Here is a 144,179-nt window from a genome sequence, read left to right as displayed (position 1 = left end):
GATATAATTTTTTTTTCAAGTACTGTTTTGGCTATAACCCATAAAATAAAATGTTGTCTCATTATTATCATTCTTTTTTGATTAAACCATTGATTATTTCTATGATTTATTGTTTGACCCACTCATTTAGATTAGATTATTTAATTACCAATTAAAAATTTTTTTTTCTGAGACAATTGGGGTTAAGGTCACATAGCTAAGAAGTGTTAAATGTGGGATTCAGATTTGAACTCAGGTCCGCCTGATTTCAGGGCTGGTGCTCTATCACTGTGCCACCTAGCTGTCCCTTGGTCTATCTTTCCACAGATCTTTATTACATGTAATTTTTTTTTCATCATACTCTGAAAAGGATGCATTTAACATTTCTGCCTTTCTGCATTTGATTTTGAGGCTTTTATGCTCTAACACAGGATTAATTTTTGTGTAGGTGCCATATAATACTAAGAAAAAAACATATTCCTTTCTATCCCCATTCAGTTGTCTGCAGAGGTCCAATTCTATTCACCTATTTAATTTCCTTGTTCATTTTGTAGTTAGATTTATACAGTTCTGAGAGAGAGAGGTTGAGATCTCCCTCCAGTTTAGTTTTGCTGTCTACTTTTTCCTATGACTCACTTAATTTCTCCTCTAAGAAGTTGGATACTTTACCACTTAGTGCATATATATTTGTCATTGATATTCATTTTCTATGCTAAGTTTTTAGCAAGATGTAGTTTTCTTCTCTACCTTTTTAAGTAGATCTATTTTTGTCTTTACTTTGTCTGAGATCAGTATTGCCACCCCAGCTTTTTTTCAGTTCAGCTGGAATGTAATATATTTTGCTCCAGTCTCTTACCTTTACTCTGTGTATATCTATCTTTTACAAAGGTGTTTCTTATAAACAACATAATGTAGGATTATGATTTTTTATCCATTCTGCTATCCTATTTCATTTTATTGTAAAAATTCCAATTTACTTTCATGCTTTCTCATGTGATTTATTTTACCTTATTATAATTGCTTCTTTCCTCATCTCCCAGTACAATTCTTTTTTCATTCCTTAACTAATTTTTTTTCATCACATCCAAGTCAATGTTACTCATACCATCTATCTAAGTATACTACTAACTATCCTCATAAAGATATAGCTCTTAAGAATTAAAACTATCTTTCCATGGAGGGATGTAAACAGTTTAACCTTATTGAATGTCATTCCCCTCTCTCCCTCTTTTCTATTTATGTTTCTATATTTTTTTTGATTCTTGTATTTAAAGATCAAAAATTCTGTTTGGCTAAACTCTTTTTGTCAGAAAAGCTTGAAAGTCCCCTATTTCATTGAATGTATTTTGTTCCCCAGAAAGATTACGATCAATATTTCTGGGTAATTGATTCTTGGTTGTATATCACTCTGGTCTTTTCTCCATTTTTTCTTCTACCTTTCTAACTTAATTTTAAAAATTCTTTTTTTTTTTTGAGCTCTTTCAAGAGGATTTTTGGCTTTGAGAACAATTCTTATTCCCCTTTAAGGCTTTGCAGGTAGACAATTTGACATAATTGTCCTGTTCTGAGTTTGTGTTTTGATCTTCTCTGTTACCATAGTAGCTTTTTATTATCAGGGTGCTTTCTCTCTCTCTCTCTCAAAGATGAGCTCTGATCCTGGGGTATAGGAGCACTATCTTAAGCTTCTTACACTTAGAGTCAGGTCATTGGCTTTCTGTGCCAGAACCTTGGGACTGGCAGCTTGCCCACTGCATTAGAGAGTGACCAAATCACTCATACTTGTTGTGCCCTGGATTCCAGGGCTGACAGTTTACTTCTAGTGCTGGGGCTGGAGGCCTCACACCTGGCCTGCTTATCCAGGATGTCAGGATCTCAGTTGCTGATCTGTGCTGGGACCAAAATCAAATCTCCATAAAAGTGAACTGGTATATAGTACATCTATAGGCTTGATTCAAAGATTATTTCTCTCTAGAGGAAAAACAAGGTAAAATTTAAAAAGTTAAAAAGTAATGTCTACTTCTGATGAAGATAATTCCCAGATTCCAAAAAGTACTTCAAAGACCTTTATTTTCAGGCTTTATAGTCAAACAATGAAATCTTTCATTATATGCCTTATTTGATATAACTTCTTTCTTCTCTTCAATTAGATCTTTTTTTTTTAATGATATGAGTAAAACATACTTGAACAGTTTGAACTGTATTCATGTTATATGGAATCTTTTTGTTCTCAATGTGTTTCATAGTGTTCCCCAAATATAAATCTAACTATAAATCTTTATCCTTTAAAAATAAAACGTAAAAAAAATTCTATTTTTATAATTCTTCTTATCCTTTTTCTTATCACATTCAATTTTCTAGTTACTTTAAGGGTATTAATATCTAATCCATCTAGTATTTTTTGATTTGATTAGATTTTTTAAAGGTAAAATGTGTAAATAAGTATATAGGCATTTTTAAAAAGTTGACTGTAAGAAAAAAGTTGACATAAAAATATGGCTAAATATACTCATATGTGTTCACCCTATCTTCTGAATTCATAGATCTTTATGTACACATAAGACTTCTCATACATTTGTCATATTTGTTTATCATTGTTCAATCATGTCTCTTTGTGATCCCATTTTTTCTGGGGGGCATTGTCTCGGGAAAGATACAGGAATGATTTGCCATTTCTTTTTTCACATCATTTTGTAGATTAGCAACTGAGATAAATAGGATTAAGTGACTTGCCCAGGGACATAAGCTAGTAAATGTCTGAGGCTGCATTTGAATTCATAAAGATGAGTCTTCCTGGTGCTAAACCCTGTACTCTATCCACTGTGTCATCTAGTTGCCCTTGCATATATTTTCCCTTATATTTATTTACATGTATCTTATCCCCCTGCTTTATTATAAACACCTTCAGAGAAGTAACTATTTTGTTTCATCTTTATATGTACCAATGCCTAAACATATGATAGGTGTTTATTTTTTCTTGAGTGAATGAAGTTAATAAGTTGTCACTTTGTTTAATATTACATAATTTATTCTTAATTCCGTATCTTACAATCAACATATCTGCTCTGAATTAACAAAGTTAATGATTCCCCTTTTGTAATGTTTAATTTAGACAGATAAACTCCTAAATGTTTTGAGTACTCACAAAGTTTTGGGGGGCAGTTTTGGCTTTTCTTTTCTGCTGCAAGATAAAATGTTGTTTTGTTCTTAGCTGAAAGGCAAAATTTGTGTTCAATCTTTAATGACTACTTTTCTTGATGGTTTCAAGGCTTTTGCCTTAAATATGTCATCCAAGAAACTGTATTGAAGTAAAATCGTTCAAATGGAAACATTTTATAGACTTCATTGCCACAGATCCTGGCTTCCTAGTAAGATTTCAAAGACAGTCTATTTATGATTGAAATTGGAGGGATAGCAACAGAAAACTTATAGTTTATCAGATGACTGAAAAATATTCTTTATTTAGTCAATTGTAGACAACTTGAGTATACTAAGGAAGTAATTTTTTGAACTAGAAAGTGAAAGATGTGATATTTAGCCAATTTTCTGATTTTTCATGAGAACTTTTGCCAGGAAACATATAAAGGTAGGAATAACTTTTTGTTTGTTTCTTTTTGTCTTACTTTGAGACTGGTTTTACATGAAATGGACCTAGCAAATACAATTTTCCTATTCTTCCTGAATTTTAATATTTTTGTTTCTTGTGCCATGTCTAATAACATCCAATTATGTTGGTACAGATCATCCCATATAAGCAATCTAGGGCATTTGTTAATAAGATGAATAATTCTGATGTATTTACTACCATCTTATTTTTTCCCTTCTTTGAAGATCAAAAGCCTCTAATTTTACTTTTACTCTCCTCTCCCTTTGTCTTTTCACGGCTCCATCTCATACTCCTCCTCCTCCTTTTTTCTTATAGGAGATTAATAGTTAATTCTTTGTCTGAGGTGAAGGATGGCCAATAGTCTGTAAGTATTTCTTTCCTCCAGCAATCTGATGCTAAGTGGAGAAGTGCAGCGTCTGAATTCACCATTTGGAAATCAGCCTGTCTGTAAAAAGTTCCAGGGAAAAAATAAAATAGAAGATCCCAGGGCTTTTTAGGCTCTAGTCCTATTTCTTTTTCTTAATAGGCTTCGCCTGCCAGCCCCATCCCTGGGTGTGCTCATTTTCTTGGCCACATCCCCAGGGAGAACCTTTACAATTTATTTCTCAGGAGACCATCAGCACTTCCTTTTACCACAGTTTGGGCTTTAGCCTTTGGGATTGAGGGAAACATCCAAATCAGGTACTTGTAAACCACATCCTTCTCATAGAGAGTGAACAAACCTGCTGCTGCCTTCCTTAAACAGGGATGCAAAGGCTGGGTGGGGTGCTATTTTTTCCTTCAAAATTACTTCTGGAAAAAAAAAACTCTTTCTTTGACCAACTCTTCAACCTTTCCAATGTGGCCACTTGAGTGAGGCAGAATTTCTCTTTTAAATTAGTTTTCATCTGAAAAAGAAAGCAATGATCTTTCTAGCTAATTAGATTTAGAGTGGGATGATGTATGCAATGAAACAGGTTTCTATTGATGGCAACACCTTGTGAGAAAAGGTTTAACAATCACATGCTGCATAAACCTTCCACAAAAGAGAGCTAGACCTAAAATGAAGAGGACTGAATTCTAAATCAGTCAACTCTGGGATTTTCAAGGATAATTTTGAATATACCTACCTTCTACCCATATTAGCTGTCTTTAATCTCCAGCACCCCCAAGCCTCATAAACTAGATAGAATTTCTCATCTCCTCATCTATGAAAATGTGGATATTATCCACAGTGCACCCTTATCAGACTTCTGAAAACCTGTTGTTTTGAAATATGTAATGGAGAAAAGTTCATTTTTTTTCACTGTTCCAGGGTTTATGGAGAGTAAGACTGTGGTTTTCTGGCTCATAGTCCCCTGTGTAGTTAGCCAGAAATCTCAGAATCTTTAAAAATATTCATTTCATTCATTTCACTACACAATATTTTTTAGCTATCAGTAAAGGGTCTTTTAGCAGAGTATTTCACAATACTGGTGATGAAATGTTGGTAAAGTGAGGAAGTTTTGTTTTAGGCAGATGCTGTGGGGGTGAATACTTTGGTAGGGTCATCACAGTGCAATCTTTATTAGCTTTGATCAGATTTTTGAGTTTTTTCAATTTATTCAAAGATGATCAGGTCTTCAGAAAACTGACTCCCATGAACCAAACTTATAACAGACTGATTCATGACTTAGAAAACCAGGTTAAGAATTTACACTGAGAATATTACTTCCAATAAACTGGTAGACCCTTGTCAGCACATTCTAATTAAGGTCAGAAGGTTACTTAAGAGTATTATAGTTAGAGTAAAGGGAGTCATATAATTTTAATGGGCAATTATAGCCTGATGATCCTACTTCTTACTGAAGGGATATAACTGCCAAATAGACCAAAATGTTCATATTTGCTGATCAAAAGATGCTAGAGATTGCTAAATTTGTATACAACTTTTTTTTCTATATCCCTTTGAATCTTCAAACACCTTTCACGATATAATTAATCCTGGAAAAAATGCTGCAATTTCTAAGATTAAAGATTATCTAGTATTAATTGCATTTTAAACTAAGAATGCTTTTGTGTGGATTTAAATTTTTTTCTGAGATTTTAGAAGCACCTAATTCCTATAGAAACATTTTATATATATATATATATATATATATATATATATATATATATATATTATATATATATATATATATATACACACACACACACACACACACACACACACACACACACACTCAAACTATATCTTGGATGATTGTTTACTAGGAAGATTTGGCCATATTAACTATTTTTTAATAGCCCCAAGTGACATTTCTTGAATATATCTTCCAATTCTGAGTGTCTGCCCTATTTTGTTTTGACATTAAAACTTCCCAGACTCTAACAACAAAGGTTAAATTAACAAAATTCCATTCAACAAGCATATACATGACCTACTTTTTCTTCTTTCTCTGTTGCCGTATCATTTTTCTCTTATGTATAAGATAGTTTTACAGTACATACATATATTTGTGTAAGTATATACAATATGCACACATACACATGCACATACTACATATTAGATTTGTTTCCAATTTCTTTAGCATTTTTGCAAAAAGAACCAGAGGGAAAATAGAATGCATACCTAAGTGCCAACTTCCTTGAAAAGAATTATATATAATCTTGTAACTTTATTTTCATGTTTGTCTTGTTTTACTTTTATAACAAGGAAAGGGTATCTTGTCTTTGAGTAACATTTTCCCCTTATTATCCATACTGAAGTAGGCTAAAAAAACAGAATAATTGAAAATAAAGTAAATTATTTTCTCACTATTATTTATTTTTTAAATAATAGCTTTTTATTTTCAAAATATATGCAAAGGTAAGTTTTCAACATTCACTTTTACAAACCCTTGTTTTCCAAAATTTTTCTCTTCCTCTCTCCACTCTCTCCCCCCAGATAGCAAGGAATCCGATATATGTTAAACATATACAATTCTTCTATACATATTTCCACATTTATCATGCTACACAAGAAAAATCAGAGCAAAAAGGAAAACAAAACATGTTTTCTCATTATTTTAATGAAATTGTTTATAAATATTTTAGAAACATTCTTTGTTTACTTGACACATCTTAGTAGTGTCTTGACATTTTTACTGTAACATCCTGGAAAACGATCGGTATGGGTAAAATTTATTTATTTTCCTCTCTCTACTATGGAATTCTATTCTTCCTGCTCAATTGGAGAGGTAGTGCTTACGTAAAAGCTTGTGAAACAAGGGACTGCAGAACATGAAATGACGATTTGATTTCCAAACAGAAAGACCCAATATACACAGTGACTTGGTAAAAGTGCCATCTATTTATGTCCTTTGTAGGAGAAGATTATGAAAGAAGAAGTGGGAGAAGAGAAAAAAAAAAAGGGCAAGGGAATTTTGTAGATACTATGGTGAGGTTTGGACTAGTGAAGCTGAACAGAGATTGAATTAGGAAGGAAAATCAGATAAAATTGGAAGGAGAACAATTTTGAAGACCACTTTGAAGTTGGAAGGGGAGCAGAAGCAATGTGATTAAAGAATTAAAAAGATAAAAAATAATATTGGGAAACAGAATCTGAAAAAGGGAAGACCCAAAAAAGAAAAGGAAAAGTTAATAGGTAAACCAAGTCAAATAAGAAAAAAATAAGTAGAACAATTAGAAATAAAGCAAATTAATAATATGGATTTATGAGTTGTTGAACAGGCCTAAAGTATCTAGTGTAAATGTGGAGTTAATGAGAATCCAGAAAGAAAATTTATGTGATTAGTAAGTTATGGAGAGGATATTATTGACTATAAAGGATTTAGGACTTAGCATACTTAGGGAAAGATGTAACCAACTAAAAGTGTTCTTTAAAAAAAAGGTAGGCATTTTTAATTAGTTCTGGAAAGCAGTGAAAATTGTGTAGTGACTTGTATCAATTACATGATGCTTATATTTTTGTCATAACAAGGTGACTGCTGTGTTCCAAATATTGGCTTATCTTTATCCTTAGAGGAAAAAGTGAAAGTAAAATTATTTTAGAGATTGTATGCTTATACATGTATAACATATATTGAATTGCTTGCATTCTCAATGAGAGAGAATGAGGATGGAGTAAAGGAGAGAATTTGGAACTCATAGCTTTAAAAACAAATGTTAAAAATTATTTTTGTCTATTACTGGAGAAAATAAAATACTAAATAATTTTTTTCTTAAATCCTCAAAAAGAAATAAACATTAAATTAAAAAATAGCTGAAAAGATTTGAAGTTTTCTCCATACTTCATGTTATTAGGGGCAATGAAACATTCTTAAAGGAAACAAAATCAATGGGGAAAGGGAATTTTAGGGTGGACAAGGGGAAACTTCGTGCTTGTCAAGATGAAATAATATACTTGAGTATTATAACTGGAAAGAAAGCAGAGGAAAAGGACAAACATGTACTTAGTATTCAAAAACTCATTTGGAGATCTTCCTATACAATGTTGGAGAATTGTACCAATTTTCACAAAGAGAAAAGCTTTGAAAACTACAGTTCAGTTAACTTGACTTCAGTTCTTAAAAAACATAAAAATAAATTATTCTATGGATAGTTGGTAAACATCCAAAAAAGGAAGAAGTGATAACGTCTAACAAAAAGGCAGTATGGCTTAATCAAGAAAAGGTCATGTCATACTAATCCCGTTTCCCATTTTAAGGATAATTAAACTAATATATAAGGGGAATATTGCAGACATAGTTAATTTAAATTTTAACAATGTTTTGTGTCTAAAACTGTTCTAGTAGAGAAGATGAATACATGAGGGTTAGTTGATATTATAACTTAGTGGGCTTAGTGGTTTAGCCTTAGGCAGATATCAAGAGTAGTGGTTAATGGTTAAATGTCAACATGGCAGGAGGGATCTGGAGCATCACACAGATTTTTGTCAATGTCTTGATAAAGGCATAGATGGTGTTTTTGATAGATGACACAAAGTTGGGATGGAGTGTCAACAAATTACATGACAGAATTAGCATACAGAAAAGTTTGATAGTCTATAGCAGTAGACTGAATATAATGAGATGAAATGGAATAAGATAAACAAAGTATTATACTTGGATTTAAAAAAATCAACTTAATAAATATAAGACATGAGAGGTATGTACATTTGTCATTAGAAATATTTGAGAATTTTAATAGATTGCAATATCAATATGAGATAGCAGTGTGAAGTGACAACCAAAAAACTTAATGTAATTTTGGGCTGCATTAAGAGAACTTCCAGTAATCAGAAATCCCCCTGTATCCTGCTCTTGTCATATCTCATTTGGAGTATGGCATTCAGTTCTGTCTATAACGGTTTAAGGACATGCTAAGCATGAGTGTTTAAAGAATGGCAACCAAGCTGTTATGATCAGTCATTTATTAAATACTTACTGTATGCCCAGCATTGTGCTAAGTTCTGGACATCCAAAGAAAAACAGAATCCTTGCCCCCAATGGAGTCATGGTCTCATGGAGGCAACAGTATGCAAACTATGTACAAACCAGATATGTACAATATAAACAAGAGGCAATCTTAAGGAAAGCACTAGCAATCAGAGGATGGAGACCTCTTTATAGAAGGTAGAAAATGAATCTTGAAGGGAATCAGGGAAACCAGAAGGTAAAAATTCAGAAGAAAGAACATTCCAGACTGTAATGGGCTGAGGCTCGAGCTGATGCACTGAGGTCCCAAGCACATGAAGCTAAATAGTAATTGGACCATACTCTATTAATATATAAGCTTGGAGAAAGAATGGCCCCTGCCCACCCTTTGTGCAAGTCCTGATGTGTTGTATAGGAAATGACGATTTTGGTGGGTGGAGGCAGGGGAGTGGAAAAGGAAGGCGAAGGAGAGACTGCTCTCATTGCCATTGCCGCGGCCTTTCAGCTCAGGTCTCTCTCTGCTAGCTGGCTTCCTGTCACAGCTGCCCATATTGCTATCGCAATCCTTCTTGCCCAATTTGCTATTGCAATCTTTTTTCACCTCTTCATTTCAATAAAGATTGAAGATTTTTTCCTTAACCTGAATTCCTGACTCCGGTTGATTTTAAATACATGGTCATTACACCAGACATGGGAGACAGCCATTGAAAAGATATGGATTCAGGAAATGGAAAGTTGTATATGAGGAAGAGCAACAAGGGTGGTATTTGAAGAGAAGTAAAAAGTAAGAAAACTGGAAAGGCAGGAAGGGGTAAGGGAGTAAAGGCATTTAAAAACTAGATAGGCTTTCAGATTTGATCCTAGAGACAATAGTGATCTCCTGGAGACTTGAGTCCTTATCCTATGAAAATTGCATTAAAGAACTGGGGATATTTGTCTTGGAGAAGACAAATCTTCTTCAAGTTTTTGAAAGATTGTTATGTAATTAAAGGATAATTATGAGATTTAGAAAGTTTAAATAACTTGCCTAATGCCACACTTCTAATAAAAGGCAAACAGAAGTTACACTCTTATGACTTCAAGTCCAGTCATGGTTCCACTCTGTTGTAGATATTCATGAGTCCTAGAGCAGGGATATGCTTCATACATACTAAGATTCTTAAAGAATCAGCAGCCTGAGGTCCTTTCAATGATGCTGACTTGTGGAAAGGGGTGGAGTTCCCTTAGACCAGATGACAATCAATAAGAGAATGGGTCTGAGTCTTGGTCCAGTTGGACAGAAGATATCTTTGAGAACAGTTCAAAACTGAGAAAAAATATAAAATTCTTGCCTAGGATGCCTGCAAAATGTTTAATGAGAATTAAGTATCAATCTTCCAAGAGATTATAACAGAAGATATTACTACAGCTTGTAAAAATACTCTTCTGCTAAAATTGGTTAGCATTTGTTTTGTGTATATAGGATACTTATCTCATACCTGATTTATATTGTATATTGAGTTCCTTTCTGTTCTTCTCTAGACATGAGCCAAAGCCTTAGCTTTAAGTAAATAAATCATCATGCGAACAAAGCCAAAGAGTGTTAGAAAAATGAGCCTAAACTATTTGTTAGTGGCTAATTTTAAGACTGGGACAGCTTGATGGCTCAGTACATAGAGATCTGCACCTAGTCTTGAAAAGACCTGAATTCAAATCTTGCTTCAGAAATTTACTAGCTGTGTGAAGTCACTTAACCTCTACTTGCTTTGATCCATGGGAGAAGCAAATGGCAAAGCAATCCAGCATCCTTGTCCCCCATGGCAAAGATGCCTCCCCTCCCCCAGCCATGGATAGTATAGTCCACAAGATTACAAAAAGTTGGATACAACTAAACAACAAACCAATTTAAGATTGAACTATTCAATTCAATAGAAAGCAATGATCCAAGGAAATGGGTCACTGAATTGAGTAGGGAGAGGGACACATGATTATTTATTGCTATGATAGAATTTTCAAAGTTGTGACTCTTCTCACTCTTTTAAAGAGATTTTTTTTAATTTTTGTTTAATAATTACTTTATATTGACAGAATCCATGCCAGGGTAATTTTTTTTTTTTACAACATTATCCTTTGCACTTGTTTCTGTTCCAATTTTTTCCCCTCCCTCCCTCCACCCCCTCCCCTAGATGGCAAGCAGTCCTTTATATGTTGGATATGTTGCAGTATATCCTAGATACAATATATGTTTGCAGAACCGAAGAGTTCTCTTGTTGCATAGGGAGAATTGGATTCCGAAGGTATAAATAACCCAGGAAGAAAAACAAAAATGCAGATAGTTTACATTCGTTTCCCAGTATTCTTTCTTTGGGTGTAGCTGCTTTTGTCTGTCATTTATCAATTGAAACTCAGTTAGGTCTCTTTGTCAAAGAAATCCACTTCCATCAAAATATGTCCTCATACAATATCGTTGTCGAAGTGTATAATGATCTCCTGGTTCTGCTCATTTCACTTAGCATCAGTTCATGTAAGTCTCGCCAGTCCTCTCTGTATTCATCCTGCTGGTCATTTCTTACAGAACAATAATATTCCATAACATTCATATACCACAATTTACCCAGCCATTCTCCAATTGATGGGCATCCATTCATTTTCCAGTTTCTAGCCACTACAAACAGGGCTGCTACAAACATTTTGGCACATACAGGTCCCTTTCCCTTCTTTAGTATCTCTTTGGGATATAAGCCCAATAGAAACACTGCTGGATCAAAGTGTATGCACAATTTGATAATTTTTTGGGCATAATTCCAGATTGCTCTCCAGAATGGTTGGATTCGTTCACAACTCCACCAACAATGCATTAGTGTCCCAGTTTTCCCGCATCCCCTCCAACATTCATCATTATTTCCCCTTATTACCGCTTTGGCTGCATCCCATACATTTTGGTATGATGTCTCATTATTATCGTTTTCTTGGGTGAAGTTATTAATTATGTCTATGATTTGCTGTTTCACCCAATCATTCTTTAGTATGAGATTATTTAGTTTCCAATTATTTTTTGGTCTACTTCCCCCTGGTTTTTTGTTGAATGTAATTTTCATTGCATTGTGGTCTGAAAAGGATGCATTTACTATTTCTGCCTTACTGCATTTGAGTTTGAGGTTTTTATGTCCTAATATATGGTCAATTTTTGTATAGGTTCCATGAACTGCTGAAAAGAAAGTGTATTCCTTTCTGTCTCCATTACATTTTCTCCAGAGATCTATCATATCTAACTTTTCTAGTATTCTATTTACCTCTTTGACTTATTTCTTATTTATTTTGTGGTTTGATTTTTCTAATTCTGAGAGTGCAAGGTTAAGATCTCCCACTATTATAGTTTTATTGTCTATTTCTTCTTGCAGCTCTCTTAATTTCTCTTTTAAGAATTTAGATGCTACACCACTTGGTGCATATATGTTTAATATAGATAGTGCTTCATTATCCATGCTACCCTTTAGCAAGATATAGTGCCCTTCCTTATCTCTTTTAATTAGATCAATTTTTGCTTTAGCTTGATCTGAGATCAGGATGGCTACCCCTGCTTTTTTGACTTCACCTGAAGCATAGTAGATTTTGCTCCAACCTTTTACCTTTAACCTGCATGTATCTCCCCGCTTCAGGTGTGTTTCCTGTAAACAACATATTGTAGGATTCTGGCTTTTAATCCATTCTGCTAACCGCTTCCTCTTTATGGGGGAGTTTACCCCATTCACATTTATGATTAGAATGACCAATTCTGTATTACTTGCCATCTTGTTAACCCCGGTTTATGCTTTTCTCCCTTCTTTCCCCTTTCCCCCCTTCCCAGTATTAAGCTTGTGAGCACCACTTGCTTCTCACAGCTCTCCCTTTTTAGTATCCCTCCCTCCCCGCCTTAGAGTTCCTCCCCCTATCTTACCCCTTTCCCTCCTAGTTTCCGTATTCCCTTCCACTTAGCTTATTCCTTCCCTTTTCACTTTTCCCTTATCACTTTTCAATGAGGTGGGATAAGTTTCACCATAGATTGAATATGTCTTAAGATTTTTCACTTAAAGCCAATTCTGAAGGCAGTAAGATACCCACTATATTCATCCCCCTCCATTCTTTCTCTCAGATATAATAGGTTTCCTATGCCTCTTCATGAGATGTACTACCCCCACTTTACCCTTTTTCTGGTACAATGTCCTTTCCACATCAATTTCTAGAACAAGGTATACATGTATTCTTTATACATCTATATGGTCGAAATATAGTTCCCAAGATTAATCTTTACCTTTTTAGATTTCTCTTGAGTTCTATATTTGTAGATCAAACTTTTTGTTAAGTTCTGGCTTTTTCATCAGAAATCGATGAAATTCGCTTACTTCAATGAATGTCCATCTTCTTCCCTGGAAAAAGATGCTCATTCTCGCTGGGTAAGTTATTTTTGGTTGCATACCAAGTTCCTTAGCCTTTCGGAATATCATATTCCAGGCCCTTCGATCTTTTAATGTGGATGCTGCCAGATCCTGCGTGATCCTTATTGTGGCTCCTTGATACTTGAATTGGGTTTTTCTAGCCGCTTGCAATATTTTTTCCTTCGTCTGAGGGTTCTGGCATTTGGCCACTATATTCCTTGGTGTTTTGATTTTAGGATCCCTTTCAGTGGGTGATCGATGAATCCTTTCAAGGTTTATTTTTTTCTCTGTTCCTATGACTTCTGGGCAGTTCTCTTTGATAATTTCCTGGAAAATAGTATCCAGGCTCTTTTTTTCATCATGTTTTTCTGGAAATCCAACGATTCTCAGATTGTCTCTCCTGGATCTGTTTTCCAGGTCTGTTGTCTTCCCCAGAAGGTATTTCACATTCTTTTCCATTGTTTGATTTTTTTGGATTTGCTTGACTGATTCTTCTTGTCTCCTCGAGTCATTCAATTCCAATTGTTCAATTCTGATTTTCAGTGAAGTATTTTCTTCACTCACTTTTTTAAAATCTTTTTCTAATTGTCCCAATGAATTCTTTTGTTCTGTGGAATTTTTTTCCATTTCGCCAATTTTGTTTTCCAGTTCACCAATCCTATTTTTCAAGGATTTTACTTCTTTATCCACTCTCTCTTTAACTGACTTCTCCAGGCTCTTTTGCCAAGCCTCCCTCTCCTTTTCCCAAGCTTCCCTCTCCTTTTGCCAAGCCTCACTCTGCTTTTCCCATTTTTCTTCTAGCTCCCTTGTGAGAGCCTTTTTAATTACTTCTATGAGGTTCGTCTGTGCTGAGGAACAGATGATCTCCTCCTTTGGGGATTCACCTAGGGACTGTCTGTTTTTAGTCTCCTCAGGATTTAGAGTCTGCTCTCTATCTGTATAGAAGCTGTCAAGGGTTAAAGTCCTCTTCAGTTTCTTGCTCATTCTGTCTAATAATCAAAGACAAACTAGCAAAGAAAAACAGAAAAAACTGGAGTCTTTCTTTGGGGGAGGGGCTGGGTGTGTTACCGAGCTTCCTCTCCAGACTGCGGGGGGCAACAGTGAGGCACTAGCCCTACTGTGCTGCGCCTGCGCTCTGAGATCCCAGAGTGTGCTGAGTCACTGTGGGGGGGGGGGGAGGGGAGCGGCCAGGTCCCAAGAGACTCCAGCTGTTTGGGGTTGTATTCTTCACCCCCGGTGTTTTTAGCTTCTCTGCTGGGCTGCTGACTTGCTGCCGGAGCAAAGTATCTAATCCTGTAGCGAAGCTCTCCCCGCAGAGATGGCTGCGATCACAGCCCAACCCCTCTCCAGTCTGCTCCCGTGCTCTCACTGCCACTGCCCGCCACCTGCGCACGATCTAAAACCGTCCCAGCCCTCCAGTAAAGACAGACCTTTCTTGGCGAATCTCAAGGATGGCTTCTCTTTGTAACTATTTGTGGGTTTTTTTTCAGTCAAGCATTAATTCAGAGGCTTGTAATGAAATGGATAGTGAGAGAAAGCGCGGAGCTTACACAGTTGTGTGCCTCCTCTCCGCCATCTTAACTGGAAGACAAGAGATTTTTATAATGGAATAAAAGAAACTCTTTCTGGTATTTCAATCAATCATAGCCATAGGGGAAGATTTTAAGTGTGTTTGTAAATTGAGGGAAAGAACCATTACAAAAGAAAAGACTGAATATAAAAGAGGAAGGTTAATTAATGAAGCAGATTTCCGGAGGACACCAGGAACTGTGGAATCAAGAACAGGCTGAAAGATGAATTTAATCCTTTGAGAATGTGAGGAAGGAAGAAAATGTAGAAGGAAGCATAGAAACTTTTTAGAGTGTTGTGTTGAAGGGACTAATTCTTCTCAGTAAAACACAGAATTTCCATTCTCAGTATACATCACTATATCTAGTTCTAAACCAAATTTGTGAAATAAATTGGTTCATCTCTTGGTTCTCAGCATTATTTTATACATACTTTAAATTTACTTGTCCATTTATTCCTTATCATCCCCACTTTTTTCAACAGAATGTAGAAATTAATTTAATGATATAGTAGAGGACTACTGATGTAATGGGAATATTTCCTTGAAATTCAACTTCACTTTTTAATTTAGATTATTGATTGCCATTTCTTTAGTGAGACATAATGTCAACTTTCTATTTTGTGGGTATTAACTTTTACTCAGTAGTACCAGTCAATAACTAATGGGCCTGAGGCAGTTAGATGGCACAATAGATAGAGCACCAGTCCTGAAGTCAGGAGGACCTGAGTTCAAATATGTCTCAGACACTTAGCACTTCCTAGCTGTGTGACCCTGGGCAAGTCACTTAACCCCAATTGCTTCAGCAAAAAACACCCCAAAAACAAACAAAAAAAACTAATGGGCCTCTACTGTATCAGAAAACTTCAAGACATTCTCTAACGTTATTTAAATAGATGACAACTGGAGTAAATACCTTTTTGCCTCAATTGCACTGTTTCTTATAGAAAATTAATGAGTGGGGGGGGGGAAGGAGAGAGATTTGTTCAGCTCTTGGTAGTTGGTGCCTGGAAAATTAAACCATCATTATACAAACAAAAAAGGAAAATATTAAAATAAAAATGGCTCTTATCCCATTTAACTAAAAGGCTTTCTTGTATTGTTTAAAATTTGGAAAGTAAAGAGAAAAGAACACCTTTGTCTTAAAAAAAAAACAAAAAAAAAATATTGCTTTTATTTCTCCAAATATAAGTGAACAAAAAATAAAATCCTTTGGATTCCCTAGTACAAATTTTGGTATCTGGTACACTCTCTTGAATTTTCCTTTTCAATCTCAAAGCAGGAAAATTGTGACCATTTTAAAAAAAATAACAGAACCATTCTAAGATCTTTTTGACAGTGTCTTTTCCTGTAAATGTTCTGTGAGCATTCTTGGGATACAGAGAAAAGACCTAGTGAATAGTAAGGTGATTTTTTTTTTTGAGAGATGACTTCTAATGCAATCAACTGAATTTTTTTCCTTTAGGAAATACTTTGTTTTCTAGTCTACAATAAAGAGAATTTTCCCTTTGAAGCTTTTGGATTGGCAAGGTTAGGAATCCCAAATAATACGGAGTACTGGAGACCATTTTACCTCTTTGAAGTGCATTTGCTCTGTTTTATCTTTACTTAGCTTATATTTCAAGGGACTTCCATGAAAAAGTACTCATTTGAAGCCGTGTCTGTTTCTCCTTCCTTGCTCTCACTATCCTTCCTGGCCTTATTGTTTGATTTGTAATCAATTTTAAAGGGATGCAGAAACTTCACAAGGTTCATTTGATCATCCATTATCTCCCATCCCTTTTCTTTTTATTTTGACTAATAGATTCCTTCCTCCATTTTTATTATCAAACCTTCATGTCAATAAAAGCTTTGACCTTATTTCCTTTTTCTCTTTTTGTAATCTTTCTGAAGTTTCCATTCCCTTCTTGCATGAAACTCTATTATAATTCTATTCTTTAAAAAATTTTAATTGATTTCTTTTTAATTTTATCACATTCATTCTCCAATATATTATTGCCTCCCTACTTCCCACTCTTATTCAACAAGTGATTCCTACTTTTTTTTTAAAGTATAGCATATCTAAAATTTCCAAGTCCATCCAATGCTTTCTCTTCATTTTGCAAAGAAAGAAGAGGTCTGAGGCTCAAAGAAGTAAATAAAGGAAAGTAACTTAGCAAAAACACATCAGTATACGTATTAACATGTATCTAATAGGATATATAGTATTTCACACCCATTGGTCCCCACTTCTTCAAGAATAGGAGAAATAAACATTTCTTTGGGGACCCAAGCTTGGCCATTAGAATGACACAGTATCATGACTTTTTTATTATAAGCATACAATTTTTTTTTACAAGGCAAACTCCATCAACATTAATCATCTTTTTCCTGGGTTCTGGATTACAAATATCAGAATGTGGTATGGTTCTAGAGGCATACCCTTCTTCTGAATTATGGGAAGAAGGAACTCCCCATGAATTTCATTTAATTTGAAAGAAAAGTACTGATTCTCTTTTTAAAAAGTCATGAAAAGGTGGCAATTTATGTTATTTTTTTTACCTGGAACATTCTCCTCATCCCCCTTTTACCTTTTCAATATCACCCATTCTTATGTTTAATCTGGAGTCCAACTTTCTTCCTGAAGCCTTCTTTCCCTGCTTCATCAAGCTTCTGGTCTCCCATTGTGTTTTTAGTCAGCATAACTCAATTTTGTACTGTACTATATTCTGTATTCTCTTGCTCCTTCACTCTTCCATATGTGCCTATCTTTTCTCTTTAATTAGATTTTAAACTATTTTGTGATAAAGACCATATCTGTTACTTCTGTTTCACTCATGGTACCTAACATTGTTCAAAGAAATTTTACTCTTGTTTGAATGATTGATTGTATAGTCACAGAGAAGGGATAAGTTCTAATATCACAGTTGCAACACCTTTCCAGATGAATACTTCCATTTTCTACCCTTCTCTCTTCTTTTTCTCCAGCTAGAGTTAAATAACTGGGAATTTTTACTTGGGAAAAATTCAGTTGAGGTGGGAAGGAAATGCAAAGACTAGTGTGATCGGCTTCGTTAAAGTCATATCCAAAGGAGAAAAAAGCCTATCTCACAGAGTCCAGGTCATGTTCCTCAAGATTGATGACTCCAAATTGCTGGGAGTGGTGGAGAAGGGGAGTCAATAGAAATCAACAAGGGTAGTGATGGTAGATGTGAAGGACACTCAGGGTGATGTTATAAGCTGTTCATTTGGAGGAGGACCCTAAATTTTAGGGAATCCAGTTTTATGAAGAAAATAAATATTTTTCCAGCATTTTAGGCCCTAAGATATTAGCTTTAATTGGAGTGGGAAAAGGCTCTGTCTTGGTTGATTTCAATCACACTAGGAGAGAGGGTTTATCAAAGGATATGACTCAGCCTTTTGGTATGACTGATGACTTCTAGCACTAAAAGGGGAAGATGGCATGAGATGTAGAGATGTTATGAGATGGAAGCAAGGTGAATATATCCCTGGCAGAGGCACAAAACTTCCAGAGGAACAATACATAGTACTTAGTAAGACTATGAAGCACAGGGTTGGTAGATCTGTTGTAAAAGTGAACTCTCTATATTTCAGTGCCCTGGGGAAAGTGCCAATTTCCCTATCCTAGTAAATAACAGCATTGCCTTTATCACAGACTTTTCTTCTAGATGCATTTGCATGTAATTTGAACATAAATCTGTTGTTTATTAGATTATGTAAAAGAAGTATAAACAAGCTTGTTAGTGTGACTCTATTTTACATATATTTAACTCTCCCCCCCCCACAATCTATCTGGAGTGATCATAGCTTCTTTGTGATGATCCCTTCTTATGATCCTTTCCAAATTCCCTCTGGTTCTATATACAGATAACTACAAGATTCACATATTCCGTGCTTATTTCTCTCCTGAGCATCTGTCCTTGATTGCCAATTAGCAATTGGACATCTACTTTTGGCTGTTACATGATTATCTCACACTTAATGTATCTAAAATGTAATATATATTCTTTTCAAACTAATACTTCTTCCTAAATTTGGTTCACATATACCTAACATTATGCATATAATGCCTTTAAAATGCCTTTTAAAAATGTAGTTTCCCTATTGGATTATGTTGATTGTATCAATTTTATTCTTATTTTAGATTATAATTAAAACTACTACACTTTAAGAGTCTCTTAAAGCACAATATATTTTGTTTTGCATTTTCATATGTAGTAAATTAATTTCTTTTGCTTTCCTATCATTTATTCTAATTCACTTGATTTTTAAATGTACAAAATTTAAATCATTTGCATTTAGGGATTTATTTGTTAAGTGTATTGTCCTCCAATAATTATATTTCCTTCTTTTATGTCAAAATTTTGTAGCTTGCTTGGCTTATAGTAATTTAAATCCAATCTCCTTTTTCCTCAGGTCGTCTCTGCCATTACTCAATACAATTTCAACCTTCCTGAGTTTACTTTTATTACACTTCATTTGTTCATTTGTGTATCTCCATCTCTCTTTGTCTTTGTCTCTCTGCTCTTTTTTTCCTTTTCCCAGCCGAGATAAGAGCAAGTTTTTAATTCTTTCTGTCCACTACACACCTCATCAATTCTTTGATTTCATAGACATTATTAACATACAATCCCACTTTCTAAAAAAGTGTTGCTTTCATTTCAACCATTTCTTATTTTTTTCCCCTTCTAGGATTCCTTGTATCTATTCCCAAGGTTGTCAATACTTCATAGTGGCACTGGAATGCCTTTCTCTTTTTCTTTCCTTTTCTTTCTTCCTTTCCTTCCTTCCTTTCCTTTCTTGTCTTCCTTCCTTCCTTCCTTCCTTCCTTCCTTCCTTCCTTCCTTCCTTCCTTCCTTCCTTCCTTCCTTTCTTCCTTCTTTCCTTCTTCCCTCCCTCCCTTTCTTTCTTTCTTTCTTTCTTTCTTTCTTTCTTTCTTTCTTTCTTTCTTTCTCTTTTCTTCTTCTTTTAAGAACTGGAGGGGACACCTTGGAGTGCTTCTAGTTGAGGACCAGGAAGCTACTTACTAGGAATTGCCTGTTTGGGACAATATTACCTCCTATTTCACTGGGTTGTTATGAAGCAAATCATGAGATCAAAAGAAATAATATATGTAAAGTGCTTTATAAGCTTTAAAGTACTACATAAATGCTACCTATTAACATTATTATTATGGCAGGCACTGTAAATTTTCCTAAGAAGTAAATGGTTCTAGGACTAAAAGGAATTTTTTCCCTACAGAATTGCAATTACATAGCTAAAAGAGCATGTGTCATATATAAAGATTTTGTTTTTAGTGTACCAATATACAATTTCTCTGAGAATATTTCAAAATATAAAATTTTGGAGAAGTTATCATTCTTACTCTTATTTAAAAAGATTTGAAATTCTTATTTTCCCCATTTTTCATGGCTGTAAACTGTAATGAAATTATTAAGCAGGCTTGAATTCTCAAATCTCTGCTTTTCATTGACATATTTGCATTAAATTTTTGAGAAGCAGTAAAATGCTCTGTTATCTCTCTTCTCACCAACTTTCTTATAATAACAAAGCTTGAATATACAGTTTGCTGTACTTTATGGTCTTCCTCCAGGTATAGCTGTACTATATACATTCTCAGAATTGAAACTCTATCATGCCAATGTCAGTGACATTTGATATTGCCAATCCAGTAATGTATCATAATTCTTCACAGCTTGGGTTCCTTAATACAGCAACATCAATATGAATTGTTATAGTAGTTATCTGGTAAATTCCATCACTGTTGATAGTCTGGACAACATAACATTAAAATGTTTTCATTCACCAGGGCTTACAGGCCAGTTTTCCCCCCTCACTCCACCCCAGAAGATTTGTGAAATAAATGTGCATTGAGAAGTAATCTGGACAGCTCAGATACCAAAGTAGATTCTTGATCTTTAATTTAGTTTGGCTGCCTATGTAACCCATGTTTAAAGGCCCTAATACAAAAGAAGAATCTGATAAGTATTTGTTGGATAAAAGAGGAATGGATGAATGCTGTTGGACCATTTTTAATGTCACTTTTTTGATTTACTGCTCAAACCTCAATATTCCAAGAGGGACTGAAAGCTGAAAGAGGCAGCATTTAGTCAGAAAGAACATAAATTCTTAACTTAAAAAATAAAAAACCACTAAATTTTTCTAATATAAAACAGTCATTTTACTAAGGAAATTTTAGTATTAAATCTGGGTTTAGTCTTGCTTTAGATTCCTGCTTCATTATTAGCCCCCTACATATAGACCATTCCATAATGTGGTCTTTGTCTATCTTTATAGATACTCTGTGTGTGTGTGTGTGTGTGTTATTTCACCTCACAAGAATATTTTTGGTTATTCCTCAAGAATCTTATAATTATGTATATTATTATATATGCTCAAAAACTGACTTAAAACTTTTTAGGCTCTTAAGATTAAAATCATTTAAGCAGGATGAATACAGAGAGGCTTGGAGAGACTTATATGAACTGATGCTAAGTGAAATGAGCAGAACCAGGAGATCATTATACACTTCAACAACAATGCTATATGAGGATCAATTCTGATGGAAGTGGATATCTTTGGCAATGAGAAGATCCAATTCAGTTCTAATTGATCACTGAAGAACAGAACCAGCTACAGCCAGAGAAAGAACACTGGGAAATGAATGTGGACTACTTGCATTTTTGTTTTTCTTCCCAGATTATTTTTACCTTTCTAAATCCGATTTTTCTTGTGCAACAAGAGAACTGAATAAATATGTACACATATATTGTATTTAAGATATACTTTAACATGTTTAAACATGTATGAGACTGCCTGCTACCTAGGTGGAGGGAATTACAGCAAAAGTTAGAACAGAAGTGATTGCAAGGGACAATGTTGAAAAATTATCCATGCATATATTCTATCAATAAAAAAGCTATTTAAAAAAGGATTAAGGTCATTTACTTAAATCTTTTTAATTTATACTTAAGAAAATCAGAATTCTTTCTCCTTGCCCAAAGTCACATAATCCTGAGGCAGTTGAGCACTGAATTCAGGTTAGCTCACCCTAACTCTGCCATTCTTTCTATGGTACCATGACTATATTTCTCCTTATCAGTAAATCATGTCTACAAATAGTGGTGTTTTACGATTCTTTCTTTTCAGACCCTGGTTTGTGAGAGAAGTTAAAAAGAATTTGTGCAGATTCAGAATACAGCAACTTCTGTCAGTGAGATGCATAAAAACTTCTAGAGAATGACATTTAAAACACAAATTGTGGGCAGGAATCTACATTGCACATAAGACTCAAACCTTAGTCTTTTGTCTTGGCATGTCAAAAGAGTTAGGTAGAGTTAGGAAAAGAAGTTTTCCTTTTCAGCCACAAACTGCTTTTAAAAGATTCTGCAAAATAATATGAAAAATGGAGCTGGAAGCCAGCCAAACATTTTGCTGGTTTTGCTTTGGGTGTGAAAATGTTCCAATAGCTCTAAATACGGAACATAATGTTATGTTCTGGGAATGCCATGTTGTATTGTTATAGGATGTAATGTCACACTTAGGAACATTTGTTTCATGAAAAAGAATTTCAGTTGTGAGAATAATATCAAAAAGAGTCTCTTGGAACATCCTGAAAACCTTGGCTGTATCTAAGGAGGAAAATAAAACCTAGAATGAGAAAAAATGCTGCATATTAGATCAGTCGAAGAATCAATCATTTTTTATTTAGGGGTAACGTTTTTTCTTATATCTTACTATGATGTGATAATTTGTATAGCATGGCTTTTTCAAAGACTTCTTAGTATCACTAGCAGGATCATTCCCTAAGATTTGCAGCAAGTTACTATTTAACTGATGAATTCACCATAGGATGAATTTCATGTTTTTCTCAAAGAAAACTGAAACATATAGAAATTCTGTCTTTTTTTTCCTTTGGTATATGCTCATGTTTTATTAATCTCAGATAGGTTTTGAGACAATGAGTTTTCAGTGATTCCAAACTTCATGAAGTTATGCTTCATCTTTAAAAACATCAAACCAAATTATATCCTTCCTCTCTGAATTTTTCATAAATAACTTCTTATTAATTTTATTATTAAAAGAATATTATATATTATTTAAATATGGAAAAAAGGAGGAAGAAAATAAACATTTATTAAATGTCTATTATGTGCCAGGCACTGAACTAAGTGCTTTTACAATTATTACCTTATTTGATGTTCATAACAAGACTGGGGAAGCATAGATTCTGTTATTGTTCCAATTTTTTAGTTGAGGAAAATGAGGCATCTAGAACTTAAATGTCTTAGGAAAGGTCACATAGCTAGTAAGTATCTGAGACTGGTTTTGAACTTTAGTCTTCCTGATTCCAGATCTAGGACTTTATCCACCATGTCAATAATTGATAATATTAATAATAATAAAATTACAAGAAATTTTATGACAACATGAAAACAAATGTTAAACATACAATAAATATAATTTATGCAAACACAAATTTGCTATTATTCATGGTAAAATTTTAAGACAATAAGATTAAAAGCATAATATTTCATATGTTACATTTTCCGTATAAAACATTTCAAACATTTATCTATGATCATTCCTATCAGCTGTTCTGCTTGTTTAGATTTTACTATGATCATGTCCCTCTCCCCTTGCCCTTACTTCAAGATAAGCTCATCATCATGAAATTCATTATCATGGAAATTGTTTCAGCTTTGGTACTCATACCTCATCAGTGCCCTCAGTTGCATCTATCCCTTTGATTGAAAGGCTGGCAAGTAGAACAAAAAATTCCTCCCCCAAACTTCACTTTATAAAGGGCTCATAATTTTCATAATTTATTTCCTATAAGCAATTCTGCTTGTTTTTGACTCTGCCATCATTATTTCCTGGCTCTAGGTACTCTCTGGAACCTTTCCTTCTGGGAAAGGCATCTGCAAGGAGGAAAAAGGATGCTCCTTGAAGTAAAGGTGAGAGTTGAGAGAGAAGCAGGGAGTGGAGTAAACATGACCTGAGTGGGTGTGAAGAAATAGTGGTTTGGGATAGAGACAGAAGATCCCAAAAGGCCAGAAGTTGACAAAAAGTTAACTGAGGGGACAAATAAATGATGCTATCACTGATGGAGGAAGTGACTATGCAAAATTTGTGGTGTCATACTGAAACACCAAATATTTTCAAGATCTAGTCAAATATTTTCCTGGAAATTGCCAGGATTCATGCTCAGTTCTCCATGGAATAGTGGTATGTACTCTCCATTCTACTGTGCTCCAGTTAAGTATTTGCCATCCTCAACAAATCAACTAGGATGCATTTGGCACATTTTTCTATATCTACTACTCAATAAAGTTCTGTGAGGTCCTAGAGTTGCTTAAGCATTTTTTTTCTTTTCAAGAAGCTCTCCCATGCTTTATGCTAAAAAAAAATCTTAAACAACCTTACTTGAAATAGTACAAATAGTACAAAATATTTTCCTAAATGTCTTACAAAATGTTTCAATAGTCCATTCAGCACAGTTCTTATAAAGTTCTCTAAAATCACAGTATTTTTGAGCCTATTGATGATATGCTAGATTATAAGCAACCCCCAATGTAAAGTTTTTCAAATCCAACAAAGAAATAATATTTCACAAATTTTGTCATATATTATCACTTGCCTGATTCTTATTCAAGTTTGTCATAGCCTAATTAACTAGAAAAATAATTGAAAACTGAAAAAAAAGATAACTAAAAAATAGAAAAAAGGAAAAGAAAAAATGAACCAGGCCCTTCTTCTAAGAGCAAATATTAGACTCAAAGGATAACCAAGAACTTGTATAGCTTTCCAAAATGGGATTAGGAACTTGGAATCCATTGGAAGTCATTTCCTCATCCTCAAGTTAGAAATCAAATACTCCTGGGTGAAAAGTTTGCTGGATTCTTTGAATATATGGATTATCTGAACTTTCTCTAGGAATTTTTGTAACATACATAGTAATCTAACTGAAATTCTGAACAAATTTTTTTTCTCTGCATATTGAAACACACAGGCTAACCAAAATCTGCCCTTCCCCCAAGGACCTAACATCTTATTGGGCAATACAAATGGAATTCCAAACAAACCAATAGTAGGACAACTAGGCAAACTCAGGGGATCCTTGAACAAATTGGGAATTCCTTAAAAGGGACTAATGTCATAGTGTTAATTCAGATTCCCAGATATAATACATTAAAATTACTGTTGGAGCTGGGATACTATGCCTTTTCTCCACCAAAAGGTCTTTCTCAGCTTTTGGATGAGCTCCCCCTAGGGCAAACCCTGGATCATATATTAAAAAGAAACTATACACATGAGTATATTCCATCTCGTTGTTGTATATTTTACTTAGATTCTGGAGAAAGATTGAGAAAGGGAATAGGAATAGTGGATGGACAGTAATGGATTAGTTAATAAAAATTATTAAATGGTTACTATTATATGCCAGATGCTGTGTTAAATTGGTAATATTAAGGAAGATAAAAACAATCCCTCCCTTCAAGGAGCTCACATTGGAATGAGGGAGAAAATATGTAAATAACTAAATTTAAGAACTATAAAGACTAAAAGGAAGGTATTCTTAGAATAAGATAGTAGCAACTAGGAAGACCTGAAAAGTCTTCTGATGAAGGTAGCATTTAAACTGAGTTTTGAAAGAAGCTAGAAAAGACATGTCAAAAGTACTGAATAATGAGATAGAGTCTCACCTGAGAAATGACAACTAGGTCAGTTTAGCCAATGATAATTATCAGTGATACACTTTTTTGAAAGAGGATCCTTGATCAGTCTATGTGGTTAAATATTGTAAGTAGAATAAGATGACATTCATCAGTTTACTTTAGATACTACTTGGTATATTTATCCAGAGACAAATGAGAAAGTTCATCAATCAAACACTGAGATTAAATCCCATAATGTATATGATCATATTTTATAGACATTCTGTTTCCTCAGACAAAATCCAAATCCCAACATTGGCAATGCAGCTATGGTTTCTATCTTAGGAAGTGGGGTCTTCAAAACCAATTTATTGAACCATTTGTTCTTATACACCAATAATGTCTCCCTCCTCTATGAGCCTGATGCAATTCTGGAGTCTGTTTTCTGGCACACAGCTGTTGGTATTGTCCTAGAAGTCTTTTTAAATCTATTTTCTTAAACCTTGGGAAGAGGGGGTAGGAATTAAAGGAGTACCTTCCTTAGAGCGTTATGTTAAGACCTTATATGCTGATCTCATCTGGGACAAATATTTAATGCAGATTAAATCTTCAGTCAGATATTCAAGAAACTTCCACAATATTTATTTGGTTTGGCTATGATGCCTTTGGTGACTTTTTTATGATATTACCTTAGGCACATTGATTACCAAGACATTCCTTTTAGCTATAATAACCCATAGATTAAGAGGTACCCTGTGCCTCCCATTCTATTTGAAAAATGGGGTTTTCTGAGTGTAATTGAGGTTTCAGGGAGATCAGGGTGTCAAACAGAGATGAGTTGTGAGGTCCATGTGAAAACTGACTTTGAAGCTTAGGAGATAAACTACCAACACTGGAGCTCTTCCAGTCATTTGGCAAGCTAGGAATAGTAAATGTTTCTCCAGTGAAGGAAAGGGAACAGTTGTTCCAAGTTGATCTGCCAGGCCTCACACAGAAATATAGGAAACCCTACAGAATCTAGGGCCTTTTTTGCTACTGGGCATTTTCTCTGTTTAGCTCAATAAATGAGAGTCAAATTGACGTTTATGTGACTTCAAACACTAAGGCTTATGTTGCCAACACAGACTGTTATGATATCCTGCTGTTATTTTAAAGTGTTTTAGAGAAGTTAAATACAACTGGGAGTTAAATACAAAGAAATAGACTCATTCCAAACAATAAAGATTTCACCAGTTGATTCCATGCAAGGAAAGAAGAGGGAGGTCAGAAGATAAAAGTTTTAATAAATCCTGTCCATTTTAGCCAGAATATAGTTGTATGAGGGGGCCTTTATATAATTATTTGTAAATCTGAAATATTCACAAAATACTTATTCCTTTTTACTAATGCAGACAAAATGCACTTTAATCCTATTTTAGATTTTCTTTATTCAGAATAGTCAAGAAACACCCAGGAAAATCTGTACTCTTTATAAAGCCTCCTAAATTCACATGGTAGGAAAAAATAATAATCCCTGGAAACAAGTGCACTGTTACTTTTATTATTTTATTTCAATTCAATTTAATTTGAATCAATTGAATTATATGGGAATTTTTGTTCATGTGACAAACAAAATGAACAACTGGACATTTCCCCCCAGTACTCACAACTTTTCACAGATCTCCAAAATTAGAATTATGTACAATATAGATAACATGATTTTAGTTCTCTTCATTGTCTAATACATAAAGAATGCAAATGAGGAAATTATTCAATGGGCTAACAGTGGAGTGAGCCACTTTCTAGCCTTCAACATGTCCATTTAGTAACCTATCCTATACATCCTGCAGAGGGCAAACTAATTGAGTGTTTATAGCAGAACCCAACTCTATACCACCCACCTTCTCCTAGTGTCATTCAAATTCAATCTCAGGCTTGAACAGCAATACACATAGTGCTCTGTCCTACACGAAAGATTAACTAGAGAACTGAGGGACCTAGAAAACTGGGGCAGGATGTCTGGGTGGTAGACACTACCGGACAGGGAAAGAGCCCCAAATCTGACTGGGACTATTTCTGTTCCTCTCCCCCTCCTTCCCACCCTGATCCCTGCAGAAATCAGTTGGGGCAAAGTCTAAGGCTGGATAGCTGAACATTGCTTGCAGTGAAAAAGCCTTCAATAACCTTGAGTTGCAGATGCAAGGAAAATCACACTCAAAGAGGAAGAAATCAAAGTGAGTGATAGGAAACTATAAGAAAAAAAACTGAAATTATAAAAGATTTAAGGAGGAAAAAAATTAAAGACCTTAAACATAAAAATGGGACCTCCAAATTACATTAAAACATCTCTATATACATATATATGTATATATATGTAAATATTGCAAATATTGCAAGACAAAGGAAAATGCATATACAACTGATGAGGAAAAGGACTTTGTAGATTCCTAGTGGAGCATGGAACCATGGCAGGATGTTCCTGAATTATTTATATAACAGTTTTCCTTTAAAAATCTCATAATTTGTTATTCCCAAATAAAATAAAATAATTCACCATTCAGAAGTAGTCACCAACAGGTTCCTGAATAATTTAAAAGAGAAATAAGGGTTATGAAAATGGAAGTTATGGACTGAACAAGAGAAATAATTGGCAGAACAGAAAAAGTTGAATTTATTGTAGCAAATCCCACCATATAAAAAAGAAAATAACTGATTGGGAATACAATTATGTAAATGTGAAGTAAAACAGAAGCTCTTCTGGAAGAAGAGAACAAAAAATTAATAAATTAAAGGAAAACAATCTCCATATTAACAAACATATTGACCTTGAAAACAGGTGATGTAAAAACAATTTAGGGATTATAAGTCAGAAGAACATGACAAGTAAAAAAAAACAACAAAACAAAGCATGTACTATAATGTAGTGAATAATATAAGAAAATTTCCCAGAATCTTTGACATGAAAAATAAAGTACCAATGGAAGGAATTAACAGAATACCTTAAGCAAAACAAAATAAAACAAAAATCCATGCTATAAATTTCAAGATACATTAACAATTTCATTGGTAGCGCAGCTAGGTGATGCAATGAAGAGAAGCAACAGCCCTGAAATCAGGAGGACCTGAATTCAAATCCTGCCTCAAACACTTAACACTAGCTGTGTGACCCTGAGTAAGTTACTTAACCCCAGTTGCCTCAGGAAAAAAAAAAAATTCATTGGAAAACAACAAATTCTGCAAGCAACCAAGAAAGCAGCATTCACATAAAAAGGAAAAGAAAAAAAATATTTTGGTGAGACGGTTGGGGTTAAGTGACTTTTTTAGGGTCACACAGCTAGTATTAAGTGTCAGAGGTCAGATTTGAATTCAGGTCCTCTTGACTTCAGGCCAATACTCTATTCACTACACCATCTAGCTGCCTCAAAAAGTAAAAATTTAATAACACAAGACTATTCTACATCTACTAGAAACTACAGAAGAGAATGGAATAACATGTTTTGAAAAGCAAAAGAGCTTAAGATGCAACTTAAAGTGACCTATACCCCAAATCTGGGTACAATCCTTTTGAAAAGAAATGTATCTTCAATAAAAAGGGAAGCTAAAAACATCCATATAAAGAAAACCAGAATTAATGAAATCATTTGCTTATCAAACCCCTCAGAACAACAGAAATATAAAGCAGATAAAAAAATGACTGAAAAAAAAAGAACAAGAAAGTTAAAACATTTCTTTCTAAATACAAACAGAGAGGTAAGGGGAACATGAAAAATCAGATGGAAGTGATGATAAGGAAATAGTCCTGAAACTTTACCACAGTTTGCCTACAGGGGAATAATTTTTTTTTTCCTTTTACAAGTCAAATTACAGCAGGAAAGATGAGAAAGGTAGAAAGAATATGGAGGGGAATAGGTAATATATCCAAGTCAAGTCAAAGGCTTAAAGGGAAAATAATACCTGTAATCTCTGAAGAAGAAGAGATCCTAAAGGACAATGGGTGAGGAGGCAAAAAAAAAAAAGATTATTAATAGGAGAAACATAAGGGGAGAGCTTTTTTTTTTTAAATGATGGGAGAAGGTAATACCAATGAATGCTCCAATAAAAGAAGAGAGCTATTATATAAAGGGAGAAGGGGAGTTTACAATGGATATAATCTGTAGAGATTTGGTACTTAGAAAGATCATTCAGGGTTCCCTAAGAAAAAGGAAATGAGAGCTCTTGGAGGCACTCTACATCCAGAATATTGGGGAGGTATAGACCCAGAGAGGAAATTTAGATTTAAATAGGAAAAATGACTATTGGAAGGCAAAAGTCAATAATAAACTGCCTGATCCTAAACAAAAGTAAGTTCCTACCAGGGAGCAATAACTGCCTTCCCTCTTACCTGCAAAAATAGATTTTTTTAAGCATGAGGAACAACAGAGATAGAAGCCATATTTCAAGAGAATAAGAAACTGTTTAGATGAAGGAGCCCAAAAGAGGTGTTTTATAAGTTTTAATTCCACCAAAAAAATACAGAGAATAAAATCAAATAAGTATAGAAGTCATGAATTAAAGAAGAAAAGTTTAGAATAGACTGGAAAAGAAGAGAATTAAGGAAATAATTTTTTTAGAAAACAAAAACACCATAAAATGAAATAAAAAAGCAATTAATAAAATAAGTTAAATAGTTAGAGAAAAAGGGATTTTACTTTTTTACTTATGCAAAAGGAAAATAGAGGAAGAGAATTAAATTGTTAGTTAAAATCAAGAAAGAAAAAAAAAACAACTAATAAGTTGACAGAACTTAAAAACAAATTAAAGGAGTAATATATTAAAGGGGAGGACTCAAGATAGTTGGGAGAACAGGATTATATTAAAATTAATTAAGGTAAAATAACTGAATAAACATGTTAGTGTGTTTAGAGAACAACAGAAAAATAGTAATTTAGGGAGAATTATCAGAGAAATCGATAAGCATATTTTATTCCTTAACTCATGATTTTCTTTTTTAAATGTATTGTTTTAAGGATAATTTATATTACACACACACACACACTCACACACACACACATATACATACACACACATCTATCTATATCTATATATTTAAAGAATTACACATTTTAGAAGCATCTAGTTAGTGCAGTGAACAGAGCACCAGCCACTAAGTCAGGAGGACCTGAGCTCAAATCTGGACTCAGACATCCAACACCTCCTGGATGTGTGACCCTGGGCAAGCTATCCAACCCCAATTGCTTCAGCAAAGACAACAACAACAACAGCAGCAGCAAACAAACAAAAAGAATTACACATAATTAATCTACACTAGAACACCTGCTTCCTGGGCTGGAGGAGGGGAGATGGAAAGAGAGGGAGGGAGTGCAATTTGGAACACAAGGTTCTACAGGAGCAAATGCCAAAAACTATCTTTGAAGTATTTTGAAAAATAAAAAGCTATTACTATAAAAAATAAAGTTAATTTGTATAACACAGCAAAATTTATAAAGATCTCCTACCTTTGGCAAATTCAGTGCCTGGCCTATTCTGCCTTCCAAGAATTATCTGGCCTCAAACAAACACACTGTGAACCTCCAGATCTCATAAGATATATTTAATGGCAGACTTTGGGCATTAATGATCTATTGGGGGAAGTTTAAATTATTTTTAAAATTAAAGCTTTTTATTTTCAAAACACATGTATGGATAATTTTTCAACATTAACCCCTGCAAAACCCCATGCTCCAATTTCTTTCCCTTCCTCCCTCTTCCCTAGATAGCAAGCAATCCAATATATGCCAAACATGGTAGAAATATATGTTAAATCCAATATATGCATACATATTTGTACAATTATATTGCTGTACAAGAAAAATCAAATCAAACAGGAAAAAATGAGGAAAAAATAAAATACAAGCAAACAACAATAAAAAGAGTGAAAATGCTATGTTGTGAATTGTACTCATTCCCCACAGTCCTCTCTCTGGGTGTAGATAGCTCTCTTCATCACAAGATTATTGGAACTGGTCTGAATCATCTCATTGTTGAAAAGAACCATGTCCATCAGAATTGATCATTGTATAATCTTGTTCTTGACATGTACAATGATCTCCTGGTCCTGCTCATTTCACTCAGCATCAGTTCATGTAAATCTCTCCAGGCCTTTCTGAAATCATCCTGCTGGTCATTTCTTATAGAACAATAATATTCCATAATATTCATAAATCACAATTTATTCAGCCATTCTCCAATTGATGGGCATCCACTCAGTTTCCAGTTTCTGGCCACTACAAAGAGGGCTGCCACAAACATTCTTGCACATACAGGTCCCTTTCCCTTCATTTAAGAAGTTTTAAACCTATGAGGAACACAAAATTAAGCATAAAAAAATCAGGATACCAAATGATGAATATAATAAAGCAAAGGGAAATTTGTTAGAAAAAGCAATAGTGAAAGAAATTTAATAAAAATAAGTTGCATGAGTAGAGATAAAATTTTAAACTAACCATTTTACTAACTGAGAAAGAAAAGAAGAAAAATAGGATGAGAAATACATAACTAAAAATAAAATGCTTGAAAGAAAAACAAGGGTAAGAGTGGAATTGATTGAATAAATCAATCAAGTTACTCTATATAGCATAAAATAGGTGATAAAATACCCTGCTACCTTAACCAGGTAAAAACAGTCTCAGTAAAACAATTGAACACTTAAAATTAATTGTGAAATACCCTTTGGTGAACTGCAGTTCTAATGTTTGGGAAAATGTTTGGATTGGCTGATGAAGCATATGGATTATAATATATAAGAAGAGTGCAGAAGCTGTTTATCCAACCAAACAGGAAACAGAAATCAGAAAAAATCACACAGATTAAAATATGTTTTAAACAATTAGACAAGAATGAATGAATTTTTAAGCTGAGAGTGAGATAAAATGATTCAAACCAATTTCACCCAAGGGAAGTTCTATTTGAAGCCTATAATGAAACAGACTAGAATGCAGAATCTTATTGAAGAAATAGCTTTCACTACATGTAAAGATCATCTTTATATATTTTCCTCTCTCTGTGGTACCAATTCTGTACATGTTTAAATAAGCTATGCATTATGATACTTAATATTCTCTTCCCAATTTGAAATCACAACTCTTTTCATAAATAGCACATTAGTACAGAACTGCTGCTCCAAGCCATGCTTGGATGATAGCTAAATTGCAAAGAAATTCATAATATTAGCAAAATTAAAAAAAAAAACTAGATGAAATAGGAATGGAAAAAAGGAGAGAATTTGTAGTAATATGTTTCCAACAATGTTATTTAAGAAAATTTAATAACAGGAGGAAAGTACTGATTTCATAAAGCAAGAGAATTTAAACAATTACTATGGTGATATATGGACATAAACACATACCTTAGAATCATGTCTTTAAATGTGAATGGATTAAATAATATAAAAAAAGAAGTAACAAAATAATCTGATGTTATCAAAGAAAATGATCTTGAAAAGGATCTTAAAAAGACAGATTGAAAAATGAGTCACTAGAATTATATTTACTGCATGTGGAGTGAATTTGAAAAACACAATTATAATTACGCTTTTAGACAAAACTACAACTAAAAATTCATAATATCAATAGAGATAGAAGGAAATTGCATTATTTTTAACAAAATAATCTAATGAACAAAGTCGATACATAAGCATCAAATCCAATTATATTTAAATTCATAAAGGAATACTGGTATTCCATTATCTCTTTTTCTTTGAAATACTGAGGAATTGATTACATATAAAACATATTATATGTATTTAAAATAATTTATATATGTCAAAAATATCTTTGGTTATAGAATGGGCAGGGTCTGGCAAGACTACAAAAGTCTGCCTTTTATAGTAGAGCATATATTTGTCTTCATATAATTGACAGAAAATATGCAAGTTCCCATTGACCTTACTATTTAATTGACATATTAAACCTTTTGATTCAGTAGAGAAAACTATTGCTGTAAAGACAATCTTTCAACAAAAATCTCATGCATATATCAAAATTATTCATTATTTTTTGAATGATAAAATAATTTTTATAACCTACTGATCGTTAAAATTAGATGAAACATAAGACAATGAGATAAATTTTATTTAAAAGTGTTTATGTGGTATTATGATAGAGGAAATTTAGCATATTGCACAAAGTAGTATTCCTCTTAAATGGTGAGGTCCTCAAATGCTTTTATTTGTTGATGACATTTTACTGGTTGCATCACATGCCAGACTATTGTATTCTTGAATATTATCTGTAACCACTCAATAGAATTCGTCCTTATTACCCACACCTAAACAAAAACAATTAAATGAAGAATGCTTATTGTCTAGCTTATGGTATGAAATTAGAATTCATCTAGCAGTAGTATTCCTTTTGTAAAGGAATACTGCTATTCTATTTTCTTTATTTCCTTTGAAATACTGAGGAATATATTTTATATTTTGTTAAATAATAATCTACAAATGTACCAAGAGCACCCTTGATTATAGAATGGGCAGGGTCTGGCAAGTAGTATTCCATAGTAGAGCACATCCCTGTCTTTACCCAATTGACTAAAAGTATACAAGAAGCTGTTTATCCAACAAAACAGGAAACAGAAATAAGAAAAGAAGATATGAGTTCAAATTTTGCCTCTGATTCTTTACTTCCTCTATAATTTTGGCACAGTGAATAGAGGCCCTGGACCTGAAGACAGATGATCTTGAGTTCAAATATAGCCTCAAGCAACTTACTATGTGCTCTTGGATAGTCACATAAACTCTGTTAGCCTCAGTTAGAGAATCTAATGGGATAGAAATATCCCACATGAACCAGTCAGTAATATCTTACACTTCATGAAAAAAGTCTTTGCAAGCCATTAGAGAAAAGGAATGCCAACCCCTGTTCTAATTGGCTGAGCTTTCTTATGTAAAAGCACAGGTTATCTGGAATTAGAAAGTTTTTGACAAATGGTGAATCATTTGAGAGATTGGAGCAAGTATGACTTCACTCTAAAACTTCTGAGGATGTTACCAAAAAAACCTAGTAAAGAAACTATACTCTACATAATGGCAACTTTTTGAACATCCCATGAATGGGAGAAAAAGGACTTTCAGAATTATGAGTTACCCTTTCCCAAATTAAACCTAATTTACCTTGAACTTTGTATGTAGTCAAAAGAGAGTATGTCACTGACCTTCAGGATCTATGACTGTATATAAGAACATATAGTTCTTAGTGAAAAATTTTGTGAAATATCTCTTTCCAAAAGCAGCTTAAAGTTGTCTGATTTAATTGATTTTTAATTGTTAATCTTGAAGAGAAGCAAACAGTTGGGGCTCTAACCAATTACATCAGGCAATTATCTCTGACTTCTCTAGAGTCCCCAGAACTCTTGTAATGCAGCCTTGTTGGGGGCCTAAGAGTAGTCTGTGAGAGTGGAGAGTGGAATAAGAATCCCCAGAACATTTATGGACTTCCCCATGTATGAACAAGCAGCCAATTTTAGCTAGAAAATAGTAAGCAAGCAAAATGGAGCCAGATTATGATTGTCCAAGGTACAGAGTTCATGTGAATATTAAAGTCTCCTGCTCCTGGTAAAACAAGTCCAAAAGAAAGACTCTGACTTGCAGTCAACAATTTCAACAAATGACCCTTGGTGGGAAGGGTCTGCTTTTTCAGCTGGTGCTAAGGTTGAACTTCAGAGAAATAGCTCATCTGTCTCTCTTTCAGACATCTGGCAAATGGATAACTGTTTCAGCATTCTCAACTCCACTAAATACTTACAAATGACTTCCATATTCTGAGGCATCTGCTGGTTATCTAATTTTGGGTTATTTGCCCATTGTGTTTTGAAAAGAATCCTTTATTTTATGGGCATGTTGCTGTTATTGTGGTTTCAGAAGTCAACAGATGGATCCTGCCTCACCCCATGAGCTGGGCCAGATGTGTGAATATCAGAAAACAGAAATGGTGAGAAGTATTATGTGGATTAAAAAAAAGTTAGATAAATCACCACTATAAAATGTGTACAGAAGATGAATGATGAGCAAATGGTAAAGACTACTAAGTATTTTCAGTATCATTACTTTAAAATTTCTTACATACATCATAGTGCTAGGAAATATATCTATATACATAAATGTTTGTAGGATCTAAATGTTTTAGTTTCCCAGCTTCTAGTTCTCATCATATCTAGTGTCTATTAACTGAACACATACCCTGCATTGTACTGCACTGTACTGTACTGGAAAGTATTCAAAATAAACAATCCCATTTTAAGAATCCATTAAGTAACCACTATCTGCCAGGCATTGTTCTAAGTGTATAAAGACAAAAACAACACACTCATATAAATGTTCAAGTAAGTACACATATAATACACATATAATAATTTGGGAAAAGAAGAAAATTAAGAACTTGAGAAATCAGGAAAAAGTTTTATGTTGGAAATAGTATTTGATCTTAGTTTTCAAGAGAGCTAATGATGTCAAGAAGGAGAGAAAAAAAGTTAGAGAAATATTGTGTATGGGAACGACCATAAACAGGCAGACCAGTTTGACTAGAAAGTAGAGTATGTAAAGAATTGTAATAAGAAATCAGCTTGGATAAATAGGTTGGCGTCAGATTTTGAAAGATTTTAAATGACAGCAGAATTTGTATTTGCAATAAGGAGAAGTTAATTTTTGACCAGAGGAGGAGCATGGTCAGACTAATTGGGTAGTTGTGTGGAGGATGAATGGGAGAAGGACAGTGGAAGAAGAGAGATCAATTAGGAAGCTATCACATAATGCATATGAGAGAGAAAAGAATAACTGTAAAAATATTATTCTAGCAAAACCATTATTGATGAAGCTATGATGGAGTCTAGTTATTACTATTTCCCTTTTCAAGTAGTCACAAACCATCCTTTTAATTATGTTATATATTATTTGTAGCCATCGAACCATATCTAATGTTTGTAACCACCATTGTGATATTCTGTAAAAATGAATTATTAACCTAATAGAGTGTTTCTGTAAAAAAAGAATGTTATAGAATGTTGCCAGGAATTTGAGTCAAGCTCATTGGTATGTGATGTTTCTGAAATGAATAATCTTTTCTGTTTTGAAAACAGAGATAGCATTTGCCTTCTCCAGCTCTGCACACACCCTTTCATTCTCTAAGATCTTGCAGTTTTCCAATAGCAGTTAATTAGTTCTCTCAAGACTCTAATGATGCAGGTTTTCTGGATCTGCTGAAACAAACTTATTGAAGGTAAACAGACATTGATTATTTCCTAAACAGATTTGTATTTTATGTTAATAATTTATGTTCTATTCTTCCATGTCCAATGATATTCTCTTGGAAAGAAAATAGAGACAAAACAAGACCTGATTATTTCAGTCTTTTATGTTGAGGTCTAGCTTTGGGGTACCTAAATGAAATTAGGGTTAAGGTCTAGTGGCAGGTTTGGGGTACAGATTCGGCGCAAGGGGGTCTAGTAGCGGCGTGAGTTCCCAATAAAAGCATTTATTGGCCCGAAGAGCTAGATTGATAAAAGAAGTTTATTATTAGATAAGCAAAGTTAAAGTATAGGCGAAGGTAGAGATAAGGAGGGCACTGGACAGAGGGTCCAGTGGACAGAGGGTTCTCACATGGTAGCCATGTTTGGAATCTCTGCAAAGAGGGGTTCCCAGCGTGGCCTTTTTATAACAGGAGACTTAGCTCGAGGAGCTTTCGGGTGTAGCCCCAAAGTTGGCTCATATCCGGGTGGGGCTGGGAACAGGTCAGATCTTCTATTGGAATTCAAAGGGACCAGGATTTGTGAGTTAAAGGGCAATTTACATTATTAACTAGGAGAGGGTGGGAATCTAGAAAGGAATCTTTCCCGCATCATTTTACTCATCAGAATCATCCCAATTCACACAAACAATACTTCTTACTTTCCTTTGATCTGTCTTTGATCCCAACATAACTAAAAGAAATAGTCATTCTTGATATCCTTAGTAATTAGTCTTCTTCAGGTATGATTCTCAAAAGATTTTGTTATTTTATTGTACTCATCTCCAGATTTTGAACTTACTTTTATTTTCTAGATGTCTTTTAAAATCTAATTTGATCAATGAGTTCTCTAGGAAACCACCCTGGTCTTTTTAGACAGCTCATCCTTTTCTTTTCTTTTCTTCTTCTTCTTCTTCTTCTTCTTCTTTTTTTTTTTTTTTTTTTTTTTTACAATGGAATCATTCTGGTTATTTCTTCAGAATTTAATTCTAGGAACTTAGCCCCATAATACCATTGGTTCTGTCTATCCTGTCTCAGAGTTCTTTGGAATCATTTTTTTTCCTGAATTTCAGACATGTCAGACAATTTTTTCTCCCTCTACTTTTGTAGTATAAACTGTATGATCCTAAATCATCTCCAAAGTTCCTCCTGTTTTCTATTTTTACAAATAATTTCACTTTTGGTGACTTAACCCAAAGTATATAATTAGATATTAGAAAGAATCAGATTTCAGCTCAATATAAAGACAACTTTTTAAAAAATGAAAACTCCAAAAAAAGTGGGGGAAGGTCCTCAAAAAGTAGCAAATATCCTATCAATGCAGGTTTTCAAAAGGAAACTGGATGATTTACTGCAGAGAAGATTATTAAAAGGATTCTTGATTCAGGTAGATGCTAAACTAGAGAATCAAGGAGTATCGTAAAAGGAAGGGAATTAAATCATACTTGAATGACTCATTCAATAAGCTTGTCTCCTTATAGTCACACTACTTGTAAATAGTTATTTGCATTTGATGCCTTCATTAGAAAGTAAACTCCCTGAGAACAACTGCCTCTCTCCCCTCCCCCCCCAAAAAAACTTAGAACAATGGAAGATACTTAGTTATAATTTATTGTTTATTTATTGACCAGTGTATTCAATCCAGACACTTACCTTTCCATCAATTTCTTTATTTGCTTTCTGGAGCATATGAGTAATTTTCCTGGATACCTTAAGGCAATTCTCATTTCCATTTAAAGAATGCTAGATATATAATGATCATTTACATGTGTTTATATTTATCTACATATTGGATTATTTAATCCTCACAGTAACCCTTAAAGATGTTTGGTATTGTAATATTCATTTCATAGACAATGAAATTGAGACTTAGAGATGTGAAGTGACTTATTTCCAAGGACATAACTAGTGAAAACTATAACTAGCAAGAACTAAAGATGGAATTTGGAAGTAGGCTTTCTTTTTTCAATTTTTGTCCTTTTTTCTATTATATATCATTCTTATTAGGACCCTCACATATGTATTTGAATATTCATGATTTTATTTAAAAGCTGAGTTACTTAGTCATTGAAATTCTGTTCTTGAATTGATAAGCAATGTCTACTGAAAGTACAATCTGAAAGGACCTAATTCCACAATACAGACAAGCAGCTAATTTTAATCATGTTTTTCACACATACAAATAAATTCAGAGCATGTAATTAGCTGATTGTTTTTATAAGTTTTAAAAAATGGATTTGCAAAGCTAAAACAAAATTTTGTTCTATAGGTCAGGTATAGGGTATACCTAATAAAGGTAAGAGGGAGGAAATAATCTTGTTCTTTGGACTTAGTTTTGCTTTTTGTGCCTTTTTGTCTGTACTTTTATTTAGAGGGAGAACAAAACCATCGAAGAACCTCTAAATATTGCAAAAAAAAAATGGAGCTACACAGCTTTGTGTGGAACTTGTAGAAGAGATTCTAACATAAGCTTGCCATCAAGAAATCTTCATAGAAAAAAATAAACAAGGAGTTAAAGCTAAATCATAGTATTTTCTGATAGTGCCCTTGCTTCAAGAGCAGAAAATAAGCAAATCTTTTGTGAAGACTCTACTTAGCCATATTGGAACTATGTTCCAAAGAACTTGGATCCTAGGAAGAAAAAAAATTTTCAGGATAATATCCATTCCATTTAAGACTTGGAAAAAGAAAGATGGGAGAAAGCCATTAAGGAGTTTTGTTTCTCCCAACTCCATTATGGTGCATGTAAAATAAATCTTTAAAATAAAGAAAGAATGAAAGGAAAATTTTAAAAAATGAAAAGAAAAAGAGCTGTAGGAAAAATACTCTGGCATTTTAATTACAAGATCATTGCCAGAGTTCATTCCTTCCCTGATGAAGAAGAGGTAGTATCCTAGTTAAAGAACTCAGTTGAATTAAAAAACAAACAAACTAGATGCTCTTTAAAATTGTGTTCAATGTTAACTGTCCTATAATACCACATAATAGCACATAATACCAGCAAGAAGAAATGGTCCAAAGAAGGACATTACATGCATATAGGAAAAGATTATGTACTATATATATGTATCCAGCAAACAGAATCTGCTTGTAACATGAAACCAAATAGTGATGACATCACTGGAAGATTTTATTGATTGTAGCAATGGAGACAAGTTTCACCTTTAACACATGTACCTCCAACACACATATATATGCTGTGTATATCATTCCCTCCCTCCCTCTCTCTCTCTTTCTCTCTCCCTTCAGATATATAAAGTGAGAGATTATTCCTCAGTTTTATGTTTATGATAGTAATATTTTATTGATATTTTTCTTACTATGCAATTCCATTAAATATCTGTTTTGAACTAGTTGCATCTGCTGCTGGTTTAACAATGTAAACTTGTCTATGTGGGCTCATGAGCTATGAGAACACAATAGAGTTCCTTGAATCAATAGTCTTGTGTTGGGTCATAATATGAGAATTGTGTCCTTGTACACTAATTCTATACTCTATTTCTTCAATTTGCAAGGAAGCAAAAGTATGTTTTTAAATGAAATAACTAATATTGTAGGTCATTATTGGTAACTAAGGAAACTTACTAAAATATACTGTGCTGTTTACCTTCTTTTAGTGGATTGGCTTGATCTCATGCAAGTCAAAAGTATTCCTTAAGGTTTTTGGTGAACTGGATTATCCTTTACATAATGGTCAGTATGAAAATATTAGAAGAAGATGAACTCAAACATAAGCTAATGAGACATTATCAACACCAAAAAAAAAAAAACCCAGCGTGAAATCTGTGCTTTTTAGGAATTGCTTCTTCTTAAAGTATATTATATGAAATATGACATAATGATAGTCACACTACCATCTCTCTAAATTTCCCTCAGTAGTTATACAAAATCTTAGTTTTTGTTTTGTTTTTGAGGCAATTGGGGTAAAGTAATTTGCCCAAGATCACACAACTAGGAAGCCTTAAGTATCTAAGGCCAAATTTAAACTCAGGTCTTTCTGATTTCAGGTGCTTCAGATAGTACTCTATCCACTGTGCCACCTAGTTGCCCCATTGTATAGAATCTTTTGAGGCATTTGTCTATTAGACATAGAAAAGATATTTTTTATGATTCCTTGTCTTCGTGCTCTTCTCTCTGTCAGAAATATATTTTTATGCTTGTTTGTTTAATTCCTATCTGTTTAATAATAATTTCTGTTTAAATGCCAACTTAAATATTACTATTTCATAAGAATCTCTCAAAATCTTCTCCCCTAGACACACCCTCCACTCCCTTTTCCTTTTAGATGTCACCTAGAACTTTGTTTTTCAATTATATTATTCTGGCATCATTCAAAATTTTGCATATTTATTTTAATATATACATGTTACATAGTGTATATAAGCTTCACTGAGGGATGTTTTTTAATATAAATTTTATTTATAGTGCTGAGCATAAAGAACTCTAAACATAGAGTTCTGCATGTAGAGGCATAGCTTTTATGTAAATGTTGGGTGAATCAGGTGGGTGCATGAATGAATGAATGATCAGACCTTTCCATAAAATCACATACTTTCTAAAGTTGAATGGACCTCATTGTCTATTGAAGCCATACCATATATGAAAAAGAGTCACCATTTGGCCAGTATGAGATTTTTAATTGAGGTTCATTTTATTTATTTGAAGGAATTTATTGAATGCAGGAAAGATTTATTTTACATTCTTGCAAGAATGAGTGCCTAGGTTAGTAGACACACACGTAAAACTCCAAAGCCAACATTTTATTTCCTGACACACAAATATCTCCCTTGATTCCTCATTAATTGGATGTTACAGAAGTTATATGACATATATCTCTACCCCTTATTACATAGCCAGTTCCTGTCCCAAAGGAGCTTACATTCTTTTGGAGGAAAATAATTAACCTCCACCCTTGATAATTCTTTGATATCCTTGTAAGTTTCAATTTTCTAACTTAAGTTTCATTTCTCCAATTTATTAATTGAGATTCTTTATTCTGGTTGTTAGCTTAGGGCATCTTCTAACTCATCAATGTTGTCCCTAAACAGTAGCCCCTCAGAACAGAAAATAATACTCCAGATAATCTGTTCTAACCAACCCTGAGGATAGTAGTTCTATCACCTCCTTATTCATAGAAGTTGTGTATTTCCAAAATTGGTCTAAGATTTTATTTTTAGCTACTATAACATACTCTTTTACTCATGTTGGTCTTTTTGAGAAAATTATCTATAAAACCATGATTCCCCCAACTTATTATTGTGAAACTAATTATTTTAATATAAGTATATGACTTCATAATTATTCCTATTAAATTGTAGGTTATTAGATTCAGCTCAATACTGAAAGCTAGCAAAACAATTATTTTAACACTAACTCTATTTTCTAGGGTGGGATTTTTTGATCATCTATAGATTATCCAAGCATATCAGCCATGCCTTTTTCCAAGTCACTGATAAAAATGTTAAATATCAATAGGACCAAGTACAAATTCATGGAACATTACACTGAAGACTTTAGTGATCTTCTCTCCAGATTTTCCCACCTTCAGTCTATCAGCCTTTTTACTCTGAAGATGAGCAGCCCTATGGCCTCTCCTCAAATTAAAGAGAAAGTGTCCATACCATCAATGTTCACTTTTCTAACTCTCTGGATTTCTCCATCCTGCATTATACTTCCCTGAAGTTCCTCTTCAAATTTGTAGGTTCTCTTTTTGTGGTGTTTTCTTACATGGAGAACAGCAGTTGAGATTCCTAGAAATTTACAAGAGACAAATTTCAAGAAAGGAACCAGCAATTAAACCAGAGCCATAGAATGAAAGGAATATAATGTATCAATGTCTGTGTAAAAATGTACAAAATATGACTATCAGAAATAGACACTATAGATCTTAACAAAAAAGAAGCATTTGACTTCTTAGATGTCACTGAGATTTGGTGGGATGATATCTATGACTGGAACATCACTTTGAAATGGTATACATATATACATACATATATATGTATATATGTATATATATACATACACATGTGGATGTATGTATACATACATATTAAAATGAAAAGGAATGAGTAAAAGCATATGATATATATTTGTATATTGTGTAAGAAAATCCAGGGCCATTAGAAATGATCCAGAAGAACAATTAGACCAAGACCAGTGGAGCCAGAAATAGAAACAATATTGTCATTGTAATATAATGTGGACAACTTGAACAGAAAGAAGAAACTGTAGTTTAGGAGTTCTATTATAAGCCTCTCTGTTTCTCTCTCTGTGTGTCTCTGTCTCTCTGTTTCTGTCTTTCTCTGTCTCTCTCTCCCCTTTTTTCCTTTCTCTCTCTACTCTCTCTCTTGTCTTCTCTCCCTTTTTAGTGCTCTCAGCATTGTGACAGCCTTGCCAGATTTTCTTTCCTTCTTTCACTTCCTTCCATTCCTTACCAATTTGTTTTATCTATCTTTTCATATTTAGCTTGTCTTAAATGCTCTTCCTGTAACTTACATCCTTCTCTTTCAACATGTTAAAATACAGCTTCTTAAATTCAATCTCTGCCCTTTCTTGATATGCTGAAACCCTTTGAATCACATTAACAATTCCTTCTCTTTTTTTTTTTAATTGCTTCTTCTTTTTGCCTTTCTTCCCAGTTTTCTCTTTTGGTAGGCAAAGTAGAATGATTTATTTTTTGAATGAAAAAGCTGTATTTAATATTGTTAGGAAAACGAAGCCAGTCACTCAGTAAGAGAGCAAGCATCTTGTGTTATTTGTGTCATCATTCTTTATCTAGAAATATTAGACATAATGGGTATTCAGGGACAGCTTGAGGAAAATTGTACTTTTGCTTTCATGATTACAAAGTTAATTAATTTGATGTTAGAAATTCAAATTGTCTAATAGTGCAATTTATATTTGTATAAGACTCAATTTAAGTATTACATTCTTTTTGAAGGCTGCCTTGCCACTTACCTGCCTCAATTTTCTTTTTGTTTGCATATGGGTTTGTATTATATTTTTCCATAATATATTAGCTTTTTCAGGTCACAGCTTTTTTGTCTTTGTATTTTCAGGAACTATTATAAAGCCTTCTACATTTTATGATCTATACCATCAATTTCATAGGTGTAGATAAATCCTGGCTTGTGTGTACATGATAGATCTTTAATAAGTGTCTTTTTGAACTGAATTAAATTAATCCATCTTTTTTTTCACACTCTGCAGATACAAAGGCAGCTATGGAATACAGTGGTATTTGTGATTTTCTCTTAATTGTTCGGGATCTTGTCACAGGAGGGATATTATTTCTGACTAGAATGCCAGGATGACCTTTTTTATATTGTCGCTTGCCAGTGGCTGATAATTTTTGTCTGATTTTGAAGTTATGGTTTGACTGTACTCTAATGATCTTGCTTTAGCTCATCATACAGAGATGACAGGGATATTTTGCTATGTGTACAAAAGTGATATTTTGTTGATCATAGCTATTATGTGGATGGACTGGCTGCACTCTAACATTTGATTTGGTAGTGATTCTGCTTTGCCATTGAAGATGAATTGGTTCAAAGATAATACTGATGAAACTCATAACTTTTATAGAAATAAGTTGATACTAGAGTAACTGATTTCTCATAGACAGCTGCCAAAAAACTCAAACAAAACTCCCAATATGATGGGAGTTTATCAGCTTTATCAGCTTATAATCAGTCAAGCTGCAATTTATCATAAAGTGTAGAAATTTCTACCAGTTTAAAAAATAGAAAAACTGGTCAATGAAATAAACTAGGTAATTAGGACTTAGAAGTAATTGAAAAGCGTAGCCCAGTGTCTAACAAGACCAAAAATTGTTGTGGGCAATAGTTTCCTATTAGAAAGGAGCTACTGAGAAAGGGAGAAATCATGTTTTGACTAACATCTTATACAACATACCACAATAAAATATAAATGGATAAGTGAAAATGATCTATTATCTATTTAAAAATAGAAAAGTAGGAAAGTACCTTTCAAAGTTATGACTGGGGGGAGGTTTATCAAATGATTAATATATAGAAGTGATAAAGAGTGAAATGGAGCATTTTGAGTATGTAAAATTTAAAAGCAGATTAAAGCTATTGCACCTAGGATAAGAAGAGAATTATTAACTAAGGGGGGAAAAAGCTTCACAATAATACCTCTAGTAATGGTTTTCTATCCAAGATCCATAGGGAATTTATACAAATATGTAAGTTTGAGATCCATTTCCCAAAAGGTAAGTGATCAAAGCATATGAATACTAAATTTTCAAAAGAAGAACTACAATCGATGATTATATAAAATAATTTTAAAATAATAGTAATAAAATAAATGCAAATAAAAACAACTTTGAAGATTCTCCTCATATCTATTAGATTGACAAGATGATGAAACAAAAAATAATAAACATTGGAAATGCTATAAGAAGACAGAACATATCCGTGTACTGTTGGCACATTTATGAATTCAATTTTTTTTAGGAAATAAAATGGAATAACATTAGGAAAATCTCTAAACAGTATGTATACTTTGATCTAGAAATACTATTACTGATCTTGTACCTCAAGGAAGCCCTAACCAAAGGAAAAAATACTATAGTTGCATATTTTCAGTAGCAAAAAACTGGGAACAATGTTGATGGAAAATAGATGAATAAAATATTATATACAAATGCATTAGAATTTTTCTTTTTTTTGCCATTTGTTGTTGTTCAGTTATTTCAATAGCTTCTGACTCTTTGTGAACCATTGGGGGTTTTCTTGGCAAACATTCTGAAATGGTTTGTCATGTGCATTTCTAACTCATTTGTCTTAAATGATGAACTAAAACAAGCTGAGCAGAGTCATGTGTCAGTAAGTTTTTGAGGCCAGATTTGAACTCAGGGAGATGAGTCCTTCTGATTCCAGATCTGGAACCCTGCCATCACCCCTTGCTATAAGAAAAAAATAATAAGAATTGCAAGAAACTTTGGAAAACATTTGTGAAATGACATAGATTACTTAAGAATTAAGTGAACAACTTGAATGAGCACAGCAATGTGAAGGAAAACCCCAAACTGCAACACAACTCTTGTAATATAATGACAAATCTTTTCTTCAAATAATTGTCAGTGAAATATATTTCAGTGAAGTTCCCTGATTGAGATCCATGTTTTCCATCACAATTAATGCTTTGGTTGGTTTTGCTTAATTATACTTTGTTACAAGAGAAAGTTCCATTGGTTTTTAGAGATCCATTGGGAAATAAAAGCTATGTAAAATAAAAGAGGATCAATTTAGCAAGCCCAAAAATGTTTTATGTATTTACTTTGATATCCCTCTCCAAGAGAAACAAACTTGCTGGGAGAGGAACAAAAGATGTATCAATGTTTGAATTTTGTTCCTTCTCTCACCTCTCTCCAAGAAGTGAATCAGGAGAACTTTATATCTATTTGTCTACTCAAATATTATTAGTCTAAGGAAGTGAGTATATAGATGTGGGGGTTACCATAACATTCAATTCCTTGATTGTTCTTAAGAGAAGAGTAATCCTCATATTACATTCCACCTGTTTAACTTATTCTTATCAAACACTGGTTGCACAAATAACCATCAAAAATGGAATGACAAAAAAAAATACCAAGAAAAACAACTAACAGAAATTAAGAGTTCTACCAAAAAAAATCTATTAATTAAACAAGAATAAACAAGAATGAATCTTAATAAGGGAGAAAAATGAACTGTCAGTCATAGAAAGAGAGAGGACCTGATTTCACCAAAGAAAAACTCCTTGAAATTTTCAGAGAGTAAAGCTAAAAATTGGGCACATGTTGAGCCATCTTTTTTCTGTATCTTCCAAATTCCTTCTTTCTGCCTTTCCATGTGTCTCTTCCTAAGAATGTCTGGCACCAGTTTTCTACATGGGGTTAACATTCTCTCAACCAGTTATGCCTCAGGCTTGGTTGGAAGCCTGGTTATATCAATAAATCATTGTTTTAAATGCCAAAAGATAGCCTCTCACCATTATATTTTTTGTACACCAAAGTTTGAAGATATTTTGGCCTCTAATTTATGTGGCTTGCAGGGAGAATACCTCCCAGTTTCCTCCCTTTCCCAAATTTGTCCAATTATATTTGTCACCAAGATTCTCCTCATCTGCCAGTGCATTGAAGATTCTATGGGAAGAAAATGATTATAAGTGAAGTAATATCAATACAGTGGCTATGGTACAATAATCTATTCATTGGCACATTTCCCAGATGCCTTGTTATATCCAGCTTATATTTATGTTTTGATTTGCTAGCAACTTTAAATTCCTGAAGCTAATGACTTGTTATTTCACCAATAACACCATGCCCTGAGGTTCACAGACAATACAAGTAATGTATATTAAAATATGATTAACATTATGTTTTGCATGAGTATCTGACCACCCTGATCCAAGATCATATCTAACCCATTCTATATTCAATATTTTCCTCCAGAATTATATTTAATCTAACTTACTAGGCATGCCTAAGGATATTACTTGGTGGTATAATGTTGCTGAACAAATATTTTTATGATTATAAATTCAAATCTCAGACCTTTCTAGGTATTACACTATTGCAGATTTCAGTGAGGTATAGTATATTGATTTGCGGTCTTGTAGTTTTATCCATATTTAGTTTTTCATCTGCTTGATTTAAGAAAATAGTAGTCCTAATAACTAGTATACTCTGCATAGCCTTGTGTCATCATAAAATTAATATAAATCTGAATTAACATCTTGAAGTGTCCCAAATAGTATGGCAATGCAAAGTGTTTATAAGGCTACTGAAGAAAGCTTAGCAAGACCACACAGGTAACTTGGCTTCAAGTATAGGTAAAATCAGGAGACATGACCAACAAAACAGGCCCTTTCCTATTGCTGTAATTTGAGGGGATAGAATGATTCTCTTTTTCACTTCACCCACCTTTTAACAAACAAACAAAAAATAATCTGTTCTGATTGGCTAATATATAGAATTATATTGGATGATTATTACTTTACTTTAAGACTTTCAATTGAAGTAAAAGTAGACAGCTCTGAACACGAGTATTTATTACATAGGCTTTCTTGAAATGGAAATATATTGCTTTATATTTTGAATATTCTCTTATGTTCTGTTGTGAACATGGTAATTCTCCCTCCCCCCCACAATTGCCTGTGTATGAGGAAATTTTTCCCTTTTTGTATTTAAATTTAAAATAAAAAAGTAAGTGAAATGAAAAATGATTTTTAATCTTGTTAAAAGTCAAGCTTTCTTTGTAGAATGTGATATGTGTAGGATCATGACATTGGTGTTCAATCATAGTTTGAGGATGGGTTAATATCTAAAGCAAATATCAGGCATTTACATTTTCAGTGTGATTTCAAATCCTTTCTTTTTTTTTTTTCTCCTTAGCCAAAAGGTATATTTATTTAGGAGAAGAGGTTACAGACAAAATGAATTGGGGAAATAGACACCAGTAGTGGTAAATATGAAATAAATTTGAAAGAGCAATAGTGTTTCCAAGGAAAGAAGTATGGAAGAATCCATTAAAGAAATGTGCCTGAAAATACCATTGACCGGCAAGCTAAATCTATGAAAGAATTTAGCAGACTAATTAGAGTTAGCTATAGTAAGGAGAAAGATTCCATTAAAAGGAAGACTCTGTGAGGAAGTAAAGAGTACCTTCAGAGCCTTTCTTGAGAGTTTTGATAAAAATGAGAGAGTTTCAGATTAGAAAGGAGAAAGAAGAATTAGAAGATTGAGAACCTAGAGATAAATTTTAACTCAATTTACAATTTTATCTAGAGCTAGAGTTGATTACAGGTAGTGAGAGTGTGAGATTGAGACACTAGAGAAAAGCTTCCTTGACCCACCTCTTCAAACCTGTTTTCTCTCACCTTTCCTCCAGTCAAATTATTATGTGGCCCTCTGTCTTAAGACAGACTTAGAAAAGTTGTGAATACCTATACAAAGAAAGATAGGGACTTCCCTTATCTTCCACTGAAGTTTCCAGGGGAAAAAATTGGAGGGGCATGCACTTCAGAAAGACCCTTAGTTATAGTGCAGGTATTGGAAAGAAAGGGAAAGACCTATGCATTCCATTGTTTAAATCAAATATTTGGTGTATTAGTGCAGCTTCTATAGTTGTTTGTTACAGTGTTGGATTTCCATGATTCTAAAAAGAAAGCTGTTGTGATGGGGAGGCAAAACTTCTGGGGACACTGAACAAACTGCAGCTTAAAGAAAAGAGGGAGAGAAAATTAAGAAAGCAAAATTTACTAAGAGAAAATATTTACATCAGAACAATCTTCTGGGGAGATTAGATGGATGGAGGTAGATGTCCTGGAGGGAATGGTACCCTAAATCACTTAAATCTCATGGGTTTTTATTGGTTTCTTATCTGGATCTAGAGGGAAAGAAAGGTTGAGTCTAGACTTGGGGCCTGGAGGCCAATTGATATTTACACTCCTTAGGTGATAAAAGGCAACTTCAGCATTTATTGCAGGTGTCACTCAGGGTGACTCAGGCATTTTTGAGCTTCCTTGGATCTTTGTTTATGAATCTAGGTATAATCCCATAACTGTATTTCTTACATCCTCCTTCTTGCTAAATATAACTCCTCAACATGAGGCATTGATTACACTTCCTCTGTGTCTGCTGAGAAGTTGTTCTATTAGTTATCCTTATACTCAGTCTCAATTTTTATTAGTTCCTTCTCAATCAATCAATAAATATTTCTAAACCTCTACTAGGTGCCAGGTACAGAGTTAAATGCTGAAAAAGAAATATAGTCCTTGCCCTTGAGAAGCTCCTAATCTAACAGGGAGACAATAAATACATAAAACAAGCTGTATGCAAACTACATAGGATGTCATTAATAGAAAGAAGACACTAAAATGAAGAAGGGTTGGCAAAGGTTTCTTGTAAAAATAAGATTTTAGTTGAGACTTGAAGAGAGACAGGAAAGCCAGAGGTAGAGATGAGTAGGGAGTATACTACAGGCATGGAAACAACCACAAAAAATACCCCAAGCTGAGAAATGGGGTATCTTATTTGTAGAACAGCCATTTGCATTAAAGAATATATGTATAAGAGAGTAAGATATAAGAAGACAGAAAAGATAGGAAAGGGTTAGAATCTGAAGAGCTTTAAATGCCAAACAAAATTTTCTTTTTGATTCTGGAGGTAACAAGGAGCCCCTGGAGTTTATTGAGTGGGAGAGAAAAACCACTTTAGTGATTGAATGGAGGATTGATTGGAGTAGAGAAAGACTTAAGGAAGACAGACTCAACAGTAGAACATTGCAATAGTTGAGGTGTGAGGTAAAGAATTTTCTAGAGGCAGACACCTAAAGTGGCTAGGCCTCCATCTGATTCAGTGTACCCCAGAGAAATACAGACACCTCATTGGATATATCATGTCAGATACCAGCATTAGGACCCATGGCTCAGCATCATGTAAACTGACAAATCCTTATAGTCTCCAGCAGAGTCAGCTACTCCCTTTCTCATTCCCTCAGTACACTACCAGACACAAGAGTCCCTCATGGGTCTCAGGAAAACATCAACGCAGCACTGAGAAAATAGCTAGGATCCGCAGCTTCTGGCATAAAAAAAAGCAGGTAAGCAAACAAACAAAGAAACAAAAGACCCTTCCTTTTCACTTTGGGAACAGATTGAAAGTTTATTTTTTATTTTAAATAAGTTTATTTAAACAACAAAATGTTTGACTTGAAGAGAAACCTATATAGGATCTATTATGGGCCAGAACTCTGAAACAAGGATTCTTACAAGGTGTTAAGTCAATGGAATTGATAAAGACAATGGTTATCTAGTTTAGCAAGGTAATTAATAGTTCTCTAGTTCAGTACATGTATTTAGTACTTAATATAATTCTGCAAGATTCACACCTATGATAGTATACTTATAAGAGAGCATATAAGCTGGAAGCCTCAGCCAAAGTCAGAGCTAGAGAAGACAAGTAGACTGGAGGCGGGAGCTCAAGCCTTTGGACTCAGAGAGATTCAATTCCATCTTCATCAGCACCATGGTTGGCCTGGCCTCCTGCACTTCTCCACTGAGACCAAGGCTAGTCTGAAAGGCTCTCAAGAAAGCTAGCTGGGCCCTAGGCAAGGAAAGTAGATTATGAAGGATATAATAAAGAATTTGGATTTTAACATGTGGCTATTTTCATGGTGATTGCTCTACTGAAAGGAAGGCTGTTCCAAGATTGCCATCATTATAATTTATCATTATAAATTTTATAGTAATTTATCCCTACTGAAAAAGATAGAAATTGACCTACATGTAACAGGTGCATCCAAAAAAGTTATAAAATTGTCCTTGACTTTACAATAATAAAAGAAAAACACTGAAATTATCCAATCAGACAAGATATGCAAGGATTTTTTTGTCAGTTTTTATTGTTGTTAAACAGTGAGAACAAAATATGCATGTCACTGAGACATGAGAAAAGGGATATTATCACAAAACCAGTTTGCTTATTCCCTTCCCCACCTCCATTTAATGTTGATTGAAACATATTATTGGCCATTTAGTTAAAAAAATATACATTATGTCTGTGTACATACAACAGTTACTTTATGTACAATAAAGGAATGGGGAAAGGGAATCAAAGAAAAGAAAAAACTATACTGCAGTAGTCAGGACGTGGATGAACCAAATCTTGGTTTTCTAATTATTAATGTATTTTTTTTCCTTGGGAGCACAATTCTGGAATAGAGTTGTAATTTTATTTATTTATTTATTTTTTTAAGTAAATGTCTCCTGTCTGCTGCTGGAATGTATCAACTGTACAACTGTATCTTCATCATTCATTTTCAATTGTGCAGGTATGTCTATTTCATTAATTGGTTGTCCCTCAAATAAGAATCTGATCTGCCTTGACAAACCCTGTTGTTAGCAATAGGCTTTCATTAATTTACTAAGTGGTGTGTTTCTCTTAATCTTAAATTACACCTCCAACCATCTTGCCCTGCCACCTTCAAATTAATGTGGTCATTGTTTTCAGTCTTGATTCCTTTCTTACACTTTTTGTAGGCAAGTCTGGGAGTATCTTAAGCAGAGGTTTCACAAAAGAGGCACCAGAATGGACCACTCCAAGAGAACAGGGTAGAATCAGTAGCAGCAGCAGCGGGAGGAGGAGGAGGAGGAAGATGACAATGGTGATAGTGAGGAAGAGGAGGAGAAGAAGGGGGAGAGGGAGATAGAACAAGAAGGAGAAGGAAGAAGAGGAGGATCCAGAATGCAAGTTTAAAAAAAGGAAGAAAAAGTTCAGAAATATGAACAAAAAACAACAACAAAAGAATCTGATGATAGAGAGTTATTATGGTGACAGGAAAGATCACAACACAAACTCAGAAGATAACAATGTCAAAACAGCTATAGGTAAAGCCTAAAGAGAAAAGGGTTGGAGTCTCAAGCCCAGAAAGTACTCATGGAAGAACTAAAAAAAGAGCTTGAAATTAATATAAGATAAGTAGAAGAAAGTGGGGAAAGGACAGTGATGCAACAAAATTATGAAAAAAAGAATCAGCATATGCTGAAAAAGTAGAATTAGCCAAATGGGAAAGGATATGTAAAAACCAAAAGGGAGGATTCTGGGAAGATGGCAGAGTAGGTTGGTAAATTTCAAACTCTCCAGATTTCCCCCACAAATAAAATATATTTGCACCTCAGGGCAAATATAGACTGATGTAAAAACCAAGAAAAATTGGGGCAGAAGAGACTCCCTTGGTAAAACCCAACAAAATCTGAAGAAAGACCCTAGATTGGAATTAACATGTGTGAAGTCCAAACATCTCTGGGCTAGTTCAACAAAACCACTATGGGGAACACTTTGGGTTATTTGGGTTTGGCTGAAGTCTCAGCAGGAACCAGACACTTTTACCTCCTGGACTGTTTGTGGGTTGGGATCTAAGTCTGAGAAGGATGAGTGAACCTCATTGAGAAAAATGATTGGGAACACCAGGCCCAACATCCTGTGTTGCTAAAAAGGCACTAGAAGTGAGCACAAAGGCAGGGATGCCATGGGCAGTGGGCACTTGCTGGAGAGTGGAGCTTTTGGTTTAGGATTCCTGGTCAGAGGGCAGAGTTGAAGGGAAGCTTGAGGCATCATCCCGCACCCAAAATTAGAGGTGCTTACACTAACACTTCTTATTAAAATAAATGAACATTAAAAGAAAATGAAAATTAAAAAAAGAACCCCAACATAGAAACATATTATGGGAACAGGGAAGATTGGGGTTCATCTTCAGAGGAAGACACAGAAGTTAAAAAAAAGCTTATACCCCAAAGAGTACCATGAAATGGCTCTCTTCCCAGAAAGAATTTATAAAAGAAATAAAAAAAATTAAAAATCAAATGAGAGACATTGAGGGAAAACTAAAAAACTCAAGAAAAACAAAATTATGAAAAAAAGTAACCAGCTAGAAAAGGAGATACAGAATCTCAAAGATGAAAATAATTCTGGGGCAGAGCCAAGATGGTGGAGAAGGCACACTCGACTTTCTGAGCCTCTCTCATATCCTCACTACTATTTATTAAATTCAGCCTCAAAAATAGCACTTGACTGGTAAAATTCACAAAGATTGAAAGTGCAACAATTTACCAGCCAATGATAATCTGGAAGATTGCCAGAAAAGGTTTGTCCTGAGCAGGGAGACAGACCAGTGCAAGCAAGGATAGAACCAGAGGCTAGCATTCGGAGCGGATCAGGGGCAGGGGTGGTCTTCGTGGTTGGAAAATTTACAGAGAAGACTCTACCATAGGCTGACTGCTATGCTTTGGTTGCAAAGCAGTAGACGAGCAGAGAAATTGAAGCCAAAGGTAGAAGGTACTCTAAAAAAGGCCAGAACCTAACAGGATCTGGCTAAACCCACTCAAAACCAGAAGTGAGTGAACCAGCACAGGCCATAGCAGAGCTGTGCAGCCACATTCTGCAGCACAAGGCTTGCTCAGTGTAGTCACAAATTTGCATAGCAGTGGGACACAGCCTGGGGCAACCTCTAATCTGAACAGTGTGGGGTTCGGCGACTAGGCTCCCCTGAGCAGAGACACTTCCTGTGCTGTGCGGGGCAGGGCAATTGCTAATACCCACAGTGGGCTTTCATTTGGGCAGTAACACTTTCTCTGCTCAGCCTCTAGCCCCAGGGCAGTCGTTAATCCAAATAGCGGGGCTCTTAGCAGGGCACTTCCACAGTTTGGGCAGTGCTACCCAGGCCTGAGTCACTTCTGGTGTGGAGCTTTTCCCAGAGCACTCTCGCAGCTCAGTTGCTGTTTGCAGCCCATTGGCTGGATAGCTAATATCCTATCCTGCTCTGCAGAGGAAGCTGGTAACCTCTCTGCCCTGAAGATAGACCCTAAAGTCTTTAAAAAACATAAGTAAAAAAATCAAAAGCATGATCAATAGCTTTTATACAGAAAGAGAGCAGATTTTCCACCCCAAGGAGACTAATAGCAGTCTCCAGACAAAACCACAAAGGGGTATGTAATCTTGTTCCCATCACACAAGGCTCTCCTAGAAGAAACTATAAAAAAAATCTTAAAAGAGAGCTAGAAGAAAAATGGGGAAAGGAAAGAGAAGCTATGCAAGAGAGTAACAACTTCCTGAAATGTGAATTGGAAAAGGTAAAGAACTCTAAGGAAGTGCAGGGAAACATAATTTGTGAATTGGAAAAGGTAAAGAATTCCCAGGAAAGTAGGATTTGTGAATTGGAAAAAGAAAATAACTCAGTAAGAAAAAAATAATAATGAAATGGAAAAAAAATTCCATAGAGCAAAACAACTCATTTAAAAACTCGATTGGACATATACAAAAAGAAGTTTAAAAATAATAAAAAAAAACTAATGAAGAAAATAAGTCATTAAAAATCAGAACTGAATAGAAATGAATGATTAATTGAGACATCAAGAATCAGTCAAACAAAATAAAAAAAAAAGAAAAATTAGAAAAAAAACGTTAAATATGTACTTGGAAAAATAACAGACCTGGAAAATAGATCTAGGAGAGATAAATCTGAGGATTATTGGACTTCCCAAAAATTATGATGAAAAAAAGAGCCCAGATACTACTTTACAGGAAATCATAAAGAGAACTGCCCAGATGCAATAGAATCAGAAGGTAAAATAGTCAATGAAAGAATTCATTGAACACCTTCTGAAAAAGACCCAAAAATAAAAACTCCAAAGAATATTGTGGCTAAATTTCAGAACTATCAGATTAAGGAAAAAATATTACAAATAGCCAGAAAAAAACAATTCAAATACCGAGGTGCACAATAAGGATCATTCAAGATCTAGCTGCTTCCACATTAAAGTATCAAAGGTTCTGGAATCTGATATTTGGAAAGGAAAAAGAACTTAAAATGCAGCCAAGAATAAACTACTCAGGTAAGCTGAGCATTTTCTTCCAAGGAAGAAGATGGACATTTAATGAAACAGATGAAATCCATTTGTTTCTAAGGAAGAAACCAGATCTAAACAAAAAATTTGATCTCCAACCATAGGACTCAAGAGAAGCAGAAAAAGGTAAAAACAACTTTTGAGAACTGTATTTCTTTGTGGAGATGCATAAAGAGTATGTGTATAATTTCATTTTACTGATATAACATAAAAAAGGGAAATAGAAAGGGGATAGTGTCAGAAAAAGGGAAAAGGGGAGATAAAAAGAGGGAAACTATATCCCACAAAAAGGCAAAGAAAAGTTATCATATCTGAGGGAATTTAGAGAGGGGGAGGAACATTATGTGAATCTTACTCTCATCAGAATTGTCTCAAAGGGAAAATAATTGACATATCTGATTTACAGAGAAACTTCTATCACCTCATTAAAAGGTGGGAAAGTAAAACAGAAAGGAAAAGAGTAATAAGGGAAGAGTACAAGAAAGGGGAAGGGTTCCAAATGGGGTGGGAGGAATCCTAAAGGGGGAGAGCTATGTATGCAAATGGTGCCCATAAGTTTAATACTGAGAAAGCAGCTAAGGGGGGGGGGTAAGAAAAAGAAAAGCATAATCTGGGGATAATAAGATGGCAGAAAATACAGAATTAGTAATTTTAACCATAAATGTGAATGGAATGGACTCACCCATAAAGTGGAGGTGGATAGCAGACTGGTTCAAAAGTCAGAACCCTACAATATGGTGTTTACAGGAAACACATTTAAAGCAGGGAGATACATACAGAGTAAAGGTAAAAGGCTGGAGCAGAATCTATTATGCTTCAGGTGAAGTAAAAAAAGCAGGAGTAGCCATCCTTCTCTCAGATCAAGCAAAAGAAAAAATTGATCTAATCAAAGGAGATAAGGAAGAAAACTATATCTTGCTAAAGGGTGGTATAGACAATGAAACAATATAAATACTAAACATATATGCACCAAGTGGTATAGCATCTAACTTCCTAAAGAAGAGGTTAAGAAAGTTGCAAGAAACAATAGACAGCAAAACTGTAACAGTGCGAGATCTCAACCTTGCACTTTCAGAATTAGACAAATCAAACAACAAAACAAATAAGAAACAAATTAAAGAGGTAAATAGAATATTAGAAAAATTAGGTATGATAGATCTTTGGAGAAAACTGAATGGTGATGGAAAGGAGTATACTTTCTTCTCAGCAGTTCATGGAATCTATACAAAAATTGACCATATATTAGGACATAAAAACCTCAAAATTAAATGCAGGAAGGCAGAAATAGTAAATGCTTTCTTCTCAGATCACAATGCAATAAAAACTACATTCAACAAAAAGTTATATGTAAATAGACCAAAAAGCAATTGGAAACTAAATAATCTCATCTTAAGAATGATTGGGTGAAACAACAAATTATAGACACAATTAATAATTTCACTCAAGATAATGACAATGATGAGACATCATACCAAAATTTGTGGGATGTAGCCAAAGCAGTAATAAGGAGAAATTTTATATCTTTAGAGGCTTATTTGAATAAAATAGATAAAGAGAAGATCAATGAATTAGGCTTGCAACTTAAAAAACTAGAAAAAGACTAAATTAACCCCCCCCAATTAAATACTAAACTTGAAATTCTAAAGTTAAAAGGAGAAATTAATAACATTGAAAGTAAAAAAAAACTATTGAATTAATAAATAAAACTAAGAGTTGGTTTTATTAAAAAAAAACCAATAAAATAGATAAATCTGATTAGAAAAAGGAAAGAGGAAAATCAAATTGTTAATCTTAAAAATGAAAAGGGAGAACTTTCCATCAATGAAGAGGAAATTAGAGCAATAATAAGGAGTTACTTTGCCCAACTTTATGCCAATGAATTTGATAACCTAAGTGAAATGGATGACTACCTCCAAAAATATAGGGTTCCCAGATTAATAGAGGAGGAAGAAAATTGCTTAAATAGTTCCATTTCAGAAAAAGAAATAGAACAAGCTATTATTCAACTCCCTAAAAAAAATCCCTAGGACCAGATGGATTTACATGTGAATTCTACCAAACATTTAAAGAACAATTAGCCCTAATGCTATAGAAACTATTTGAAAAAAATAGGGAATGAAAAAGTCCTACCAAATTTCTTTTATGACACAGACATGGTACTGATACCTAAACCAGGTAGCTTGAAAACAGAGAAAGAAAATTATTGACCAATCTTTTTAATGAATATTGATGCTAAAATATTAAATAAGATATTAGCAAAAAGACTAAAGAAAATCATTCCCAGGATAATACACCATGATCAAGTAGGATTTATACCAGGAATGCAGGGCTGGTTCAATATTAGGAAAACTATTGGTATAAATGGCCATATTAATAACCAAATTAACAAAAACCATATGATCATCTCAAAAGATCCAACATCCATTCCTATTAAAAAAAACACTTGAGAATATAGGAATAAATGGACTTTTCCTTAAAATAATCAGTAGCATCTATTTAAAACCATCAGTAAGCATCATATTACATCCCATATGTAATAGGGATAAACTGTAACTATTCCCAATAAAATCCGGACTGAAACAAGGTTACCCACTATCACTATTACTAATCAATATTGTATTAGAAATGCTAGCTTTGGCAAAAAGAGTTGAAAAAGAGATTAAAGGAATTAGCATAGGTAATGAGAAAACCAAATTATCATTCTTTGCTGATGATATGATGGTATACTTAGAGAACCCCAGAGATTCTACTAAAAAGCTATTAGAAATAATGTACACCTTTAGCAAAGTTGCAAGATACAAAATAAACCCACATAAGTCATTGGCATTCTTATATATCACTAACAAAATTCAACAGTTAGAGTTACAAAGAGAAATTCCACTTAAAGTACTAACCAATAGTATAAAATATTTAGAAATCTATCTGCCAAAGGAAAATTAGGAACCATATGAACCAAACTACAAAACACTTTCCACACAAATAAAGTCAGATCTAAACAATTGGAAAAAATATTAAATGCTCTTGGATAGGGCGAGCAAATATAATAAAAATGGCAATACTACCTAAACTAATCTATTTATTTAGCACTATACCAATCAGACTCCCAAAAAACTATTTTAATGACCTATAAAAATATCAACAAAGTTCATATGGAAAAACAAAAGGTCAAGAATTTCAAGGGAACTAATGAAAAAAAACTGAAATGTAGGTGGCCTAGCTGTACCAGATCTAAAATTACATTATAAAGCAGCAGTTGCCAAAACCATTTGGTATTGGCTAAGAAATAAATTAGTTGATCAGTGGAATAGATTAGGTTCAAAGGAAAAAACAGTCAATAACTTTAATCATCTAGTATTTGACCCCAGCTTTTGGGATAAGAACTCACTGTTTGACAAAAACTGCTGGGAAAATTGGAAATTAGTATGGTAGAAACTAGGCATTGACCCATACTTAACACCATACACCAAGATAAAGTCAAAATGGGTTCATGACCTGGCATAAAGAATGAGATTATAAATAAATTAGAAGAACATAGGATAGTTTACCTCTCAGACTTGTAGAAGAGGAAGGACTTTATGACCAAAGAAGAACTAGAGATTATTATTGATCACAAAATAGAACATTTTGATTTTATCAAATTGAAAAGTTTTTGTACCAACAAAACTAATACAGACAAGATTAGAAGGGAAGCAATAAACTGGGAAAACTTTTTACAGTCAAAGGTTCTGATCAAAGCCTCATTTCCAAAATATATAGAGAATTGACTCCAATTTATAAGAAATCAAGCCATTCTCCAGTTGACAAATGGTCAAAGGATATGAATAGACAATTCTCAGATGAAGAAATTGAAACTATTTCTAGCCATATGAAAAGATGTTCCAAGTCATTATCAATCAGAGAAATACAAATTAAGACAACTTTGAGATACTACTACACACCTGTCAAATTGACTAGAATGACAAGGAAAGATAACTCGGAATGTTGGAGGGGATGTGGGAAAACTGGGACACTGATACATTGTTGGTGGAATTTTGACTACATCCAGCCATTCTGGAGAGCGATTTGGAACTATGCTCAAAAAGTTATCAAACTGTGCATACTCTTTGATCCAGCAGTGTTACAACTGAGTTTATATCCCAAAGAGATTTTAAAGAAAGGAAAGGGACCTCTATGTGCAAGAATGTTTGTGGCAGTCCTCTTTGTAGTGGCCAGAAACTAGAAACTGAGTGCATGCCCATCAACTGGAGAATGGTTGAATAAATTATGGTATATTAATATTATGGAATATTATTGTTTTGTAAGAAATGACCAGCACGATGATTTCAGCAAGGCCTGGAGAGACTTACATGAACTGATGATGAGTGAAATGAGCAGGACCAGGAGATCATTATATACTTCAACAACAATACTATATGATAGTAATTATTAAATAAAAAATTAAAAAAAAATTGATGATAAAAAAAAAACAATACTATATGATGATCAATTCTGATGGACCTGGCCATATTCAAGAATGAGATGAACCAAATCAGTTCCAATAGAGCAGTAATGAATTGAACTAGCTACACCCAGCAAAAGAACTCTGGGAGATGACTATGAATCACTACATAGAATTCCCAATCCCTCTATTTTTGTCTGCCTGCATTTTTTATTTCCTTCACAGGCTAATTATACACTGTTTCAAAGTCCGATTTTTTTTGTACAGCAAAATAACTGTTTGGACATGTATACATATATTGTATTTAACTTATACTTTAATATATTTAACATGTATTGGTCAACCTGCCATCTGGGGGAGGGGGTGGGGAGAAGGAGGGAAAAAGTTAGAACAAAAGGTTTTGCAATTGTCAATGCTGAACAATTACACATGCATATATCTTATAAATAAAAAGCTAAAAAATTTTTTGCATTAAAAAAAGAAAAGAATTCTTTGAAAATTAAAATTGGGCAAGAGAAAGCCAATGAAGTTACGAGAGATCAAGAAATAACAAAACCAATGATAAAGAATGAGATAATAGAACAGAATGTAAAACATAAGAAAAATGACAGATTTGGAGAACAGAATAAGAAAAAAATTAAGAATAATTGGAATGTTTAGAAGTTGTGACCAAAAAGAGAACCATGACATTCAAGAAATAATCCAAGAAAATTGTCCTGGAATGGTAGAACTTGAGGGGAAAGTAAAAATAGAAAAAATTCACTAATCATTGCCTCAACCAGATCCTTTGTGGAAAATATGTAGAAATAATATTGCCAAATTTCTTTCTTTCTTTCTTTCTTTCTTTCTTTCTTTCTTTCTTTCTTTCTTTCTTTCTTTCTTTCTTTCTTTCTTTCTTTCTTTCTTTCTTTCTCTCTCTTTCTCTCTCTCTCTCTTCCTTCCTTCCTTCTTTTCTATCTTTCTTTCTTTCTTTTTTTTTTTTTTCATTTCTTTCTTTCTTTGTTGACTGAGGCCATTAAGGTGAAGTGACTTGCTCAGGGCCATATAGCTAGAAAGCGTTAAGTGTCTGAGAACAGAATTGAATTCAGGTCCTCCTGACTTCAGGACTGGTACTCTATCTACTGCACTACCCATCTGCCCCTATTGCCAAATTTTAAAACTCTCAGATAAAAGAGAATGTTTTGCAAGAAACAAGAAAAAACAATTCAAATATGCTGGAGCTACAATTAGAATTGTACAGGACTTAGCAGCAGCTATAATAAAAGACTGCAGGTTCTGGAATCATATTTACTGACAATCAAAAGAAATAGGCCTGTGCCCCAAAATATCACATCCAGCAGAATTATCCATTATATTCAATGAAAAAAGATGCACTTGCAGATTTTCAGGATTTTCTATCACCAAACCAGAATTTAATAGAAAATTTAACATATAAGAGCCAATATCAAAGATCAATTTCAAGAAACTCAACATGGACAAATGATACTTATTAATATGGGAAATGTACACTATATGTTTAAGATACATGTCAACAATAGATTAGCTGAAAATAAAGATTGGCAGAGTTAAGATAAAAGTAATTATATTATGCAAATGAAGTGTAAAGAAAGAATAGATACAGAGGTATTAGAGGGGGAGCAGGGCTTGACGTTCTGAAAACCTATTCACATAGGCAATGTGTTAAATAGGCCAAATTACATATATACCATGAAGGGTGTAGTATCATCCAAAATCTATAAAGAAATAAAGGGGGGGATTGGCAGATGGAGAAGCAAAGGGTGGAGGAAGAAGACAAGGGAGAGATCTATAGGTGAGGGGAGGTTAAGTAATAGCAAGGCAAGTTAAGGGGCAGAATTAAAACAAAGTCAGCAGGAACAAAAGACGTGTGTGTGGGGGTATGGGTGTATGTGTGTGTGTGTGTGTGTGTATATATATCATATATTATATATATATATATAAATATATTTTTTCTTAACTATATCTTGGGTGAGCTTGGTGGGGAGGATGAAAGAGGGGGGAAAAGTAAATAAAATGTGCAGCAGAGAACAAAGTACAATTTACAAGGAAGCAAAGAAAAAATGGACAACTGTGAATATAATTTCTTTTACTAATATATATGTTTTATAGATATTATATGTATGTGTATATATACATAGATATATAGGATCAGAAATCATGGACTTTATATTTCAGAAAACAAAGGAACTAGGACTACAACTAAGAATTATTTATCTTGCAAAATTAAGCAAATGAAAAAATGATAATTCATTGAAATATAAAGATTTCAAGTTTTCATAAAGAGAAGAACAGAATTGAACAAAAAATTCAATCTTCAGCATCAAGATCCAAGAGAAGACTAAAACAGGAAAATAAAACATATGGGATTCAATGGAACTGAATTGTGTACAATCCTACATGGGAAAATGATACTTTAAATTCTTTTAAAAATGTACCACTAATAGTAGAGCTAGAAGAAATAAATATAGACAGAGGGTATGGGTATAAGATACATTTGAGGGAATGTTGTAAAAAAAATATTAAGAAAGAGGAGTATACTGCATGAAGAAGGAAGCAAGAGGTAGAATGGAATAATTTATTCCACCTGAAGATGCTTAAAAACCCCATAACAATGGAGGGGAAGATGGGAGGGTGGGAGATGAGTATCACTTGAACCTTGTTTTCATCAGTATTGACTCAAAGAAGGAGTAATATACACAATCAGTTGAATATAAAAGTCTTATCTTACTCTATAGGAAAGCAGAAGTAAAGGGAGGAGACTGACAGAAAAGTAGAAGAGACAGATTGGAGGAAGTGGTAAACAGAAACAAAATACTTTCAAGGAGGAAAAGAGTTAAAGGAGAAAGAGGACAAACTAGAGGAAAAATATGATGGAAGGAAATACACAGTTAGTAATCAAAACTATGAATGTGAATGGAATAAACTCTTCCATAAACTGGAAGAAGATAGCAGAGTGGATCAAAAGCCAGAATCCTACAATATATCGTACACAAGAAACACACTTGAACTAGAAAGACACATACATAGTAAAGGTAAAGGACTGGAACAAAATCTGTTTTGCTTCAGTTAAAGTTTAAAAAGGAGCAGAAATAGCAAAATTGATTCTCAGACAAAGCAAAAGTAAAAAATACTACATCTTGCTAAAAGGTACCATAGATAATGAAGTAATATCAATATTAAACATGTATACACTAAGTGGTTTAAATTCTTTTTTTTTTGTTGTTGTTGTTGTTTGTTTTGTGGTTTCTTAATTTTTAAAAATTTATTTAGGATTTTATGTCCCCCAGTTACATATAAAAACAATTTTTAACATTCATTTTTAAAGTTCTGAGCTCCAAATTCCTTCTATTTCTCCTCAACACCTTCACCCCCATTGAGAAGGCAAACAATTTGATATAGGTTATAGAATTCATACAAAATATTTCCATATTAGTTATATTGTGAAAAAATATATAGACCAAAAGAAAAAACCTCAAGAAAAATAAAGTTAAAAATATGTTTTAAGCTGTATTTAGACACTAGCAGTTCTTTTTCTGGAGATGAATAGTATTTTGCATCATGAATTCTTCAGAGTTGTCTTATATCATAATATTGCTGAGAATAGCTAAGTAGTTCACAGATGATCAATTTATAATAATGCTGTTATTTTGTATACAGTACATTTCACATTGCATCAGTTCATGTAAATATTTCTAGATTTTTCTAGGACATCCTGCTCATCATTTCTTATAACACAATAGTATTCCATCATATTCACATACCACAATTTGTTCATTTCTCAATTGATGGGCAGCCTCTCAATTTTCAGTTTTTTGTCACCAGAAATCAGCTGCTATAAATACAAATACAAATTCCTTTTCCTTTAAAAAAATCTGTTTTGGAATTAGCATCCAAATTCTTAAAGAAGTTAAGTAAGTTATAGGCACAAAGTTGGTATAGACTAACATCTCACACCTTATGCCAAGATGAGGTTAAAGTGATACATGATTTAGATATAAAGAGTATAAAGGGTGACACCAAATGTAGATTAAAAAAGCAAGGAGTAGTCTACCTGTCATATCTGTGAAGAAGGGAAGAATTCATCACCAAACAAGAAAAAGAGCATTATGAAATGTAAAATAAATAAATAATTTTGATTATATTAGATTAGAAAGGTTTTGTACAAACAAAATCAATGCAATTAAGATTAAAAGGAAAGCAGAAATCTGGGAAACAATTTTTACAGCAAATGTTTCTGATAAAAGCCCCATTTTTTTAACTATATAAAGAACTGAGTCAAATGTATAATCATTTTGGAGAGAAATTTGGAACTATGTATAAAGAACAATCAAACTGTGCATACTCTTTGACTCAACGATACAACTACTAGCTCTTTATCCAAAAGGAGCCAAAATGAAAAATGTACAAATTATTTATAGCAACTCTTTCTGCAGGCAAAGAATTGGAAATTGAGGAATGACCGAATAAACTGTGGTATACTAATGTAATATAATACTATTGTGCAATAAGAAATGAGGAACAAGCAGATTAAAAAAAAAACACCCCAGAATGTATGAACTGATGCAAAGTGAAATGAACACAACTAAGAAAATATTGTACATGATATTAGTAACTTTGTATAATGATTAATTGTGAATGATGGAACTTTTTCTTAGTAACATAATGATCTAAGATGAGTACAAAAGACTCATGAAGAAAAATGCTATCTACATCCAGAAAAAGAATTGATGAATATGAATTCAGATAAAAGCATACGTTTTTCTTTCTTTCTTTTTTGTACTTTTTCTTTTGATTTATTTTTTCACAATTGTGACTAATAAAGAAAGACATTTTACATGACAGCACATGTGTAATCCGAATAAATTATACTATTAAATAGGGAAGGAGAGGGAGTGAGAAAAAATATGGAACTCAAAATCTTGTAAAAATGAAAGCTAAAAATTGGCTTGACATGTAATTGGGGGGAAAGTGCTATTAAATTCAAAAAGAAATTAGAGTGGTAGCAGTGCCAGAGGAGAGAAGAAGGAGTATTTAAAGGATGCTGTGGAAATGAAATCAACAGGCTGTGGCACCAGATTGAATATGAAGGGTAAAGAATAGAAGGAATTAAAGATGACTCTTAGTTCCATAGTTAAAGAACTGGGGAAATGGTGATCCCTGTTTTGGACTTGTTGGGTTTAACATATCTACAGGACATCCAATTTTAGATGTGCGAAAGATAATTAGAGATATGAGATTGGAGATCAACAGAGAATCTAGAACAGGGATACATAGATATGAGAATTCTAAACACCTTCTCTTAATCCTAAGACTATATTAGGCTCCCATAACATTTATAAGGACTCTTCATGGAGATTTTTTAAAAGAACAAGGCATCCTCATATGTAAGATAATAAAGGACCATGTGTTACAAGGTGAGAGTACAAGGATAAGTAGAATATAATGAATTATGGAGATAAGCCATATACTTATGGGCATGCTCAAGAAATTTTAGTTGCTTATCAACCATAGCTATAGCCAAACTAACTACAGAGAGCTCCTGAACTTGGGATGAAGCTGAAAGACAATTCAGTCACAGTATCTCCATTGCTCTTTAATTCTCCAATCCTCAACCTGGCTTTTTTTTCATCTCAATAACTTGTATTAGTCTAGGAATATGATTATTATACACTTTTACTTATGAGCAATCCTTCTATTAGTATCCTCATTGATCAGACATTTTGACCTAAGATTGCAATGAATAAGGATTTCTTCTCCCATCTTTTTAAAGTACCAAAGGTTTTTTTCTAAATGTCCACTACTAATATTAGTAATACAATTAAAGATTTAAGTGCACCAGATTTTCCCTTTATCAACATATGGACAAAAATAACAATACAAAGAAGGTATATTCACAAAGATAACGATATGAGCATTGGATACTTTTGTTAACAACCTGGGAGACATGGATAACTATCCCTCTCTTTGTATTTCTTCTGTAAACTGAGTAGTTCCTTCCTCCTCCTCCTTCCTTCCCTTCTCCCCTTCTTTCTTTTCTTCCTCCCTCCCTCCCTCCCTCCCTCCCTCCCTTCCTTCCTTCCTTCCTTCCTTCCTTCCTTCCTTCCTTCCTTCCTTCCTTCCTTCCTTCCTTCTTTCCTTCCTTTTTTTCTTCCTTCCTTCCTTCCTTCTTTTCTTCCTTCCTTCCTTCCTTCCTTCCTTCCTTCCTTCCTTCCTTCCTTCCTTCCTTCCTTCCTTTCCTCCCTCCCTCTCTCTTGTTCTTCTTTCCTTTCTCCCTTTCTGTCTGCTTTTCTTTCTCATTTTCTGTTTGCTTTCCTCCCTTCCTCCCTTTCTGCCTTCTTTTCTTCCTTCCTTCCTTCTACATAGAAACTCACACTCTTACCTATGAATGTTCTGCCCGAAGGAAGTGCAAGTGTAATAGTTCATTCTTATCTGAAGTAATGATTTTATAGAAGGATTATCAAAGATAAACTTTGAAGAAAAAATAGAGGAATAGCTACCCCAGGTTTAGATACAAAGGATTTAAATGTGCCCACTGCAAGTTTAAAACAGAATAAATTTTCTACCACTTTCTTTTATGAAGAGATCTTAGTACCAAAACCAAACTGACAAATTTTGAGAGAGAGTTTTTTTTGTCCATTTCCAAAGTCTGTTATATCTGTGTAGGCAGGTGCTTCTTTTTTTTATCTCTCTTCATTTTCACTGCCATACTTTCAGAAATATTAAAAATATTTCTTACAGAAAAAAATAATATTTACTAAATAGTTATATGTCTCATCATCTACTCTTTTTTTAAACTCCCACAATTTGATTTCTATAGCTATCAATATGGTGAAGCTATTTTCTGAAAGGCACCCAATTACTTCTTAATCAAAATTCTAGAGAAAACTTCTATTCCTTGACATTTCTACATGAATTTATAGTCTGATTTGTCTTTATTATTATATATTATTAATAATAATTCATATCTATATAGAATTTTGGTATAAATATTAAATATTATGATTCTCAATTAATAAATGAAGAAACTGAGCTTTAGAGAAGGTAAATGACTTCTTTAGGGTCACAGAGCTAGTAAAAGTCCTAAACAAAGATTTGAATCCTGCTCTTTCTTGACTAAAGTACTTGATATTTTCACTACTGTCCTTGATATTCTTTTAGAGAGCAATAAACAATGAAAATTTAAGAAAAATGAGTTGTTTCAGGAAAGAAGTTTTGGGCAAACCCTAGGGGAAGATGATAGGACACAGAAAATTTAGACAACAGTTCAGGCTCCTTCTATGAACAGGTCCATTCACCACAGACTTTATATATATTCCACACACACAAATACATACATACACACACACATATCTATATACATATATATATATATGTGTGTGTGTGTGTGTGTGTATGTATGTATTTGTGTGTGTCTGTATATATATGTGTGTATATATATATACACATAGAGAGAGAGAGAGAGAGAGAGAGAGAGAGAGAAAGAGAGACAGAAAGACAGACAGACACAGAAAAAAGAGACAGAAACAAAGAGGGAGACAGAGACAAAGAGAGACAAATACAGAATGACAGAGAATGTGCAGGAGGAAACATAACTGTGTTTAATTTTTGATTCAGATGAAAGTGACATTTATAATTCACTAAAGTAGGAAGATTTGTTTGAATTTTTTTTTATCTTAAGCATCTTTATAATGTGATAAAAATTTTTTCTCCCCTACCTTATTCTTTCCTTCCTAATTCAGTCCAATATTCCTATCATTTATGCCTTATCCTAAACAGAATAAAACCACCTGCAAGTCTTCTCTTCTGTCTTAATTTTCTCTATGATCCTTGAAAATATTAGTGTTCTAAGAAGATAATTGTTTCAAATCCCTATTGGCATGGAAACAGTTCATCTCCATGTAGTACCTTGTAATTGATCAAGAGTACCCTTCTATGCTTCTCTTATTTCAAAATATTTATTCAGTTTGGTCGTTATTACGTTTTTATAAAGTTATTAGCCTTTTCTTTTTACTTTTTAAAATATCATTTTCCAATTTCTTTCCTTCATAGTGGCACTTACTGAATCTTATGTGCTATCAAACTGTGACTCCTTGACAATTGTATTTTTTTTTGTTTGTGTTTTTTGGTTGTTTGCAGTATTTTTTCACTGACCTGGTAGTTCTATGTTTTGACTATGAAATTACTGGAAGTTTTTATATTGGTAATTATCTTCAGATCTGAAAAGTAGATTCTCATATCTTCTGAACTTGTGTCTGCTATTAACTTTTTGGCATCATCTCTTTAGGGGTCTGATAGCTATCTCACATCTGAGAGTGACTAGAAAGCCTGTTCTTGACAGCCCTTTACTCATACCTGAGTCTATGATTCACCACTCCCAGAATCAAAATTGGGCAACTTACTCCTTGGCTAAGATTATGTCTATTTTTATATTTCTCTTTCTCTGTTCTAAAATTCTAACTTAGGATAAGAAAGTCTTTACAACTTTTATATAGTTTCTAATTTCCAAATTGTTCCCCAGTTTTCAAACTCTTGAATTATTGAATGAAGCTTTTAGATTTGTTACCCATAATGGTACCAATGTTCAAGTGTTTTTTTTTAAAGCAAGTATTATTATTCTGTGCCTATATATCTCTTGTCTCTAAAGAACTCAGAGAACCTTAATGAAAATAAAGCCTTTACCTTTTTAATCTTTGGAGAATCACTGCAAATAAATGGCATGACAGAAAAAGCAATCTAGGAAGCAGTGCAAAAAATATTAATTACATGGCTGGAGATTACTTTAAAAACTGATATCCCTTTAAAGACATCTTTACATATACATATAAATATAATTTTCATATTTAGACATAAAATATATTTAGTGCATCTTTGCTCCCTCCAATTATTATTGTTGAAATTATTTTGTAGCTGTTCTGGATTCAAAGGACAATAAGTTTTTTTTTCTTTTAAATTATAGATAATTTAAATTAAAATATAGTTTAAATTACTATTTTCCTTAAAATTATACTATGTATAGCTTATGCCTATTTGTATGAGGCAGATGTATTTCATATTTAATTCATCAATTTCAGGTATTTTGATGATAGAACATGGTGATCAGAAGGTAAAAACTGGACTGCTCCTTTTTCAGTTTATTTACTATATATGGTATGCTTAAGTTCTAAATTGGCTGTTGCTATACATTATTGTGTTAATTTGTTGAATTAATAAAAATTATCAAAATTCAAAATGAATGGGAGAAAATTTATGTATATACTAAAGTATTCTATTCATAATTTTAAAATTAAGTATATGACAATTTTAACATTAAGTCTATATTATATGTCAATTTTAACCTAGACATGCAAGAAAATGTTGAAGGCTTTCCTCATTATAGAGATCATCCACTAAATAGAACCATTGTTAAAAATAAACCACATTTTGGGGTTTCTATACTGTGCAGACATGACATTGTATCTTGACTTTATGCAAACTGTTTTCACCTAATGGTTGAGCTTCTCTCATAATTTAAATCCCACATCTTGAATCAATTAATGAAAAATTGCCTTTTTTCTTATAGTTAATCCTTATTTCCATAAGCCATATTGGAACATAGTATTGTGGTTAGAACTGGGGATAGGATAAAAAAATATAAAGGCTTTTTCTCTCCTCTATACTTAGATTTCTATCTTGAGCAAGTTATTTCAACCAATGAAATAAAAACTTTCCATTGAAAACATAAGAAATTATAATAACGTAAGGATATTTGAGATCTTCATGTCTTAAAAAGCAGATTGTGATTACTTTAGTAGAGCCTTGATCATAGTAACTGCTTAACACATAGTTATTAAATTAATTTGAAAGTGACATACATCTGAATGGATTTTTTTTTCTTATGGCTAAAGTTAGTATGTTTTTCTTTTACTAGTGATATTTTCCTTTTTAAAAATTAAACCAAGAGTTTCTGGATTTTTTTCCATGTTTAAGACCTCAAATTTCCAAATACAGAAATAATGGATTTTAATGTTAGTTGGACACCAATGGTTATTGAAAAAAGTTGTAAAAACTTAACTATTTCAAAATTTTAAATGTTCACACAGGTTATGGTAATTTAGATTGTTCACTTAAAGAATTCTTAGGAGTTAAGTTGTAGTCTCTTAGCCTAAGAGTGCTCAGTAAGTCACTTTACTTATCCTTTTAGAAAATAAATGCATTTATTAATAAATTAGAAATATTAGAAGAAGATGAAGTCCCATGTTTTTTACATTCTGTTGTGTATATGCCATTTTTATATTCGTTTTGAAATTGTTAAAACTCCTGGTGAAAAACAATTGAGTTTTAATTGTTGGCAATTTATTTTGTATATCATTCTCCATGGGAATTGATTGAAACTTCCTGAATACATGAGTTATGTAAGAACAAAAGAAAAAAAATCTACAAATCAACTATTTTAAGTTGCCAACAAGAAAAGCTCAAAATAAAAGTAAGTTGTATATAATTTACTGAGCTGAGAACCAATCTGTACAGTGTGCACATGAATGTGCATAGGTATGTATGACTTGCTATTAGTCATTGCATAGGAGATATCAGAGAAAGGCTTAATTTACTAAAACATGTGGAGAACACAAGGGAATTGATCACAGATGTTTAGTCAGTTGTATGGCGATTTTTGACATGAAAGACAAGGTGGTAACACTGGCAAAATAATTTCATCCACTTGGGAAAATGTTATAACAGAAAGCTAGTGAGTCAAATATTTGAAATGAGATGTAAATGGCTTGATTTCCAAAACTGAGATGTGTATTTTACTTTGGCTCATATGTACATTACCTCTTTTGTTGGGCTGCATTTCACAGAATTCTGTTTACTGAACTATGGACCTGAAGGATGAAGAGATTTCTGTCTCACTTTTCTCCTCACTGCACTGCACAATTCACCTTTCTTTCTCCCCTTTTTTCTTCTTCATTTTGGTCCGTTTTAGGACCATAAGTCATTTCTTCATCCACTTATCTATTCAACAGACATATCTATTCAACAGACAGGGATAGAAAGTAGAGATTGAATTTGTAGGAAAGGAATTCAATTCATGGACCACAGTGCTTGACTTTGATTTCATCCAGTATTTGTGACAAGTACCAAAAAATGACCTTTAGATATTCTTATAATTATGAAAATTATTCATAAATTTAAAATCTGAAGTTCAAATATTCTGAAATGACAAAACAAGTATGTTATACAAGTTTAACTCTCATTCTCTCTTCCTTTATATATTTCCACTTTTGCTTATTTTATTAGCTGGTCACACTTCTTTCTTTTATTAAAATTATTAGTAACAATAGCAATAGCTTACCTTTATATAGCACTTTGCAGCCTTTAAACCATTTTTTTTCATAACAAATCTTTGAGGCAGTGAAAATATTATCACTTTCATCTTGCAGATGAAGAAAATGAGTGTTTAAATGACTTGTCATTAGAAAGGAAATTGTAGGTTCTTAACATGAAAGCATAAAACCTTGAATCCAACTTTTCTGATTCAAAATTCATTGTTCTTTCCAGGTTATATTTATATAGATATAATATAGATTTGATATAATAAGTTACTTATCTTTTTACCACTAGAATTTTGAGTTCCCTGGGATACTACAAAGAACTTATTTCTCCTTAGTCCTTAATATTATAAGGATCTAAGTATTACAAATATCAAAATGCTTAATATGGCACAGATAAAGTAATTTGCATATATAATCCTTCTCTTAGAAATCAATGATAAATGTTAGAAGTTGGTTCATTGGACAGAAAGTTCCAGAATTTTAGGGGGCTTTTGGTTTTGGTTTAAATTCTTCCAGGAAAGAGACTTTGTGGAAGGATGGAGAAGGATATATTAGTTGGATTCAGGAAAGCATCCCAACTGACATCTATTTGTTGAATTTTTCCATAATGGATTAAGTTGCAGGCAGCTTGCCACTTGCAAGATGAGCCTTGGGAGCCAGGGTCATATATTTCAGAATCTGTCAGTGACAATCTAAGATGCAGTAAAAATGATTTTTGGTTGGTGAGATTGGCTTAGACAACTTTTATTTTGCTTTCCAAGGGTTAAAAACTAGTACTTTTTAAGCCAAATCTGACCTCAGACACTTACTAGCTTTGTGAGCCATAGTAAATCTCCTTGTTTAGCTTGATTCCAATGAAGAGTTGAATGGAGGAGAATGGAGAGCCAGCATGTTGTTTTATCTTCTCCCTTTCCTTTTGCAGCTTCAGATTGGTTATGTCTAATATTGTGATTTCTGTTAAAGTTTTGTGTGTGTGTGTGTGTGTGTGTGTGTGTGTGTGTGTGTGTTCATGTGCATGCTATTGTGTATCTTCTGGATTCACCTATTCAACTATAACTACCACAGATACATTATAATTCTAATGGGGTAACTGCTATCTTGAATTCCAGTATAACCCTGTGGTTGAATACTCCTAACACTTTTACTCACACACTTCCACTACCATGGTCTCTCACAACAAGCAGCCAAAACACAGCTCTTTAAAAAATATTTTCTCAAAGGGCATATCAAAGGGCATAACATTTCTCATAAAAATCTGGAGTATTTTCATAAACACATACAGAACATGAAAGAGAGAATAAAGATTTGAGATACAATGGTACTGAAAAATACAAGTCATAACTGTGGAATTACAGGGCTTGAACATTCTTTCATTTTTTAGTCTTGATGAAATTCATGGTGGAGTATAGTATCAGTGATGGACAAGTTACTTCTCTATTTCTAGACTAGGCTAGCTCTCGATTGGGCATGATGTCTCACCTGGATGATAAATTCAATTGGCATTGCTCATTGCAGGGCTCCATATCTTTTAGATGAATAGAGCTGCTGCTGATCTAGTCCATGAATATCACTAGACTAACTCTTTACAGAGCATCAGTACTTCTAGAGTTGGTGATCTTATCAGGTCCCATACATTCAATTATCATCTCAAGGATGATGACTTTCTAATCAACTTCCTCATCTCTTTGTTCATTTCCAGTCTCATATTTTTAACTGCCCATTGGATATCTTAAACTGAATGTTTCATAAACATCTTAACATAGCCAAACATGTCTAAAACTAGATATCATCATCTTTCCCTTCAAATGATCCCCTCTTCTTAAATTTCTTATTACTGTTATCTTCCCAATCACCCAGGCTCAAACAGGCTCTCACCTCCAATATCTATCTTGAAGCATCTATCTTGTCTATTTTACCTTCATGATATCTCTTGCAATGTACTCTTCTATTTTCTGACAAACCACTTTGGTTTAGGATCTCATTACTTCACTTCAGGACTACTGCAATAGCTTGCTGGTTTACTTCTCTGTTACAAGTCTCTTTTCATGCTGTTCCATCCTCTATTCAGAGGTCACAGTGATCTTATTAAAGCACAGGTTTAACCAGGTTTCCCATACTCACACCCTCTACTCAGTAAATTCCACTGGTTCCCTGTCACTTCCAGAATCATATATAATATTTTCAGTTGGCATTCAAAACCCTTCAGAACCTGTCACCTCACATACCCACACACTGTATTTCCAGTTTTCTTACATTTTATTCTCACCACATTCTCTTCGATCTAATGACACTGACCTTGCTTTGCACAAACAAGACACTCTATCTCTTAGCTCTGGCCTCTTTCACTGGCTATCCCCTATTTCTGGAATGTTCTCTTTTCTTACTTCTTCCTCCTGGCTTCTCTGGATTCTTTCAAGTCCCAGGTAAAATGGGAAGTTTTCTTGATCCTCCTTAATCTCTGTTTTTTTTCTTCTTTTAAATATTTTTAATGTATCCTCTATATAGCTTATTTATATAAAGTTGGTTAAAATATTATTTCCTCCATCAGATTGTGAGCTTCTTGAGGGCTGAGGGTGGCATTTTAACTTTCTTAGTATACTCAGCCCTTATCAGAGTGTCTGATACTAATCATAGTAAGTGATTAATCAATGCTTTTTTGACTTACTGGGCTGGAATTCATAGGTCACTTGGTAGCTAGACTGACTCTTCATAGGGCTTGATATCTATACTGGACGGATAGATACACTGGAGTTTTTACTCTTGTTTTTATTTTTTTTTTTATTATAGCTTCTTATTTACAAGATATATGCAAGGATAATTTTTCAGCATTGACAATTGCAAAACCTTTTGTTCCAACTTTTCCCTTCCTCCCCCCACTTTCTCCCCCAGATGGCAGGTTGACCAAAACATATTAAATATGTTTAAGTATGTTAAATACAATATATGTATACATGTTCAAACAGTTATTTTGCTGTACAAAAAGAATCAGACTTTGAAACAGTGTACAATTAGCCTGTGAAGGAAATCAAAAATGTAGGCAGAAAAAATAGAGGGATTGGGAATTCTATGTAGTGGTTCATAGTCATCTCCCAGCATTCTTTTGCTGGGTGTAGCTGGTTCAGTTCATTACTGCTCCCTTGGAACTGATTTGGTTCATCTCATTGCTAAGGATGGCCAGGTCCATCTAGAATTGATCATCACATAGTATTGTTGTTGAAGTATATAATGATCTCTTGGTCCTCCTCATTTCTCTCATCATCAGTTCATGTAAGTCTCTTCAGGCCTTTCTGAAATCATCATGCTGGTCATTTCTTACAGAACAATAATATTCCATAATATTCATATACCACAATTAATTCAGCTATTCTCCATTTGATGAGTATCACTCAGTTTCCAGTTTCTGGCCACTACAAAGAGGGCTGCCACAAACATTCTTGTACATACAGGTCTCTTTCCCTTCTTTAAAATTTCTTTGTGATATAAGTCCAGTATTAACATTTCTAGATCAAAGGGTATGCACACTTTGATAACATTTTGAGCATAGTTCCAAATTGCTCTCCAGAATGGCTGGATATATTCACAATTCCACTAACAATGTATCAGTGTTTCCCACTCCCCTCCAACATTCTGCATTATCTTTCCCTGTCATTCTAGTCAATCTGACGGGTGTGTAGTGGTATCTCAGAGTTGTCTTAATTTGCATTTCTCTGATTAGTAATGACTTGGAGCATTTTTTCATATGGCTAGAAATAATTTCAATTTCTTCATCTGAGAATTGTCTGTTTACATCCTTTGACCATTTATCATTTGAAGAATGGCTTGATTTCTTATAAATTAGTCAATTCTTTATATATTTTGGAAATGAGGCTTTGATCAGAACCTTTGACTGTAAAAATGTTTTCCCAGTTTATTGCTTCCCTTCTAATCTTGTCTGTATTAGTTTTGTTGGTACAAAAACTTTTCAATTTGATATAATCAAAATTTTCTATTTTGTGATCAATAATAATCTCTAGTTCTTCTTTGGTCATAAAGTCCTTCCTCTTCTACAGGTCTGAGAGGTAAACTATCCTATGTTCTTCTAATTTATTTATAATCTCATTCTTTATGCCTAGGTCATGAACCCATTTTGACCTTATCTTGATGTACGGTGTTAAGTATGGGTCAATGCCTAGTTTCTGCCATACTAATTTCCAATTTTCCCAGCAGTTTTTGTCAAACAGTAAGTTTTTATCCCAAAAGCTGGGGTCTTTGGGTTTGTCAATTACTAGATGATTAAAGTTATTGACTGTTTTGTCCTTTGAACCTAACCTATTCCACTGATCAACTAGTCTATTTCTTAGCCAATACCAAATGGTTTTGGTAACTGCTGTTTTATAATATAATTTTAGATCTGGTACAGCTAAACCACCTTTATTTCATTTTTTCCCATTAGTTCCCTTGAAATTCTTGACCTTTTGTTTTTCCATATGAACTTTGTTGATATTTTTTATAGATCATTAAAATAGTTTTTTTGGGAGTCTGATTGGTATAGTGCTAAATAGATTAGTTTAGGTAGTATTGTCATCTTTATTATATTTGCTTGCCCTATTCAAGAGCATTTAATATTTTTCCAATTGGTTAGATCTGACTTTATTTGTGTGGAAAGTGTTTTGTAGTTTTGCTCATATAGTTCCTGATTATTTCTTGGCAGATAGATTCCTAAAGATTTTTTACTATTGGTAGTTACTTTAAATGGAATTTCTTTTTGTAACTCTAACTGTTGGATTTTGTTAGTGATATATAAGAATGTCAATGACTTATGTGGGTTTATTTTGTATCCTGTAACTTTCCTAAAGGTGTGGATTATTTCTGACAGCTTTTTAGTAGAATCTCTGGGGTTCTCTGAGTATACCATCATATCATCAACAAAGAGTGATAATTTGGTTTCCTCATTACCTACTCTAATTCCTTTAATCTCTTTCTTTACTCTTATTGCCAAAGCTAGCATTTCTAGTGCAATATTGAATAGGAATAATGATAGTGGGCAACCTTGTTTCACTGCTGATCTTATTGGTAATGATTCCAGTTTATACTCATTACATATGATGCTTACTGATGATTTTAAATAGATGCTACTGATTATTTTAAGGAAAAGTCCATTTATTTTTATACTCTCAAGTGTTTTTAATAGGAATAGATGTTGGATTTTATCAAATGCTTTTTCTGCATCTATTGTGATGATCATATGGTTTTTGTTAATTTGGTTATTAATATGTCCAATTATACTGATAGTTTTCCTAATGTTGAACCAGTCCTGCATTCCTGGTTTAAATCCTACTTGATCATGGTGTATTATCCTGGGGATGATTTTCTGTGGTCTTTTTGCTAATATCTTATTTAAGATTTTAGCATCAATATTCATTAGGGAGATTGGTCTATAATTTTCTTTCCCTGTTTTCAGCCTACCTAGTTTAGGTATCAGTACCTAGTCTGTGTCATAAGAGGAATTTGGTAGGACTCCTTCATTCCCTATTTTTTCAAATAGTTTCTATAGCATTAGGACTAATTGTTCTTTAAATGTTTGGTAGACTAGAAAAAATAACAACAAAGTTCATATGGAAAAACATAAGATCAAGAATTTCAAGGGAATTAATGAAAAAAAAATTAAATGAAGGTGGCCTAGCTGTACCAGATCTAAAATGATATTATTAATCAGCAGTCACTAAAACCATCTGGTATTGGCTAAGAAATAGACTAGTTGATCAATGGAATAGGTTAGGTTCAAAGGACAAAACAGCCAATAACTTTAATGATCTAGTGTTTGACAAACCCAAAGACCCCAGTTTTTGGGATAAGAATGCAGTATTTGACAAAAATTGCTGGGAAAATTGGAAATTAGTATGGCAGAAACTAGGCATTGACCCACACTTAACACCGTACACCGAGATAAGGTCAAAATGGATTCATGACTTAGGCATAAAGAATGAAATTATAAATAAATTGGAAAAGCATAGGATAGGTTATCCCTCAGACCTGTGGAAGAGGAAGGAATTTATGACCAAAGAAGAACTAGAGATCATTATTGATCACAAAAAGAGAAAATTTTGATTATATCAAATTGAAAAGTTTTTGTACAAACAAAACAAATGCAGACAAGATTAGAAAGGAAACAATAAACTGGGAAAACATTTTTACAGTCAAAGGTTCTGATAAAGGCCTCATTTCCAAAATATATAGAGAACTGACTCTAACTTATAAGAAATCAAGTGATTCTCCAATTGGTAAATGGTCAAAGGATATGAATAGACAATTCTCAGATGAAGAAATTAATACTATTTCTAGCCATATGAAAATATGCTCCAAATCATTATTAATCAGAGAAATGCAAATTAAGACAACTCTGAGATACCACTACACACCTGTCAGATTGGCTAGAATGACAAGGAGAGATAATGTGGAATGTTGGAGGGGATGTGGGAAAACAGGGACACTGATACATTGTTGGTGGAATTGTGAACACATCCAGCCATTCTGGAGAGCAATTTGGAACTATGCTCAAAAAGTTATCAAACTGTGCATACCCTTTGATCCAGAAGTGTTTCTACTGGGCTTATACCCAAAGAGATACTAAAGAAGGGAAAGGGACCTGTTTGTGCCAAAATATTTGTGGCAGCCCTGTTTGTAGTGGCTAGAAGCTGGAAAGTGAATGGATGCCCATCAATTGGAGAATGGTTGAGTAAATTGTGGTATATGAATATTATGGAATATTATTGTTCTGTAAGAAATGACCAGCAGTATGAATACAGAGAGGACTGGCGAGACTTACATGAACTGATGCTAAGTGAAATGAGCAGAAACAGGAGATCATTATATATCTCAACAAAGATACTGTTTGAGGATGTATTCTGATGGAAGTGGATCTCTTCGATAAAGAGAGCCAATTCACTTTCAATTGATCAAGGATGGATAGAAGCAGTTACACCCAAAGAAAGAACACTGGGAAATGACTATAAACTGCTTGCATTTTGTTTTTCTTTCTGGGTTATTTATACCTTCTGAATCCAATTCTCCCTGTGCAATAAGAGAACTGTTCGGTTCTGCACACATATATTGTATCTAGGATATACTGTAACCTATTTAACATGTAAAGGACTGCTTGTCATCTGGGGGAGGGGGTGGAGGAAGGGAGGGGAAAAATCGGAACTGAAGTGAGTGCAAGGGATAATGTTGTGAAAAAAATTACCCTGGCATGGGTTCTGTTAATAAAAAGTTTAAAAAAATGTTTGATAGAAATCACATGGAAATCCATCTGGTCCTGAGGATTTTTTCTTAATAGCTTGTTCTATTTCTTTTTCTAAAATGGGACTATTTAAGCAATTTTCTTCCTCCTCTATTAATCTGGGAACCCTATATTTTTGGAGGTAGTCATCCATTTCACTTAGGTTATCAAATTCATTGGCATAAAGTTGAGCAAAATAACTCCTTATTATTGCTTTAATTTCCTCTTCATTGGTGGAAAGTTCTCCCTTTTTATTTTTAAGATTAACAATTTGATTTTCCTCTTTCCTTTTTCTAATCAGATTTACCAAAGGTTTATCTATTTTATTGGTTTTTTCATAAAACTAACTCTTAGTTTTATTTATTAGTTCAATGGTTCTTTTTTACTTTCAATATTATTTTCTCCTTTTAATTTTAGAATTTCAAGTTTAGTATTTGATAGGGGTTTTTTAATTTGGTCTTTTTCTAGCTTTTTAAGTTGCAAGCCCAATTCATTGATGTTCTCTTTCTCTATTTTATTCAAGTAAGCCGCTAAAGATATAAAATTTCCCTTCATTACTGCTTTGGCTGCATCCCACAAATTTTGATATGATATCTCATCGTTGTTATTATCTTGAATGAAATTATTAATTGTGTTTATAATTTGCTGTTTCATCCAATCATTCTTTAAGATGAGATTATTTAGTTTCCAATTACTTTTTGGTTTATTTACCCCTAACTTTTTGTTGAATGTAGTTTTTATTGCATTGTGACCTGAAAAGAAAGCATTTACTAATTTTGCCTTCTTGCATTTAATTTTGAGGTCTTTATGTCCTAATGGCCATTTTTTTGGTCAATTTTTGTATAGGTTCCATGAACTGCTGAGAAGAAAGTATACTCCTTTCTGTCACCATTCAGTTTTCTCCAAAGATCTATCATACCTAATTTTTCTTTCTAACTTTTTATTGACAAAACCCATGCCAGGGTAATTTTTTACAACATTATCCCTTGCACTCACTTCTGTTCCAATTTTTCCCCTCCCTACTCCACCCCCTCCCCCAGATGGCAAGCAGTCCTTTACATATTAAATAGGTTGCAGTATATCCTGGATACAATATATTTGGGCAGAACCGAACAGTTCTCTTGTTGCACAGGGAGAATTGGATTCAAAAATACCTAATTTTTCTAATATTCTATTTACCTCTTTAACATCTTGCTTATTTGTTTTGTGGTTTGATTTATTTAATTCTGAGAGTGCAAAATTGAGATCTCCCACTATTACAGTTTTTCTGTCTATTGTTTCTTGCAACTCTCTTAACTTCTCCTTTAGGAAGTTGGATGCTATACCACTTGATGCATATATGTTTAGTATTGATATTGCTTCATTGTCTATGCTACCCTTTAGCAAGATGTAGTTTCCTTCCTTATCTCTTTTAATTAGATAAATTTTTTGCTTTTGCTTGATCTGAGAGAAGGATGGCTACCCCTGCTTTTTTGATTTCATCTGAAGCATAATAGATTCTTCTCTAGCCTTTTACTTTTACTGTGTATGTATCTCCCTGCTTTAAATGTGTTTCCTGTAAACAACATATTGCAGGGTTCTGACTTTTGATCTAGTCTGCTATCCACTTCTGCTTTATGGGAAAGTTCATCCCATTCACATTTATGGTTAAAATGACTAATTCTGTATTTCCTGCCATCTTATTGTCCCCAGATTATGTTTTTCCTTTTCTTGCCCCTCCTTACCCTCTTTCCCAGTATTAAACTTATGGGACCCACTTATGTCACACAGCTCTCCCTCTTTAGGATCCCTTCCTCCCCCCTTTGAATCTCTTCCCCTCTCTTGTACCCTTCCCTTATTACTCTTTTCCTTTTCCTCTCCCCCTTTTTAATGAATTGAGAGAAGATTCTCTATAAAACAAATATGTTGATTATTTTCTCTTTGAGCCAACTCCGATGAGGGTAAGATTCACACAATATTCCTCTCCCTCTCTAAATTCCCTTAGATATGATAGGTTTCCTTTGCTGGTAAGTTGTTGTACTTCTAATCTTCGTGAATGTTACCAGTCAAGCGCTATTTTTGAGGCTGAATTTAATAATTGGTTGTGAGGGTATGAGAAGAGCTTAGAAAGTCACGAGTGCCTTCTCCGCCATCTTTGCTCTGCCCCCTCTTCTTTTTATTTTCAAAACATATGCATAGTTTTCAACATTCACCTTTGCAAAAACTTGCATTACAATTTTTTTCCTCCCTCCCTTTCCCTACTCCTCCCCTACATAGCAAGTAATCTAATATCTGTCAAACACGTGCAATTCTTCTATACATATTTCTACAATTATCAAGCTACACAAGACAAATCAGATCAAAAAAGAAAAATGAGAAAGAAAACAAAATTCAAGGAAACAACAATAAAAAAGTAAAAATATTATGTTGTGATCCACACTCATTCCTCACAGTCCTCTCTCTGGATGCAGATGTCTCTCTCAATCACAAGACTATTGGAAGTAGTCTGGATTCAACCTCATTGTTGAAAAGAGCCATGTCCATCAGAATTGATCATTGTATAATCTTGCTATTGCTATGTATAGTGTTCTCTCGGTTCTTCTTGGTTTACTTCACTTAACATTAGTTCATTTACGTCTCTCTAAGTCTCTTTGAAATCATCCTGCTGATCATTTCTTATAGAACAATAATAATCCCTAACATTCATATACCAGTCAGCCATTCCCCAACTGATGGGTATCCACTCAGTTTCCAGTTCCTTGTCACTACAAAAAGGGCTGCCAGAAACATTTTTGCACATATGAGCCCTTTTCCCTTTTTTGTGATCTCTTTGAGATACAAATCCAGTAGAAACACTGATGGATCAAAGGGTATACAGAGCTTCATGATCCTTTGGGCATAGTTCCATATTGCTTTTTAGGATAGTTGATTCCAAAGATGGGCAGAAGCAGCTACACCCAAAGAAAGAATACTGGGAGATGAATATAAACTGCTTGCATTTTTGTTTTTCTTCCCGGATTATTTATACCTTTTGAATTCAATTCTCCCTGTGCAACAAGAAAACTGTTCGGTTCTGCACACATATATTGTATCCAGGATATACTGTAATCTATTCAACATGTAAAGGATTGCTTGCCATCTGGGGGAGGGGGTGGAGGGAGGGAGAGGAAAAATCGGAAGAGAAGTGAATGCAAGGGATAATGTTGTAAAAAATTACCCTGGCATGAGTTCTATCAATAAAAAGTTATTAAAAAAAAAAAAGGATAGTTGGATCCATTCACAGCTCCACCAACAATGTATTAGTGCCCCAATTTTCCCACATGCCCTCTAATATTCATCATTATGTTATCATTATCTTAGCAACATGAAAAGTGTGTAGTATTCCTTATTCTTAATGGGCAGTTTCAGTCTCTACCCTTTTCCAATATTATTCTTCACTTGATGTTATTGTTTATTAGGATATTTATTTGCTCTTCTACAGTGCTACGGTGGTCTTTTAGAAAGGTCATAGAACCTCAGCTTATATTTTCTAGAAAATTTTCCAGTTCTTGTCTTTCAGACATGTAGTAGGGCTGATAGGAAATATACCCTCTAATATCTGACAATTCATCCTACTTAAGAGCTAAATTCCTTCAGTGAGAAAGCCTCCTTAACATATGGTAACCCCTGCCCCCATTATAGTTCCTATGTGTTTTTTTTTTTTTTTTGGATTTTAGGCAAATGAATGGCACTACATAAAGATACTGAGGTAGTCTATGCTCAGTGACAAGTACATTGTTTTTGTTGAATTCTTATATGTGATTGAGTTATTTAAAGTCTTGAAATCTCTTCCATGGGGTGTGAAATCTTTCATTTAATCCTGAAATGATCTACCCATTACATTTATTTGTTTCTTTCTTTATCTTTTTTTTTGAGAAGGGGGAAGAAATTTTAATGTGAACTATTCAGCATCATTATTGATCAGAATACCTCCAGACCATCTGTTTTGGGCCTTTTTCCAAAGTCCCTTCTTATTGTTTTTCTACTTTTGTCAACTCAATATTTTTCTTAAATGGAAAAAGAATTGTTGTTTCCTAAAATAAAAAAAATGTGACTTTATAGAAGATAGGGGAGCAATAAGCCAGATTATGAATTAATGAAAAAAGACTTTATTGAATTTCTATTCTAAGGTAGGTTCCAAGTACTATGGCTGGCACTGGGGATAACAAGTAGAGAAAAGACAGTTGATGGTCAAATTCATACTTGGGGGAAGAAGTGTGGGGCTTTTAGAATTTAGCTGCTGGGTAAATGAGAAGACTGTAAAACAATTTCTACAGTTGCTTATGTGTGCATTTCTTTATTTGTGTTATTAAAGAAAAATTAAAATAGCACATAGAAAAAACATATGAAGAAAATGGCTAAAGATAGCCATGGCAAACAACTTCAGAACAAGGGGGAGGGGAAGAGAAAGATTAAAAAATATTTTTGAGATTATATTGCAGGGTTAAGCAGTGAAACTTTAAATTTAAATATCTGGAAGTATTGATCTAGTCTTCTCATTTCTTTCTAGTTGCTTCTTTTGCTAATCTTGGAGCTTCAGCATTGCCTTCAACTTTTGAGCCAGCAGGAACTTCCATTTAACATTCATGTCCCAAGTCATATTATCCAACTTAGTAAATTCATCTCTGCGGACAACATCATTATTTTTACTTGTTTTCCAGCTATTCTCTTTCCAGGTGTTAATCCAATTGTTCATACCTTTGGGAAGCTGGTTATCTGTGCACATAACGAATTTGTCCCTATTTGTGGGCTCTACTTGCTCATTCCCTTTGGCAGATGCTTCTAATGATACTTTTTGGTTTGTCTGCCATCCCAAACATGTACAACTTATGTTTAGATTATGGTCTGGTCTCCAGTAGATACCAATATCTCCCTATGTTCCTTCTCCTCTATTATTTTTGCAGGCACCCTTGACATACGTTGTTAGAGTCTGATCCTTGGTGTGGTTGCCATACCAGTTTCCAGAGCTCCCATTCTGCCAGCCATAGTCATAACTGTTTGGATTGTGCTTCCAATTCATCTCCAGTCTCTGGAAAGGTTTGATGGGAAAAGAAAATAACTTTATCTTTATCGTTTACAAGTTCCAGTTTTGCTGAAGTAGGAAAGGGGGAAGGCACACTCTTACAGAATAGAAATCTAAATAAATATTCAAATTTGTTTTAGTTCTGTTTACTTGATTAGTACCAGTAAGATTTGAAATGGAATGAGGATTAACCGAAAGGAAAATTTTTAAATTGAGCACTTATAAACCCAAATTAAGAAGCAAGGTAACACTGCAGATAGAGTATCAGAAATACTAATCTTCTTGAGTTCAGATCTGACCTCAGACATTCACTAGTTGTGTGCCTCTGGGCAAGTCACTTAATTCTGCCTTAGTTTCCTCATCATAAAATGAATTGGAGAAGGAAATAGCAAAGTATTCTAGTATTCTTGTCAACAAAATCCTAAATGGGGCCATGACAAGTTGGATATGCCTAGAAAACAAGTGAACAACAAACCCAATTTGGATTTGCCAAAGATGTTTGAAGTTCAAAAAGTATACTTAACCAATATTAGTGAATATAAGAAAGGAAAAGAATAATATTCGTGATTATATCCCTCCTAGGGTGTAAAACTATAAGCTACAAGGTGGCAGAGAGCAGTTAACTTTACTTCATTTTTTAAAGACCACAGTGGAGGTCATTTTGGCATCTTAAGGTTTTTTAAAAAAAAGTATCACCCTTTTGAAGGGAGGGGAAATGAGTTGCTACCTACCTAACAGAGTATGAGGAAAAAGAAATCATACCTTCATATGGGGAAAGCAAGCAATCAACTTGCTCCTCCTAATTCCAACACAAAGATAATTCAAACAGCCTTACTCACTAATGTTGCTTATAATAATTTGATTGACTTTCCCATATCTACAAGTTTGATATCGTACATACATATTAATTCTGTTGCTGCCCATTTAGCAAGATGGATGGTAACTGGTTAGGACTAATGCTGAATTAAGAACATTTTCTATAAACTTTGAAATACAATGCTGGTCTCCTTCAAAATGGACATCAGTTCGTTAGAGAAAATCTGAATGTGAAATTCCTTTTGTTAACTTCAATGGAATTCAAAGGTAGGAAGTTAGAAGTACTCCAAGGAAATTCTCACTTTTATGGGAACAATAAATTATGAACCTTCCTCTGAATACAATTCATTACACATGGAGAAAATCTGCTGCAAGATACTGACTACTTCTAGTTCTCTTATATAATTCCAAAATAAATAAATAACCTTGTTTAAGTAACAAATTAATATTTAGGTTAAAAAAAGATGAGGAAAGACCCACAGAATCCCTAAATGAAGACTTTAAGCATTCTGAAAGGTTTGAATAATTGAAATGGAGGTGGGGTGTCATTAATATTTAAGCCTCAGCTGGATGCTGTTATGTTTTTTTTTCTCCTAAGACATAAGGAGGCACCAATAAAATTCCTACTCTTATAGTATTGCTATGGAAATGAGTATATTTCTGTCACTTGATGATTTTAACAGAGGACTGACTACATGAACACCAGCATTAACATACCTGTGGGTACACAATTGAAGGAGATGGAAATGAATAAAATTTAGTTTCTTTGACTTCACAAAATTTTAAGTAATTGTTATTCAAAATCTACTTAATTGCCTAAGTCAATTCAGAAAGGAAAAGGTAAACAAGATGAAACTACAAGTTCTGTCTTCAAGTTTTGTATATTACTTCCGCGTCATGATATATATATATATATATATATACCATCTTAAATTGGCTAGAAAGCTACTCCTGAAATGTACCTATTATTTTGTGGTCTAGAAGTCAGGCAATTGTAATTTCTGTAGTGCCTGATGTTCTCATCAATAATCTATTATCTGTTATTCCAATGAATAGGTAAAACCAAAGAGATAAATGTTTCCTCAGATCCTCTTGAAATAAACTATGCATAAATTTATTTAATTTTATTTTTTTGAGCCACAAATTCATTGCTGAACTGTTTAATTGTCAAATCAGTGGCATAAAGCCAGGAAAATCATATTTCATCTATACTGATTCATTTCCTAAAGGGATTATTCCAGAATTTAGTATAAGATAGAAATGAAGTTCTTTGAGTAAGAGGCTTCCAAAAAAATGGCAGGACTGGTTAAAAGATTTTCAGATTAACAAAATATAGGTTCTTTTCCAAAACAATCCTTAAAAAAAAAGAAATTATTTCAACTCCCATTACAAAAATTCAGAATGTTACCTGTCACAGTCCCTCCCTTTTTTTTCCCCCTTTTCTTACTTTTTTTTTACCCCCAAACTGAAAAGAACAGCATGAAACTCTCCTCCAGAGACACTCCATCTCAAACTGCTCTATGGGTTTAATGTATAATGCATGAGAAGCCCTGTGAGCAGCAGCTGATTCAAAAGGGATGTCTCAGAGGCTGGGCTCAGGAGGTATACTTCAATAATAATTAGAAAATCAAACAGCATTTTACTGTTGTTGTAGTCATTTCATTGCGATTTAATAACCCCTGTGCAAACACTGCCAGAGCGCAGTATATTTCTATAAAGCAACCTTCTCAGCACAATTATTGTACAGAAGCATTGATTCATTAAGGAAAGGTTCATTTACCTCAGCTTTTCTTCTTTGACTTTCACTGAAAATATTTTATTTCTCTGGATACTATAACTTCACTGTAGGTCACAGATGGTAGCAGGAGAATTTGGGACTCCTATTTGGATGCTAATTTTTAGTTCATTGCTTTGCATAATATAGTAGATGTCTGGAGGAAAGAACATTATCAACAAAGATAATGTCAACTTTTATGCTACATTTTCAGTTTCCTGGGCTCTTAGAACAATACCTAGAATTTATGCTCCTTTGGACTCTATGTAATAAGTCATAGGCTATATCAGTCACCCAAACCACATATGGAGCACCTACTGTATTGCAGATACAGCAGTCCCTTGATAAATTCCAAGTGCGGTGTATCCCCTGGCTTCCTTAAATGAATGTACCTCATGAAGTTCACTGTACCCTTCGGGGGCATTTCTTTTTTTTTTTTTTTTTTTGTTTTGTTTTGTTTTAATGTTTTATTGATTTTTTTTTGCTGTCACTTCTCAGTGACTTCTTCCAACCCCAAATAGAAACCTCCTCTGTAAGAAAGAAGTACAGTTAAGCAAAACAAATCAGCATATTGACTAGGTCTGATAATTCTGCCTCATTTCAAACCGTGATTCTGCAACTATATTCCAAAAACCTTTCTTATGAGAGTTGAGAGCCATGTTTCACTGAGAGTCCTCTGAAATAATAAATGATCACTGGGTTGATTTGAGTTCTGAAGCCATCAGTATTATTTTCCTATTTTGTGGTCTCTGTGAAAAATATTTTAGTTCTGGTTACTTTTTTTTTTTAACACTAGTTTGTATCTCCCAAGTTTCTCTGAATTCTTCATATTTGTCATTCCTAACAGCTAAATAATATTCCAGTACATTTATACTGTGTTCAGCCATTCTCCAATAGATGTTCATCTTACTTGTCTTATACTTTTTGACAATATAAAAGTGTGACTATATATTTTTTCATATATCTTTGACATCCTTGAAGTATTTGACTAATAGAAATATAACTAGGTCAAAGGGATGTAGTTTTGTGACTTATCCTAACATTATACCAAAAGATTTTCAAGAGCTGGTACTGTCCTATACACAGTGTATTAAAGTGCCTAAATGGCATTTATTTGCATATGTGTGAAACTTTGGTAAAGTTCATGAAGGGAATTATTTATTTGCCTAAATTAGCTAAGGAGTTCTTTAAGGTGAACTGAAATACATCTGGAAGTTATGTACAAACTAATCATCCTATTAACCCTCATGTATATATAGCAACACAGAGAACATTAAGCTTCGCTAAGAGAGTAAGAGAAACTATACCAAAAACAGAACATCTTAGATGTGAAAAAGATGATAAAAGTATTTTGTCTTATTTCTTATTCAATACAAGAGTGATTTCTATAATGTTCCTAATGGAATGTCATCTAGTTACTACTTGCCCACTTACAATGATGGGAAACATTATTTCAAGGAGTCAATTCAATTCAATAAGGCAGTTCTATTAGAAAGCTTTCTAAGACTGAGCCTATGTCTGCCACATACTTGTCAGAAGTAAAATAGCAAGCATTGTGATAAATTATTGGTTATCCAGTTAACTAGAATTTTCTATTAACTTTCTCTTTGTTCCAAGACAATGGTAATTAAAGCTCATGATAATTAACTGAGGCTTTTCAGGAGCCTGAAGGATCCTTTGAATTATCCAGGAAAAACTTATTTACAAGATAATTTTAAAGTTCTGTTTTTTTACTTTATTCTATTTCTTTGGGAATTAACCCATTCATTGTATATATGTAATGGAAACACAGTAGAAAGAAGTGTTATCATTTCTTTATTCCTTTAGCAGATGCAAAGAAGTTCCTCAGTCAAATTTGGCAGAATTATAGGGTAGCCAACAATTGACCTGACTGATCAGCCATGTCTCTAGTGATTTCTATAAAATAAACTTGCTATCTGTGAAATCAGATCTTGCTCTTTGCTCTTTGCCTTTTCTCTTATTCCTCTTTTGGAGCCCAGTGTTGGGAGACAGTTAATTTTCCTTACTTCTATCCCACAACTGCAATGGCCTCTCATGGTAGAGAAACTCATACAGTAGGGGATGCAACTGCTCAACAGAGATCAGACCCAGAGAACTAAGCTTCAGAGTCAAGTTGAGCTACAAAGAGAAAAAGGCCCTGAGAGTCCAGTGAAGTACTCAGCAGATATAATGGACCCAGGGAATAAGGCCTGAAGCGACCATGAAAAGAAAAAATATGTGTGTGTGTGTGTGTGTGTGTGTGTGTGTGTGTGTGTGTGTATGTCAGGGCCCCATGGAACTAGAATTGTGGATTGCCTTGGCCACATTTATTTCCTTATTTGGGAAACAAATATTTATGTCCCTATTAATGCACTCCATGTATAAGTTCATTCTTTTCACTTATAACTTCATGTAAGTATGGACAAGTATGCCTTAGGTTTATCAGAAGAATATTTTCTTAGTGATATTCATGCTTTATCATTTCAGTACATGTCTTTAAAAATAAATGTGTCACTACTACTATCAAAAGTGAAAGGACTGTTTCAATGATCTTATGATGATGAGAGCCATCTATACCCAGAGAGAAGTCTGTGTAAGAACTAAGTATGGATCACAACATAGCACTTTCACTTCTTTTGTTGTTTGCTTGAATTTTATTTTTTCTCATTTTTTTTTCCTTTTTGATGGAATTTTTCTTGTGCAGCAAGATAATTGAATAAATATGTATGCCTATATTGAATTTACATATATGTTTTACCATGTTTAATATATATTGGATTACTTGCCTTCTAGGAAAGAGGATAGGGGAAAGGAGGGAGAAATTGGAACATAAGGTTTTGCAAGGATAAATGGTGAAAAATTATCCTTGAATATGTTTTGAAAATAAGAAGCTTCAATAAAGAAGTAAAAGGATTATTTTGGACTTGTGAGCTATAGTTTTAGGATAGAAAAACTACATATTATTTTGGAATTGGAGTAATAGGTCCCTGGAAGACTCAAACTACAAGTGTGAGTTGAATAAATATCACAAAGATATTGTTATATACATTTATATAGTTTCTTACTGAGCAAGAATATTCATTTAAATAGAATTCCCAGTCATGAATTCTGATGAATAAAATGTTTTGCTGTTCTAGAAGCTGGCACAGAAAAAAAAAGATAATTAAAAAAACAAAAAAAATCATTGAAATGCTTTAATTGTCTGTTTACTTGCCCATTATGGATTTCCAACACATTTGATTAGCTATTTTTTATTCTCACATCTCTGACTCGAGGATGTTGGCTAACAGGGGGCAACGTTCTTGTAATATCTCAACATTCTTCCTCTTTTGTTGGCTTTGCTGAGGACCACTTGTTCATTTCTATTTTAACACCTTTGGGTAATTAGATGATAAGACAGATAAATAATTGGCAGAATGAATGATTGAAGACTTAAAAAGAGCAACAGAACAACAATAACATTCAATGCTGTCTGTACTTGATGTCTTTGTTGTAAGGGTATATTGGCTTTTTTGAGTGGAGAGTGGACATGGGGATTTTATTGGGAATAATGATGAATACTACTGATACAAGGTAAGAAATGGTTAGCTGAATTTCTCCATTAAAACAAACTTAGAGAAAAATCCTTACTATTTATAAAGGGCTACAATTTAAATTGGAAACTAGACGTATTTTTAATACAGGATTTCCAACTACCAGGATTATTAATACTTGCTTCCAGTCAAAAGCTTATTTGGAGAACAAAGAGAAACCAGGTGCAATTTCATACTAGACTTGACAGTGAAATATTGCTTCAAATAATCTTTCAGTCAGATTTCTTTTACATATTCCTTTATCCCCCTCTCCTCTTTCATACTTTTACAAGGTAGCTTCATAGGTTTCTCTTTGAAAAAGTTTCTAAATCATTTCTCAAAAGTTTTAGGACTCAAATTCCCTTCCTTCCTTCCTTCCTTCCTTCCTTCCTTCCTTCCTTCCTTCCTTCCTTCCTTCCTTCTTTTCTTTCATCTTTCTTTCTCCTTTCTTACTTCTTTTTTCTTTCCTTCTCTTCTCTTTCCTTCCCCCCACCTTTTTTTTTAAGAGTATAGAAAATGCAGCAACTTTTGAATTCTACTCCTGGAGCAAATATCTATTAGCGTTTGAAAGGCTCTAGAAGGGATGCATTTCTTCTAGACTGCATAATGTTTCATGCATTTTTTTCTCTTCCTTTCCCAGCTGATTGACCACTGAATCATTTATTTGAAGATGCATTGCCTTCAATTACAGAACAAGAACGAATGGGGAAATTTGATCTTTTTTTTTTTAATCACATCTTGAGATGAAGACAATTCTTCAAATTCAAAGAAATAGTATGAATAAAATTGATTTCCCTTTAGTGGAGATATATTAGTCTACTCGTGTAAAGGGGAAGAGCCAAAAACTTCTCCAACATGATGATAATCCAAACTTTCATTCATATGACCCATGGATACTTGTAGAAAAGTCAGTGTAGAAGGTCTTCATCATTGGTGATTGTTGCCAAAAACATGGGTAAACTCATGGTTTATGTAATAATCAATAGTCTGGGTAGTTGAGTAGGCAAGTTATTATAACAAAAATATTACATTTGGCAATAAAGGCTCAGTCTTCTTGATTATACGAGTTGTAGTACTAATGATGCTGTTACCAAAAAGTTTCATTAGAATACTGTCAGATTAAAATGTAATATTTTATGAATGAATCAAAAATTATTTAATTTTCACTTACTATGTATCCTGCACTATTTTCAGTACTGAGGATAGAAAATTTAAAAAATTAAATAAAACACAGAAGGGTCCCTATTCTCAAGGAGGTCATACTCTAAGCAGATGTTTCAACACATAAAAGCAAGTTCAGCTGCAGGACAGTTGGACAGACCAAAATGTCCTAAGGATTTAGAGCTTGGCATATGGCAAGTCTGTGGGTCCTTAGGGTGCATTAATAAGTTAGATAATCGCACCAAAGAAACTGGAAGGCATAGAAGCAGATCATATAACAATATCTAGAGGACCATAGGGAATAGCAGTGCAAACATTAAAGTCTGGTTATTCCTCATATTGCTTGGAAAGATTACAGTTATTGACTCTCTTCTCATCTATGCAATATGAATAGTTATATCACTCTTCCTAAATAGCTGCCCTGATTGTAGCTAAATGGATTTGGGGTCAGCTGAAGGAGGAAAATAAATATAAGGAAAATAGATAGCCATAGTGATGGGTCTTCTGATCATGGAAGGATGAACATTTAATTGAATAGTTTTGAATATAAAAATGAAGAAATGTAGAGTAAACTGGGAACCTTGATTAGAATTGATTGGGGGTAGGATGGGGTTGAGGGAGTTTATTCTTTTATGAATAAGTGAGTAGTTTCGAGAATTAGTCAACTCATTTAGATTACCTATTACAGGATCAATCCTCTGAGTTAGGACAGGTACATGATAAAAATATAATGTCACTAAACTCATGAAAGGCAGAGAATCAGTAGGGAATTAAAGCAAATTTGTTTATGGCCCAACCATAACTTTCTCTCCATAATCTGAGGTACTAGCTGATAGCATTGTACAAATTGATCCAAAGAAGTAAAAGATATAAAAGGTTGTGAAAAGGACTCTGTGGATTTCCCCTGCGCTACTATAGAAATGATATAGTATGCCTATCAAGTCTCATCAAGAAGGACTTATAGACATTATATGCAGAGGCTACACACAAGCTCATTCGACTCACTTTGAAAACAGAAAACTAAGACTGAGTGTAGGTTTACTGAATCTTCAATGCAGGATTAATTTTTAATGACTCTGATTTTTAATAGTTGCAGAGTTTATAATCCAGAGAAGGGACTGTTGGGGATGAATGCAGATGAAATTCTTAAATGGAAATGGATTGTATTACATGACCTGTGAGAAAACTTTCTCAAATCTTGAATCTTTGCAGTTGTTGGAGTATAAACTTTTCCTTTTTGCCAGCACATTAGACAAGGATGATGAGGTGTTTGAGAACTCTGAGCTGCATCAATACTATTGTAAGACATGACATGAAAATCCTTCAGAATTGATATGTAGTATTTCATTTTGGCCTTTCTGCGAAATCTAAAATAGCAGATTATCTCAAAGAACTTTATTTTAAATGATTTTATGCAGCCTCTAGATATTATTGAAAAACCAAGGGCTCCTGACTGGTCCACTGATTGCATTATTCAAAAGACAACACTGTCTCTTCTGTTTTAAGATATGAAACCAAGAACATTTTGAAAATTTCTATGAAAATTACCTAGGCATTTCCCACTTCTTTGAATCTAGTTTTAGAAATTCTGAAAAATTTCAGAATCTTTAACTGTTTTGAAAGTTAGGAATAAATTAATAGCCATTTACTTTTGAAATGTATTCATCAATCATCAATCATTCATTTAATTAGCAACTACAATAGGTTAGGTGCTGTGTACACAAATGGAAAAAAGCCCAACAACAACATACTTCATTGTTTTGAAGGTCATTATTTCTTTGGGGGAGACAATGTGAGCATTTATGATTACATAATTAATTAATGTAGAATGATTACAAAGTTAGAAGGACAGGCACTCAGAATTAAGAAGATCAATTTAGTTTTTATGATAGAAGATAAACTTTGAATAGTGTCATGAAGGAAATGAAGTATTCTATGAATTAGAGTTGATGAGGGAGTTAATTCCAGAAAGGAAAACAGCCAGTACAAAGTAATGAATAGGAGGAAACGTAGTATCATGTGTGGCAAGAATAAAGAAAGCCAGTTTTGCTGAACGATAGTGGGAAGGAGAGAAATGTATAATCAAGTTGGAAAGGAAAGGTTGGGTCAGATTGTCAAAGGTTTGAAAAGTCAAATAAAGGAGTTTCTATTTTATGAAAATGCCACTGGAATTTATTGAGCAGATTACTGACTTGGTCAGATATATAGTTAATGACTTTCATTTCTTAAAGAATGGCTGGAAAAAAGAGAATTGAGTCAGTGAGATGCGTTTGGAATATGAGTTTGTGTAATGGTCAAAATGATGAATAAGCATTGCGTGTGCTGCCTTCCCTTTTCAATATAATCTCCATGAAGGCTGGGGCTGGTCATTTTTGTCTTTGTAATCTGATACCTACCATAGTGTCTGCTTTCTAATAATATTTATTAGATACTTTTTTGGTTAGGTATTATTTGATGTTTAAAATTGTTTACTCTATATAGGTGTTGGAGAGGGGAGGAAAAAGTGATGATTGTTGATCTTTTTCAAAGAAATATGCTAAGAATAACAGTATCTGCTTTTAATAAGGAACTTGATACTCTTGATGAAATTCATGGATTTTAGTGCTAGTTCAATTATTTTCCCCATGCCTTGTCATAATTGAAACCTACATAAACATCTCCTCAGCTAATGATGAGTTATTTTCTACCTTGAATATTAAGACATCTCACTTTGTAAAAGTTATGAGAAAATACTTTTGTAAAGTATGAAAATGTAGATTATCATTTTAATTTGGTTCTAATTAGTATTTCATTTTATTTTAAAAATTCTACTAAATCCCCACTTTAATTTGTAATTATGGATTAGACATAACTCTGGGTTGTCAGAGGCTACCCCATTAAATTACAACTTCTGGTAAGAGGTGGAAAAGAAAGTTCTTTGGACAGTAGAGTACGGGCAAGATATGAGTGCACACAATAACAACAGGAGCTGTATGATTTGTCAGTGGAGATAGCAGTAATAGCAGTTTCAGGAGTTCTTAGCACGGAGGTCATGATGAAATAAGGCAATTAGTCAGAAAGAGATTACAGGGGACCTTTGTGCCAGAACTGGGTACATGATAGAGTGGTATTTGTCAGTTTTACTATTAATACCCATTTACCGGTACACTTTTATATTCAAGGGACCAGTGGCCCTGTGAAGCAGTACCACTTGTGCTATGAGGAACCAGGGCCCTTTCCTAAGTACCATAGTATAGACCAGAAGAGCAGTGACCATACCTGTCCCCAAATCACACCAACTTAAAAATACCAAAAGTTTTCATATACCCAGGACTAGCTCTGAAAACAGCACTGTGAAAACAGCTTGAAGCTCAGGACAATCCCCAAGAACAGATCCTAACTCTAAAATAAAGTTCAATGTCAAGAATTATGCTGGAAAATGGGCAAACAAATAAAACAAACAAACAAACAAAAAAAGAACTTGAGCACAAAAAACTATTATGTTGATGAGAAAGATTAACAAACAAAATCAGAAGACAGCAATAGCAAAACAGCTACAAGTAAAGAGTTAAAAGAGAAAAAAATGAATTGGACATGTCTGACAAGAATTCCTAAAAGAGTTAATAAATCTAAAAATAAAAGAACTAAATTTTAAAAAATCAAATAATATGTAGAGGAAAAATTGGGGAAAGAAATAAGAGCAATGCAAGATAATTTTGAAAAGACAATTAGCAATTTAATTAAGAAGAAAGAAAAAATACTGAAGAAAACAACATATTAAAAAAACAGAATTGGCCAAATGGTAAAAAAAAAAGGTGCAAAAACACACTGAAGAAAATATTTCTTATTAATTAGAATTGAACAAGTGGAAGTTAATCACTTGACAAGACATTAAAAATAATAAAAAACAAATTCAAAAGAATAAAAAATAGAAAAAAATATATGAAATATTTCATTGGAAAAGTAACTGACCTGGAAAATAGATCCAGGAGAGGTAATCTAATAATTATTGGACTATCTAAAAACTATGATCAAAAGAAGAGCCTATAAATCACATTTCAAGAAATTACAAGGGAAAATTGTTTTAATATATTGAAATCAGAGAATAAGATTAAAATGAAAAAAAAAAAACCATTGATCACTTCTTGAAAGAAATCCCAAAGTGAAAGCTCCCAGAAATATTATAACCAAAATCCCAGAACTCCCAGATAAAAGAGAAAACACTTCAAGGAGCCCAAAAGAAACCATTCAAATATAATGAAGGTTCAGTCAGGATCATACAAGATTTAGCAGCAAATACTTTACATAATTAGAAATCTCGGAATATGATATTTGGAAGGCAAAGAAGCTTGTATTACAAAAAAAATTAATCTACCCTGCAAAATGGAGTATAATTCTTCAAAGGAAAATGAAATTGAATGAAATTGAATAAAAAAAAAGACAGGAATGTGATTATGATCTCAGACAAAGCAAAAGCAAAAATAGATCTAATTAAAAGAGATAACCAGGGAAGTTACATAACACTAAAAGGTACCATAAACAACGAAACAATATCAACACTAAATATATACAGCATATATTAAATGGCATAGCAACTGAATTCTTAAAAGAAGAGTTAAATGAGTTACAGGGAGAAATAGGAAGTAAACCTATATTAGTGGGAGAATTTCTTAAAACTACATAAATCTAAATATAAATTAAATAGAAAAAAAATTAAGGAGGTTAATAGAGTTTTATAAAAATTGTATATTGGGGCAACTAGGTGGTGCAGTGGATAGAGCACCAGCCCTAAAGTCAGAAGGATCTAAGTTCATATCTGGTCTCAGATATCTAACACTTCTTAGCTGTGTGACCTGGGCAAGTCACTTAACCCCAATTGCCTCAGCAAAAACAAACAAAAAAATGGATATTATATACTTTGGAGAAAACTGAATTAAAATATAAAGGAGTATATCTTTCTCAACTGTATATAGTATCTTCACAAACATTGACCATGCATTGGACATAAAAATTTCATAGACAAATACAGAAAATCAAAAACATTAAATGCATTTCTTCAGAGCATAATGCAATAAAATCACATTTAATAATGGGTTGTGGAATCATAGATTAAGAATGAATTAAAACTAAATAATTCAATTTTTAAAAATAAGTGGTTTAAAGCACAAGTCACAGAAACATTAATGATTTCATTAAAGCGAATCACAATGAGACAACATTCCAAAATTTGTAGAATGTAGCCAAACAATACCTAAGGGAAAAATTATATCTCTAAATATAGAGAAGGAACAGATCAATGAACTGGACACACAACTAAAAAAACTATAAAAAATAGTAAGTTTAAAATTCTATTAATAATGGAAATCCTGAAAACCAAACAATTAACAAAATTGAAAAGAAAAAGAAAAAAGTGAATAAAATTAAAATTTAGTTTTGTAAAACAATAAGACATATGAACACCATTTAATTTTACTAAGAAAAAAAGAAAACCACAGTATCAAAAATGAAAAGATTAAATGTGTCATCAATAAAAAAAATTTAAAACAATTACCAGGAGTTATTTTGCCCAGTGATATGCAAGCAAAACTGACAATTTACATGAAATAAGAAAATATTTAAAAAATTATAAATTGCCCTGATTAAGAGAAGAGGAAATAGAATACCAAAAAAACCCATTTTGGAAAAAGGAATTTAATGAATCAAAAGAGACCACTTGTGTTTGGTGTCTTGTTGGGGGTTGCCTTAATTAATTTTGCTTGTTGTTGCCTTCTTGCCATTCACTTTTGAAAAATGACTTACAAATTCCCTCTCTCTGTCATGTCTGCACATATTGAAAAAACAAGTGATATGATAACAATTATACATATGAAGTCAAGTTAAGCCAAATATATAAAAACAAGATTCTTGAAGAGATAAAAAATAGTTTTCAGAAGAAGGAATGAAAGCTATCAACCTTCACATTAAAAATACTCTATACAAATAATAATTAGAGAAATATAAATTAAAATAATCCTGAGACACCACGTCACACCTGTAAGTTTGGCTAATATGATAGAAAAGGGAAATTATAAACTCTAGAGGTGATATGGAAAATAGGGACACTAATGCTCTGTTGGTAGAATTGTCAAACTTTTCTAGAAGGCAGTTTGTAGCTATACCCACAAGATATAAAGTTTGCATACCCTTTGACCCAGCAATACCACTTTTAGGTTTGCATCACAAAGAAATCAAAGGAAAGAGAAACATTTCTATATGTACAAAAATATTTATAATAGCTCTTTTTTGTGGTAGCAAAAAATTGGAATTTGAAGGGATGCCCATCAATTAGGCTATGGCTGAACAAGTTGTGGTATATGATTGCTTTGTAAAAATGATACAAGAAATGATGAAGTGAGTTAAAAAAAATAAGAAAACTTATCTCAGATGATGCAAAGTTCAGTGAGGAGAATCAAGTAAAAATTGTACATAATAACAATAATATTACAATAATAAACACTTGTAAAAGACATTACTCTATTCAATATAACTATCCAAGATAATTTCAAAAGATCCATGAGGAAAAATGCTGTCCACTTCCAGAGAAAGAGAGAGAGAGAGAGATCTGATGTAAGTAAAAATTGTACATAATAACGATACTATTAAACACTTGTAAAAGACATTACTCTATTCAATATAACTATCCAAGATAATTTCAAAAGATCCATGAGGAAAAATGCTGTCCACTTCCAGAGAAAGAGAAAGAGAGAGATCTGATGAAATCTGGATGAAGCCTGGCTAACATGGAAATATTTTTGCATGACTTCATATGTATAATTATTATCATATATGTAGGGAGGGACATGACAGAGAGAGGGAATTTATGTCTTTTAAAAAAAGTGAATGGCAAGAAGGCAACAGCAGGCAAAATTAGTTAGAGGTACCCCAAGCAAGACACCAAACACAAGGGGCCCCTGTACTCAAAGTTGCACAAGAAGTTTGGAACAGTGCCTCCTGTGCTCTGGAAGTAGAGTTCAACTTAAAAAGTCATAAAATAGAAAAGAAAGGAAGGAAGGAAAGAGGGAAGGAAGGAAGAAAGAAAGGAAGAAAGAAAAGAAACAAGGAAGGGAGGAAGGGAGGGAGGGAGGGAGGAAAGAAGAGAGAGAGGGAGGAAAGTAAGTAGAAAGGAAGGGAAGGAAGGAAGAAAAGGAAAGAAGGAAGGAAAAAAGGAAGGAAGGAAGGAAGGGAAGAGAAGGAAGAAAAGGAAGGAAAGAAGGAAAGGAAAAAGAAAGAAAGAAAATGAGCAAAAACCAAAAAAGAATCTTGACTACAGAAAGCTATATGGGACAAGGAAGACCAAAATATCAACTCAGGAGAGGATAAAATGCCCATATGTGAAACCTCAAAGGGGAGTGAATATAAATTGATCTCAAGTCCAGAGAGGCTTCTTGAAAGATTTTGAAAATCATATAAGAAAGGTGTTAGAATAAAAATTGGGAAAAGAAATGACAGGTATGCAAGAGATAGTCAATAACTTGGAAAAGGGGGGAAAATTCCTTAAAAAATACAATTGACCAAATGCAAAAAAAAAAATTCCACTGAAGAAAAATGAATGACAAAAATAAATTTTACAAAATAATATTACAAAGACCAATGCCTTTAAAAAAATCAGTGAAAGTCTTATTTAGTAGAAAGATCATTCACAGAGATAAAATCACAATTTCTTGATATAAGAAGTAAGTTACTTAATAAAGATCCTAATTCCTCTCTCCTGTTTAAGAGGTCAGTAGCTGTGAGGAAATACTGCTAAGATTAATCATGACTAACCTAGCTTTAATTAAATTAGAACACATAAAGAGCAAACAAACAAACAATAACAACAACAAAAACTAGAGCCATACATGATTTCTTGAGAGAGAAAGAAAAAATGTATTTGTCTTGATGAAACTTTCAAAATGTCTAGGTCTGGGAATAAATCATCATATAAGATATTCTGTAATTATCATTGTGTTCAACTGAGCATACTGAGATATGTCATATATAACCATATCCCCAGATGAGATTCCATAGTGTATAGGTTAAAAAAAAACATAAGTATATATTCACATACTCACATATGTAAATATGCCCATGCTAAATTTATGCATATATGTGTTTATTATAGCATTTGAAATAGCTGTTTTCTTTCTTTCTTTCTTTCTTTCTTTCTTTCTTTCTTTCTTTCTTTCTTTCTTTCTTTCTTTCTTTCTTTCTTTCTTTCTTTTTTTGGACAAGGCAATTGGGATTAAGTGACTTGTCCAGGGTCACATAGCTAGCAAGTATCTAAGGCCAGATTTGAACTTAGTTTCTTCTGACTTCAAGGCTGGACTGAAATGGACTTCTATCCACTGAGCCATCTAGCTGCCCTAACCATATGGCATTAACTTTTTTTTTGCATGGAGAATCTTTGAGGAGGAAGCTGTTTTTCCTATTCCATTACCATCATAGCTTGTAATCTACATTGTAAAGAAAAAAATGGACATGGCATATTTTATATGATAGGTTTGCATAAATAATATCCTATAAATGCATTTTATATTTGCTACAAATAAGATCAATTGCCTACCTTTGCTGTTTTGGGTTTATACCATAAAGGCTGTCTTTAATTTGGAATGAGTTTATTTTATGGGGAAGTTAACTTTTCCCCTTAATTATTTTAAATGATTTCAACATTTTCTTGACATATTTTCTTTATTTGGAAATATCTAAAAATAGATTTAATATTTGCTGCATGAATTTTCCCACATTTCTAATACAAATGTTTGTTTCATTAGTTTAGTTAATTGGAATATTATAACACCATGTGTCTAAAGGCTGACATTCTCCTTAACTTTCCTGGATGTTTTCTTAACATTAAATTATTCACAAAGATAGTCTGATAAAATTGTAATTTTGAGAAACAAAATTAAGTACATAAGAATTAGTATGAGAAAAAAATTCTACTTGACTCCAACATCTAGATCATAGTTTATAGGACTTAAGAATAGAAGGGACCATTAAGAATCATCTACCTCAATTCCTACCTCTATAAAATGTCCTAGAGAGGTGGGACTTACCTAAAATCACATAAAAAGATATTGACAGTATTTGACCTTTAAAACCAGTATTTCCCAGTGCACCACAAATGTCACAATAGGACTAGGTTTGCTCTTGAATTTCTTGAGATTTTTCAATTGTGTGAGTTCAGGTTAAAAGAACAGAGGAAGGTAAGACTCGGGGGTGGAAAGATGGAAGGAAAAGCTGGATCATTATCTTCAAGTATTTGGTGAAGGTTGATTTGTGCATTATGTATAGTTCTAGAGGATATAACTAGGACTTTTCATTCATTTATTCAATGAGATTTAAATACTTAGTCTATGTCAAGCTCTATGCTATGTTTTGGGTATAAAAAAAAAAAACAAACAAACTAAAATTGTTCCCACCTTCGTGGAACTTATATTCTATTGAAGAAACTAGACTAAAAAAGTAAAATTTAAGATTATATATAATACATATAAAGTAATTTGGGGTTGAAAAAAAAACACTAGCTACTGAGGATAACAGGATAGATTTCCTGTAGGTGAATGAATTTTATATGAGCTTTAGAGGATATTCAGTATTCTGCAAAATAAAAGTGAGGAATTAGAATATTCCATACAGGAGAAAAGCTTCTGGACAAAGACATGGAAGACTATGTATGTAGAAAAATATGAAGACTGGCTTGATTTGAATTCACAGTGCATTTTACAGAACATTACAGAGTAATGTTCAAGATGCCTATAAAGTTAGGCTGGTGCCAAATCGTGAAGAGTTTACAAAAAGAGAAATTTATTATATCTAGAGCCATTAGAGAATGACTCTGCTTTAAGTATATGAATTTTGCATTTACAAAGAGGATGGATTATAAAAGGGAGAGACTAGAGGCAGGGAGATTAATTTGGAGGCTATTGCAATAGTCTATATAAAGAGTTAGGACCATAGTAACTTGAGGCAGCCAGGTTCTGAGTAGAAAAAGTATTGATGCTGGCGTTAGAAAGATGTGAATATAAATCTAGACTCAGATACTCTCCCAGACATCTTTCATTTCAATTGTAAAGATGCATTTCCTAATAGCTAAAACTGTCCAAAAATGAAATGTTCTTTTCATAGCTATGTTTAAATAAGACCATAATGTAGAATTAGGGGAAAAAACCTCAGAGACCACCTAGTCATTCACTAGATGAGGAAGTTGAAACCTAAGGAAGTCAAATGACTACTCCAGAGTTATTCAATTAGTGGAAAGCAGAGCCAAGATTCAATCCCTTGACTTGCTTAAAGTCTTTTATAATAGAAGGGAAAAGCATTGAAGGGGAGAACTTGTAGGTAATTAGGAGTTTCATCTGTGAAGAAGGAAACCTCAGAGAGGGCTATGGATTTTGCTCCTGTAAATGTAGCTGACTCTAGGGTCCTAGGTTTCAATCCCAGTTTGGGGAATGGGCACCATAGGAGATCTGAAGGCAGATTTCTAGACTGGTTCTCATTTATGTGAAGGGGATCTATGTTTCTGAGGGAGGATTAAATGTGGCATAGAAACAAAAACCTTAAAGTGTGAAGAGACATCAGTGGCCAACTAGTCCAAACTTACTATGGTGAAACTGTTCCCCCTCCACCCTTTTTACTTGAACTCCAAGAAAGAGGAAGGACCTATACTGTTGGAAGTTATCCATTCCACTTTTGGACAGCTCTAATTGTTCCAAAGCTTGTCCTGATATCAAGCTTAAATTTGGCTTTTTGAAATGTATATCTAAAGCTCTTGGTTTTGCCTTCTAGAATAAAAAAGAACAAGTCTATTCCCTCTTCCAATGATAATTCTTCACAAACTGCTTGTATATTATGTCCTCTCCAATGAATATTTCCTTCTCTAATTCTTCCTTTTTGTTGAAAGTATTGTAATATCACAATTATATTACAATTATAAACTTAAAAACCAACCAATAAAAATATTTCAATATACAAAAAAGATGAAAAAGTCTGTTCTTTCCTCCCTTGGTGTGTACACTGATCTCTTTGGTTTCCTAATTATAGTATTCTATTTTTTCCTTTGATTTCTCAGAAATTGAGTGAGTAATTTAGATTAACTTTCCCTGGTTGTCTTTTACCTGTTTGCATTATAGTTTCTTTAATATTGAAGTTCTGAAGTTTGATCATAGATCTGTTTGTTTTATTTTGTTTTTTGTTTTTTAATATAAATTAAATATGAAGTTTCTTGCTATTCATGTCCTATGTATGCTGTAAATCTAGCCTTTCAACCAATCAATAAACATTAAAATTCCATTATGTTTCAGACACTGCTCTATTACTGTGGATGCCGAGACAAAAAATGAAGCTGCCCTTGCTCACCAGGAGCTTACAATCTGACATATAAACACCCACCCCACCCCACCCCACCCCACCCCACACATACTTGAAGTGAAGGAAGTGCCCGGGTGACCAAGTGACAGAAAGCAATGTAATGAGCTCCATTCTACAGATTTTTTCTGGAATACTAAAAAAAAATGCACCAGACTGAATTTTGGAAATTTAGAAAAAATCACAATGAGCCCTTTATCCAGCCATCTTAAGAAACAGAGAGAGACAGGTAGACCTACACTCACTGGAGACAGAGTTGAACTGGGAGCATGCTATGTGCAGAGTATTCCAGATCTCAGGGATAGGTTGTAAACTAGGGTAAGATGAGATATCAGACCCATCCATGTCTGTGAACCTTTACTCTATTCTAGGGCACTGTGATAGAGACAGGTATCAAATGGCAACTTTATTGATTACTATTAAGTTATAGGTTACAGATCTATATGGAATGAGATAGGCAATTGTACTATAGTAGTTTTCTGTAGCAGAGAAGCCCTGGTTGGCATACAGAAGAAGGAGAAAGCAACAACAGTAGTAGTACTGTAACTCATATATCAAGTACAAAGCAGTCTTACCTGGAACATCAGGTCCAGTCTACAGAGGAATATCAGGGAAGGGTAGGAATCCCCAGCCAAAAGGGATCATTATAATTCTGCCTTTCTGAGTCTATAGAACTTTCCAGCTGACTGATAGGGACAGCAGCCAGCAGCAGTCTTCTCCTCCTCTGACCAAAACATATTAGAAACTTGCAGACCTTAAATCAGGGCAGGTAGCAATCAGATTTTGCTCTGGAGAATTTGCAAATTACCAGCTCATCCTTGAGATCCTGGAATAATACTGTAATCTGTATCCCAAGAAAGTAGCAATGGGACTAGACCAGACCTTCCCTTTAGAAGTATGGCAGACAGTTCCAATGATCTTGTGATGAAGAGAACCATCTACACCCAGAGAGGACTGTGGGAACTGAGTGTGGATCACAACATAGCATTTTTACTTCTTTTGTTGTTATTTGCTTGAATTTTATTTTCTTTCTCATTTTTTTCCTTTTTGATCTGATTTTTCTTGTGCAGCAAGAAAATTGCATAAATATGTAAGCATATATTAGATTTAACATATATTTTTACCATGTTTAATATATATATATATTACATTACTTGGCACTAGGGGAGAGAGTGGAGAGAAAGGGGGGGAAATTAGAACACAAGGTTTTTCAAGGGTTAATGTCAGGATATGAAGCATATCAAACAAATTACAGTTTAGTGTAGAAGAAAGAATGTCACATCTGAAGTCACAGGACCCAAGTTCAAATTCTGACTATTTCACCTGTTACCTGTGGGACCTTGAGAAAGTTATTCTGAAGTCTCTCTGTTCTTCATTTTTATCATCTGCACTATCATAGAATTCTACTAGATTACCTCTAAGGCCTCTCTCAAGTCTGGGTCTGATAATATGAACTGACTAATTCTACTAAGTTGTAGGACAATTCTAATTCTAACCATTGGAAATATAGTTAGCTAACATTTGTTTAATAAATATTTACGGAAGGGTTTTTTTCACATAATAGCATATTATAAATTACTATAACAAGGCTTAATGGTTACAGAGCTAGACTTGGACTCAGGAATACCTGGATTTCAATCTGTTTTTGTCTACTTTTGAATGCTTACTAGCTGTGGAATGTAGGCTGGTTATCTTATTGAGGATCAGTTTCCTCATATGAGTATGATTTTATATGACATAATATGATATAACATAATATAATGTAATATACCACAATATAATATAATAATGGTAATAATTAGCATTTATGTAGGGCCTTAACTCTTTTTTTTCTTTTTTAAAATTTTAATAGCTTTTTATTTACAAGTTATATGCATGAATAATTTTACAGCATTGACAATTGCCAAACCTTTCATTCCAATTTTCCCCCTCCTTCCCCCTCTCCCCTCCCCTAGAGGCAGGATGATCAATACATGTTAAATATGTTAAAGTATAAATTAAATACAAAATAAGTATACATGTCCAAACCGTTATTTTGCTGTACAAAAAGAATCAGACTCTGAAATATTGTACAATTAGCCTGTGAAGGAAATCAAAAATGCAGGCGGGCAAAAATATAGCGATTGGGAATTCAATGTAATGGTTCTTAGTCATCTCCCAGAGTTCTTTCGCTGGGTGTAGCTGATTCAGTTCATCACTGCTCCATTGGAACTGATTTGGTTCATCTCATTGCTGGAGATGGCCAGGTCCATCAGAATTAATTATCATATAGTATTGTTGTTGAAGTATATAATGATCTCCTGGTCCTGCTCATTTCACTCAGCATCAGTTCATGTAAGTCTCTCCAGGCCTTTCTGAAATCATTCTGTTGGTCATTTCTTACCAAACAATAATATTCCATAATACTCATAAAACACAATTTATTTAGCCATTCTCCAATTGATGGAAACTCAGTTTTCAGTTTCTGAATACTATAAGGAGGGCTGCCACAAACATTCTTGCACATACAGGTCCCTTTCCCTTCTTTGAGAGCTCTTTGAGATATAAGCCCAGTAGTAATACTGCTGGATTAAAGAGTATGAACAGTTTGATAACTTTTTGAAAAGAATGGTTTCTTTTACCAAAGAAGAAAAAAAAGCAGTCTGGGAGGGCAAGACCCTCAAGGTTTTTGGTCAAAACAGAAATAATTGCTATTTATATTCATTCAGAACCTTCCGAGTCCAAACAATGGCCACATGAGGTTTGGGCTGGGACCTAGTGTTGTTTAATCCCTCGTTTTCTATTGGCTTTTTTGCAATCCCCACTAAAATCTCATTTTTTTAAAAAAAAATTTAATAATGAGCTTTTTATTTTTGAAATACAAAGATAGTTTTCAACTTCACCCTTGCAAAACCTTGTATTCCAAAAGTTTTCCCTCCATCCCCTCACCTCTCTCCCTTAGACAGCAAGTAATTCAATATAGATTAAACATGTACAATTCTTCTAAACTTATTTCCACATTTATTATGCTGCACAAGAAAAATCAGGGCCTTAACTCTTATAAAGAACTAAATATACATAAGTTCTTTTTATTCTTATAAAAACCCTGAGATATAGATGCTATTATTATCTCCATTTTAAAGATAAGGAAACAGAGGTTGAGAGTAGAAATAATTTGCTCAACATCAAAAAGCTAGTAAGTATCTCAGGAAGTCAAAAACATAACTTTGTTACAAATATAGTCACACAAAACAAGCCTGAAAAATTTCTATATCTAAACATGCTCTCTTCTGCATGTTAGGAATATCCTCACTTCTACCAGGAGTTGTAGATGGTCATTGCACGAATCAGAATTTTTGTCTAATTGTTTTTCTTTATAATTTAGTTATTACAATACATAGCATTTTTTTCTCCACTCCCCATCACTTTTATATGTTTACCCAGACTTAGATGTCCTTTCCCCCCTTTTCTTATAGTACAATAGTATTCAGTTATATTCTTATGTTACAGTTTGTTCACCTGTTCCTAGTTAATGAGTACACCTTTTGTTTCCACTTCTTTGCTGCTAATTATAATTCCAACCTATCATTCTTTTTTAAATTGCATTTTTATTTTTCCCCAATTACATGTCAAGAAAAATTTTAGCATTCATTTTTACAAGATTTTGAGTTTTGAATTTTTCTCCTTCTCTATCTTTCCCTCTTCCAAAAATAAAAGACAATTTGATATAGGTTATATGTGTGTGATCATGTAAACTATTTTCATGTTAATAACATTTATAAAAGAAGAAACAGATCAGAAGGAGACTTAAAAAGGAGACTTAAAAATTCAAAATAATTAAAGGCAAATCTGAAAAGAATCGAGTCTCAAAATTATCATCATTATTTTTTACTGAGGCACACAGCTAGGGAATGTTAAGTGTTTAAGAACAGATTTGAACTCAGGTCCTCATGACTTCAGGACTAGTGCTCTATCTACTGTGCCACCTAGCTGCCCCCAGACTCAACATTATTAAACAAAACCCTAAGTCTCATTATTCTATGAACACATTTATCAGATTGCAATGATAATAGGTAATATTATAGGCAAATGGGATTCATCATTTTTAGAAATACTTTGTAGGCAAGATTTCACCAATCTGTCAGTGATCAAGGGAAAAATGAGAAATGCAACAGAAATAAAAACAAATTTTGTTATAAATAAGTCAGAGAGTGAATGCTGTATAAATGTGCTTATCAAGATATATGAGTAAATGAAGATGAAAGAAAAGCAAAGAGAAGAAAAGTAGACATAGTTTAGGTGATGGAATTATAATTCCTTGATTTTGAAACCTGGTCTCCATCTCTGTCATAAAAATCAAGGAAACTGACTTCATCATAACTGAGTATATTTTACAAATATAGTCATCTTTTGAATGTCTCTTCTAGTCAGGACAAGCCAAAATTTTGATCTTTATTCCCAAAGTTATTCCTGTCCTCAATTTTCCCACCTTTGTTAATGTACCTCTACTGTTACAAAAACTGAATAACTGAGGCTCATTTTTGATTCTTTCCTTTCTTTCAAACTGCTATTTCCCTTAACACTTAGTGGAATTTTTCTGTGAAATCTCTCATATGGATTTTTTCTTTTTCTTCCTACTAATACCATACAAATGTTTTGATTGCGTATTCACATAATCAGCTTACTACAATAGACTTCTACTGATTTCTCTGTCTCTAGACCCTCTCCATCAAATGTAGTCTGTTAGATTGTTTTTTGAACAGTCTAGTCATTAAAAACAGTGCTTCATGGTGCCTGCAAAATAAAATCCAAACTCCTCAGCTTACAATTTCAAGTTGGCCTTAGCCTATCTTTCCAGTCTTATTTCTTGTTATTTACTAACCCACAAGCTATAAATATATTCTGAACATCCCAGTCTTTGCTCATGCTATATATCTATCCTTCAATATCTGCTGCCTTAATGATATATTTTCCAACCATTCTAAGAGCTCACATTGACTTCATCTTGTCTTTATTCCCACAGCTGTGTTTTATTGACATTTAATGTCACATATTGTCTAATGCTAATTTTTCACATATGTGTATTGTCCCAAATAGACTCCATGAAGATGGAAACATGGTGTTGGATTTTTTTTCTTCCAACCTGTTTCCCCATTCTCAATAAATAAACAGTGCGTAGTTTTATAGGATTATATGCACTTAGGACTCAATAATAAAGAACTTAGCTTGATAGGTTTATGTAGTTTAATTGAAAATAAAGGAAAAGATATCAAAGGCAATGTATCAGATGTCCACAGATATCATGTTTTTTCTTCTTCTTTCCTGTTCTTTCTTCTTCTTTTTTTGCTGAGGCAATGGGGGTTAAGTGACTTGCCCAGGGTCACATAGCTAAGGAGTGTAAAGTGTTTGAGATCAGATTTGAACTCAGGTCCTCCTGACTTCAGGGCTAGTGCTCAATCCACTGCACCACCTAGCTGCCCCTACTATGTTCTTAAAATAGGAATAGCATATATCTGAAGCTGAACCCCCAATCAACAATAAATTCACATTCAGTGTCACACAGAAGACAAGATCTACACAAATATTCTTAATTGGGGTGGAGTAGGTAAGAATCTTATGCTATACTTTGCCTTTTTTATCTAAGAAAGTTAAAGACCATTTCAATCATAGCTATCCTAGAGAACCAAGTAAAAAAAAAATAGAAATCTGTTATAATAGTTCAGATTGTTGGTTATAATGTGAAGGGATGTTTACTGAACTTTTATATGCATGAATTGTATGGCATTCTTTCAGTGCTTTGCAAAGCTTTTTTTTTTTTTTCAAGTGGAGGGTGAGGATGGGAAGTAAGGTTCATATTCCTTGCCATCACCAATACCAATTATTAACTTGACTGACTCATAGCCTAAAAGCTCTAAGAGTAGAAATATCTCCTACATCACTTTTCCTGCTTTCAATACAGTCCCTGAAGGCATCATCTATTGAAGTAACCCCTGGGGAGATGAATGGCAACTGTTTCTGCTGAAAGTCTTGTTGAAAACTTTAGAAAGAGAGTTCTTGGTTCTAGTTTTTGGCACTTTCCAATGTTTTAGCATAGGAAATACTTTAATTTTGGCAATAATATGAAAAAATGGTACTTTTACTGACACAGTAAATTATATTAAATAAGATTAATTACCATTTGTTTTGTTGCTGCTTTCAAAAGTATGTGGGACCTTTCATTTGACTTGTAGCTAAAAATCTTTTATTTGTTGTCTCTCTCATTAAAATATTAATTTCTTAACAAAAGGGATTGTTTTGCTTTTCTATTTGTCTTTAACACTTAGTATAGTACTTTGTATATAGTGTGCACTTAATAAATGTTTCTTCCATTTATTCATTGACAGTTTAAAAAAATGAATAGTTGTGTTATTTAGATAGTTATTAGTCCCCTTTTTTATTTCTTTTTCTCATTTATGTGTGTTGAGTATATAGATGTGGACTGCTCTGTTCTTAAGCAGGTTGCCTTTTGACATATTATCATGTCTTCAAGAAAGTACATAAATTCCATGCAATATTGTCTGTCTGGCTGCTGAAGCTTGAAGGAAATCAGATTATGGAAAAGAGAATTTTTAAAAATCAAAAATTCAGCTCCACAGTCCTGGATCTATATTTCAGTCTAATCACAAATTTCCTGACTGGAAAAGATCTTAAAAATCAACTATTCAGATAGCAGTTTCTCTGATAAAAATCTAAGGATTTTAGTGGACTGCAGTTCTCATGATATGGCAGCCAAAAAAAAAAAAAAAAACTAATGATATCTTGTGATGCATTTAGAGAGACATAGCTTCTGGGAATACAGAAGTGATGGTCCTTCAATTACTTTGCCATCTTCAGAATGCACCTGAAGTACTGTTTTCAGCTGTAAACTGCACAGTTTATGAAGGATATTAAAAAGCTGGATAGCATATAGCAGAATACATCCATGATGGTAAGTCCATGTTGTATGAGAATTCCTTTAATGAACCAGGAATGTTTAGCCTGGAAAAGAGAACCCTATTACTAGTGCTTCCTGGAAGACCCTAGAGAGAAGTTGTACTAAGGTCCTTCCCCCTGTTCTTTGCCTCCAGGATCCTTGAGGATACTGAGCAAGAGTTCTGACATCAGAGCCCCACCTAACCTTACCCAATTCTATTTTTTCTTCTTTACTTTTCATCTTTCCCTCCCCTATCCTCACCTGTGAGAGAGGGAACCTTGAATCCCAGCTCTACTATGATACTCCAGGATGGATTGGAGTCAGTTTAAACAGGTTCTCCAGAGTCAATTGTTAAATTTTCAAAGTGAACATTTACACCTTGGACATCTGTAAAAAGTATGAATCATGAATTAATTTATTGATTTGTTAACATGATACTTGTTAATATGTCAAATTTAACTTAAAAGTGCATACTCGGGAAAGACACTCATTTGCCAGAATACTTCTGGATCCATTTCTTCCTTCATAATGGTATACCCTCCAGAACTCCTGCCCTTTAAAACAGATATCTTATGACCTTTCCATTCACTTTTGTTGTTGTACCCCCTAGGAATTTAGGTTTTCCATCAGCTCTACAGCTGAACTCTTCTTTCCCCATTAAAATATGAGGAATAATAATAATAATAATAAATGCCTCAAGAACAAGAATTTTGTATTTTTATCTCTAGTACTTAGTACAGTGCTTGGAACATAGTAAGTGCTTAATAAATACTTTCTTATGCATCATTTATTCCAGCAGAAGAAATGATTTCTCTCTTCAAATATATGAAGTACTCTCATGCTAAAAGACTGTTTAGACTGATTCTGTTTTGCCCCAGCAGTAGTAGGTGAAAATTGCAAAGAGATTAATTTTGACCTGACAGCAGGGCATTAGAAATCTTGATAAGAGCTTTTGGGACAAGTAGTTGATTACTTTTCAAAGTCTTTAAGTTGAGACTACATGAACACTTGGGTATATTCTAGTGGAAATTTCTTTTACACATAAATTAGACTAGATGGCTATTGAGTTCCCTTCTCAAATTCTCTAATACTTCAATCTCTTTATTTTGCAGATGAGGAAATTGAGTCTGAGAGATTTTACAATTTTTTCAAGATTATAAGATGCTGTTAAAGTAAGGAGGCCTCCACTATCAGTTCTTTCATACTCACATATTTGCACTGTCTTCTTCCAATTATTTTCACTTTGCTCCTTCAATTTCAACTTCAACTTCTTGAACTGAATTTTGTCCCTTGCCAAGGATGAACTCTAAGTAAACTCCCTTTGCTCACTTCCCACAATCAGAGAGATGTTTACTCTCTAAGATGAGGGGAAGGCACTATGCAGATTATGACAAGCTAAGGAATTTTCTTTGAGGTCAGCAAAACTTCATACTCAGCATGCATTTTTCCTGAGAATAGATACTAGTTTCTCATGACACAAATTTTGTGCTTGTGCTTGTGTTCCTATCCCTTAACATCATGTTTAAGTACATGGTAGATGCTTAATAAATGTTCATTTGATTACATTTTTCAACTTCCTTCAAGCTGTCTATGGAATCATCCTTTTGATTCTGATGTGAGGAGAATATGAGTTCAAGATATGAGCTGGTAAAACTTTTTTTATGGCACAAAATGATGTTTGTCAATTTCATTGGATCATAGAATTTTGAATTAGAAAGGACCTTAGAGATCTAGTGAAGTTCCTCCTCCTAATTTAACAGATGAGGAAACCCAAATGAACAAAGAAGTAATTTACCTAAAAATCACATAAGTAGTAGAATTGTCATTAATACCTAGATCTTCTGTCTTCAAATCCTGTTCTCAGCAAAGCTAGAAATGGTCTATAATTGTGGTTTTATCTTTACTATTTAAGCCTTCCCCCTTTTTTAATTCCCCAAAGCATTTGTTAAACTATTAAATGAGTGAGCAATGTCTCAGTACTTTGTGTGATAATGATATAATTGGTAGATAAGGTTGTAGAAGAGAAAAGCGAAAGGGCTGATAAGTAGTTGTGTGGGGAAATTGCATTAGAAATTGTGAAGTCTGCTCTAAGATTACAGCAAGGCTTCTAGGCCTATAAACATTTAAGTCACATTCAAACCTCTGACTGCAATTCTAATATCAAATTCAGATCCTGTTTCTATAAGGCCTCTGGCCTAGTAAAGTTCAGGGTTGAACATCCAGGAAGTCAACAGTGGTCAGACGTTTGTGTTTACAGGGTGTGATTTGTTTTTATAACAAATCATTTATTTGGCTAAAGTTTCAGGTGACATAACTAATTAATGTAGATTGTCCCAAAAACTCTTACAAGCCAATCAGATGCCTTCTTACACAATGCTCAGCTGGTGGAGAAATTGCTTTTAATTTGTGTTGTTATTTATTACCCTAGAAAATGAGTGACTAATACCATGAGGCAAGCAGATGTATCAGCTTTCCAAATGACTTAGCTCAGGCCTGCCTCTTATTGCTTTAGAACTAGGATTCATAAGCTAACACAGATCATAGGATGGGTCTGAGAAATACAATCATTTGTTGGGGAAAAGAGGTTATTATTTTGTGCATTCCTTCATTATACTAGGTGGCAAAATGTTCTTACTTTAGATAAAGTCAGGGCTTCATGTAAGTTCCTCAATTCTTGCCCAGTTTAAATAATTCTCTGCTGAGACCTTGCTTTAGCTTTTAAACTGAAGGGAAATGAAAGGAGTGAGAAGAAAGGAGAAAAAAATCAGAGGAAAAGACTGGATGCTGTACAAGAGTTATGAGTCCCAGATTTGGGACAAAGCAGGGAAGGGTAGGAGAAAAAGAGGGACTGAAAGAGACAAATGGACAGACTAGACGGAATCAGAGATAGAGGAAGAAGAAGAGAGAGACAGAGAGACATAAAATGATAGGCACTCATAGAAAGATACAAACAGACAATGATGGTCATAGACAAAGAGAAAGAGAGAGATACACAGAAACAAAGTAAGAGACCGAGTTAGCAGCGACACTTTGCTGAAGTTTGACTATCACTTTAGAGGAGAGCAGAGTTTATGAAGTCAGATATCAAAGAACAAGACTTTAGGATGATTGTTCAAGAGGGACATCAAGTGCATGGAAAAATAATTTTGTTATATGCAAGTTAATTGTACTTTGAAAATAGTTGTGCAGTTTAGCAGCCTTAATAATCTTTCTTGCCTCAATGATTTATGAGTTTCAGGATTATAAGGTATTGATTTCTTTTCTCTGCTTTTCTATATTTCCATTGTTCTCCTTTTCTTTCTACAATCCCAATCCTGCCCTAGAGATGGCTACTATTAAAAACACACACATATACACACACACATGCGCGCGCACACACGCGGGATTGCGCTCGCAAAGTTTTTCCATGTATTTATCAGATTTTCTTTGGATCTACAGTGATTTTCTTCATATGTTTTGTATGGTTAATTTGGGTATTTGTAATTGTGAAAATAAATTATTTTCTCACTAATACTTAAAATAATATTGCTGTTACTGTGTGCAATGTTCTCTTGGTCCTGCTCATTTCATTCTTCATTATTCCATGTAAGTCTTTCCATATTTTTCTAAGATCATAAAACTCATTATTTTTATAGCATAGTATTCCATCCCAATCATATACCACAACTTGCTCATCCATTCCCCAGTTGATGGTCATTCCTATAATTTCCAGTACTTTGCCATCACAAAGAGAGCATCCACAAAGAGAGCATTACTTATATCTGTATGTAAAATATGTGTATGTACATATATATATGTATACACATATGTAAAATATATATTATATGAATGTAAAATGTGTATATATGTAACATGTGTGTATATAAAAAATATATGTATGTGTGTATATATATATGTATATGTATATATGTGTGTGTGTAAAATAAACATTTAACAACATATAGATTCCCTTCTACCCTCACTTTCCTTAATCATCTTTGGAAAGAGAGCTGACAGTGGTTTTGCTGGGTCAAAAAGTATAGGTAGTTTAACTCTTGGGGCATTATTTCAGCTTGATCTCCAAAATGGTTGGATCAATTGGGAACTGATGAATTAATAATTGAATAATGAATTAGTGTCCCATTTTTTCCACATCCCCTCAATCATTTTTTTCCCCTTCAATCATTTTAAGCAAGCTAAGAGGTATAAATAATATCTAGAGGTTGTTTTAATTTAACAAACGAGACTCTGGCATGCTAACTAGTTACGCGAACCCCAAGTGGTCGGCGTCCCAACTTTTTAGAGGGACAAGTGGCGTTCAGCCACCCGAGATTGAGCAATAACAGGTCTGTGATGCCCTTAGATGTCAGGGCTGCACTCGCGCTATACTGACTGGCTCAGCGTGTGCCTACCCTACTCCGGCAGGCGCGGGTAACCCGTTGAACCCCATTCGTGATGGGGATCGGGGATTGCAATTATTCCCCATGAACGAGGAATTCCCAGTAAGTGCGGGTCATAAGCTTGCGTTGATTAAGTCCCTGCCCTTTGTACACACCGCCCGTCGCTACAATATCAATAGGGCAATGGTTCATGTTCTTTTAGATTTGAAAAAGTTCTTCATATATTTTTGATATGAGATCTTTATCTGATAAAGTGTCTATACAATTTTCCCCCATTTTTTCCCCTCTGCTTCTAATTTTATCTACATTAGTTTTATTTGTACAAAACATTTTAAATTTAATGTAATGGAAATGATGTATTTTATCCATATTTGCTCTACATCTCTTATTTATTTATAAATTGTTCAAGTATCCATAAGTCTGAAATATTATATTCAATATTCTTCTAATTTTCTTGTAATATCTCTCTTTATATTTAGGTCTTGAGTCTATTTTGACCTTGTCTTGGTAAATGGTGTAAGATATTGGTCTATGACAAGTTTCAGTTAGGCTTTTCACCTGACAGGTACACAAATAAGGGATTATATATATTATACAAATGGTACTTCCTACGAAGAATCTTTTTACAAGTGTTATTGTGATGTCAATTAATGCACTTGACTGGGTATCAAGTAGTTCTATATTATTCAATTTTCCATTGTTTTCTGTATTCTTAAGTTCTGGGTAATATGGTTAAATCATTTCCTATATTAGGGATCATGGTTATTTTCAATTATTTTGCCCTTTAGGAAGACCTGTGATTTTTAAATTTTGTCTCCATCTTTTTACCTCAATGTTAAGGGATTTTGCTTATATAGATATCATTTTTCCTTTAACATTATTTCCTTTTGCTTTTTTCTTCCAGATTATTTTTTGCTTCATCATTTTCTTATTACAAATTTATATTTTTTCTTTAACTTCTTTGGAGAAATTTCCCACTGTACATTAAAGTTTTTCTAATCTGCTAATATTTCAGCTATGAGCTAGAAGGTCTGATTTTTTTTTCTTTGTAACTTCTCTTATTATTTGGTCAAATAACTTCTTGTGCCTTATTCCCTTGGAATTATTTAGAGTTTGGTATTTCATCAGTTATTGGTTCAATTCCCTTTTTCCTATAATATCTGTTATAAGAATTTTCTAACTTTTTTAGGTTTTAGTACTCCTCTTTTCAAATAATTATAGAATTATCTAAACATGGATCTTACCTACTGTAAGCTCTGATAGCTGGGATTTTTTCCTTTGTCTTATCTAAGTCCAGGCCTTTACTCCATCTCCAAACCATGCAATCTTCATTTGGACTTTTTCTTTTCCCCAATAGAAACTTTTATTCTCCTGCTGGTCATACCCTGAACTCTCTTTCACCTTATTTAATTTGTTCTGATTTCTGTTTTTTCTCAATACCAGGAATTCTTAACCTAAGATTCAGTTTTCAGGAGGCTGATGAACTTATGTAAGAAAAACAATTATCTTTAATATAATTTGTTTCCTTTCCAATGCTATATATTTCATTTTATTAATTTAGAAATATATTATGGAGTCCATAGGTTTCACTACATTGCCAAAGAGATTCATGACTTAAAATAGATTAAGAACTTCCATTGTATATTATGTATACAGTGCCTCTATCTCCACAGAAAAACTATTCAATAGTTAATAATAATAATAATAAATTATTTAATTAAATAAGATAAAATAATAAACTTAATAAGATATAACAATAGTTTACATTTATATACAGTGTTTTAAGTTTTCAAGAATACTTATGAAGTAGCTAGAATGAAGATAAATATTTTCTTTTTATGGATGAAAAAGGTGAGTATATAGAATAGCTTAGTAATTAGTCAAAAGTCATTCTGGAAGTAACTGTTATAGAAGGAATTGAAATTCACATCCCTGCTTTTAAAACCAGAGCTTTATATACTCTACCAGAACATTGCTTCATTTTGATGACACAATTTAGCTTTTCTTTTAAAGAAATAATCTAATTAAAAAATTTGTGAAGATTAATATCTTACATTTTGCTTAAATTAAGGTTAAATTCTATGTAAGCTAATTCTGTTTTATTTTCTAGTGATCAAAGCTACCTCTCATGTTCTATGCAACACAGCATTTTTCATTTGATTATACTTTGGATATATTTTCATTCAATTTGTTTGTATACTTCATTATTTCATTTAGAGATAATAAGACATTTGCTGATAGCTCTATTAAACTTCATAATCCTGTATTCTTTTTTTTTTGAAATGATTTATTTAAGGGGCATTGACAATGATTAAATTGTCCTTGTCTCTTGCTGACAGACTTTCAGCATTTTGATCATTCAAGAAATATTTTCTTATACACTTTAGTTTCTTTGAGCGCACATGCATATGTGTGGTGTGTAAAACTTTAATCTACTTTTCACATTCCCTTGTAGTTCTAATCCTACAAGAAGAAATTTTCTTTCTTTTTTAAAATTTTTTTTTATTAATAACTTTTTATTGATAGAACTCATGCAGGGTAATTTTTTACAACATTATCCCTTGCATTCACTTCTGTTCCAATTTTTCCCCTCCCTCCTTCCACCCCCTCCCCCAGGTGGCAAGCAGTCCTTTACATGTTGAATAGGTTACAGTATATCCTAGATACAATATATGTGTGCAGAACCGAACAGTTTTCTTATTGCACAGGGAGAATTGAATTCAGAAGGTATAAATAACCCGGGAAGAAAAACAAAAATGCAAGCAGTTTATATTCATCTTCCAGTGTTCTTTCTTTGGGTGTAGCTGCTTCTGCCCATCTTTGATCATTTGAAACTGAATTAACTCTCTTTATGGAAGAGATCCACTTCCATCAGAATACATCCTCAAACAGTATCATTGTTGAGGTATATAATGATCTCCTGATTCTGCTCATTTTACTTAGCATCAGTTCATGTAAGTCTTGCCAGTCCTCTCTGTATTCATCCTGCTGGTCATTCCTTACAGAATAATAATATTCCATAACGTTCATATACCACAATTTACTCAATCATTCTCCAATTGATGGACATCCATTCATTTAAGAAGAAATTTTCAAAAGGCAAAGATAGACAGACATGGAAAGAGTAAGTTCTCTTTGGTTCATGTCTTGACTCCATTACTTTTTAGCTATGTGACCTTAAACAAATCACTTAACTTCTAAGGCTAAATTTCCTCATATGTAAAAGGAGGCAGATTGCCTAAAATTCCTTTCAGTGTTGTCACTCTTTGAAATAACTTTTCCCTCTTTTTCTAGTTCAAATTGCTGTGATTTTAGGGTTGTTCAGTTTCTGATTGCTGGCCCCTCACTTGAGGCGTACTTAACCTGGATTCTGATTCTCTTCAGTAGAACAGTTGTTTATTTCTCATCCAGACCAGTCCAATCCATCCACTCCCTACCAGACTCCTACTGCCCACTCTAGTCAAGGTGATAATCATCTTACTTAATGTGAGAAGTATTATAGTTCAAAGAGCACAAGATTTGTAGTTAAATTATTAGAATTTTAATTTTATTTTCTAGGTCATCATGAACTGAGGTCCATTTCCTTGTCTGCAAAATCAGGATAATCTTTGAGATTCCTCTAAGTTTAGAATTCTATATCTTATATGATCTCCTGTCACTGATCTACTTGTCCAACACTTAGTACAAATTCTTGGATCCGAAGCTTCTTGTATTTCCTTGACCCTTTAGCTCTTCTTTATATGAGGAGGGGAAGGTAGAAATTTATGTCACATTGTGAGCAATCTTTTAATCCATGTGATACAATGTAACACTGAGGAGGTGAAAATCCAGGGATTTTTTGTTATGCCAGTTTTATGAAGTATATTAACAATTATAATAATAGTAATAAATTTAGTTATTGCTATGCACTGGGAACTGTGCTAAGCACTTTGCAATTATTATCTCACTTGATCTTCACAAGAACTCTTTGATATAAGCCCATTTTCAGAGCAGGAAACAAAGGCAAACAGAGTTTAAGTGGTTTTCTCAGAGTCAGTCACATAAAAGTATGAGGCTAGAGTTGAAACAGATCTTCCTGACTCCAGGACCAATAGCTGAAAGGAATTGAGATAGGAATGAAACAAGTGGGAACAGTAGTCAAAATAACAAATTTTCATTTTAGGTAAGGTTGAGTGATGATTTTTGGTTCTGGACTTTAGAAACAGCCTCAGAAGCCATTTTACTTTTTTGGGGGTCACTAGGTGAGAGTCCAAGGGACTCACACCACTATGGTTGCTAATGATCTTACCTTGACTTATTCTTTCACATCCCAAATTATTTTCATATATAAAATATTAGCAACTTCATCAGTGTGGATACTCATCTCACTGACAATGTCACAATACTTCCCTAACTTAATATATCTGTTTAGTCCCAGATGACATAAATGGGGGCAAAGAGTAGAAGCTACTGTATAACTGATTTAATCTTGATACACAGAAAAAATGTGTAGTAGTAGTAGCAGCAGTAGTAGTAGTAGTTGTTGTTGTTGTTTGTCCTTTGTTCTCAAAAAGAGCCAAGACTTCAGGAAGGTGATGCCATGACAGGCAAGCGAATTGGATTTAGGTGAGGGAGGGCTGTGCAGGGCCACTATTACTGTCTAAAAGTGGAATAGACAATTTAAGGAGCTAATGGATTTTCCCCTCACTTGAAGTGTTCATGTGATATCTGCATGGTTATTTATTGAGAATGTTGTGAAAAAAATCCTTGATTAGAATTAGTTGGAGTAAATAGTTCCTAAGATCCTTCCCTCTTATGAGATACTGTGATTTTCTGATTGTGTGTTTGGTTCATGAATTATTGTGGTCAAAAAATTCAAGATGAGGAGCCTTCCTGATCAAGATGTATCTAGTCCTTTTATGACAGAGATAAACTACCATCTGACTTGTGCTTTAAGTCTTTCTAGAATTTTTTTGTATATTATAAGATTTGAAAACTGGTCATTCCATCATCATCATCATCATTATCATAGCATTTATATAGCATTTATTATGTGCCAAGCATTATGCTAAGGATTTTTAATTTTAAGTAATACCTCATTTGATACCTATAACAATCCTAAAAGGTAAATTCTATTAACCCCATTTTATAGTTGAGGAAACAGACAAAGGTTAGATGACTTACTCAAGATTGCATAGCTAGTCTAAAGCCAGATTTAACCTTCTTGACATCATACCTGGTTCTCTATCCACTGTATCATCTAACAGTCTTCAGAATGGAAATTTAAAGAAAACCCAGTTTAGCCTTGAATTAGAATGTAATTAGAATTACCCATGTAAGACATTGATGTCTTTTGTTGTATACCATTTTTGAAAATTTAGTATTTTAATCTATTTTTTAAATATAATTTTAAAAATTATCAATGCTTTTGTCCTGATATGAAAAGCCCTTCAAGCCATGAATTTTTTCCTGCAAAAACTTAAAACTTAGAGTATAAAAAAGATCAGTTAAGTTAGAAATACTAAAAATAAAAGCAACTTAGCCATCCTAGACCTTTAAAAAATTGAATGAACAAATTCATCCATATCTCTATTTTTAAATAGAAAAAAAAAAACCCAAATCCTTTGGGAGTTTCCTGGAGATGAAGTGAGGAAAAGGCAGAGATGGACACAGGTTAGGAAACTGTTCCTTATTTCACGAATAACTTGTTACATTATAATAATTGATATGCCTAGACACACTTTCAGGAGATAATACTGATTCTGGGGAGAACTACACTAGAGTTTTAATGAGTATAACCTAATTACTTCTGAGCATGTTATTATAATGACATATGTTAATGTGATGTGTCCACGCATATTATCTCTTGCTTCTTATAATCACACTATGTGGGAGAAAATGAAAGTATCAGTCTCCATTTGTGAAGAAATATTATCTGAGAAGTTATGAGACTTATTCTCAAAGACACATGATGGTTAACAAATGATGGAATCCAGATTCAAGCAGAGGTCAATATACTGAACTCAGAGGTTTTTTCCATCAGATGATGACAACAAAAGCCATTTTTTAAAATTTTGTTTTTAATTTGTGGAATAAAGCAAATATTTCTATAACACATGAAACTACAAATCTATTATGTACAATTTATCACTTTAAAATATTTAATAAATTTATCATGTAAATTTCCTTCCCTCTTTTTTCTTACCTCCTGACCATACATTATACACAAATATACACATATGTGCATGTGCACATATGTAAAATCATTCTATAGTTAATCCTATACATCAATTCTTTTTCTGAATGAAGATAGTGTCTTCCTTCATATGTCTTTTGCAAGTAATTGCCATATTTTAAATCATCAAAATGACCTAATCACTTAAAGTTGTTCTTAAAACAATATTGCTATAACTGTAAGAACTGTAAAAAAGTTCTTATTTTGTGCAAGTCTTTTCGTATCTAAGATCATTGAACTCATCATTAGTATTCTATTATGATCACATACCACAGCTTGTTGAGGCATTCCTCAATTGATAGGCATCCCCAAAATTTCTAGTTCTTTGCCACCACAAAGTGATCTTCTATAGATATTTAAAAACATATAGATTTCCATTTTTCCTAATCATCTTTGGAAACAGATCTGGTAGTAGTATTTCTGGGTTAAAGGGTATAGGCAATTTTAATTATTCTTTAGACATAATTGCAGATTGTTCTTAAAAATGATAGAATCAGTTCAAAATTCCATCAACAATGAATCATTGTCCCAATTTTTCCACATCCCCTGCAACATTTGTCACTTTTCCCTTCAGTCATTTTTAATCAATTTGATAGGCATAAAATGATATCATTTTTTCTAATCAATAATTATTTGAGGCATTTTTTCAGATAGCTATAAATTATTTTGTTTTCTTCATTGGAAAAATGTGTAATTCATAACCTTTGAACAGTTGTCAATTGGGCAATGACTCATATTCTTTTTTTTTAAATAACTTTTTATTGACAGAACTAATTTTTTAACAACATTATCCCTTGCACTCACTTCTGTTCTGACTTTTCCCCTCCCTCCCTTCATTCCCTCCCCAAGATGGCAAGCAGTCCTATACATGTTGAATATGAATGACTCATATTCTTATAGATTTTACAAAATTATTATTATATTTGATACATGAGAACTTTATCTGAAAAACTCTCTATAAATTTTGTTTTCTTCCTAATTTTCTATGCTTCTTCTCCCTATTTGTACAAAACCTTTTCAATTTTATGCAATCAAAAACATCTATTTTATATGTGCTCTCTATATCTTCTTTATTCATAAATTGCTTGCCTATTCATAAATCTGATAAATAATGTTTCATGTTCTTTTAATTTTTTTGTAATTTCTCTTTATATCTGGTTCATGTATCCATTTTGATTTTTTTTTTTGGTAAATGGTATAAAATATTGCTCTATTCTCAATTTCTGCCATCCTTCTTTCCAATTTTCCCAACTTTTAAAAACCAAATAATACATCCTTATTCCCAAATCTTAGATTCTTTGTCAAATATGAGAAATTGTCAAGTACAAGATTATTACATTTATTTGCTGCTGTAAACTGTATGTCTATTTTTTCCATTGCTCTATCTTTCTATTTCTTAGACAGTAACAAATAGCTTTGATAGTTAATGCTTTATAATATAGTTTAAGATCTGGTACTGCTAAATCTCCCACCTTTACATGTTTTGTGAAGTTTATATTATAGTCTTGAATTTTGTTCTTTCAAAGGAATTTTGTTATTTTTTGCTAATTTAGCAATTTTGGGTAATTTAATTGGGATTACATTGAACATATAATTTAGATTAAGGAAAACTCTAATTTTTATTATATTGACCCTGCATACTCATGTGCAATTATTATTTTTATAATTATTTAAATCTGATTTTATTTGTATAAAAAGATCTTTTTAAATAACTGTTCATATAATTCTTGAGTTTGTTTTGCCACAGGTGTTTTATAATATCTAGAGTTATTTTAAATCAGATATCTAACAATCTCTTTTGGCAGGGTTTTGTTTGTGAGATATAGCGGTGCTGATGTTTTCATTGGATTTATTTTATACCCTGTTACTTTGCTAAATTTTTAATTGTTTCAACTAACTTGACTTGTTGATATTTTCTGAGTATATCATCTGCAAAAGAGATAGTTTTATTACCCCATTTCCTATTTTGAGCTCTTTTTTCTTCTCTTATGTTATTGCTAGGATTTCGAATACAATTGAATAATACTGGTGACAATAGACTTCATTGTTTCACATTTGAATCTCCTGAGAAGGCCTCTATATTTGCAAATAATGCTTGCTCATGGTCTTGGATTTTTTTTTAACTTAATTTTTTTTAACTGTCCTTCTTCAATCTAGTTAAGAGTAGTTTGGATAACAAATGTCTACTATTTGTTAGTCATTGTTCTGGGGATCCAAAGAAGACAAAACTATTCCCTGTTCACAAAGATATCAGATCTAATAGGGAGACAACATGTAAGCAATTATTTACACATAGATTATAAGCAGGATAAATTAGTGATAACTAGAAGGAAGCAACAATATTGAAGGCAACGAGGAATATGTCCTCTTATCCAAGGACATATTTAACTGGGACTTGAAAGAAACCAATGAGTCCAGGAGTTGGAAATGATGAGGGAGAACATTTCAGGTATGGGATAGAGTCATGAAAATGTCTGGAGCTGGGTAACAGAGTATCTAATCTACAGAATAGTAAGGAGACCAGGATTACTGAATGTTAGAGAATGTGAAAATAATGTATATAAAGACTGGAAAAGTAGAAAAGTGTGAGATTTTAAAAGACTTTGAATTTGTATACAGGATTTTATTCAATGCTGGAAATAATAGGGAACCAATAGAGTTTATTGAATTATGAGGGTGTCTTGATCAAATCTAGACTTCAAGAAGTTTAATTTTATGGTCTAGTAAATGGTAGTTTTCAGGAAGCATTATTATCTTAATTTTAGAGGCAAAGAAAATGAGGTACTGAGAAATTAAGTTTAAATGACAGATAAAGTGCTTTTCCTTTACTCGAGTTTTTGTGCTTGTTCCCCTAAAATCCTAAGAACACCTAATTGCCTGATAATTTGATTGTAGTAATACTTCACCAAATACATTAAAAGAAAATCTGAAAGTTTAGTTCATAGGATTTTATACCTAGAACAAAGATTCATTTGCCCCACAAATTTAAATGTCAAAAACGTCAAAATGTCAAAAAAATGTCAAAAGTTAAATGTTAACTACAGGTATTATTATCCCCCTTTGACAGATGATAAAACTGAGTCTGGGAAATTAATGGACTTGTAATATATAATAACAAAATTGAAAATGAAATGAATATGAAGCTTAAAAGAAATTGGACAATAAATAGTAATAAAACACAAACACAATCTTGAAAGTTCAAAGAGAAACAGATAAATTAAAAACAAAAAAGAATATTGAAATGACTAAAACTGAGGCTTTATTTTATTGTCAAAATTTTTTCTTTTATTATGATATTAACAAACATAAATGTGTAAATATACAAAGGAGAAGGCTGAATTTCTATTAGATACTTTTTAAAGGTATATGTTAAATTATTTATGATAACAACAAAATTCTCTTGCTTGTCTGGATCATTCTTTGAATTTCATTCCATTTTCTTTTGTGTATTTTAAAAATGTTTTGTTGACTTTTCTTTTTCTTTTTCTTTTGTTTCATAAGTATCAATATCTGTTGATGCTGCCCAACAGCATCTCTCCCCAAATGAAAGACATTTCTTGTAACAAAGAAGAATCAACTAAGCAAATCACATTTACCATATATGAAAATGTGTCGCTCAGTCTGCACTCTCTCTTGAACAATGTAGAAAGCATATTTCATCACCAATCTTCTGACATCACAATTGGACATTACATTAATCAAAATTCATAAGTCTTTCAAAGATCTTTCCCTATACACGATGGTAATCATTTTACAAATTGTTCTTTTGATTCTTCTCATTTTACTCTCTATACATTCATGTGTGTGTATCCCATTTTCTCTGAACACATAAGAGTTGGTTAAAAACACACAAAACTAATGAACTCAAGTAGTTAACTTGACTGAAAAAGCTGGAAGAAAATCAAATCAGCAACATTAAAAAACATTAAAACATTAAAAAAAGAATTCACCTTGAATGGAAAAAATAGCTTTAATCATCAGAAACTGCTATGTAAAATCATATGCCAACAAACTGAAAATTGAAAGCAAATGAATAAGAATATGTAAAAAATTGCTGATACTTTATTTGAATCTACAATTTTATTTATGGATTCTCTCCTATACAAATTACAACACAACAACATTGGCAGATCTGAGGTATGTCCTTTCCATGTCCTTCAATGTTAATCACTATCGAATCCATCCAATGTGCTAGAAGACTTCTTAAAGTTTTTTTGACTTCATGACAATATCATGAAATTATGTCATCATGTATCATTCTTTTAGATGACATGGCCAGTCCTCCTCCTTCTCTTCCCTTTACTCTCCTTCTCCTTCCTCCTTCTTCAATTTTATTGGTGCCTTTTGTTTTTATTTATAAGTATTTTCTGGATATCTTCTATAACCACCATCTTCTTTTGTATCCCTACATCTTTTGCATGATGTCCATAGTCTTCTTTTGTTTGAAGAAAAAAATTAAGCAAAATTAATAATAACAGTGTCTGCATGTGAGACCTTATTTATGGTATTATTCCTTCATAGTCTAACACCTCTCTGTGTACATTGGTGGCCCATTTCCTAATTTTGCTCTTATAATTTGTATAGGTCACTATAGTTGTATAGCATTTTGTTTTATCATAGTAATCTTCATTTATATTATAGGTGGTTTTGAATATATTTCTTTCTAGTTCTGTTTACTTCATTCTGTATCAGTTCATGCAATTCTTTGTATTTTCATTGAATTCCTAATATTTGTTTTCTAATTGAACAATACCGTTCTATCCATATACCACATATGTATATATGTGTATGTGTGTGTGTGTGTGTGTGTGTGTGTGTGTGTAGTTATTTTACCCAACCCCATTCAACAAACTATCTTTTTAGTTTTTTTTTCAAAATCACTAATAACAAAAGAAATGCAAATTTAAAAACTCTGAGGTCTCATCTTTGACTCAGTAACTTGGCAAAAAATGACATTTAATGATAATAATAAAGGAAAGACTGTGGAAGGACAGGCCCATGACTGTTAGAGCTCTGACCTGGTGCAAACATGCTGGGAAAATATTTGTATATCCTTAAAAATGACCAAAATGTCTATTTCTTTTAAATTGGAGATCTCATTCCTATGCACATAAGGAGGAAAAGAAAAATATTCATGATGGGAATTGATACAAATATATGGGCAACAAGTTTTTCTCCAATAAATAAGTTGTCAAAGAATATGAACAGTTTTTAGGAGAAAAAATCTGAATGAACAATAATCATTTGATAAACTTCACTTGAACACAATTAAACAGGCCCAGCTTTGAGAGATCAGGCTCTTGTTTTAAAGGGAAAAAATTATCTTTTCAAATTATCTCCTAATAATAGGAGATATTCTATAAGTTGTCTCCACAGGTAGGGAACATTATAATTTATTATTTATTTTACATGGTAAGAATTGCTGATGAGAACAGAAAAGAAGTATATCAGTTTCTAATCCTGGCTATTGCTTTGACCTTCACTGTTGCAAATCTGGAAAAATCCCTCTATAGTCTTTCATATTCATTGAGTAATTTAGCTGACAATCTATTCCAATGACTCATCATGATGATACTGAGGTAAACATGAATCCTTGAAAGCTATGACAAAAGAATATAAATTCTGAAAGGCTGTATCGATCTTGAAAGATTTCCAATACAAGCCTATGATCAAATTTATTTTTGTTGTATGAGGTCCAGCCTAGTTTGGAGGAGCTCACCATCAAGCCAAATATAAGAAGATGAATATTTTCAGGAACTCTTGAAGGCCATCTACTTTAGTATGGTAGGACTTGATCAAAACCTATGAAAGGACTACCAGCATTGAAGAAATCATGGATTTTGCATGCATATATGTTTGTGTGTATATGTACATGAAAAAATTGCTTTGAAATCCATAATTAAAATCTTATACAAAAAGGTGACTGGAGAAACATAACAGTAAAAAAGTTGCGTTTTTTTTCTAATTCCTGTCTTTTGTATAAATATTTTTTTTGCTTCCAGTGAGTTATGCATATTTCTTTTTTAGGAAGATAAATTGGAAATTAGGACAGCTAGGTGGTGGAGTGGATAGAAACCTGGAATCAGAAAAACCTGAACTCACATCTGGTCTCAGATACTTACTAGCTATATGACCTGGTCAAGTCACCTAATCCTGTTTGTCTCAGTTTCTTTATTTGCAAAAATGAGCTGGAGAAGAAATGGCAGACCATTCCAATATCTTTGTCAAGAAAACTTCAAGTGGGGTCACAAAGAGATGGGCATAATTGAACAATAACATAACCTACAACAAAAATGAATCTTTTTTTCAGGGAGCTGGTTAGCTCAGTGGATTGAGAATTAGGCCTAGAGTCAGGAAGATCTGAGTTTAAATCTAGGTTCAGACACTTACTATCTATGTGATCCTAGGGGAGTCACTTAATCTTTTAATCCATTGGAGAAGGAAATGACAAAGCATTCTGTTGTAGGAGCAAGGTACTCACACACTACCCAAACTAGGCTAATTTTTCCTTAAAAGATATCCATACTGTCTTTGAGATTTAATTGTGCCTGAGGGCTAAAATTCAAACCAACCTCCAATTCCTAGGGATCTAAGTACAGAAAGCTAGGACACAAAAGTCTGGAATTCATCTCCCAGGTTTCTCACTGGGCCAGTAAAGGCAGAGAAGTTGTACCTAATAAAACCTCATTTTGTTAACTGTGAGAGTGTGAGAAATGATTTCTAAGAAATTTATTTCTTTCTAATCCAAACTTGAAGGATCAGACCAATCTGAATTAGTCAAGTCTCCAAAATATCTTCTAAATCTCTGAACTACATAATAGGCATTAATGACCAGCTCCCTTTGTGCTATACTAACTATAACAACTATATCCTAATTCCCATCAGAAAGAAAAATGTGAAAAAATAACTAGTCCTGACAACAAAAAGAAAAAGTCAGAGATTTTTGGAACATCTAGGATAAGGAAATATTACATTCCTATAGGGTGCAGCTATCCATAATTTGGCTCTAGTCTATCCTCTCAACCTCATTTTTTCATTATTCTCTTTTGTTCACTTTACCATCTTATAATTGTTTCCCCAGTTTCATTCTATTTTTTTCTCCCTCTATTCATCCACCTATCTATCTATATCCATAACAAAAATTAGACAGATAAATATCCCATCCCCCAATTATAAAATTCAATCTCTTCTCACTGAAATCTTTCTCTTCTTTTAAGGGCCAGCTCTAATATACCTGTCCATGAAACCTCTCTTTTTATTACCACAGTCAAGTCTTCTCTCCTTCCTTCGATTTCCCAAAGCACTTGGCCAGGAGACTTCCTTTATCCTCATCAACTTCTACTTTGGGCAGAAATAGACTATAATTCCCTGGAGTAAAGAACTGGACTACTTTTCAACTTTGTAGAAAAGATTTATCTCAGTGTTTTGCACAAAATAGGGGATAAGTAAATGTTTATAGAATTGAGTTGCATTGTTTAATTTAAACTCCTATTTGCTTTAAGTGATAATTTCAATCAGTATGACCCTTTTATCCATTCTATTGTCCCAGGTAATTTTTTTTTTTGTGGTTGTTGTTCTTTATTTCCCTATCATCTATTCTTTATTTACTTGCTTTTACTTTGATGGCATTTGAATGTGGACATTTTGTAAAGAGCTCTTGGACATTTTTTAGCTTTATTTCCTGAGTCCTTAAGCAAAAGTTATTTTATCTATCCACTGTGATAAAATAATAAATAAAAAGATAAAGAGAAATGGTTTAGGCAGGTGAAAATGTCACCAATTTGATTGTGGTAATTTGGAAAAACCTCAGAACATAAATCACCTGGGTTGAGAAGAAGTTGCAAAAATGAAACCCATGCCCCAGGAGGAGTTGCTTAGAGTGAAGCAGAGGAGGCACAGTCATTATGAGACTAGCTCTTCGTTTTGCTCCCCATGAGTAATGGAGAACAAAACGATTTGTATCACACTTAAAAGCTCAATACCAGAATGCAGCCTGGATCCTGAATTCTTTAAATGATGCTCCCTACAATTTTCCAGAGAGTAAATTATATGAAGAAGAAAGTGAAATTCCTCTTGAGAGCTAGATTGTTATATTCCATAATATTCTGGTCCTTAGAGTCAAAGCACCTGCCTTGGTTCATTTATTTTGTTACAGCTACTCTCAGTAGTATTTTGTCTTGTTATTTTTATATTTTACACAAAGAGTGAAAAGACCCAACAGCTATTAGATTCTTAACCTTTGTGTATCAGCACAATTCTTATTTCCAAGATATCAGAACAATTTGCAGCAGCACATGAAAAATCTGGAGATCCTTACTTTTGTTCTTTCTAAAGATATTTGATTTTTTTGAAAAAGGAAAAAAATTAGAAGTAGATGACTGTCAGAAAATAACTTTTGTGGATTTCAAATTCCCAGTGGAGTTTGTGAGTAATTATACTTGATGTAAGAAGTAAAAGAGAATCAGATAAGTTATTACCCTAGAAAATATGTATTCCCTATGTCTTCCTAGAGCAGCGCAGAAAACTTCTGTTACTCTATGAGGCAAGACATTGTTTACTGCGATATTATGGAAGTGAATTTTTAATATATGTTTGGGGAATTTCAATGACAAATAAAATTAAAGTCAGCATTCAAATCTTTTGGGAAACAGTGAATGTAGTTGAACATCTATTTCTTGATAATCACAAGGGGCAGATGTTTTCAATGGCACACACGATGGATAAGTCACACATTCATCATGAAGAGGAGAACAGGAGCAGTTTTCTAGATAATGAAGGCCACAATATCACCTTTGTCTCAATTATGTTGCCTTTACAAAGGCCTGAATTACCTTGTGCTTCTTATTCGCTACTTTGCATTCATAGACACATTCTTTTTGTGAACTTGCACAGGGAATAAACATATGCCTCCTATCTTCATCAATTTGAAGAAGCTTAAAAGGTTTGTTGAAGTGTTCAGGCACAACTCTCACCCTGCTAGGAATTCTCATCTGGGCTTATATAGTTGTATTTTTAAAATGTGACACAAAACATTATGGAGAATAATGCCATTTTGTTTCACTGAGAGTGCTACAAAAACAGATTCAAAAGGAGAAGATGAATAGTTGAGATCTCAGGAAATAACATTATTTTGTTTTTTCTTTTCTTTTTTCTTTTTTTAAAAAGCTCTTTATTTACAAAACACATGCATAGATAGTTTTCAACATTTACTCTTATGTTCCAAATTTTTTTTCTCCCTCTCTTCCTCTCCTTCCTTCCCCAAACGGCAAGAAATCCAATATATGTTAAACATGCAATTCTATACACATTTCCCCAATTATCTGCTGCACAAGAAAAATCACATCAAAAAGGAAAAAAAATGAGAAAGAAAATATAAGCAAACGACACAAGAAGTGAAAATAGTATGTTGTAATCCACACTCATTCCCTACAGTCCTCTTTCTGGGTTCAGATGACTCTCTCCATCACAAGATCATTGGAACTGGCCTGAATCATCTCATTGTTGAAGAGAGCCATGTCCATCAGAACTGATCATCTTATAACCTTGTTGTTGCCATGTAAAATGTTCTCTTAGTTCTAGTCACTTCACTTAGCATCAGTTCATATCTCTCTGAAATCATCCTGCTAATCATTTCTTGTAGAACAGTAATATTCCATAACATTCATATGCCATAACTTATTCAGCCATTCTCCAACTGATGGGCCTCCACTCAGTTTCCAGTTTCTTGCTACTACAAAAAGGGCTGCTACAAACATTTTTGCACACATGGGTCCCTTTCCCTTCTTTAAGATCTCTTTGGGATATAGGCCCAGTAGAAACATTCTGGATCTAAGGGTATAAATTTTTTTTCCTGAGGCAACTGGGGTTAAATGACTTGCTCACTGACTTAAGAGTCAGACAGCTAGAAAATATTAAGTATCTGAGATCAGATTTGAACTCAGGTTCTCAGGGCTGGTGCAGGATATGCACATTTTGATAGCTCTTTGGGCATAGTTCCAAATTGCTCTTCAGAATGAATGGAGTTTACAACTCTACCAACAACTGAAATACCTTTATTTTTTAATCAAATAGTATTATATTGCTTCTTTCTCAGTAAACTTAGATTTCCTAAAAGAATGGAGTCTCAAAAAAGAATTAACAATTACATTCACATTATATCTTGGTATGACAAAGGAATATTTCTTTAGGGAGAGGTTATTAACATCAATTAATCTATAATTTAGATAAACTTCTATATTCAACTTTATCACTTGGCTCAAATTGATATTGAACTATAATGGTAGTTAATTCAATTCAATTTAACAAACATTTATTAAGCCTTCTCATATAGGTAGCTGCTGAGAACACAAAAATTGATAGAAGACAGAATCTGCTTCCTAATAGCTTCCCATTTTTCCCCTAGGGGCAGCACAGTGGATAGAATGCAGGCTGTGATGTCAGGAGGACATGAATTCAAATCCAGCCTCAGACACATAATACTTCTTGGCTGTGTGACCCTGGGCTTAACCCCAATTGCCTCAGCAAAAAAAAAAAAAAAAAAAAATTCCCATTTTATAGGAATGGAAATATTTGTATAGCAAGGGAGAGTGTAATAAACACAAGGCATGGGCCTGGGTAAAGTGCTGATAATAATCTGAGGAGGCAAAGATAGAATGTCAGGGAATTCAAATTCACCCTGAACCCTTGTCCCTTTCCTATCCCTTACTAAGATGAATGCTGCCCTCAAGAATGCAGCATGACCTAGTGATTCTCAAACTTTTGTTTTCAGTATCTTTATCCTATTAAAAATTATTGAGGATCTCTCCAAAGTGTTTTTGTTTATTTGAATTATATTTATAGACATTTACCATATTGGAAATAAAATGAATTTGTAGACCCTCTAAAAGGATTTCAGAGATCCCCAGGGTTCTCTAGACCATACTTTGAGAACCACTGCGGCTTAGTATTTCCCATTGCCAAAAGTTGTTTACATCAACACTGAAATTTTGATATAGGAGATATATCACATCTGCCTGTCAAAATGGTAGTATCAGTCACAGAATGCACTACACAGTTCTTAACTATGTAGTTTGAGCAGAATGCTATACACTGATAATATGTGTGCAATTGGGGAGAAAGTAGTATCCCAATATATTTTTGCTTTGAAGATTGTCTGTTTATATCACATTGGATCTCCCACCATGCCTTTGGAATCCATTTCATTATGTTCCACAAATCATTAAGTCTGGAAGAGGCTGATTCTCAGTCAAAATCATTAATTTCGTATCTATTTGTGAAAATGATGAAGAGAGGAGGCATACAGAGTTGTCACAACTAACCTGAGTGATTTATTTCTAAAATAGAGAAAGGAAAGAAAAGAATGAACCAGTCTAGGGATCACACCCAGGCCTTCTATTTTATCTTTAGATGTGTGTGGGTGTGTGTGTGTGTGTGTGTGTGTGTGTGTGTGTGTGTTTGTCATTCTCTAGGAGCATCCCTGAGATTGCTATAGATAGAAATGATCTCTTTTTACACCAGTATAGTGAATGGGTAGGATTGGTAGGATTTTTCCTCCTTATTCTTCAGATCATGCTCTTTTGTCATAATCCATGCTTAGGGAAGCTTCCAGTCTTGAAAAAAAAAAAAGCTAGGTACCCTGACTTTAGGCATTCTTTCTATAATCTCTGTCTTAATGAGTTAATGGCTTTTGGACATGGCAAGAAGTCTCACCAGGTTTTTCAATGCTATATCCCTACTCACCCCCAGTACAAAATTGCTTTATTGAAAATTATACCATAGAAATATTTCTGAAGAAGCATATATTAATTCTTTAAATTTTGTCTTAAATGTGTTTTGTGGTTATTGTAGTTCAATGACTCTTCACAACTCCACGTACCATACTGTCTATGCAGTTTTCTTGGCAAAGATATCAGAAGTGTTTGTCATTTCCTTCCACTGCATCACCTAGCTGCCTCCTTTTCTAGATTTCTTTTTTTTTTAATGCTGAGGCAATTGGGGTTAAGTGACTTGCCCAAGGTCACACAGCTAGAAAGTATTAAGTATCTGAGGGCAGATTTGAACTCAGATCTTCCTGACTTCAGGGCTGCTGCTCTATCTACTGCACCACCTAGCTGCCCCACTTCTACATTTTGAACAGAACAGAGTTAATAAATATCTGAGGTCAAATTTGACCTTAGGTCTCTACTTCAGACCTAGATTTTATCCACTGAGTCACCTCACTGTGTTTAGCTTAACATAAATTCAAGTGCAATTATAGCTTACTTTCAAATGGACAAATGGTTTGCATAGTCACTTCTATCTTGCCATTGTTTAGTAGATCTCCACATTTTGTAGATAAAGGATTGAACATATTTTCAATAAAGAAATGAATTTGGAAAGAAGAGCAAGTAGCTTTTTCTTTCATTATAAAGTTCTCTACTAATTGAAATAAAAATATTTTTTGCAGATAAGTTCTCCTCTATAATTACAATTGTGTATCTAGGAAGGCTTTTCAAGTAGCACAGGGTCCTAAGAGTTACACAAAGACAAAGTAAAGAACTTAAACTTAGTGTTTCAGTTAAAAGAAAGTAATATGACTATTAGCTAATATAGAAACTTCCATGATAGAATAACAACTGAAAACAAAAAGGAAAAATAAAATATTCTCTTGTATGTGTTTCATTCAATTTGACTGTCATTTATTTGGTATCTTCTGTGTGCTCAGTGTGATATATAAGATGTGGTCCCTGTTCTCAAGGAACTTAGCAACATATTTAGAGAGAGAAGACCTACAGAAATAATGAGTTATGTCATATTATAAGGTAGTATATAAAATGAATTAGCAAATTCATATTAAAATTATTAAATATTATATAAGCTTAGAGAAGGAGGTGACCTTCATATATTTATGTAGCTGAGAAAATCATAAGAAGGAAGTGGGACCTGAGTTGAACCTCAAAAGATGGTTAGAATTCAAATAACCATAATCATAGCATCTATCTGCTTTCCAAAGTGACTGATATTTTACAGGTTGTTTTACTAATGAGTTACAAAGGACAGCTGTTTTTTAAATTGTGTTTCATGTCCTTTCTTTATTGATATTAGCTTTTCAGTGTATCAGAGTACAGAGTATAGCGATTTTTCTCCATTTCCACTATTCTATGCATTTTAAATAAAATATGTTAAAATGATTACTAAAATTAAGTTGTTAATTCCATTTCAGAGTTCTAATTGAATTCATAAGTAGCTTAGCACACCAGAGACTCTTGATGTAATCATAGACTGTGTGCAGTGGGCATACATCAATCCATATTTGTTTCCTAGCAACACATCATCATATGACTAAATAGGTCATTGTAAGACATCCAGAGCTTTATAAAATGCTGCATTACTAATCATGCTTACAATTTAAGAATAGTTTTTAGTTGGCATCTCAAGGAAGAATTCAATGGTCAAAGTAGAGTGGCTTTCCATATGCTCTTCCTTCTAATACCTATAGACATCTGGTCTCATTTATCTTTGATTCTGTGCCAAGTATGATAAGAACATCCTGAATTCCTATTCATGGAACATTGAAAGCTATTGTTGCATAGAAATGCAGGAAAACACATTGGAAGTAAGAGTTTTCCAAGATGTGTGTAACAGGCAACATTATTTATATGGTCAAGTATAGGATGAAATACTTTATATTAAAATTTCTGTTTTGGACCTTCTTCAGAAGCAACAGAGAGGATAAAACATTGGAATAGATTTCCTTATCTTAATTTTTCAGACGTGATCAAAACAGAGTTTAATGCTCATTATTGTACTGAGATCAATTTACTGAACATTCTCTCTAATGCCATTTTTGCTGCCCATGATGAGGAGTAAGGAGTAAATGTGTAAAGAGGAAATTCTTAGGCGTAAAGAAAAATTAAAATGAGATCCTTTTAAATTTATAATATTTATAATATTTTAACATATTGTATATATGTGTATACACATGTAAATATGTATATATAGCGTGTCTATGCATATTATGTATGCAATATGCAAATATGATCTTAACAACTCTGTAAGACAAGTACTATTATCATCTCCATTTAATAGATGAGAAAACTGAAATAAAACAGTTAAAAGTCTTAGCCAAGATTACACAATTTGCTTCTGAAACAGTATTTGAGTTCAGCTCTTTCTAATGCCAAGCCCATCATGTTATTTATTAACAATGCCTTTTTCCCATACTTGTGTTCTGTTCATATAAACATGTCAGTGAAGGACAAGATCTAAGTTTTTTTCTTCTTTTCTTGTATTTTATTCTATTAATTCCACAATTATATACCTTTTTCCACTGTGGAGTTCTTTTCATCTAGGAACTCCTCTACTTTGTTTAGAAACTCCTCTGATGGCTTGCAGGTATGGATTAGGAATCTGTATACTAATAAATAACCATCACTCCACCAATAGCAGCTTGTATTGCTGCATCTCCTACTTGACCTAGAAATAATTGGCTGCTCATTTGATACCTCCATGTACTGCCAGCCCTGGAATCAAATTGTACCTAGATACAAGATGGCACTTAGTTCCCTGGAGTGGAGATAAGCCCGCAAATGTTTCCCTCTAAATAGCAGAATCTGGATGCACTTAAGCATATTTTCTCAACTGACTTCATAGATCTGGTTCATTCTTTCCTCAGGCTCTACCTTTTATTTTAAAGAAAACTTTGAACATAGACCTGATATCTAACACCATCCAATTCATCAATAGAAGGTGGCCACAATTTTTAAAATATTTTTCAGTTTCAACAACTCACAAAGGTACTCTACTTAGTTAAGGTGCTTTTTAATAGCATTGGTAAAAGAAGTATACACACTGATGAAATAATAGAACTTTGAAGAACTGAAGCAAATGCTAAGTTCCTCCTCTTTCTTATCATCATGCATACTCAGTGGAACAATAATCTAAAAGAGGTGATGGAGCACAAAAAAGAGCCATTATCCTGTTACTTAGTCATTTAGTGTTTCATCTCAATTCTACCTGAAGTAGCACTCTATAGGGTGTTTATCTTTTTCTGCCACAGAGAGGTTATTGGTGTCCATAAACTAAATCACAACTATATTGAAAACCATAGTAAGTCAAGTCCTGGGTCTAATTTATTTTTTTTAAATAACACTTTGTTAAGCATCTGTAAAAATTAATATTCATTTGAAACAAATTTTGAATTTCAAATTCTCTCTCTTCCTTGTACATCTTCTCCATTTTTAAACAAGGCAATATATGTGAAGTTATGCAACAGTTATTTCTATATTAGCCATGTTGTAAAACAAAACAAAACAAAATACCCAAGAAATGTAAAGAAATTTAGAAAAGTATGTTTCAATCTGTGTCCAGATTTCATTAGTTTTCTCTCTGGAAGTGATTAAGATGTTTCATCAAGGGGCCTTTGGAATTGTCTTGGATCAAAGTAGTTAAGTTTCTCATAGTTGATAATTCTAATAATATTGCTGTTACTTATTGTTTTCCAATTCTAACCCTCGAGCATTTTTAATTCTCCTTTTCTATCATGTTAGCCAATCTGATAGGTGTAAAGTGAGATATCAGATTTGTTTTAATTTGCATTTCTTTAATCAATAGTGATTCATTGCATTTGTTAATGTGTTTATTGATAGCTTTGATTTCTTCTTATAACAATGGTCTTTATATTCTTAGACCATTTATTAATTGGAAAATAGCTTATATTTTTATATGTTTAGTTCAGTTCCCTTTTTATTTGAATTAATGAAATCCATATTAAAGAAACTTGCTATGAAAATTTCCCATAGTTTTATGTTTATCTTCTGTTTTTGGCTGCATTGGTTTTGTGTATGCAAAATCTTTTTAATTTAATATAACCAAAATTATCCATATTATTTCCCATAATTCACATTATCTCGAATTTGCTCAGAAACTTTTCTTATTCATAGATCTGACAGGTAATGTTTCCATGCTCTCCTACTTTACTTATGATATCATCAGTTATATCTAAATCATCTAATCAAATTTAACCTTGTCTTTTTATTTGATGTAAGATGTTAGTTTATGTCTCATTTTTGTCAAACTGCTCTTAAATTTCCTCAATTTTTTTTTGTCAAATGGAGAATTCTTATCTCCAAAGCTAAGATCTTTAGATTAATCAAATATCATATTACTTTGGCCACTTATTACTGTGTATTGTGTACCTAATCTATTTCATAGAATTTTGAATCTATTTCTTAGTCAATACCAGATTTTTTGGACAATTATGACTTTGTATTATAGTTTGAAATTTTTTCATGTTGGCCTCTTTCTTTCAGTTATTTTTTCCTTGATTCTCTTCATATTCTCAAACTCTTGTTCTTCGAGATAAATTTTACTATTCTTTTTACTTTACTAGTAATTTTTTTCTTCCCTAATTATGTGTAATTTTTTAATAGTTAAGAAAAAAATGTTTCAACTTCCCTCTCCACCTCTTTCCTCCCTTCACCTCCCTTAAATAGGAAGAAATCTAATGATTACACATGTACAATTATTTAACACATATTTTCATATTAATATTTTTGTAAAAGAAAACTCAAACAAAAAAAAATTAAAATAATATTCTTTGACTTGTATTCAGATTCTATCGGTTCTTTCTCTGGAAATAGATAACTTTTTTCATCACTTTGGAATCATTGTATTGCTAAGAATAGTAAAGCTATTTGTAGTTGTTCATCATACAATATTGCTGTTACTGAGTGCAATATCTTCCTGGTTCTGCTTACTTCACTTTGCATTAGTTCATGTAAGTCTTTCTAGTTTTTTTCTGAAACCCTCCTGCTCATCATGTCTTATAGCACAATAGAATTCCATTACAATCATATACCACAATTTGTTTACCAATTCCCAGTTAATGAATATCCCTCAATTTCTAATTCTTTGTTCAAATAACTTTTGATTAGAGAAATGCAAATTAAAACAACTCTGAGATATCACCTCATATGTATCATATTCACTAATATTACAAGAAAGGAAAGTGATAAGTACTTGAGAGTTATGGGAAATTTGGCACACTAATAATCTTTTGGTAGAGTTGTGTATTAATCTGACTATCCTGGAGAGCAATTTAGAATCACGTCCAAGGGACAGCTAACCTATGTATATATACTCTTTGATCTATCAATACCATTACTACATCTGCATCCCAAAGAGATTATTAAAAAAGGGAAAAGATCTGCATGTGCAAACATTTGCACCATCTCTTTCTGTGGTAACAAAATATTGAAAACTGAAGAGAAGCCCATCAATTGAGCAATGGCTGAATAAGCTGTGCTATATGAATGTAATGGAATACTGTTGTGCAGTACAAAATGATGAACAGGAAGATTTCAGAAATACTTGAAAACACTTGTACAAACTGATGCAAAGTGAAATGGGCAGAACCAGGAAACCGTATACAATATCAGCAACATTATGTGATGATCAATTATAAATGATTCAGCTCTTTTCAGCAACACAATGATCCAAAACAAGTACAAAGGACTTAGGAAGGAAAATGCTATCTATATCCAGACAAAGAAATAAGGAAATCTGAATGCCGATTGAAGCTATTTTTTTCATTTGCTTTATTCTTTCTCAATACTTTTTAAAAAATTTTGATCTGTTTCTTCTTTCTCAGTTATACCTAATATGGAAATATGTTTTACATGATAGCATATGTATAAACTGTGTCAAATTGCCAATCATCTTCAGAAGAGGGGAGGGAAGGAAAAGAGAGAACTCAAAATCTTGTAAAAATGAAGGCTAAAAATGTTTTTGACATATAACTGTGGAAAAGTAAAACACTATTTTAAAAACAGATTTCTAATTCTTTGTCACCCCCCCCAAAAAAAGCTGCTATAAATATCTTTGTACAAATGTACAAATAGATCTCTTTCCCTTTCTTAAAAATCTTTTTGAGATGTAGACCTAGTAGTGGTATTACTGGATTAAAGGGTATGTACAGTTTTATAACCCTTTGTGTATAGTTCCAAATTGTTCTCCAAAATGATTGGAACAATTCACAACCCTACCAACAATGCATTAATGTCCCAATTTCCCCATATCCCTTTCAACATTAGTGATTTTCCTTCTTTGTTCTATTAGCCAATCTGATAATTGTGAGGTGATACTTCAGAGTTGTTTTAATTTGCATTTTTGTAATTAATAGTGATTCAGAACATTATAATGCGACTATAGATAGCTTTGATTTCTTTGTCTGAAAATTGCTTGTTTATATTTTTGGCCATTTATTAACTGGGAATGAAATGTATTCTTATGATTTGACTCAGTTCTCTATATGCTTGTGAAATGAAGTCTTTATCAAATATACTAGCTGTATAATTTCCCCTTAGTTTTCTGTTTTACTTCTAATGTTGGTTACATTGGGTTTGCTACTTTTTATTTTTATTAAATAATTCCTTTGTAATTTGATTGTAATGGTGCAGAATAAGGAAATTAAATCCTGTAAAATTGTCATTTTTTGTTATGTTGTTTCTGTCCAGTCCTGACAAATTAATATTTCTTTAATTGTTTACATCTGCATTTATGCAAAAAGTATTTTGCAGTTAAATTCATATGATTTCTGGTTTTGTCTTGGAAAGTAGATTCTCAGGTATTTTATATTATCTGCAATAATTTTAAACAGAATTTTTATCTCTATCTTTTCCTGATGGATTTATTGGTACTACATAAACTTGGTAATGACTAACATGAGTTTATTTTTATCCTGTAACTTTTCTAAAGTTGTAAATTATTTAATCAATTTTTAGTTGATTCTCTAGGGTTCTTTAAGTATATTTACCATCATGTTTCTTCTTTAATTGTTTTTATATCTCCAACTTCTTTTTCTTATTTTATTATTGTAAATAGCATTTTAATAATGACATCAAATAATAGTGGTGATGATTAGGTCAATCTTCATATCTCCCAAACATTTTCCATATTCTCAATTTCCATGTACTCAAAAAAATTTTTTTTTTGAAAAATACTACAGGATTTGAAATTGAAAAGATCCTTATGCATATAATTAACACACTCATTTTATAAATGAAGATGGTGGATTCTACTGTGAGCAAGTATCTTCTATGTCACATAATTAATAATGGCATTTATGTAACACTCTCAAGTTGCAAAACATATCAAAAATATTGACCCTCACAAAAACTCCTAAAAATTAGGTGCTATTATTATCCTCATTTTAGAATTGAAAGAATGGAAGCAGAAAGAATTTAAAAGGTTTATTCAGGATTACACAGCTATTAAGTATCTGAGCCTGGATTATGAACTCAGGTCGTTCCAACTCTGGATGCAAGATTCTGTTCACTGTGCCATCTAGCTCTACCTAATTAGTTGAGGGAAGAAGTGAATATATAATATTTTTGTTGAATGAATGAGTGAAATGAATGAATGAATAAAAGTTATTCCAACATTTACCTTTTCTTCTTGGACTATACATAAAATTATATACAAAAGCACTAAAGTGACAGGAGCATGGTTAGCTCAATTTTATGTTTTTTTGGCAAGATGAAACAGAATTAGCATTTTTTTATTATGCAGTATCTCTCAATCCTCTCTCAAACTTAACAAAGATAGTATGAATTATTATTTTAGTCAGTCTGACATTAAGCTTCAGTAAAAGCTATTATATTTCTCTATTATTAAAAAGTCTTCAAAAATTGGTAGAAAGGTTAAGTGGATTTTGGTTAAAGAAAAAATGCAAATGTTTCTTAGTACTTATAATTGAACATTTATTTAAAGGACCTATATATTTAGTGAGTAAGTTTTGAATGTCTGCAAATTGGTTTTAGAATAAAAACTCATTTAGAGAAGTGCTGCTAATCACACCAATCATGTCCAATGTGCATTTTTTATCCTTTGACAGGAAAAGTTCCAGTCTTCAGTACCTTGGGAAGTGCTTGGCATATATAAAATTATGTCCCCTCTGAATTTTCTTTTTTAAAAAATCAATCCTGCCTTCATTTGCTTCAGAAGTATAAGAGAGGTCAGGACAATACCAATTATATTGTTGCTAGTAGAGTGTTTAGCAGGCAAAGTTAGTAGAAAACAAAACAAAAAACAAAACAAAACACTGTTTCACTCCCTCATTAATTACATTTGTTAAATTAAAATTGATAACAAAATATCACTACTTAAGAAAACTTGAAGAATTCACATTCTCTGGCCCCGATTAATGATAGGGTTTATATAGTGCTATAAAGTTTGCAGAGTGCTTTCTATATGTGAATTTGATCTTCACAATAGCCCTGTTAGGTAAATGTTTTTATTATCCCCATTTTAAAAGTGAAATGGGCAAGAGAAGCTAAATGACTTATCCAGGATTACACAGCTCAGTAAAGGTCTGAGGAAGAAATTGAACTCAGATTTTCCTGCTTCTAAGTCTAATAATTTATCCTTAGAGTGACTTTACTGCTTTGTGTCCTGAAACAACTGGGATTGTGATGCTGAAACAATCAGTGACATCTGATATGTTTTAGAATAAAGGAGAGGTACTGCAGAACTGGAAACAACTGTTTTACAAATATACAAAAAAAATTAGAAAGGAATGAAGTTTCCAGACGTAGGCCAATGAACTGTGAACTTGGAGAATCTAAATCAAAGTATTAAAGAATCTGCTAAATATCTGGGGAAGAATGATGACCTCAGGACCAGTAAAGGATAGCGAGAATGTCAGATTAAACTTACTTTTTTCTTGACAAAGTTAGCAAATAAAAAAAGGAAATAATATATAATATATACTGTACATATTTGTGTATATATATATATATATGTGTGTGTGTGTATATATATATATATATAAATACATGTGGGTATATACAAATCTACATATGGATAATATATGTATACATGTGTGGATGCTATATACATGCATGTCTATACTTATACACATATCTATTATATCATAGAGTTTAGAAAAAACATTTGTTAAAATATTTCATGCTATTCCCTTTTTCCTGGGAAAAGACAGTAGATGATAGTAAAATCTGCTGGATATAAAATAGTTGAATGGCTGGATTCAAAGAATATTTAATAATGGTTTATTTTTAGCCTCTCAAGAATTCTTTACAGGAGTGCTCTAGAGATCTGGACTTCTCCATAAGCTCTTTAATAATCAATGAAATGGAAAAAGAACTTTATGATTTTTTTTGTCAAAGCTATATGGCACACTAAATAATAGAGACAAAATATTAAAAATATTTTGATTATATGGAATAGAAATATGTAAAAAAGCATAAGGTTATACTTCAAATTATTTTTTAACTTTATTTTATAATAACTTTTTATTGACAGAACCCATGCAGGGGTAATTTTTTTACAACATTATCCCTTGCATTCACTTCTGTTCTGATTTTTCCCCTCCTTCCCTCCACTCCCTCCCCTAGATGGCAAGCAGTCCTATATATGTTACATATGTTGCACTATATCTTAGATACAATATATGTATGCAGAACTGAACAGTTCTCTTGTTGAACAAGGAGAATTGGATTCAGAAGGTAAAAATAAGTTAGGAAGAAAAACAAAAATGCAAATAATTTACATTCATTTCCCAGTGTTCTTTCTTTGGGTGTAGCTGCTTCTGTCCATCATTGATCAATTGAAACTAAGTTAGGTCTCTTTGTCAAAGAAATCCACTTCCATCAGAATACATCTTCATACAGTATCATTGTTGAAGTATATAATGATGCCCTGGTTCTGCTCGTTTCTCACAGCATCAGTTCATGTAAGTCTCTCCAAGCCTCTCTGTATTCATCCTGCTGATCATTTCTTACAGAACAATAATATTCCATAACATTCATATACTACAATTTACCCAACCATTCTCCAATTGATGGGCATACATTCAATTTCCAGTTTCTAACCACTACAAACAGGGCTGCCACAAACATTTTGGCACATACAGGTCCCTTTCCCTTCTTTAGTATTTCTTTGGGATATAAGCTTAAAAGTAACACTGCTGGATCAAAGGGTATGCACAGTTTGATAACTTTTTGGGTATAATTTCAGATTGCTCTCCAGAATGGTTGGATCCATTCACAACTCCATCAACAATGCATCAGTGTCCCTATTTTCCCGCATCCCCTCCAACATTCATCATTATTTTTTTCTGTCATCTTAGCCAATCTGACAGATGTGTTGTAGTATCTCAGAGTTGTCTTAATTTGCATTTCTTTGATCAATAGTGATTTGGAACACTCTTTCATCATGAGTGGTAATAGCTTCAATTTCATCATCTGAAAATTGTCTGTTCATGTCCTTTGACCATTTATCAATTGGAGAATGGCTTGATTTCTTATAAATTAGAGTCAGTTCTCTATATATTTTGGAAATGAGGCCTTTATCAGAACCTTTAACTGTGAAGATGGTTTCCCAATTTGTTGCTTGTCTTCTAATCTTGTTTGCATTAGTTTTGTTTGTACAAAGGCTTTTTAATTTGATATAATCAAAATTTTCTATTTTGTGATCAGTAATGGTCTCTAGTTCATCTTTGGTCACAAATTTCTTTCTCCTCCACAAGTCTGAGAGATAAACTATTCTATGTTCCTCTAATTTATTTATAACCTCGTTCTTTATGCCTAAATCATGGACCCATTTTGATCATATCTTGGTATACAGTCTTAAGTGTAGGCCCATTCCTAATTTCCCAGTATCCCAGCAGTTTTTATCAAATAATGAATTCTTATCCCAAAAGTTAGGATCTTTGGGTTTGTCAAACACTAGATTGCTATAGTTGTCTATTCTGTCTTGTGAACCTAACCTATTCCACTGATCTACTAATCTATTTCTTAGCCAATACCAAATGGTTTTGGTGACTGTTTCTTTATAATATAGTTTTAGATCAGGTACAGGTAGGCCACCTTCTTTTGATTTTTTTTTATTAATTCCCTTGAGATTCTCGACCTTTTATTATTACATATGAATTTTGTTGTTATTTTTTCTAGATCATTAAAATATTTTCTTGAAAGTCTGATTGATATAGCACTAAATAAATAGATTAGTTTAGGGAGTATTGTCATTTTTATTATATTTGCTCGGCCTATCCAAGAGCACTTAATATTTTTCCAATTATTTAAGTCTGACTTTATTTGTGTGGAAACTTTTTTGTAATTTTGTTCATATAATTCCTGACTTTCCTTTGGTAGATAGATTCCCAAATATTTTATGCTATCAACAGTTATTCTGAATGGAATTTCTCTTTGTATCTCTTGCTGTTGGGTTTTGTTGGTGATGTATAAAAATGCTGAGGATTTATGGGGATTTATTTTGTATCCAGCTACTTTGCTAAAATTGTGAATTATTTCTAATAGCTTTTTAGTAGAATCTCTGGGGTTCTCTAGGTATACCATCATATCATCTACAAAGAGTGATAGTTTGGTTTCCTCATTGCCTACTCTAATTCCTTTAATCTATTTCTTGACTCTTATTTCAGAAGCTAGTGTTTCTAATAAAATATTGAATAATAATGGTAATAGTGGGCAACCTTGCTTCACTCCAGATCTTACTGGGAAAAGTTCCAGTTTTTCCCCATTGCATATGATGCTTACTGATGGTTTTAAATATATGCTCCTGACTATTTTAAGGACAAGTCCATTTATTCCTATACTCTCAAGTGTTTTTATTAGGAATGGATGTTGGATTTTATCAAATGCTTTTTCTGCATCTATTGAGATGATCATACAGTTTTTGTCTGTTTGGTTATTGATATAGTCAATTATGCTAATAGTTTTCCTAATATTGAACCAGCCCTGCATTCCTGGTATAAATCCTACTTGGTCATAGTGTATTATCCTGGGGATGATTTTCTGTAATCTTTTTGCTAATATTTTATTTAAGATTTTAGCTTCAATATTCATTAGGGAGATTGGTCTATAATTTTCTTTCTCTGTTTCAGCCTACCTGGTTAGGTGTAACAGTATCATGTCTGTGTCACAAAAGGAGTTTGGTAGGACTCCTTCAATTCCTATTTTTTCAAATAGTTTATTTAGCATTGGAGTTAATTGTTCTTTAAATGTTTGATAGAATTCACATGTAAATCCATCTGGTCCTGGGGATTTTTTCTTAGGGAGTTGATTGATAGCTTGTTCTATTTCTTTTTCTGAGATGGGACTGTTTAGGATATTTACTTCTTCCTCTGTTAGTTTGGGCAAGCTATATTTTTGGAGGTATTCTTCTATGTCATTTAAGTTGTCGAATTTATTGGCATAAAGTTGGGCAAAGTAACTTCTAATTATTGCTCTAATTTCCTCTTCATTAGTGGCGAGTTCTCCCTTTTCATTTTTAAGACTAACAATTTGATTTTCCTCTTTCCTTTTTTTAATCAGATTTACTAAGGGTTTGTCTATTTTGTTTCTTTTTTCATAGAACCAACTCTTAGTTTTATTAATTAATTTAATAGTTTTTTTTTTACTTTCAATTTTATTGATCTCTCCTTTTATTTTTAGAATTTCAAGTTTAGTATTTGACTGGGGGTTTTTAATTTGTTCCTTTTCTTGCATTTTTAGTTGCAAGCCCAATTCATTGAACTTCTCTTTCTCTATTTTATACAAATAGGCCTCTAGAGATATGAAATTTTCCCTTATTACTGCTTTGGCTGCATCCCATACATTTTGGTATGATGTCTCATTATTATTATTTTCTTGGGTGAAGTTATTAATTATGTCTATGATTTGCTGTTTCA

General features: G+C 33.2%; 1 pseudogene; it reads right to left on the bottom strand.

Moving 5' to 3' along the window:
• Positions 1 to 51,443: 51,443 nt before the first annotated feature.
• Positions 51,444 to 113,366, bottom strand: LOC127544716 (small ubiquitin-related modifier 2-like; annotated as a pseudogene).
• Between the last annotated feature and the right edge of the window lie 30,813 nt (positions 113,367 to 144,179).

The sequence above is a fragment of the Antechinus flavipes genome, chromosome 1 (assembly GCF_016432865.1).
Source record: "Antechinus flavipes isolate AdamAnt ecotype Samford, QLD, Australia chromosome 1, AdamAnt_v2, whole genome shotgun sequence".
Classification (NCBI taxonomy): domain Eukaryota; kingdom Metazoa; phylum Chordata; class Mammalia; order Dasyuromorphia; family Dasyuridae; genus Antechinus; species Antechinus flavipes.
The sequence above is the reverse complement of the archived record's forward strand: the minus strand, read 5'-3'. Positions and strand labels throughout refer to the sequence as shown.